The sequence below is a fragment of the Pristiophorus japonicus genome, chromosome X (genome assembly GCF_044704955.1).
Source record: "Pristiophorus japonicus isolate sPriJap1 chromosome X, sPriJap1.hap1, whole genome shotgun sequence".
In the NCBI taxonomy this organism is placed as follows: Eukaryota; Metazoa; Chordata; class Chondrichthyes; family Pristiophoridae; genus Pristiophorus; species Pristiophorus japonicus.
This window is the reverse complement of record NC_092010.1, coordinates 34,986,584-35,130,762: the sequence shown is the minus strand read 5'-3', so window position 1 is coordinate 35,130,762 and position 144,179 is coordinate 34,986,584. Positions and strand designations below refer to the sequence as shown.

Sequence of the window (144,179 nt, the reverse complement as noted above, 5' to 3'; positions counted from 1 at the left end):
ATCTTGAGATTCAGCTTGCAAATTCTGAATTTAGAACCCCAGAAGATATCCCCAAAGAAGGAAGGACATCAAGTCCAACTGAATGAGTCACTCTTCACTTTCACCCTCAGAACCCATAATCATTTTTCTTTTTAAAAACTGCCTTCTATACTTCATTGATTGCTGCCTACGCGAGAATGCTAATAGCCAAGTAAACTACCAAAATGGTGTCACAGGAACATCCCCTGTTCCTGGAACTGTTACACTCCTTACCGCAAACAGAACTCAGAGATAAGAAGCAAGGTATATATAGTGGAAGTAGAATTTATTCAGAGTTGATACTTGCAATGGGATGTGTTCTGTGACCTTCCAGTCACAATAGGATTCAAATGCAGTCCCACAAAGACAAAAATACTCATGCGCTTAAACGCTCACTAAACAAGCATCAGTGAGCCTCAGCAAGTGGAAAGATTTAGACACAGGCAAGATACAATGGGCTGGATTTTCGACTCCCTTGCGCTGTTGGTTGCGCCCCAGAGGGGCGGTAAAGGGTGTCTGAAGGCGTAATGGCGGGCGGCCAGCTTTTACCGCCCGGCCGGCAAATTCAGCTCAGGGTTTGTGGCGGTTCATAAACTTTCCAACCTGCCCTCTAGTTTCAATGAGATCATGACGTCAATCATTGTGTAACGCTCCACAAGCGCCCTGGCTGCAAACTTAGGCCCTAATGCCACATTATACGCTGCCCCAAGTGACGCCTGAAAAACCAGGCGGTCCCACGGTCCAGTAGGCGGTATTTGCTGCATATTTAAATTGATGGAGGAGGATCCTACATCACAGGTCACATTGACTGCAACATTTGCGCACAGCACACTGCGTGAAGCTCTGACTTGAAAGCGGTAGTTTTATCTGCTATTACTGTGTCCTTACTGTAGTGTATGTAGATACCTTTAGCAAATGACTCCACAAGGCAAAGTATGATACTGAAACTGTGTAGACCTGTAGTCCTTTATTTGCAGCTCCTCGAGTGAGGACACCAGGCTGTGAGCTTTTTATACTGGATTACCTGCAGTGTGCAGGTAACCCTTAGGTCTCCATTAGCAGCACCCTCTGGTGTACAGGTAAGGCGTGTACAGTGTAAGGGTACATTCAGTGTTGCATAACAGTATTGCAGACATCACACAGTAAACATGCATGCATATACAACAATACTCCCCCCTAAGCATTTTTTATATCCTTATTGTCATGACTTGGAGAGGTGATGAGTGGTGGGCTATGGGAGGTTGTGGTGAGGGTTGTGTGGTTGCCAGGTGTGATCCTGTACTTGAGGCTGGCCTTGTACGTTTCCCCTCCCTCACACACAGACCAAGTGGGTATCACGGTTGTGGGATCCCTCAGGGGGGTAGCCACAGCAGCAGTGGGGTAGGGTGTATACTCTGTGATGTGGGTAGTTGTGTGGTGGTGGGCAGGGCCATAGGACTGGGTGGGCTCCTTGTTCACCAATTGGGATGAGGGTCAGGTCATCCCAGGGTTTGCCAGGGAAGCTGGAGGGTATTGGCCTCACGCTCCTGGTGTTGGCCCTGGTGGCCAGGGGTTGTAGGGCTGGTCTGGTGCAGGTTGCCATTGGTGGTGGCTGGGCTGCCCATTGACCATTGTCCCTGTAGTGGGTCTGCTCCCACTGGGTGTGTGTGTGTCCTGCAAGGGGCATCACATTCGTTCCAAAGGTCCAGGCCACATGGTCAGATAGCCTGCTGGATCTGGGGGTCTCCCACAGGGGGATTCCATTGGCATCAGCATGGTCCCTGTAGGACCCAATGTCCTTTGGCAGTGTCCTACCGGTACACATGACACCTTGGCTCTGATCACACATAGTCGAGCCTGCATTGTACATTCTAGCATTTGCATCACTTTTGGGTGTCCTGGTTTCAACAGACATGGTTACATTAGGCATTTCACATTCTCTATCATTATTGTTAAGCATAATAAACTTGTTCTTAACCTTACTGACACCTGCATTCATCTAATTAGTTAAACCAGCATCACAATTCATGGTTACATTGCATACATTTTCATACTTGCACCTTTTAATTGCATCTTTAGCTTTAAAGTCCTTGTACTCAAATAGTTGAAACTGTCCCTTAAAATTTCTTTGGTTACCGGTCTCCTTTAAGGGAGCCTCCCAATCCGATTGGCCGCTCGGTGCCACACGTCGCTCCTCCAACGCTGCCCCTCGTGGTATGGCCGCGGCTATTTTGTTTACAGGTTCTGCTCCTCGTGGTGCGGCAACCATCTTCTGGCTCTCCTGCAGGTAGGCTGTGGTGCTCTTTTCTTCCACTGGTTTGACCCTGGACATCGGGAGTCCCTTTTTTTCGATGCTGTTCACCTCTTGGCCCAGCCCGGAAAGTGGAGTTTGGATCCTCGGTCTCGGAGATTTCGCCGGGGTGCTGTGGAGTCATCGCCGCGCTGTCAAGCTGGACAGTGGGACCTCCGGATGCAGTGATGGATCCATGTTCGAGGTCGATTGCCGGGGACCAGAGGCCATCACCACTTCGCCTGATGTGGACCGGGTTCATCCAATTCCTGCCCAGCACCATCGCCGGCTACAGTCCACAGAGGGAGTTTGTTCAACACGCCGCCCTGGGAGACCTGGATGTCCGCGCTGCCAACGATTTGGATTTTACCTTTTGTTGTAGGTGAGGAGCTACGCTTGGATAGGAGACAGTTTCGGTCGATTGGCGGGATTTATCCAAAGTTTTTCAAAGGTCGTTTGGCTCATCACAGACTGGCTCGCCCTTGTGTCGATTTCCATGGAGACTGGGACCCCGTCGATGTCCACTTTCATCATCCATGGAGAACTTTCGGTGGAGCAGGTATAAATTCCATACTCTTCTTCCAGGGTTTGAGCAACTTCACCATCATCTGTGTCGGAGCCCAGGTGATCAGCCAACTCATCAGAGACGCGGTGAGTACAGCTTTTTCTGCACATTCTTTGGAGGTGCCCTTTCTCTTTACAGCCTTTGCATGCATAGTCTTTGTAGCGGCACTGGTTGGCCTTGTGGTTTCCTCCACAGCGCCAGCACATGGCCATCCAGTTTGCCCATGTGGTGGACTCAGGGTTGCTGGACTCGGGGCAGCCTTCCTACCTTTCGAAGTATCCATGCGGTGCACTGCGCTCGCTGGTTTAGAGTCCTGGGTCAGTATTCGCTTGGAGTCGCCGGCCGAAACCATGTCGGCCTGGCTCACTTGGATTGCTTTCTGCAGGGTGACCATGATGTCAGCAGAGAGCAACTTGTGCAGGAGGCCCTCGTGGCCGATTCCCATGACGAATATGTCCCTTAGGGCTTCATTTAGGTGGTCTCCAAAATCACACAGAGCAGCTAGTCTTCTTAGGTGTGCAGCGTACTTAGCAATTTCTTGGCCCTCAGGTCGCCGGTAAGTGTAGAACTGGTACCTGGCTGTGAGGATGCTTTCTTTCGGTTTTAGTTGTTCCTGTATGATTGTTACAAGTTCGTCATAGCTTTTGGTGGTTGTCTTCGCTGGGGCTAGCAAGTCACTGACGAGACAATGGATGGTGGGCCCACAACTGCTCAGCAGGATGGACCTGCGCTTGTTCGGTCGTGTAGCCGGTGTGTCCCCATCCAGGTCGCTGGCTATAAAGATATGTTCCAATCTTTCCACAAAAGTGTCCCAATCTTCCCCCTCTGTAAATTGCTGAGGTTAGATATGTTGAACGTGTAGTTCGTGACATCTCATGACTCCATGAGGCAGGGTATCATACTGAAACTGTGTAGACCTGTAGTCCTTTATTTGCAGCTCTTCGAGTGAGGACACCAAGCTGTGAGCTTCTTTTTATACTGGGTTACCTGCAGTGTGCAGGTAACCCTTAGGTCTCCAACCGCAGCACCCTCTGGTGTACAGGTAAGGTGTGTACAGTGTAAGGGTACATTCATTGTTGCACACCAGTGTTGCAGACATCAACACTTACAACTTCAGTGAAAGAATCTAATGGGAGCAGTACTAGTTTGCCAGCGAATCATGCCCCATGCTATTTCTAGGTGGCATCAAGATAGAAGAAGGGCTCTTGGCCATGTCAGCCCATGGATGAGGAGAGGCCGAAAATGACTCGGGAGGAGGGCTTACCCCCCACGGGTTTACAGGCTCCAACGCTCAGACCTCCAGCTCTCTGAGGAGCAGTGTGTAAGAAGGCTGCGCTTCCAAAAGGAAGTGCTAACAGAGATATGCCATCTCCTACAGAGAGACCTACAGCCTTACAGCTGCTGACACCACCAGGACTATGACCCTCCATATCCTTTTGAACACATTGAGCACGGGCCTCCTTTCACCCACTAGATGCAGTGCAGGCCACCTCCTCTCCGTTGCCTGAACTAACGCCTCAGCAGTCGCTGCAGAGAAGCAGCGTGCTCTCTGTCTTCCCTCCTACTGCGAGCGAAGCAGGTCAGTGCATCTGCACATGCGCAAAGGAAATTGCCACGCCCTAAAGTTTTGCCTGCGCTCGGGAAGATTCAAACGCGTCTGCGCATGCACAAAATGAAGAGGTTTTTTAATGCCATGGTTTTGCGCCCACAATCATTGAACCTCACTTTCTGTTGTATTTTGCAGACGAGGGCGCAAACTTTTTCCAGGTGTTATCAGGACCGCCCCGCTGTCATTAACGCCCCGAAATCTTAAAAGCTGAAAATCCAGCCCAATATCTTAAAAGCTCTGCATGAACAGTAAAACAAGTTCCAGAGTATCTAGGAATTAATCAACAGCTTCTGTCTGAAATGTAACCTCTGACCTCAGTATTACTGGGCTAGGAGTGGGAAAGAAAAACAGCAATCTAGTAGTCAGGGTTCCTTTTTTTTTAACTTCGTTCATGGGATGTGGACGTCGCTGGCAAGGCCAGCATTTATTGCCCATCCCTAATTGCCCTTGAGAAGGTGGTGGTGAGCCGCCTTCTTGAACCGCTGCAGTCCGTGTGGTGAAGGTGCTCCCACAGTGCTGTTAGGAAGGAAGTTCCAGGATTTTGACCCAGCGACGATGAAGGAACAGCCGATATATTTCCAAGTCAGGATGGTGTGTGACTTGGAGGGGAACATGGAGATGGCGGTGTTCCCATGCGCCTGCTGCCCTTGTCCTTCTAGGTGGTAGAGGTCGTGGGTTTGGGAGGTGCTGTCGAAGAAGCCTTGGCGAGTTGCTGCAGTGCATCTTGTAGATACTGCAGCCACGGTGCGCCGGTGGTGGAGGGAGTGAATGTTTAAGGTGGTGGATGGGATGCCAATCAAACTGGCTACTTGGCTAAGGTACTAAAGGGCAAGTGGCCATCCTAGACACAAGCTAAGGTACAGGGACTAAAGGGCAGCCAGCCTCAGATGCTTGCGTTAGTGCTGATAGGAGAGGACTGGAAAAGAGACATGTTCTGAGTCAGCGACTAACTAGTTGGATTTAATATTTTGTGCTGCTCATCTGTCCCTTGTCTGTAAACTGACACTTTAATCTCCCGGACTAGTTTCGATCGCCTAGGAGGCTCGGAGAGGAATTTTCCAGTTTTGTCTTTTCCCTAATTGGCTCGAGTTTTTATCTGGTTTTTTTTGGCCAGTCCCAAGAGATTACATGGTTCCAGGTTGCTGGGGAATGACTGTATCTTGATGCACAAGACATCATAACGATGTGGGACAGGTTGAATGGACCAGTGGGTCTTTTCCTGTCCGTCATTTTTCATATGATTAATATTTTATATTCTGTTCAGTCACCTCTGTCCAGATTAATATTCAGAGCCATGTCACCATACCAAAATACATAATTCTGTCAGAACAACTGTTACCTTTGCTGCAAATGAAAGGAGCTCATTGTCTGCTGGTATCAAACAGCCTTTCTCCTTGCTGTTGGCCACATCTGAACAGCTGACCAGAATATTTCCTCAGTTTTGCTCTTCTCTCCATTTTTTTCTTGTTTGTAATATTTAATTGGAATTGTACTGCATTTCCTTGAAACGATTCAAATCACAGCCAGTTTTGCTGACAGGATCTCCTTACAGACCCAGCTGTTTGCAGCTGGATTAAGCTCAGCCATGTAAAGAGTTTAATACGTGGTGAAATTATTATATATTACAATCAAATTGCTCCGAAATATTGATGATCAGGATTTTAAACTTGCTGAATTTTGCCATTTAAAATATATGCACCCACTGATTTACTGTTATATACTGAAAGTGTATACGTGTCTGTTACACTCCCTCTAATCCTATGATTCTATCTCTCACTTCCTGACCTAGGGTTCTCCCTCTATCACTCTCCCTCTGAACCAGTGGCCTCGATTTTTACGGGGGTGGGGGAGGCGGGGTTTGGGGAAATGGTATGTGGGAGCTCGGTTGCAGTCGATGAACCCGGCAAGGTCAGGTACATGGAGGCACTGCCAGTCTTAATGGCAGGGCCTCATTTAAATAAACCTTTCCTGAGTCCCGCCTGTCACCCGTCCAAATTGACTATCTGCCCGGCAGACCGGAGCGGAATTTGCAGCAGGAGGCCATGGCGAGGGACACGTGGGAATGATCCCTGGCAGCTAGTGGAGGGGAAAGGCTCTGGCTGCGATTGGGAGTGGGGGGTGAGGAAGACACTGCAAAGAAAAATGGCTTCTGGAATTGAGAGGGTTAAGAGCAGCTTTGATCTGTGTGCAGATTTTTTCCCAACATCCATTCGCATGACATAAAGAGCAAGCTTTATCCTTTCATTATTTTTGCAGCTCTAGTGACCCCAGTGATCTAAGGTAACCTTTCAATCTCGCAGTTTGCCCCATTAAACCATGAGAACAAGCGGATGTGACTTTACTTCTCTGAAGAGCAATTCACACCGATCCACCAGCTTCAAACCAATTATTAACAGTGGGAAGATGAATTCTTAATAAAATCAATATCAGTTAATAAAAAGTTTTTTTTTGCAAAGTTAGGAGAATTTTTTAAATCATATATAGAATCTACAGATCTTCAGGAGTTCATATCAAGATCCAAACAACCTTGAAACAAAATAAAAGATTAATTATTAAGCCCCGGGCGGGATGGGGGGGATAGGTGTGGGAGATCCTGCAAAGATTAGGAGGGGAGGAGCCTGGCGCAAAGGCCCACAGCTTCCATGTGAGGCCTGGAGGAGCACTCCTGCCCCTCCCAATCCACAAAGAAGCCTAAAATAAAACTTTTACACTTACCTTCTGTGCCTCTTCCGGTTCCCGACAGGTTTGCCTGATGTGGAAGCCATCACTGCTCCCCTGCTCAGACCTCCAGGTAAAATTGCAGACTGGGTCCTGATGACACCATGGGACCGGATCTGCATATTTAAAGTCGGACCCTGCTTCCTTCCTGTGGCTGTCCCGCTCAAAAGAGCAGGTTCTGATTGGGACATGGTGCGAAGGCAGCGGAATCATTGGGGGTAAGCGACTCCCGTTATTTTAACTGCCTCTCCTGCCCCTTTACCACCCGGTGGGGGCTGTTACAATCGGGGCCAGTGCTTCTCTTTTTGAGCCACAGTGTTTCTGTTATTCTCCCTCTTTCTCTCTTCATTTCTCTCTTTTCCCCTGTGTCTTTGTTACTTTCTCTATGTTACTCTCTCCCATTCTCTCTTTGTTTCCCAATCATTTGCCTCTCTCATCCTTTTTCTCTCTCCTTCATTCTTTTATGCAAGGCCCCAATTTGCACTGAACTGTCTCAATCGCTCTGATGTACAGAGCTTCCAGGCAGACATAGATGCTTCTGTCAAACCAGATTGTTCAGCATCTACCAGTAAGTGAAAATTGATTATACAAAATGACAACATGGGTATAACATGACCATATGTGCAGTCTGAAAATGGAATACTGTGCAGAAGGTTGACCAGACAAGAATGAACTGAACTGCAGATTGAAACTATATTGGCCTGTGAAAAGGCAATCATCAGTGCAAGAGACACTTGAATACAAGGCACTCTTGAGAGACATCTGTCTAATGATTCCTATATCTATCCTACCTGGGATTCAAGGGAAAATACATACTCAGACATCAAGGCATCAGGAAATGTGTTGCGTGTGTTCAACAGGCCATTGGTGGCCTGGCTGAAGTAAAGAAGTTGTTCAGAACTGTCTAAGTGTTCTGAGGAAAGGACAAATCTACTCGAGCTCACAATAGGATCTACTCTGCTTGACTAGCCCAGGCAGAAAGTTGAAATGGGTCTACTTGACTGGAAAGGCAATGTTTATCTTTCGGTTGTAGACTACTTGTGTTTCACAGAGGGAGCACAGCTGACTCGCAGCACAATATATTGAACAATGTTTGAAATCAATACTTGTGTGTCAGGAATATCATGTCAGGTAATAGATTACAATGTTCAGCCCGGCACTTTGATACATTTTTAAAATAATATGGATTTGTTCACATTACAAGCATGTATCCTTAAAGCTAATGTCGAGACAGAGAGAGCAGAGAACCCGGTCAAGAAGTAGCCTCCTATGTGATAGCGTGCTGGCAAATGGATACAACCTGCCGAGCTGTTAATGACAGACAGCTAACAATGCCTCTAAGAGCACTTCCAGCAAACCCTAATCCTAAATGAGCAATACTGACCAGCTTTAGTGTAGGAAGCATATTGCAAGTCATGTCAACTACGAGATGTTAGTTCGCAATATTGAGGGAGGGAGTTACTCAGACTAATAAGAAACAATGTGAGGAAATCGATCCTGGATAACAAAAACAAGAAGCAAAGAAACAATGAGATGTGAGGCATCCGCACCTCGATCTTTTGTCATCGAGACCCAAAGCTCCGGGGAAGTGGTCATCTTGTGCCTGTGCCACAACTAGAAGCGACTGATGTGACTCAACACTCTCACATCATTACTGCAGAAATTAAAACTTCCTGTAAAGGGGCAGAGAAATCAAATACGGTTCCAAAATACATGAAGGTGGGACTATCCTGCATTCATTCTGGGAGACTGCACACACTATCGAATGTGCATTTCAAACTGCAGCGGTGCTGTCGGTGCAAATGGTTTTGCTTTGCACCAACACTAAAATTTTGTAGTGTCAATCGAGAATCAAGAATAGACTTGATCCAGAGCGAAGCAGAGTGGGACTCCATCCTCCACTGAGTCTCCAACTGCTTTGCTCCAGATTCAGGTCTGGCACTGACTCAAAATGTTAGTGCTTGTGCAAAGCAAAAGCCACTTTGCACCAATGTCAGCATTGTTGTGTAAATACAGCCTGGACTTATAAAAGTAGTCATTTGCAGCACATCGAAGGAAATCCTTTGTGAACACGTGTGCAATCAGTGACATGTATGGCTCACTGATAAAGTGCCTTAGAACAGTGTTATCCAATACGTTCGCCAGTAGCCACAACTCTTTTAGAGTAAACAAATCAACATTAGATCGAGTGCCCCCCGATCTGGGGGACACTCCACTCACTTATAACAGCCCTCTTTTTTTGTTTTTTTTGTGGTTTTTTTTGTATTTTTGTAGGGTTTTTTTTGTGTTTTTTTAGGGCATTAAAATTCAATATTTTCCAAGTGCCCCCTATAAAAGTGGAGGGGGACACTAAAACCCCGGCAATTAAAACAAATTAAACTTTAAAACATAAAATCAAATTAAAATTTGGTTGCCGGGGGTGATGATGCACTCCAGTCCCTCCGGCGCCCACCTCTCGCGGAAGGCCGCGAGCGTACCGGTGGACACCGCGTGCTCCATCTCCAAGGACACCCTGGCATGGATGTATGCGCGGAAGAGAGGCAGGCAGTCAGGCTGAACGATCCCCTCGACCGCCCGCTGCCTGGACCGGCTGATGGCACCCTTGGCCGTGCCTCGCCAGTAGCCACATGTGGCTAATAGGGAATCCAGATGTGGCTAATTCATTTTTGATTAGTAAATAAAAATTGAGTAATATAGACACTCTTGTTGGGCCTGTGATCTCAGTACTCATATTCGCACAGTCTATGCATGTGAACTTTAACCTTTTTGTATGTTTGTTGGTAAAATGGTAAGATGAAAAGCTGAGTGTGCGAGTGTTTTTTGACCACTGTGAGTGATTTAGTTCCTTGATTACTGAATGGTGGGAGATGTTAAGAAAATATACATGTGAAGGACCTTTATCTGTATTGTGAGTGAATGCAAGACATTTTCTACTAAAATTTGTGCAAGTGGCTAAAACATTGTCACTGTAGCCACACCTGTGGCTAGTCGGCGATTTCTACCTTAGAAACAAGTTCATTTGTAAACTTACTGAATTCTGGAACAGTAGAAATAAGTTTAAATATGTCCTATGGCTTAAATTAGGGGGACAAAAGTGGATTGATTTATATACGTATTCTTTCAAATAAAGAATAGGGAATGCAGATTTATTCAGGTTACAGGCCTATGCTAATACATTTTGTATGTTTAGGGGGCTCCAGAGAATAGAGAATAGCTGCCTCTTTCAGACAAGAGGGACATGGAAACAGACAGGCATGGCGCTGGATGCGCAGTGTTATTAAAAGGTGCTAGTTTGTTATTCTGTGTGTCAGAGTCTGATTAAAAGAACCCACGACACCTCATGCAAGACCAAAACAAGATGGTCTGGTGAGAAGCAAGCACACTGACTGGCATATCAGACTGGATGCAGTAGTTGCACATATGATATGCGTCTCCTGCACAGATGTTGCACTCTTCTCATGTACACCGTATGTCCTATATCTGTATCAATGTTACCTTTCAGACCTTTCTCTGTATATTTTCAATGGAAGAGCACTTATTACCTTTTTGACCCCAGTTAATCCATGGGCAAATAAACTGGTGACATCAACACCATTCATAAACAGAATTGGAGAGTGAATGAAGTTAGGGCTGGTTTTGTAGTCACTTGGCTGTCCAAGGATTAATTTGCTGCAACAGCTGAATGTTGCTCAGTAAAGCCTGAGGGCTGATCTATCCATCTGAAGTTTTTATTGATTCTTTTGGACAAACACAAAAAGGCCTCGGGGTTCTGTATATAATTAAGGGGAGAATACACTAGGATCTTTTTATAAGGCTTTGAAGGATTATATGGGCTAGGTTTAGGTGAATTCTTTTCAAAGCTAAACACAGTTGAAAAGGTGACACTGAGATACACAACATGTATTATGGGAGAGTATCATTGGTGCTGTTGGAAAACATGGCGCTTGTACATTGCCTGCTGGACAGCAGACAACAGGCAGAGATTGGGCATGCACAGGGTGAGCTGAAGGTGTTAAATTGAGATGGAATGACACTGCCAAGACAGCGTCCCACTCTTCCTCATATCCAAGAGTGGCAATAGCCACAAAAAAGTGAATGCCCTTCATAGGAAGGTAAAATCCCATTAAAAAAGGGGAAAAATGTAATCTCACTATTACAAAGATAGCTTAAATAGCAGTTTCTCTGCTGGGGCAGGTATTCAAATACCCCATACACTAGCAATACATATACTAACTATTATGGTACCAAGTGTATATAATGCTCTGTCCCCAAGTGCATTTGGTGCAATTGTTTTTTTTCTTCAACTCCAGGGCTAATGTATTAGGTGTAGATTCTTCATCTCCTCTCTCTCTTCCTTTAAGTTGCTCCTTAAAACCTACCTCTTTGGCCAAATGGGTGAGCAGGTCTGTTCGACTGGGAAGATTCCAAAAAGCTGGTGTGACGTGATAGAAACCACCAGCTATCACCCAATATTACTCTTGTCCACAACTTGTAAGTTAATGGAGAGGGTTTGACTGGCCTGTCTTCACTCCTATCTTTGAGGCTATTGTGCCAAAGAACAGGTCATTTCAGACCGGGACAAAATTGGCTGTGACCAGGTTCTCTCCATTATTGATGCTTCCCACACAATCTGACAACGGGAACTTATTCACTGCCTAAGACATTGTATGGAGACATGGGCTGTTGCACAAGACATCAAGGCTCATTGAACACCATAGCACCATGTGACTCCTGTCTCCTTCACTATTCAACATATACATTAGTGACTTACCTCACACAATTTTGCATATGTTGATTTATACTGATGGCATCGCCGTTGGACCACAAGGAAAAGACCTTTTCACTCTACCTGAAGTTAATGGTGGAATGCTTTCAATACTGGCAGCTCTGCCCCCAACACCTCCAAAAATGTGGTAACAGCTTTTCACCTAAACAACAGAACCACCAAGGAACCACTTAATGCCACCCTTTTGTGGCCAATGAGTCTGCAGTGAGCCCTATCTGAAATACTTGGGTGCAACCTTGGCCAGAATCTTTCTTTTGAAGTTCATCTGCAAAAGACTTGAGGGACGAAAAAGTAAAAGCAAAGGAATAGCCGCAAAACATGGGGTATCAATTCGCGCACACTTCAAAGACAATTTCTAGCACTGGGATACTCTGCTGCTGAATATTGCGCGCCAGTCTGGCTGGGCAGCTCGCATACCAAATCTTTGGACTCCCAGCTTAATGCCGTGACGAGAATCATAACTGGACCACTAAAATCAACACCTTCTCAATATTGCCTATATAACCCCCACCTAAAATCCAGAAAGCCACACACATGAGCACAATCAAACCATGGCCAACCTGAACGTACTCATTTATGAGGCCCTCCAGAGTCTTCCAAAGACACATCTGAAATCTTGCAAGCCTTTTTTTTGGCATCGGGCTAATACAATAAAAGCATTCTCATTCAATCCTGAGACACACTGCATGGGATGATGCTAATGTTCCAAACAAACATCCGATGGGCGACCCCACAAAAAAAACCTCCCAGGCTTCAATCTGCCCCAGAAACAAAAGTCCTTATTGAACCATTTCAGAACATCACATGGCAGGTGCGGTCATTTCTTACACCGCTTAGAAAAATGAGAGACAACACACAATATAACTGTGGGCACTGGTTGCAAACTATGGACCACATTGTAAATCAGTGCCCATTTTGATTGTTGGCTGGCAGCATCTCAGACTTCCACCAAGCCACTTCCAAAGCTACCCACTGGCTAACCAATCTGGACTTGGGTATTTGAATGTTGGTAATCATTTTATGTATGTAGATCTCTAATATATATTCTGATATATACATATATGTCTGTTATATATTCTGATATATACATATATATATTATATTCTGATGTATACATATATCTATATCAAGATGGACTGAGTATGATGAAGGTTAACATTTCAGGTGTAGACCTATCAGATGCTGACGGATGTGCTGTGTATTTCCACTACATTCTGTTTTTATTGCAAGTTTCCAGCACTTGGAGTATTTTCAAATCACAGACAACTGGTTAGCCCATTGTTCAAGATGGTGGTTAGACTGTCCAAGTGAATCTGCCAGCAACACCAGCCCACCTATGAGAAGGAGCAGCACGATATTTGCAGACATTCTGAGACGGTCCCTTATGATGCCATCCAGTACATCATTGATGAAGACATTGAATAGGATGACAGACAGCAGATAACTGTTCATACAGAGCAGAAAGCATTCAAAAAAATCCAAACAAAATGACATTCAAATAAGAGTGCAGAAAGTAAGATTTTACTATAAGGAACAGTGGCTTTATTAGACAGATCAGTCATATACACGCAACAAGAATTCATGTTCAACTATAATATTTCGAGCTACATAGAAATATTTTCAGTAAGAAAGCAAAATTGTAATGAACAAAAGGACTTCAGAAAATTATTGATATATCAAAATTATTTTAATTTTTAAATGATCTAAAGAGACCACAGACAGTCATGCAGGTCATGATGTATATCACACTAACATTTAATTTAATTGTAAACACTTACATAAATAAATCTGGGAAGTTGTGGAAATTTCAGCCAGACCAACTTCAATTCTAGTTTCTAAGGCAAGCCTAATATTAATTGGTTAACATCCCAGGCTTCCCTTTTTACATTTTTTCCCCCAGTTTTTTTTTTTACTTTTCTTTCTTCAAAATCTCACATCTCATCCTCAACCAGCCTTCAGCCAGGAAAGCAGGATGGGTAGAGCCACAACTCTCTACATTGCGAAGTTCATCCTGTAGTGAATGCAGTACAGACACCAAAAGAGAGAGGGAGACCGAGGGAGAGCATAAAATAGACAGAGACGGAGAATGAAAGAGAGTTGGAGAGAGAACTTGGCAATGCAGCCACATATCCCCCCAAATACCAGTACCGTCCCCAATAAATATTTGAAGTATTAACGAGAAAACAAAAGTTTGAATTGCGAAAGTTTGTACTGCAGCAGGTATTTGTTGCAGCATAAACTCACCTTGGCAGTAAATGTGACGGATCTTTAGCAGAGTTTTACAACAGGCTCTCCCTGGTTTGCCCCCAAACCTCACCAAAGGCCTGACTTGTGCCCCTTGAAATTTTCAATAACAATAACCGTATTCATATTGTCTCAATTGAAAGAAGTGACATGTACAATGAGATGTGTATATATAATATCTACAAGAGTATAATAGAGTAAATGTGTGTACAAGTATTCAGTAAAACACTTTTCCTGTCAGCTGCCGCAATTTACAACCCTGGTCTAGCATCGTGATCTTGTAAAGTCCCCCCATCCGGTTACAGAGCAGCACTTAGCAACCAGAATGGAAATGATTCGTAGTGATGGGGAGGGGAGGGGCGGGGGGGGGGGGGGGGGGGGAGGGGGGAGGGGCAAAGTATTAGAAGTTCAATAGGATAGCTGGAAAAGAGGAAGGAAAAATAGCTTTGTGAGTTTGTTCAAAATATAACACACTGTCAGGGTTCAGAAAATGCTCTTCAGATACTTTTGTGGTCTTATGGTTGATGTCTTCTGAACCCTGTGTGTTAGATCTTTGAAACACCTCCCGACCAATCTTGGCATACTTTTATAATATTTTAAGTACTTTACACCCCAAAACACTTCTCTGAAAATTAAAAGGTGACACTATTCTAGTATGTAGAAAAACCATGTAAAGCCCTCTCTTGCGACAACTATTTTAAAAGAGATTTTAATGTCTCCTACAGTACCACTGAAAAGCTCAAGTGCTGGCTAAAATACACTACTGAACTTCTCAGTGGCAATTGTGTTGGGATCTTCATCCGGGGATGATAAGTATGCACACAACTGGAGACGGACCCAGCAGATTTTTTTTATTCATTCGTGGGATGTGGGCGTCATTGGCAAGGGCATCGCTGGCAAGGCCGGCATTTATCGCCCATCCCTATTTGCCCTTGAGAAGGTGGTGATGAACTGCTGCAGTCCGTGTGGTGAAAGTACTCCCACAGTGCTGTTAGGGAGGGAGTTCCAGGATTTTGACCCAGCGACGATGAAGGAATGACGATATATTTCCAAGTCAGGATGTTGTGTGACTTGGAGGGGAACTTGCATGTGGTTGCTGACCTTGTCTTTCTGGGTGGGTTTGATACATGACTCATGCAGGTCTTTTGTAATAGAGGCATTCAACATGGTGGATCACTTGGACACTGTCTGTCGGAGAATAGACTGAGAATCTCTTCTCACAAGATAGGAAATATTTCAAAACCTCTTCCCACATTAGTGGATGGGGCCAGGAGAAAAAGAGGTTGCTGTATATTGTAATTATTTACCTGCAGCTTAACACTCCTTTTAATACTCCTGCAACTGACATACCATTAATTTCAAAAGAACAGAAATCCTGTCACCAAGTGATTCTCACCCTTGTTATAATATAGCACTGATATGCCAGCAGCCCAGAATTCTAATGCTGTTAGAATCAGCAGAGCGACAACATACAGCTCACATTACAATAAGAATTAGCAATGCAAAACCCGCGGGACTGAACTTCAATCTCTGATACATTCAACACACTCCATCTACAGTGGGGCCATTTATGTGGAGTTGCTCGAGATTTACTTTTTGTTCTTCTTGTGATTTGTTTGTCTCTTAATTTTCAAATTCTAGGACCAGGTTTGTGAATTCCGACAGGATTATTCTACAGTTTGGTAACAGAATTGGAACTTTAGGTAACATTGTGCCAAAATAATGTTTTAACTTACACGACAGTTGGGTTACATCCAAGCGAGTGATATTGGCAGAAGTCAGTCCTGCATTCCCGGACCATCAGAATTTGGGCTTTTTGATCATCTGTACAAGGTCTGTAAATACCTGAAAATTCATTTGTCTTTGTGTTTTGTGCAAATCAGATAGCACAATCATTTCCTGAATTGTCATCCTGAAAATTCAGGACAAGCCAACAAATTGCAATAAATTTTAAATAGATGAATAAAATAGACAAATAAGCTGATCCAAAAATGAGGCTAAATCAATTCAAAACAATAAGTTAAATGTAACTATCACATTCATGTGAATAGGGCCACTTGTCATTCTGGACTGGAGTTTGTCCTTGCAGTCATGGCAACACACACTATCCAATACACAGTAAGGTTCTGTGCATGGGATCATCACAAGATATGAAATCTGATCATGTTTTACACACACACACACACACACACACACAATGTTCCCTCGTTATACTACCAGTCATTGGAGCAATGCTTTTGGTAGCATAAAAATCAGTGCTGAGGGCCTAGCTTTTCAAATGTTGACCTGGATTTTGGAATCGAGGAGAGTATATATATATATGTTCAGATGCCACTATGCTAGAAGGTATAGTGAATTGTGAAGAAGAGAAATTGCAAAAGGACACAAATTATACGCTTGGGCAGAACAATGGCAGATGCAGCCAAAGTGTACAACCTCACACTTTGTTACAAGAATGGGAATAAAATCTAAATGGTGGAGCACCAGAAGGGATAGATGAACAAAAGCATTTAGGTATCCAGGTAGTCATTGAAATCTTGCTGACAGCTGCAAAAAGGATCAAAAAGACAAATGGATTGCTGGACATCAGCACAAGAGGTTTGGAATATAAAAGCAAGGAGGTACTACTGCCGTTATAGAGCGCTGGTCAGAACTCATTTGAAATATTTTGTTCTGTCTGCGAGTACACCTTAGGAAGGATGTACTGCTCTTGGAGAAAGTCCGGCAATGATTCACCAGGATAATACGTGGGATGAAAGGATTGAGTTATGATGAGCGACTAGATAAACTTGGATTGTATCCCCTAGAGATAAGAATGTTATAGTGTGTCTAAAATAATGAAGGTTTTTAAATTAATGAAGGTGTTTAAAACAATGAAGGAAGTTGACATGATAGAGGGAATGACTTTTCCCTTTCGTGGGGGAATCTAGAACAGAGGAATATATTTTGAGCTAAGCTGGTTAAAAAACAATCCAGGAAAAACATCACGTAAAGAGTACATTGTTCCTCATAGCTTGCTATGCCCCAAAATTTGGTATCATCAGATTTTGATGTTGGTCCCCCTCATTTGGCCAAATCATTTATATATATAGATTACAAGAGAATCACAACACAGATCCCCTGGGGCACCCCACTAACTACATGAAATCCAATTAATTCTACGGTCTACTTTCTATCCATCCCACCACTTTACCTTTCATACCATAGGTTTTAATCTTCAGAACAAGTCTTTCATGTGGAACTTTATCAAATGCTTTTTGAAAGTCCAACTATATCACCTTCACTACATTCCCTGTCTATACAATTGATAATTTCCTCAAAAGAATTAAATTAGTCAAGCATGACCTGCCTTTTACAGATCTGTGTTGACCGTCCTCGATTAGCCTTTCTAAGTGTTCACTAATTTTATCCTTTATTATGGTCTCGAGCAGTTTCCCTAATGCAGTAGTGGGAAAACCTGGATACAGTTTAATGTAGATTGTTTAACGTTGCAGTGCAGGTGGTCCATTGGCATTTAGTATCATGAGCGGAGGGAAAAATCAGTGCAGAAATGGCAGTTAGTTCTGTGTTAGCATGTGGAGTATAGTAAAGGAAACAAAATGGGAAAATATCCATCTGCTGCATTTTTTAATAGGGAAGGGGGAAGGGTTGGTAAGCGAGACTGGTGCTATAATGAGGGAAGACTGTACTGAATTCAGAATCAAACCGTTCAGGAAGCTGTTTGTTCAGAAACAGGTCAGTAAAAGAATTATTGTAATGACATTTAAATTAAAATTACCCAGTAGGTTACAGCCAAAGTGTAGGAAAAAAGGTTTAATACTGGAGGAAGGGGCTAGACACTTACAGCACAGTGAATAGTCATTTGCTCTATTTAAGAATGTCAATGATTCCACATTTAACTTTCCTAAAGTATGAGACTCTATTGTGGATTTAATAAACTACCAATTATGGATTTCAAAATAGCCTCAAAGCTCCAAAATCAGGGATTTGTGGAACACACTGAGGCAATACAATCATTAGGTGGAGCTTACTGTTTGAATACCCGATATTGACACCAGTACATATTTGTATATTAAAGGACGCCTTAATCCAAACTGTTTGAGTGGGAAATTTCCTTTAAAAATGGGAGCATACCTGTTTTTTTTGTAATTAATGGCCCACTAAGGAAACCACGGGACAGAGCTTTGAAAGGTGGGATTTCTGAGAATGCATTTTTGTTAGTGAGTCACTAATACTGGAGAAAAGCAGGCACCCCCATCCCATTTTTGTTGAGGAAAATTTCTCTCCCATCTCCCTCCTTTGCGCCCCCCCCCCAAAGTCTCTGTGATACGATGCGATGACATAAATTCCACCAAAATGAATCGTTAGGTAACGTGCATCACGGCGTTGCTTGCATTGCATTTCTGGCTTGTCTTCTTTCCCATAATGAAAACGGCATCTCTCCAAATGATTAGCAATTATATTATAACATCTCTTGGATTAATGGTGTTGAATCAAAGATGGCCATTCCCTCAAATGTTATCTTTCTGAAGAGATTTTTAGCAACTATTTTCTCAGCAAACGATCGTGATGTCACATTCCTTCATTATTATTCACAAACGCGCTGAACCTCACAAGCAGAGGCCGTTTCTTATTTTCTATTAGATGTTAGCAATGGGAAACCATTTTGGACACCCATTGTCAGCATGAAGCACTCTCGGGTCAGCTTTAGCACAGCTAGCTGCCGAGTGAAATTCTGACAGTGCAAACCTTAGAAGACCACCTTATACTGCGCCAGTGTGGCATTTCCATTTTGCACACCAGCCATCCATATGGCCACTTTGAGCAAGATAACCAAAATATTGGCGGTATCTGATTCCAGAGATGAAAGGACATGTCTAGCCCACTTCATCACCCAGTCCATCACTATTGGAGAGCTTTGCTGATTGGGATGTTTTATTCAAAGCCATTTGTGTGAATGGATAGTGTGCATTCAACTGAAAATAAATAATTTAAACACACAGAACATCACAGATTTCATGCAATTTTAGCCAGTGGCAAGCATGGTGAAATCATGGTGTGGTGCCAAAGTCTGCCACTGTAACCAATGGTTCCTCTGCGCAAGTGCAAAGCATCCGATGTGAACAACATTTACCTTCTGTGCCAGAAATGATGAAAATAAAGCCATACTGGGAACTAGCTATTTGATCAGTGTTATGGGTGCTGTACTGGAGCCTGATAGTCTCTTTTCAAACAGTGTAGGCAACTGCAGAACATTACAGAGTTTGAGAAGGGCCAGCAGCAAGCATAGGCTGTTCTTCCTTCAGATATGATCGGCAGTACAAATTCATGTAATGCACACAGAGAGTAGCGAAGATTAAAAAGAACATAAGAAATAGGAGCAGGAGTAGGCCCTACGGCCCCTCAAGCCTGCTCAGCTATTCAATAAGATCATGGCTGACCATCGAGAAAGCATGTTAATAGTGCAACAAATGTTAGAACATGGCCTTGACAGTAGTAAGGGGGAAACATCTGGTTGGTCAAGAATGAATCTCAATACACTTTCTCCTTGAGCATTCATAAGTGCAAAGTGAGACACGCAGGTAGTTTCAAGTACTCCCAGTGTGCACCATTCCCAGTATCTAATTTCAATTTCTCTATTAAAAGTTTTGTTCGGATGAAGGGTTTCTATCCAAAATGTTAATGTGCCTTTTGTTTCGATGCTGTCGGACCTGCTGTGTATTTTCAGTATTTTCTGTTTTTTATTTCAGATTTCCAGCACTTGCAGTTTTTTCAAACATTCTTTTTGGTTGCTGTGTTCTTGCCGTGATTGATACAGGAGTTTGCTTTCTTTCCCCCCCCAAAAATGGCCTTAACTGTACTGAGGCTACCAGGCAAGGGAAGTCCCCCATTGCGTTTCCCCTTCACTCTATTTCCTTACACACAGATGTGAATTTATTGGTGCGTGTGCTAAAAGAGGGGCTGCAGCAGCAATGTGGGCAAAAAGGTGGTTTTGCGCTTGCTTGGGACCGTAGCCAGGAAATAGATGCACTCAGTGCGGCCCAGGGAAAATACAGCCAGCCCACAGCTACACACAGCCTGACTCTACATCAGAGCGGCTGCTGCAAAGTCAGAAGAATCAGAGTAATAACAAAAAAAGCAATACTTTTAATTTAAAAAAACAACAATCTTGGATTTGCTGAAACTTACACTTTCTACTTCATCTCATTCAATTAAATACAGCTGCAGCCAATTGTCCCCTCTCACTCACATCTCCAGATCATCTCATTTCTTATCAATAAGTTCCTATTCATTTTGATCTAATAACAGTTTTTTTATCATTAGCTATTGACTTCCTGTCATTTTTCCTTTTGAACACAAGCGTTTTATTGCCAACTGTCTCCTTGTGCAACTTTAGTACGTGTTTATAGCTCCTTCTGGTCCCTACTGAGCAGTCATCACAGGGAGTGAACAACTCACTTAACAGTGATTTTAATGACTTGTCTTCAATGTTTGTCCCAAGAACAACTCGCATCATAGCAGGATGACAGCCTGCTCCTGCTACTTCCTGGTTCTCGTCACTTTTCTTGTTTGGGCAACCAGTAAGAGACAACAGCAAAAAATCCACTGAGATCACGTTCAATACAGGAATTGTATAATGACTTAAGAAATTTTTAAACAAATACGCCTAGGTAGAAATATACGGCACTGATATTTTTGGGGAGCTGATAAAATGAAAATGCTCGTTTACATCACAAACCGACTACCGCTGCCGACTATACATTTTCCCCTTGATTCCTGTATTTTGTCCCCTCATACCCACAAGGCGGAAACCAAATCCAGAAGAATGAGGAAGTAAGTGATGATATGATAAATTCACCAATTCCACTCCCCTAGTGAGAAGCCACGTTCAAAGGAAATGTGGATCAGAGGACTGACCTGTTGTAGCCTCATCTCCAAGCCGCACTCCCCTTGAGCATGGCTCTCCATCAGGATGGAGAAATTGGTGAATTTGCCCTTATAATTAAAGAAGTGCAGTAGTTGCGTCAAGTCAGGACTGATATTGAGACATTGCAAGTACCAGTACTAGACTTGTAGCAAACCTCTGTTAGATATTGCAAATACCAGTCACAGAGGTGTGCCAGGACAGAACCACAAGTACTGGTTCTACAATATACCGACAGCAGCTCAGTCTATTACTGAAGGTCACACTAGCAAATCTCTACCAGTACCTCATGAACTACTACCAGACTTGTACCAGTGCAAGTATTGCATATGCCAGGACCAAGACAGTATTTTTTTTATTGTTCCGAACTCAAGGTGAAAGGCAAAAGCTCATAGTGCAGGACAGCACTGAGGTGGAACAGAGAAAGCAAGGTAAATCAGGAAGTAGTGGTTAGGCGACACTGAGCCTGGGTTTAAAAATCCTGAGGAAGGAAAGACTGAGGTGGAAAAAGAGTTCTACAGCATTGAGGCCCTAGGTGTCATGTATCTTACATTATTATATATAACTGTATCCTAACATGCTATACATGACTGTAATAAGATATGACCTGTAACCACCAGCATACCTTACCACCAGGGGTGCACTTGCAAGAGACAGGTATATAAGGACAGGTCTCAGGCAAGTGCAGCATTCCAGAGCTGTGAAATAAAGGTGCAGGTCCAGAGTGACCTTGACTTCACTACATGCCTCGTGTAAATCTGTACTGAGGGGACAGGACTTTACAGTGGCGACGAGTTACGGGATTACAGAATCCACAGAATGGCGAACAACGGATCAGATGAAAAGTACAATGCGGGAGACAATTGGGAGGACTTTATAGAAAGGCTCCAGCAAAGCTTTGTAACCAAAGACTGGTTAGGCGACGATAAGGCAGACAAGAGAAGAGCCCATCTCTTGACCAGCTGTGGCTCGAAAACATACGCTTTAATGAAGGATCTGTTGGCACCCAAGAAACCAGCAAGCAAGTCGTTTGAAGAATTGAGCACACTGGTAAGAGACCACCTGAAGCCAGCGAGCAGCCTACACATGGCCAGACACAGGTTCTACAACTACAGACGCTGTGTGGGCCAGAGCATACCCGACTTCGTGGCGGAACTTTGGAGGTTGGCTAGTTTATGTGAGTTCTCCGATGAACTGAGGAGAGAAATGCTGAGAGACTTTTTCATTGAAGGAATAGGCCATGCAGGCATATTCCGAAAGCTCATAGAGACCTTAGAGGCAGCAGCACTGGTTGCACAGACATTCTTGGTAGGGGAAGAAGAAACGAGGTTGATTTACAATGCAGGTACGACAACTAACGAAATATCGGAACAAGAAGTTCACAGCACTAAACAAGCTGCTACCCCCACACACAGACAAAACTGGGAGAACAGGCTCTCAACAGCAGGCAGAAGCCATCAAGGGCCACAGGAACGGCCGTTCACACCTCATCAACCCACAATGCGAGCAATCAACTACAAACTGAGAGAAGCTCAAGAGAGATCAGCCAGACGCAGCTCATTCTTTGGGGACACTTTAAACAATAGAACAGGTCTGTGCTGGAGGTGTGGGGGTGGGCACTCGTCAAGGGGACGTCGATTTCAGCAGGCTGTTTGCAGAAATTGTGAATATACAGGGCATTTGGCCCGCATGTGCAAAAAAACGGCAGCTCGGCTGGTATACGAATCAGATGGGTCGGAAAGCGGACCAGAAGATGGTGGGGACAGTACCCGGGACACCGATGTACAGCGGGTCAACACGATCAATGGCCGCTGCTCCTACAACAGGACGCCTCCTATAATGATGAGGGTCCTACTCAACGGGATATCTGTCAACACGGAGCTGGATACGGGAGTGAGTCAATCTCTCATGGGCGCTCAACAATTTGAACAACTGTGGCCGCATAAAAGAGACAGACCAAAACTCACAAGGGTCGACACCACACTAAGGACCTATACCAAAGAAATCGTACCAGTCCTCGGCAGCGCCATGCTCTCTGTCACACACAAAGGGACAGTGAACCGACTTCACCTGTGGATTGTCCCTGGAGACCCCCCAGCACTGCTGGGGAGAAGCTGGCTGGCAAAACTAAACTGGAAATGGGATGATGTCCATGCCATGTCATTAGAGGAACGGACCTCCTGCTCAACAGTTATAAAGCGATTGGAACATCTCTTTCAGCCAGGTGTGGGCACTTTCAAAGGGGCCAAAGTCAAAATCTATATCACACAGGATGCTAGACCGGTCCATCACAAGCCTATGTGATGAGGGAAAAGATTGAACACGAACTAGACAGGCTTCTGCGGGAAGGCATTATATCACCTGTGGAATTTAGCGACTGGGCAAGTCCTATCGTCCCAGTCATGAAGCCTGATGGATCCGTACGAATCTGTGGGGACTACAAATCTATCATAAACAGAGTCTCCCTACAGGACCAGTACCCGCTGCCCAGAGCGGAGGACTTATTTGCCACATTGGCTGGAGGTAAACTTTTCTCAAAATTAGACCTCACATCTGCGTATATGACGCAAGAATTGACCGAGGAATCCAAGCTACTCACCACCATCAACACACATCGAGGCCTTTTCATGTATAATCGATGCCTATTCGGCATCAGGTCGGCAGCTGCCATATTCCAGCGCAACATGGAGAGTCTGCTCAAGTCCATCCCGGGGACGGTTGTATTTCAAGACGACATACTTATCACGGGCAGGGACACCGACTCCCATCTCCGTAATTTGGAGGAAGTTCTAAAACGGTTGGATCGGGTAGGCCTTGGAGTCAAGAAATCCAAGTGCCTGTTTCTCGCACCCAAGGTTGAATTTTTGGGCAGAAGGATTGCCGCTGATGGAATCCGCCCAACAGAGTCCAAAACAGAAGCAATTCGCCTGGCACCCAGGCCCCGGAATGTCTCAGAACTGCGCGCCTTTTTCGGGCTACTCAATTACTTTGGGAACTTTATGCAGAACTTAAGCACGCTGCTGGAGCCTCTCCACGTGCTACTCAGGAAGGGGTGCGATTGGTTTTGGGGGGACGCCCAGGAACGCGCCTTCAATAAGGCACGCAACCTTCTGTGTTCCAACAGTGTTTTGACTTTCTTTGACCCAGGTAAAAAGCTAGTTCTCACATGCGATGCGTCAGCGTATGGGGTCGGGTGCGTCTTGCAACATGTCAATAGTGTGGGCAAATTACAACCCATAGCTTATGCCTCCAGGTCACTTTCGCGGGCGGAGTGCGCGTACGGAATGGTAGAGAAGGAGGCGCTCGCGTGGGTGTACGGTGTCAAAAAGATGCACCAATACCTTTTCGGGGCCAAGTTCGCGTTAGAAACCGACCACAAGCCCCTCACATCCCTCCTATCCGAGAGCAAGGCAATAAACGCCAACTCCTCGGCGCGAATTCAACGGTGGGCACTCATGCTGGCGTCCTACGACTACACAATAAGGCACAGACCAGGCACAGTCAACTGTGCCGATGCGCTCAGCAGGCTACCCCTGGCGACCACGGAAGGGTCTGACAAACAGGACTGTGAGATAGTCATGGCAATCAATGCCTTTGAGTCCACAGGTTCGCCCATGACGGCTCGCCAAATCAGAGCCTGGACGGCCAGCAACCCCACGTTATCCTCAGTAAAAAGATGTGTCCTAACCGGTGATTGGGCAGAGGCTCGCGATGCCTGCCCCGAGAAATTAAAACCCTTTCACAGGCGCATGCATGAGCTATCACTACAAGCAGACTGCCTGATGTGGGGCAGCCGAGTAGTCATGCCTCTGCGAGGCAGAGAGGCATTTGTCCGGGAGCTCCACCGCGAGCACCCGGGGATCGTTCTCATGAAGGCCATAGCCAGATCCCACGTCTGGTGGCCTGGTATTGACGTGGACTTGAAGTTCTGCATCCGAAGGTGCACCATTTGTGCCCAACTCAGTAATGCCCCCAGGGAGGCTCCACTGAGCCCCTGGCCCTGGCCTACCAAACCGTGGTCGCGGGTGCACGTAGACTATGCGGGCCCATTCATGGGCAAAATGTTCCTCGTAGTTGTAGATGCATTTTCAAAGTGGATCGAATGCACCATTTTAAACACGAGCACAACCTCCACCACTGTAGAGAGCCTCGCAACCATGTTTGCAATGCACGGAATATTGGTCAGTGACAATGGTCTGTGCTTCACCAGCGCAGAATTCCAAGACTTTATAATTGACCACGGCATAAATCACGTCAAGACGGCACCGTTCAAGCTGGCCTCCAACGGCCAGGCGGAGAGAGCAGTGCAAATCATTAAACAAGGCATGCTTAAAATCCAAGGTCCCACGCTGCAGGGTCACCTGTCGCGACTGCTGCTGGCATACAGATCTCGTCCGCACGCACTGACTGGGATCCCCCCCGCGCAACTGTTGATGAAAAGGACCTTAAAAACAAGGCTCTCATTAATCCTCCCAGACATGCACGAAATCGTTGAGGCAAAGCGCCATAAGCTGACTGAGTACCATGACAGAAATTCGAGGGGGAGATGGAATGAGATAGGGGACAAAGTGTTTGTACTAAACTATGGCAGGGGTCCCAAATGGCTTGCAGGGACAGTAATCGGCAAGGAAGGAAACAGGCTACTGGTCGTACAAATGGACAATGGCAAAACCTGCCGGAGGCATGTAGACCAAGTCAAAAGCAGATTTACCAACAACACTGAGGAACCAGAGGCAGCCTACAATATGGAACTCGCACCACACCTGGTGGACAGACAGAGGGAACAACCTGAGGAAAGGGCAATCCCAACAGACAGCCCAGGTGAGTCAACAACAATCACACCAATCGAAACAGACAGCCCAGGCGAGATACCAGCAACCACACCCAAAGAAAAACAGACACCAAGGCAAACAACTGAACCACAACTCAGACGCTCCACGCGAAAGCGTAGACCACCTGAGAGACTGAACCTATAAAGACAATAAGACCTTGGTGGAGGGTGATGTCATGTATCTTACATTATTATATATAACTGTATCCTAACATGCTATACATGACTGTAATAAGATATGACTTGTAACCACCAGCATACCTTACCACCAGGGGTGCACTTGCAAGAGACGGGTATATAAGGACAGGTCTCAGGCAAGTGCAGCATTCCAGAGCTGTGAAATAAAGGTGCAGGTCCAGAGTGACCTTGACTTCACTACATGCCTCATGTGAATCTGTATTGAGGGGACAGGACTTTACACTAGGAAAAAATGGGTTAGTGTAGGGGACTGGGATGAGTCTTGGTTTCAACACAAGGGATAGAGGATGATATATTTGGATCTGAGAAGGGCTTTCATATTCGCATTGATAAAAGAGACATGCATAACAGACAGAGACACCCAGAGACGGAAAGAGATGTTGGATGCTGGAAGAGGGACCATTACAAAGTATTTACAGCACAGAATCAGGCCATTTGGCCCAACAGGGCCATGCCGATGTTTATATTCCACACCAGCCTCCTCCCACCTTCCTCATCTCACCCTATCAACATACCATTCTATTCCTTCCTCTCTCATGTGTTTATCCAGCTTCCCCTTAAATGCATCGATGCCATTCGCCTCAACCACTCCCTGTGGTAGTGAGTTCCACATTCTCACCACTCTCTGGGTAAAGAAGTTGCTCCTGAATTCCCTATTGGATTTATTAGTGACTAGCCCCTAGTTCTGGTCTTGCCTGCCAGTGGAATCATCTTCTCTACGTCTGCCCTATCAAACCTTTTCATAATTTTAAAGACCTCTATCAGGTCACCTCTCAATCGTCTCTTTTCTAGAGAAAAGAGACCCAGTTCTGGTATCATTCTAGTAAATCTTTTTTGCATCTTCTCCAGTCCCTCTTTTTCTTTTTCTAACAAGGAGACCAGAACTGTTCATAGTACTCCAAGTGTAGTCTAACCAAGGTTCTATACAAGTTTCACATAATTTCTTTGCTTTACAATTCTATCCCTCTAGAAATGAACCCCGGTGCTTTGATTGCTTTTTGTATGGCCTCATTAACCTGTGTTGCTACTTTTTAGTGATTTGCATATTTGTACCCCAGATTCCTCTACCCCATTTAGCACTTATTTTCCAAGGTGTATGTGGCCTCCTTATTCTTCCTACCAAAATGTACTACCTCACATTTATCTATATTGAAGTTCCTTTGTCAATTACATGCCCATTCTGCAAGTTTATTAATGTCTTCTTGTATTTTGTCGCAGTCCTCCTCTGTATTAGCTACATCCACCATTTTGTGTTATCTCCAAATTTTGAAATTGTACTTCCCATTTCTGAGTCTAAATGAAAATTGTGAACAGTGTTCCCAGCACTGATCCTTGTGGATCACCACTTCCCACCATTTGCCAATCTGAGTAACTATCTTTAATCCGTACTCTGTTTTTTGTTTTGTAGCCAGCTTGCTATCCATTCTTCTGTTTGTCTCATCATCTATCCTCATCATCTAACAGACAAACTTTTTTTTGTATCCTGTCCTGTTAAAAGTTCAATCTTTGCAGTCCTTGCAACACCCATGTGATCAAACTTCCTCTCCTGGAGCAATACTTTCATGAATTCCAAATAAATCCACTTTTAAAAAGAGACCATCTCACACCAGATCTCAGCTGGGCCACTAGATGGAGCACCTCTTGGTGGCAGACTGTTCAACACCAGAGAAGTCAGGGAACCAGAAAATGATCAAGGACACAAAAACTGCTGAAAAGCATAAAGGGAATCTCCTGTTGGCCAATACAGATCTGAGCTGCACCGATAGTGTCTAAGGAAAAGTTTGTAGCTTGAAAAGTCCTGCCCTCTCGGCTGAGGCATCAGCCAGAATAAAGGAATAAATATGGAGAGAAAAATGACAAAGCACACTATACCTCATATTACTTGATTTCAAAACGTGTTTTAAAACCCTTGTGATGTGGCATTGGAAACTTAGACCATTTATAAGACTCTAAGAGTTGCCTTGGCCTAAGCTGTTTCCCATCGCAACATATTTTTAATATCGTTTGTAATATTGAATGGAGAAGAATGTAAATAACCAATGACACTGGCACTCTATGAAACTGTCATCATAATGCCTTGCTGGGGGGAGGAAACTGTGAGCTGAAGCTTCATTGCCTAAACTAATTTCTCACTGGCGTTTCAATTATGTTGAACCACATCACGTGCACTTGGATTTATGTGACAAAAACGAAATACAGCTCTTCCAGCTCCGCTTCCTCCCCAAGCAAAGAAACATTTTGTGAAACATTTTTTCATGAAGACATTGCTCCTTTAAATTTCTACAGGGCATTAGAAACCACTTATTTGAAACGCAAATAAAGAAGAATACTCGAAGGAGCAATTTAGGGATGCTGATGGAATTCTACCTCCTTAAGTTTTGATAGAGTAGATAGGGAGAAACTGTTTCCACTGGCAGGAAGGTCGGTAACCAGAGGACATGGATTTAAGGTAATTGGCAAAAGAGCCAGAGGGGAGAGGAGGGGAATTTTTTTTAGGCAGTGAGTTGTTATGCTCTGGAATGTATTGCCTGAAAGGGTGGTGGAAGGAGATTCAATGGTAACTTTGAAAAGGGAATTGGATGAATACTTGAAGGTGAAAGAATTTGCAGGGCTATTGGGAAAGAGCAGGGGAGTGGGACTAATTGGATCGCTCTTTCAAAGAGCCGGCACAAGCACGATGGGCCGAATGGCCTCCTCCTGTGCTGTATGATTCTGTGATTTTAATTTGCTAATTTCTTAATGTAAATTCCACTTGTTTGTCCAATGAGCAAAAATTGGTTGCGTTATCACGTCACCATTACAAAGCATTGACCAGCTCCCCTCCTGTGGTTAGAGTAGATTTGCTGCAATGACAATTTACAATACTTTGTTCGCGTCGCACTACTTGAGCCGCACTCCTCCTCAAGCTGCTCTGCTTACTAATGACCATCTCTGATCACAGGGGAGCTGGGTTGTGGCGATCCAAGCAGAACAACAAAACCCCACCAAATCAATCATTTACAGAAACGGTGGACTTTAATCAACGCTTGTGATTAATTTGCTGCTTCACTGTCGAATAATGGAGCTGGAAGTTTAGTAATACATCAAGCGCTGTGAAGGAGGAACCCAAGAACAATGGCAAGAACTTTGTATCACTTGGCAACCAGTGAACTGTTTAGATGGTTCACCATTCAAGAGAGGCCAGAACCCTACATCACGTGGTGTGTCACCAATATAATATGAAAGCAATCACTAAAAAAGTATAGTACTTTTGAAATGAAAGTCCCTAATGTCTAAGAAATTCTAGTTCGCAGACAGTGGTCAGTGAATGATAACGTAGGAGTCCAATCTCTGCTTCACTTTCATAGTCAATTATATCCTTTGCAATGCACTGACTTGTGTCTTTGATTTAGTCAGTTAAATAAAGGTAAATGCTAAAGTGAGCCAGTGTCACAATTTACAGTTACCAGTATTACCCAATGCCAAGCAGTGTCTTATTCAAGGGCCACTTCCAAACAGTCTCCAACACACTACACTATTCAAGGGCCACTTCCAAACAGTCTCCAACACACTACACTACAGAATGATAGGAGATAGTTTGAATGCAGCCCTTTTGCTGGGATGCCCTATCAGCTAATAGCATCCTTTTGCTTTCTGTTGCTGGAGAGCAAGAAAAGGAGTGGGAATGACACTGAAATCCAGCTTTGTCAACATGTCACAGTCAGGTCAGGAATGGTGATGTTGAAGCACATTGAGAAGCAATGTCTACTGGGGCCACAGGGTAGGTGCGTGATAAGTGGCCCTCGAGCCATATCATGAGTACCACTGGACAGTGCACATCAGGTAAAAGGTAAGTACTCATACTGTATTGTTAGTGCTGGTCCAGTGTTGTCTCCTGTATATATACATGCTCTAAACTGTGTAGCTACTGCAGAGGAGCTGGTGTTTGAGAGAGAAAAACAAAATGTCTTGCATTTATATGGAGACTTATCACATCTCTCAGAAACATTTAAAAATATTTCACAGACAAGCATATGCAGCAGCCATTTTGCGCACAGCAGGATCTCACAAGCAGTAATGAGATGCTTGACCAGTTAATCTCATGGTGTTGATTGAGGGAGGAATGTTGGCCAGGACACCGGGAGAACTCCCTGCACATCTTTCAATAGTGCCAAGGGATCTTTAACTTGTTGTCAAAATGTTAATGCACAAGATAAAGACAAGACCAGAACTGGGGTGGGGGAACTTACAGGAAGTAATTCCCCAGCCTAGCTACTGACAACAAACTTTTTAACTCTGATACCTGCTGAATCCCTTATTTATTTTGCATATTAGAATGAAACCAGTAACAAGGTCTTGCAAACTTGACCTTGGTGGCTGCTGGCAGCACCGATAGCATTGGAGAAATTGTACTGGTTAGGTGAGATGTTCAAAGGGTTAGACATGTAAGGACTTGCATTGATATAGCGCCTCATCACATTTTCCATACCCATCTCTAAGTGCTTCATATACAACATTATGTTGAAGTGATTGTTATTATGTAGGCAATAGTGGCAGCCATTTTGCGCACAGCAGTGAAATGATTCACCAGTTAATCTGTTTTTGGTGTTGTTGGTTAAGGAAGGAATATAAGTTGGGAGAACGCCTTGTTTTTCTTTGAATGATGCCAATGAGAACTTTAGCAACTATTTGAACAGGATCTTGATTTAACATCTTGGTTCAAGAATGTAACCTCTGACATTGCACCACTCCCTCAATACTGCACTGGCGTGGCAGCCTAGATTAGGTAATCAACTGCTGGATTGGAATGTGAACCCACAAATTTCTGACTCAAGTGAGAGTGCTACCAACTGAACAAAGCTGACACTTGAGAGCAAGAGAGCATTGTTAATGGAAAAGACAGTGTTTGCTGGGGACGGGGGAGCAAGCTGATTTGACAATGAGGGAGCTGGTGCCCATTTGCCTAGTATGTCAAATGGATGCAGTGGCTACATAAATCATGTACATCTCCTGTACAAGTGATGTACATCTTCCATATACATTTCAGCATTATAGTTCCTGCATTAAAAGCAAAACATTTGTTGTGAATTTTGTGCTCATTACATCAGGCAAGTCAGTGCTGGGGAATGGAATATTTCCTTCATTTTTACCCAGTGTCAATATTCAGCATTCCCAAATTGTAACAACATAAGAAAACATCTAGGATGAGAAAAGGCCATTCAGCCCATCAATCTCAAGCCTCTAGTACTACAATACATCTCAGCCTCCAACTCCATCTTGAGCTACCCTAATGTTTTTGAATCTATGGAATCAAACTTGGTGGAAGCTAAATGCCGCCCGAAGGACCGCTGAGATCCTGACGGTATTTTGGGTCAAAGTTTCTTAGAAAAAGTCCTGAAAAGACCGCCCTGCAGCAAAAAAACTTACACCCTGAATATGGGCGACAACGGGCGAGAGTTCCCAATCTCGGCGGTAAACGCAATCCTCGGCAAAGTACCGCCGAGAATTGAGTCGGGCTCAGGGGGGGGGAAACAGATAAAATTCAAAATTTCCAAAAAATAAAAAAAACATTGGAAAACCTTCAAGGTTCCTGAATCCACCTGAATCGCTGGAAAAAAAATAAAGGAAAGAAGTTCACGAACCTTTTTTTGCAGGTCTTCTTACTTACCGTTGAGGTAAGACCTGCCTTCACACAGCGGTCCATTCTCCTGCTGCAGTGGACTCCCGCCCGGACCAGACTGTCAGCTCGGCGGGCGGGAGGATACTTACGCGCGTTGCACACCAGCGGGTGGTCCCCAGTGGTGTTCCCTCCCTGCCGGCGAGAGGCCTCCACCAAACTTACAAAGAAGGGAGACCACCCAGAAAACTCGGTGGCAGCGGGCGGTAAGTCCACCAAGTTCGGCCCCTATATACTTTACCTGGTAGATTATTCCAAACATTTATCACCTCTTGACTAAATACTTCCGCCCCCCTCCCCCACCTAATATCTGTTTTTAGTTCACTTTTCACTCATTTAAATCAGTCTTACTGGCCTGACTGGATTCACCTTACCTATTAAATGTAATATTTTATATACCTCAATGAGGTCGCCCCTTAACCTTATTCTCTTTAGACTGGACATGTTAAGCTTCTCTAATTTTCCCTCATCGTTCATCCCCTTTACACTCGGGATCATTCTTGTCGACTTTCTCCTTTTCCTCTCTCTAATGCATGTATGTCCTTCCTGAAGCATGGTGACCACAATTGTACACTGCGCTCCAAATGAGGTCTACCCAGTGCATGATACACTCCCAGCAGAACCTCTCGCGACTTATACTCCACCGTTCTGGCTACGAACCCCAACATTCTATTTGCCTTTTTAATGGCTTCTCAATATTGTCTCACCATTGAAAGTGACAAGTCTATTGCTATTCCTAGTATCAGCTAAAAGCACTACTCTTTCCAACAATGTGCTTTAAGCTCAACCTCAGAAAGCATCCAGTGCACACATCAGCTATCCTTATGGATACTGTGAGACGACAAATTTAGGGCCAAATTGCGGGCAGTCAAGAACTCAGTTGAGACTGCACAAACTTAGTTCAGTTAGGATTCTGAGAGCTAGTGGAGAGAGAAGGAGGGCAATGTTCATGCCATCAATCCAGGCTGGATTTGTCCATTTCTCAAGAGGTGAAAGGATAATGTTTTAATTCGCTTCACCATGCAATCCACATCCAGTATAGAGGAAGACAATTCAAGCATTTTACTGTTTACCTGTCTAGCCTACTCCTGCTCCTAATTCTTATGTTCTTATTAGATTTTTGGACTCTAGGGGAATCAAGGGATATGGGGATCGGGCGGGAAAGTGGAGTTGAGGTCGAAGATCAGCCATGATCTTATTGAATGGCTTGAGGGTTGTATGGCCTACTCGTGCTCCTAATTCTTTGTTCTTATGTTCTAACCAGTTATGGGTGAGCTCGGATTTGTGACGGTGTGAACATTGAACATTTGGATCCAATATAGGTCCACTTGTTTGATCCTCCGACATAGCCCTAGTTACTGGCTACCACTGAGGAGAGAGTTACTGTCACATTATTGTCAGATGTCTTTAGAAGCTGACAGTAGGGGTAAATATCAACCATTCTTGCATCTTTCGTGCTGCGTTGAAGCAGGGAGAGGATGGAGGTGTCAAAAAAAACAGGCCAAACCAGGAATGACTTCACTATCATAGATGGGTGGCAAAACAAATCAAAGGGTCTATGGGGTAGGCACACTAAAGCTATTTCTCCTTAGATCATTTTACCAGACAAATTCATTCGGACAACTTAGGCGAATGGTGAGGTTTCTTTTGTTAGAAGAAATTACCTGGGTTGAGACTGTCTAAACTCATTTCACTGAGGATGCTTGCTGCTAGCAAAGAGAGTCATCGTTCACCCCAGGTTTGAACTGACTGATGCTATCAGCCCATATACAAGAGCAGGGGGGGGGGGTTATGCTTGAACTGCATAAAACACTGGTCAGGCCACAGCTGAAGTACTGCGTGCAGTTCTGGTCACCACATTACAGGAAGGACGTGATTGCACTGGAGAGGGTACAGAGGAGGATGTTGCCAGGAGTGGAGAATCTAAGCTATGAGGACAGATTGGAGATGCTGGATTTGTTTTCATTGGAACAGAGGAGGCTGAAGGGAGACCTCATTGAGGTGTATAAAATTATGAGGGGCCCAGATATAGTGGATAGAAAGGGTCTATTTCCCTTAGCAGAGGGGTCAACAAATAGGGGGCATAAATTTAAAGTAATTGGTAGAAGGTTTAGAGGGGATTTGAGGGGAAATTTCTTTACGCAGAGGGTTGTGGGGGTCTGGAACTCACTGACTGAAAGGGTGGTAGAGGCAGAAACCCTCACCACATTTAAAAAATACTTGGATGTGCACCTGAAGTGCTGTAACCTGAAGGGTTACGGACCTAGAGCTGGAAAGTGGGATTAGGCTGGGTAGCCGCTTGTTGGCCGGCAGAGACACGATGGGCTGAAATGGACTCCTTCCGTGCTGTAAACTTCGACGATACACAGTAATACACTAGATAAAAGCTGACAGTTTATTCATATCAGGCACTGCATTAATTCTGCACATCATCAGCTCCTAAACCATGAAAAAAGTGGGCAAGTTGAACAGCCACCATCAGTGAAGAGATACTATTTGAGAACAGGGCAATCTGACAGGAGAAGCTGGAATTCATTTGTCCAGTATTTCAGATGGATAGAGAGACCAAGTGAATCTTGTGCAAAGCATGTACATCTTTTGTACAAAATGGCTTACAGTGCTTATGCTATTATGCGTGATATGCGCACAGTACAAATCAGTCTTTACTCAGCATGCATGGCGAACTTGCTTCCTTCAGATCAATCACAAAGGCCTTATTTACATGAAGGTGTCATCTTGTGATGAACCCTTGTGTTAAATAGTTTGTCAAATGGTTTAGGCATTTTGAATGTCTATCTGCGCAGAATTTACAAAGGCCACCTAAAAATCAACCTTAATTTGGCACAGTGCTAAAACTAGGTGGCACACTGGTTAACCGAATCAGCCAACAAAAGTATTGGGTTCTTGTAGTTTGGTATTCATGTAAAGACCAACAGATGTCATTCGAGGCCTCAAATAGTGATGTTCTTGTGTTGCCGTATTTTTCACAGAATTAGTCGCTAGCAACCTTGCATTTCATGGGACGCGATCTCAAAATTAGAAGACGTTTCTCAACAATTAATATCTTCATCATCGAAGAATTTCAACTGATAAACTCGTCGATGTGTGCAAACGGCAGAAACAAGTGCAAAATTAATTTTGGCAACTAGAATGGCACTAGTCGGCAAATTAAGCGTCTTTAACACTTTCATGTATTGAGCTCCATTCAGTAACATTGCAGATCTGTGTGGCTTTCTGGGTAAGCCATACAGGCAAAACATGTGGAGGTCAGTAAGAGTGACATATCTGCAATCCTTCTGACAATAGTAATTAACAACGCCCATACTGTCAGTGAACAATTGGACAGAAATTCCAAGCAGAAAAAAGCACTAACAGACCACTTCTCATCCTGCAGTGGTTGCAGGAGTTTTGGTATCACCAGCTACTGCCAAATTCTATCTTCAGCCAGGTTTAGTAAGACTAGGTTTCTCTTGCTTCATTAGGAGTTTTCTCCTCCAAATATCTATACAAATGCTCAAGGTGTTTGTACAAAATTTTTGTGTGCACTTAGATTTAAAAAGCCCATGGAGTAATTTAGTACAAGCATGTTAAGTGCTTGTATGGGAGCAGTGCTGGTCAGAACATATTTCTTCTTTCTGTCGAAACTTTCCTCCCTTTACTGGTTCACTGATGAGGTATTCAACGATGTCAAGGGTGGAAACAAATCATCTTACTGATGAAAAGAAGCTGACTTCTGCAATGTGACTTCACAGCACCTAGACCAGAGTGGATGTGATGGTCTGGTGAGGGGGTTGTGCAGGTGTGCGAGATAAAGGCAAGACCAGAACTGGTGACCTGCAGGAGGTGAATCCCCAGTCTAACTATTCAGAGCAAACATTTTCACTCTGACAACTAGTGGGCCACCTATTTATTTTGCACATTAAGTGATGTTAACAACAGGGTGCAGCCAGTAATAAGGACAGGCATTTCCTAAATTTGACCTTGGTGGTCGCTGGGAGTGGAAAAACTGCACCATTTAAATTAGGTAAGAAAGAGAGACTTGCATTAGTATAGCGCCTTATCACAATGAGCTTCTTTGAAGTGCAATGACTGTTGTTATGTAGGCAAATGCGTCAGCCATTTTGCGCACAGCAAGATCCCACAAACAGCAATGAGATGATTGACCAGTTAATTGTTTTTTGGTGGTAGTTGGCTGATGGAGGTAATAGTGCCATGGGATCTTTAACAGCCACCTGAACCACTGGAACAGGCAGATGGGGCCTTGAGTTTTCTTACCAAGTTTATTTTGCTGCCCTCATTCTCAGTAGGCTGTTCCACTGATGATGTCACCATGGGTTGATTGACAGCCAGGCTCTTTCCATTGTATATGCAAGCAGGACATCATCCAGTGGACCATGACACATATCAAGCAGGAAGTGAAATTTAAGGTGCAGGACCAGAATTTGGGAATTTTTGTTCTTTAGGTTAAATAATGGGGCCATTACCTGTCAAAGTACTGCTAGATTGGAAATTTGATTGAAGTGAATGACAAATATGAAAAATGCTTCTGGCGCAAATACTTGCCTTAAAGTCAGATTGTGACGTGTTAGTTAATTGGTGTTCACTCATTATTTAACCCTCTGGATTTTTAAATATGTTTTTTTTTTAGCGCCATTGCCTTTGCTCATCACAGTAATGCTACTTACTGCTCTCACATTCAGTCAAAAGGTCAGAATATGTTAATGGATCAATTGATACGAGTGCTAAAATTAAAAAAAAATCTACTCATTGTGAAGTGAGAAATAAAATTGCAAAAGAATCCTCTCATTTATCTATTGAACATTTAAGGGGGGGGGGGTGGGGGGATTTGCTAATTTCTGTGCTCCATTAGACCTTCTGATCGACACTAAACACATTCCTCCCTGGTTGGTCTGCAAAAGGACACGAAGGCGCCTTTGCTCAGTCTGGGTAGATGATGAAACCGGAAAAGGTGCTATACTTGTTGTTATTGCCGCCATGAACTTTCCCTCCGTCAAGCTTCACGTAGACTTCGTCTCCAACGTCCAGGTGCAAGATGACACTATTGCTGGCGTAGTCATAGTTCTGATCAGCGTCTTGAGCGATGGCACTGGCTCGTACCTGAACCAAGATAGAACACAACAGATATCAGTGGGATTAAACAATCTCTCAGGTTATCTTCTTCCCCTCTTATGCCCCCCTGCTATTCTCTAAGAAAATGGGCAGAACACAAGAACATAAATAGGAGCAGGAGAAGACCATTTGGACCCTCGAACCTGCTCCGCCATTCAATAAGATCATGGCTGATCTGATCCTGGCCTCAACTCCACTTCCCTGCCCGCTCCCTATAACCCTTGACTCCCTTATCATTCGAAAATCTGTCTATCTCCACCTTAAATATATTCAAAGACCCAGTCTCCACAGTTCTCTGGGGTAGAGAATTCCAAAGATTCACAACACTCAGAGAAGAAATTTCTCCTCATCTCCATGTTAAATGGGCAACCCCTTCTTCTGAAACTATGTCCCCTAGTTCTAGATTCCCCCACGAGGGGAAACGTCCTCTCTGCATCTACCCTGTCAAACCCCCTCAGTTTCAATAAGATCACCTCTCATTCTTCTAAACTCCAATGAGTATAGGCCCAACCTGCTCAACCTTTCTTCATATGACAACCACCTCATCTCAGGAAGCAACCTAGTGAACCTTCTATGAACTGCTTCCAATGCAAGTATATCCCTCCTGAAATAAGGAGACCAACACTGTACACAGTACTTCAGATGTGGTCTTACCAATATCCTGTACAGTTGGAGCAGGACTTCCCTGCTTTTATACTCCAACCCCTTTGCAATAAAGGCCAGCATTCCATTTGCCTTCCTGATTATGTGCTGTACCTGCATACTAACTTTGTGTGTTTCATGCACAAGAACCCCCAGATCTCTCTGTACTGCAGCATTTTGTAATCGCTCCCCATTTAAATACTAATTTGCTTATTTATTTTTCCTACCAAAGTGGATAACCTCACATTTTCCCACATTATAGTCCATCTGCCAAATGTTTGCCCACTCACTGAGCCTGTCTATATCCCTTTGTAGATTCTTTGCGTCATCCTCACAACTTGCTTTCCCACCCATCTTTGTATCATCAGCAAATTTGGTTACGTTACACTCGGTCCCTTCATCCAAGTCATTAATATAGATTATAGATAGTTGAGGCCCCAGCACTGATCCCTGTGGCAGCCCACTAGTTACAGTTTGCCAACCTGAAAATGACCCATTTATCCCGACTCTCTGTTTTCTGTTAGTTAGCCAATCCTCTATCCATATATTACCCCCAACCCAGTGAGCTTTTAGCTTGTGCAGTAACCTTTTGTGGCACCTTATCGAATGCTTTCTGGAAATCCAAATATACAACATCAACTGATTCTCCTTTATCCACTCTGCTCGTTACATCCTCAAAGAACTCCAGCAGATTTGTCAAACATGATTTCCCTTTCATAAAACCATGTTGACTCTGCTTGACTGCTTTATGATTTTCTAAATGTCCTGCTACTACTTCCTTAATGACGGACTCCAGCATTTTCCCAATGACAGATGTTAGGCTAACTGGTCTATAGTTTCCTGCTTTCTGTCTCCTTCCTTTCTTAAATAGAGATGTTATATTTGCGGTTTTCCAGTCCGCTGGGACCTCTCCAGAATCCAGAGAATTTTGGTAGATTACAACCAATGCATCCACTATCTCTCCAGCCACTTCTTTTAAGACTCTAGGATGCATGCCAACAGGTCCAGGGGACTTGTCCACCTTTAGTCCCATTAGTTTGCCATTACTTTATCTCTAGTGATAGTGATTGTTTTAAGTCACTCCCCGCCACTGCCCACTGCAATAGTTCCTTCATTATCAATTATTGCGATGTTTTTAGTCTCCTCTACCATGAAGAGTGATACAAAATATTTGTTCAAAGTTTCTGCCATTTCCCTGTTTCCCATTATTAATTCTCCAGTCCCATCCTCTAAGGGACCAACATTTACTTTAGCTACTCATTTCCTTTTTCTAAACCTGTAGAAGTTCTTACCTGTCTGTTTTTATATTTCTTGCTAGTTTACTCTCGTGTTATCTTCCCTGTCTTTATCATTTTTTTTTAGTCATCCTTTGCTGGTTTCTAAAAATTTCCCAATCGCCTGGCCTTTGACTGTCCTTTGCAATATTGTAAGCCTTTGTTTTCAATTTGATACCATCCTTTACTTCCTTAGTTAGCCAGGAATGGTTCATCCTTCTCTTAGCATCTTTATTTCTCTGGAATAAATCTTTGCTGAGAGTTATGAAATATCTCCTTAAATATTTGCCACTGCGTTTCTACAGTAATATATTTTCCCAGTACACTTTAACCAACTCTGCCTTCATACCTTTGTAATGACATTTATTTAAGTTCAGGACACTAGTTTGAGACATAGAAATATAGAAATTTACAGCACAGAAGGAGGCCATTTCGGCCCATCGTGTCCGCGCCAGCCGACAAAGAGCCGCACGGCCCTTGGTCAACAGCCCTAAAGGTTACATATAAACCTATCAAAAATGACGGAAAGGCAAAGAGCACCCAGCACAACCAGTCCGCCTCACACAACTGCGACACCCCTTATACTGAAATATCCTACACTCCAGCCCACTCAGAGCCATGTGATCTCCTAGGAGAGACGATAAAACCCCGGGCCAATTTAGGGAGAAAGAAATCTGGGAAAATTCCTCTCCGACCCATCCAGGCGATCGACACTAGTCCAGGAGATCACCCTGGCCGTAATTCTATTCCCTGCAGTACTTACCATTATATCTATGCCGTCCAACAAAAGGTCATCCAGTCTAATCCCAATTACCAGCTCTAGGTCCATAGCCCTGCAGGTTACTGCACTTTAAGTGCCTATCCAACCATCTCTTAAAAGTGATGAGGGTTTCTGCATCCACCACTTTTCCAGGCAGCGAGTTCCAGATCCCCACAACCCTTTGCGTAAAGAAGCCTCCCCTCAAATCCCCTCTAAACCTTCCACCAACCACCTTAAAACTATGCCCCCTCGTAATAGACCCCTCCACAAATGGAAATAGATCCTTACAATCCACTATGTCCAGGCCCCTCAATATTTTGTCCACCTCGATGAGGTCTCCTCTCAACCTCCTCTGTTCCAATGAGAACAAATCCAGCCTATCCAATCTGTCCTCATAACTAAGATTTTCCATTCCAGGCAGCATCCTAGTAAATCTCCTCTGCACCCTCTCGAGTGCAATCGAGTCCTTCCTATAATACAGCGACCAGAACTGCACGCAGTACTCCAGCTGTGGCCTAACCTAAGTATTATACAATTTAAGCATAACCTCCCTGCTTATATTCTATGCCTCGACCATTTAAGGCAAGCATTCTGTATACCTTCTTAACCACCTTATCCACCTGGCCTGCTACTTTCAGGGATCTGTGGACAAGCACTCCAAGGTCCCTTTGTTCATCTACACTATTAAGTGGCCTACCGCTTAATGTGTATACACTTTCCTTAGTAGCCCTCCCAAAGTGCATCACCTCACACTTCTCTGAATTAAATTCCATTTGCCACTGCTCTGCCCACCTGACCAGTAGATTGATATCTTCCTGCAGCCCATGACTTTCCTCTTCATTATCAACCACACAGCCAATTTTAGTGTCATCTGCAAACTTCTTAGTCATACTCCATATATGCAAATCTAAATCATTGATATATACCACAAAAAGCAAGGGACCCAAAACTGAGCCCTGCGGAACCCCACTGGAAACATCCTTCCAGTCACAAAAACATCCATCAATCATTACCCTTTGCTTCCTACCTCCAATCCAATTTTGGATCCAACTTGCCACTTTGCCCTGTATCCCATGGGCTTTAACCTTCATGACCAGTCTACCATGTGGGACCTTATCAAAAGCCTTGCTAAAGTCCATATATACCACATCATACGCACTACTCTCATCGACCCGCTTGGTTACCTCCTCAAAAAATTCAATCAGGTTAGTCAAACACGATCTTCCCTTAACAAATCCGTGCTGACTGTCCCTAATTAATCCTTGTCTTTCCAAATGCAGATTTATCCTGTCTTTCAGGATTTTTTCCAATAATTTTCCCACCACTGAGGTTAGGCTGACAGAGCTGTAATTACTCGGCCTATCCCTTTTCCCCTTCTTAAACAAGGGTACTACATTAGCAGTCCTCCAATCCTCCGGCATCATGCCCAGATCCAAAGAGGATTGGAAAATGATGGTCAAGGCCTCTGCTATTTCCTACTTTACTTCGCTCAACAGCCTGGGATGCATTTCATCGAGGCCTGGGGACTTATCTACTTTCAAAGCTGCTAAACCCCTTAATACTTCCTCTCTCACTATATTTATTTAATCCAGAATATCACACTCCTCCTCGATAGCAGTATCTGCATTGCCCCTTTCCTTTGTGAAAACAGATGCAAAGTATTCGTTAAGAACCCTACCAACATCTTCCACCTCCACACAAAGATTACCCTCATGGTCTCTAATAGGCCCTACCCTTTCTTTAGTTACCCTCCTACTCTTAATATATTTATAGAACATCTTAGGGTTTTCCTTAATTTTACTGGCCAAGAATTTCTCATGCTCTCTCTTAGCATTCCTAATATCCTTTTTAATTTTGCCTCTTAACTTTCTATATTCCTCTAAAGATTCTAAAGTATTTAACTGTTGGTACATGACATAAACGTCCCTTTTTTTTCTTAATCTTCTCCTGTAAGTCCCTAGACATCCAGAGGGCTCTAGAATTATTTTTCCCAGCCTTTTTCTTTAAGGACACATGTTTGGCCTGAGCCTTCCGGATCTCCTCCTTAAATGCCTCCCACTGTTCCGGCACTGATTTACCCACAAGTAGCTGTTTCCAGTCCACTGTGGCCAAATCACTCCTTAACTTAGCAAAATTAGCTTTTCCCCAATTCGCAACTTTTATTCCAGGCCTATTCTTGTCCTTATCCATAACCAACTTGAATCTGACTGAATTATGGTCACTGGCACCCAAGTGCTCTCCCACTAATACCCCTTCAACCTGCCCAGCTTCATTCCCTAAAACTAAATCCAAGACTGTCCCCTCTCGTGTTGGGCTTGTTACATACTGACTAAAAAAGTTCTCTTGAATGCATTTCAAGAATTCCGCACCCGCTATACCCTTCACACTAAATTTGTCCCAATCAATATTTGGATAGTTAAAATCCCCTACTATTACTACCCTATGGTTTTTAGACTTCACAGCAATTTGCCTACATATTTGCTCCCTCCCACTGTTTGGGGGTCTATAATAGATGGCCAGCAGTGTGATCGCCCCTTTTTTATTTTTCAATTCAACCCATATGGCCTCATTTGATGATCCCTCTAACATATCATCCCTCCTCACCGCTGTAATAGTTTCTTTAATCAGTACCGCAACACCCCCCCCACCCGCCCCCCCCATCTTGTCTAAAAATCCTGTAGCCAGGAATATTGATCTGCCAAACCTGTCCCTCTTTCAGCCATGTTTCTGTCTGCCTTATTCACTATACTCCTTGCATTAAAGTATATACCATTCAGCACAGGAAGACCTCCTTGCTTATTACATACTAAGCCCTGTTTCCTCTGTCTTACAGATTCGCTTTCTAGATTCTTGCTATCCAATTTCTGCTTTACTTCCTAGCTTTCTCACCCTCAAACTGAATTTGAAATTCTACCATGTTATGATCACTTTTCCCAAGAGGATCCTTCACTACAAGATCATTAATTAATCCAGACTCATTCCATATTACCAGATCTAAAATAGTTGGCTCCCTGGTTGGTTCCGCAATGTATTGTTCCAAGAAACCATCCTGCATACGGTTACCATTGCCAATTTGATTTGTCCAGGCAACCAGAGGCCAGGGTTTTGCCCATTGCAGTTCTGGAGTCAGGCATTAGCGGGTGTGCAAGGGTCGTGAGGATTGACTCGCTCTTTGATTTTCCCTCATTCCCTTTGGAGAAGCACGTTCCTCAGATCCAATTTGTTTTGTCCGCAAATGTTTCAGAAATCAAAGCACAGCACAATTTTCCTCAGTTGAGCATTACTGGGAATTCACTAAATGGAATTTGATTGAGAACCTGCCCAATTATGGTGTACTGCATCGCACAAACTGAGGGCATTGCTGAGCCATGTTTAAAAAACCTTTCCCCATTAAGAACACAAGAGAGAATGTGGTGTATTTAGATTTCCAAAAGGCATTCGATAAGGTGCCACACAAAAGGTTACTGCAGAAGATAGAGGTACGCGGATTCAGAGGAAATGTATTAGCATGGATAGAGAATTGGCTAGCTAACAGAAAGCAGAGAGTCGGGATAAATGGGTCCTTTTCGGGTTGGAAATCGGTGGTTAGTGGTGTGCCACAGGGATTGGTGCTGGGACCACAACTGTTTACAATATACATAGATGACCTGGAAGAGGGGACAGAGTGTAGTGTAACAAAATTTGCAGATGACACTAAGATTAGTGGGAAAGTGGGTTGTGTAGAGGACTCAGAGAGGCTTCAAGGAGATTTGGATAGGTTAAGCGAATGGGCTAAGGTTTGGCAGATGGAATACAATGTCGGAAAATGTGAGGTCATCCACCTTGGAAAAAAAAACAGTAAAAGGGAATATTATTTGAATGGGGAGAAATTACAACATGCTGCGGTGCAGAGGGACCTGGGGGTCCTTGTGTATGAATCCCAAAAGGTTAGTTTGCAGGTACAGCAGGTAATCAGGAAGGCGAATGGAATGTTGGCCTTCATTGCGAGAGGGATGGAGTACAAAAGCAGGGAGGTGTTGCTGCAACTGTACAGGGTATTGGTGAGGCCGCACCTGGAGTGCTGCGTGCAGTTTTGGTCGCCTTACTTAAGGAAGGATATACTAGCTTTAGAGGGGGTACAGAGACGATTCACTAGGCTGATTCCGGAGATGAGGGGGTTACCTTATGATGATAGATTGAGTAGACTGGGTCTTTACTCATTGGAGTTCAGAAGGATGAGCGGTGATCTTATAGAAACATTTAAAATAATGAAAGGGATAGACAAGATAGAGGCAGAGAGGTTGTTTCCACTGGTCGGGGAGACTAGAACTAGGGGGTACAGCCTCAAAATACGGGGGAGCCAATTTAAAACCGAGTTGAGAAGGAATTTCTTCTCCCAGAGGGTTGTGAATCTGTGGAATTCTCTGCCCAAGGAAGCAGTTGAGGCTAGCTCATTGAATGTATTCAAATCACAGATAGATAGATTTTTAACCAATAAGGGAATTAAGGGTTATGGAGAGCGGGCGGGTAAGTGGAGCTGAGTCCACGGCCAGATCAGCCATGATCTTGTTGAATGGCGGAGCAGGCTCGAGGGGCTAGATGGCCTATTCCTGTTCCTAATTCTTATGTTCTTATGTTCTTATGTATGAGAAAAGGCCATTTGACCCTTCTACCTTCTTCCTCCCATGGATCATGTTCAATTTACCCTATAATTGACTGTATCTAAATCAAATCATTCTCTTGAAGGAAAGGTTGGCCAAGTTTCTCCCTCCTTTCTCTCCAAAATATAACCAAGTGGGAACCAGGAGTGATACATATCTATGTCTGCTTGTTCTGCTTTAATTTCTGACACATTCACTCGTGAAGTGCATCAAAACAGATGGTGAACTGGACTGGTTCTCATTTATCTTATTTACTTCTCTTGCTGAGGCACACATTACATGTGGAACTCCAGAATAAAACTGAATGGATTATTGGAGGGACTGGGTAGTGTAATGTGTTAATATATTGGGGTCAATTTTAATCCACAGCGGGTTTGAGGCAGGTGAGAAAATGCACTCAAGGACAATTTTTAACCAAACTATTAAAAGAAAGTAATGTAACAAAGACTTAGTCTGAGCTTTCTTTTTGGTCTGTGTGTTCAGAGTAAAGCCAACCCCAGACAGGATATCACAGATCTGTCTCACAGTGAGCCGTTATATGGGGTGAAGGTTGTCCTATATACTGACCAATTACATATCAGACTTTTGAGTGTTCCATCCAGGTCCATGTTTAAAAACTGATTTCTCTGAATTGATCTGTAATACAATGTCCGTCTTCCATCAAATTCTTAAACCAGCTACTGCTCATACCAAAATGGCCACAGAACTTTGAAAATGTTCTAGGGTTTAGTACAAATCCTCTGGAATTTACAGATGATCTAAGAGGACCTCATAAGATAGCCTCCACAATCCTGTAAGACTCCTGCAGGATCATACCAGCAAAACTACAAATCCTCAGACAGTCACAGAGGTTTATACACTGGAACAGAACAGATCAATATACAATGAACCCGAGCGAATTTGTATTGTAGGTTCCTATATATAATTTAAAATAAGACCAATTTGATATTTTGATAATAATGAGCTCAGTGAGAAATTAATTTTCCTCGCACAAAATAAAGTCAAAACCAATGCTTTATATTGTAAAGTTTCCTATTACATGATCTTCATGCCAAAGCCCTTAGATATGACCTAGGTTATATATGCCCAGCTCCTTAAAACAGAAATCCAGGTTCCAAACAACTTCTGTTCAATATGCCAAATACTCTATCTTCCTTCCTTTTGTTTGAATAATTTCAGCTCTATAGTAAAAACAGATTTTGCTTTTTAGCCAGTTTTCTCCCCTGCTCTCCTGAAGGTGACCCGTGTTGGGGCACTGTTCCATGGACACCAGGCACCTTGCAACACCTCACCAGGTGCCTCTCTTTCATGGATGAACTATGAGTATTAGCAGGCTATTCTACCAAGAAGGACACCACAGTCAACCCTGTTGCTGACATCCACACCCCGTACACTTTCCAGCACCAAATGTAATCTCGACACCGAAGTCAGATGTTCTTTTTTACCTCACCTGGCTGAGATCATCTAACGCAGCACTTCCTTATCTGAGGAAGGATATACTTGCCTTAGCTGTGGTGCAACGAAGGTTCACTTTTGAGAGGTCGAGTAGATTGGGCCTATACTCTCTACAGTTTAGAAGAATGAGAGGTGATCTACTGAAACATATAAGATTCTAAAGGGGATTGACAGGGTAGTTGCTGAAAGGTTGTTTCCCCCTGGCTGGAGAGTCTAGAACTAGGGGGCACAGTCTCAGAATTTCTTCACTCAGAGAGTGGTGAATCTTTGGAATTCTCTACCCCAAAGGAATGTGGATGCTGAATCTTTGAGTATATTCAAGGCTGAGATAGATACATTTTTGGACTCTAGGGGAATCGAGATACAGGGATCGGGTGGGAAAGTGATGCCATGATCTTATTGAATGGTGGAGAGGGGCCCTTTGGCCTACTCCTGCTCCTAATTCTTATGTTCACAGACCAGGAATAGAACCATTGGATCTTCCTGATCAGTTTGGCTCAGTACAATACTAGGTGTGGTATTTATGAATTCTGCTTAAAACTAAATTTCTGCCCACCTTTTAGGACAAGGCTTTCTATACTGGACTTGAACTAAATGGTAATGAATGAAACATGTACCAGAATGGACAGTTAAATTGCATACAGGTTTATCACTCTGTATAATATTTTTTTTTGCAGGTGATATCTGTTCTCTAAACAACTGCATACTCTTTTGCACTAATTTAAAGAAATGTTTTCTATAGTACAATGCTGCTGCTCAGTGCATGACAGGAACATCCTGCACTGTCGAGGACCACACTTTCTAATATGACGTGTCCCTGAGTCTACCCTTGACAGGTCCCAAGGCATCAACTGTCAGCACCAATTGTTGTTTTCGCCCCTTCGTCACATTCTCAACACATGATCAATCGTGCAGCTTAAAAGAGGCAATGCACTATTCTTCAGAGCTATATATAAAGAAAACTATTCTGCCTGCTGCCTGGTTTGCTGTTGCTAAGGTGAAAGATGACTAGAAGGTGCAGCAATTTTCTTTTTCTGCATCCAGGAATTCATCTAGAGTAATCTAATGGTATGTCAGGCAGCATCTGACTACACTGTCTCATTGAATTGCTTCGAACTGATATATTGAACAATGCTCTCACATCAGGAGGAAGTTCTTTGTCACCTCTCTTGCTACCCTCTACGGAAAAAACTCTAGCTTACAGGTCACACCATCATAATATTTCTGATCATTCTCTATTTTAATAGTGTCAAATTTATTTGTTTTGTCTCCTGTAAAGCGCCCTTAAAGGTGCTGTATAAATACATTGTTGTTGCTTAATCTACATTACTATGGGCCTGGAGACACTAAACTTTCCTCTATTGTTCCCTCTAAACTACAAATAAGCTGTCCTAGGTGCTACTGATCTTCCCTGTATACTCGCTGTGTTGAAATCAGGACCCATTCTTCTCAAATCCTCAAAATATGGAACACCTCGTCTCTCTCAATCTTCCCTTCCTCCTTCAATTTTCAGGCTTTTCAGACCTGAGCCTGGCATCACATAAACCATATTTCTCAATTTAGCCTGTCTTCCAAACCTTGGTTGTGTTCTGTATTAAAGGCCTTTTCCCTTCATCTACATTTTTCAACTTATAAAAATCTAAACAACTGCATGACATATTTCTCATCGATTCTTTAATCACATCCAACATCATGTAGATTAAAAACCATAGCCAGCATAAAAATTGTATTGAAACTTGAATCTGGATTTATTGCGATGCTGTAGTTTCCAAGTAATTATCATTGCATAGCTCCTCAAGTTCTCTTAATTAACCCTTTCACCTATCAAAACCTGCGAGAAGAGTTGCTGGCTCACTGCGTTCTATCACTACCAGGTCAATACCAGCCCCTCCATCATTGGTAGAACTTGCTCTGCTCTCACAGAGAGCAAAATAATGGGACTAAAGGTGGACAAGTCCCTTGGACCTGATGGCTTACATCCTAGGGTCTTAAGAGAAGTGGCTGCAGAGATAGTGGATGCATTGGTCATAATCTACCAAAATTCCCTGGATTCTGGGGCGGCCCCAGGAGATTGGAAAACCGCAAATGTAACGCCCCTATTTAAAAAAGGAGGCAGACAAAAAGCAGGAAACTATAGACCAAGTTAGCCCAACATCTGTCATTGGGAAAATACTAGAGTCTGTTATTAAGGGAGCAGTAGCGGGACATTTGGAAAAGCACGATTCAATCAAGCAGAGTCAGTATGGTTTTATGAAAGGGAAATCATGTTTGACAAATTTGTTGGAGTTCTTTGAGGATGTAACGAGCAGGGTGGATAAGGGGGAATCAGTGGATGTGGTGTATTTGGATTTCCAGAAGGCATTCGATAAGGTGCCACATAAGAGGTGATTGCACAAGATAAAAGCTCACAGGGTTGGAGGTAAGATGTTAGCATGGGTAGAGGATTGGTTAACTGACAGAAAACAGAGAGTTGGAATAAATGGATCATTTTCCAGTTGGCAAACAGTGACTAGTGGGGTGCCGCAGGGATCGGTGCTGGGTCCTCAACTATTTACAATCTATATTAATGACTTGGATGAAGGGACCGAGTGTAATGTAGCCAAGTTTGCTGATGATACAAAGATGGGTAGGAAAGCAAATTGTGAGGAGGACACAAAAAATCTGCAAAGGGATATAGACAGGCTAAGTGAGTGGGCAAAAATTTGGCAGATGGAGTATAATGTGGGAAAATGTGAGGTTATCCACTTTGGCAGAAATAATAGAAAAGCAAATTATAATTTAAATGGAGAAAAATTGCAAAGTGCTGCAGTACAGAGAGACCTGGGGCCTTGTGCATGAAACACAAAAAGTTAGTATGCAGGTACAGCAAGTAATCAGGAAGGCAAATGGAATGTTGGCCTTTATTGCAAGGGAGGTAGAGTACAAAGGCAGAGAAGTCTTACTACAACTGTACAGGTATTGGTGAGGCCACACCTGGAGTACTGCGTGCAGTTTTGGTCTCTGTATTGAAAGAAGGATATTCTTGCATTGGAGGCTATTCAGGGAAGATTCACTAGATTGATTCCGGAGATGAGGGGGTTGACTTGTGAGGATAGGTTGAGTAGGTTGGGCCTATACACATATACACAGAAGAATGAGAGGTGATCTTATTGAAACATATAAGATAATGAGGGGGCTTGACAAGGTGGATCCAGAGAGGATATTTCCACTCATAGGGGAAACTAAAACTAAGGGACAGAGTCTTAGAATAAGGGGCCGCCCATTTAAAACTGAGATGAGGAGAAATGTCTTCTCTCAGAGGGTTGTAAATCTATGGAATTCTCTGCCCCAGAGCTGTGGAGGCTGGGTCATTGAATATATTTAAAGCGGAGATAGACAGATTTTGAGCAATAAGGGAGTAAAGGGTTATGGGGAGCGGGCATGGAAGTGGAGCTGAGGCCATGATCTTATTGAATGGTGGAGCAGGCTCGAGGGGCTAAATGGCCTACTCCTCCTATTTCTTATGTTATGTTCTTATCTCTTCGATAGCAGAAGATATCTACGGTAACCTAGATAACTCACAATAGTGTGTATGTGCACAAGAGATGACACCAGGACATATACACAAGCTATGTAATACCAGGCATGAGTAGACAGTCAAATCTTTACCCGGTGCCTAATGTATGTTTCTGAGTCAAATGATTTTATATGACATCATTATTATGTACTGCAGATTGGTAAAATGCGTGCTCGTCCTAGCAACGGTATTGATACTGGAGAGCAACAGAAATTATGCTGATATTCAAGAAGTTTTGTAACTGACAAACTCTGACCACTGCAAAATGACACTATGTCTTGCATGACAGAGAGACAAATCAAATTGATTTGACTGGGACATTCTGACTTCTAATTCTAATGAACACTGCAATGTGTGAACATTTTCATATATTTGCATATTGGGAACACAAACGCATGGAAATCTCTGTAATGTTGTCAGATGCTGCAAGCTTAACATGGATACCATGACTGAGCATTGGAGCATCATGTGAATGTCACAGGAATACCTGGGATAGAAGTTGTATGGAATCTGCACATCATCTTGATTTGTAATGAATAAACGTTTTGTCATGTGTGTCCTGTTTGATACAGCCACTGACACAGTCTCATCATGAATACCATTTACTAACAGGACTCATAGTGTCATAGAAATTTCAGCACAAAAGGAGGCCATTCAGCCCATTGTTCCTGTGTCAGCACTAACTCCACATTGCAGCTGGCTGTCTCAGTCCAATTTCCCTGCAACCTCTCATATTTCCCCTCTTCATTAAATCTTTATCTAATTCCCTCTAAGTTGTGAATGAGTCAATAGCCACTTACAGCAAGGCATATCATATTCTAATAACCCTTCACACGAAAATAATTTCTTGTAACCTTCCTCTTTATACTTTTAGTATTGATTCTGCTGATAGGGTGAGATGAATTAGGGTGGTAGGAGGCTCGTGTGGAGCTTAAACACCGGCATAGACCAGATGGGCCGAATGGCCTGTAAATTTTATGTTATTCAAATTTTAAGCTTGCTTGTTACATGTGTGATGTCTTGTAAGAAGATCACTATGAAGAGCATGCAGCAGTGGGAAAGCTCGGTGGAGTAGCCTGTGGATGTGGGTGTATCTCTGCCATATACAGTACATGTTTCTACTGGAGGATACAGTGAAGGTATGTACATTAGATCCTGTTTAACCGCACAATGTTGGGACCAGAAGATGTTACTAATTAAACAAATAGATACACTGGAACTCCCTCCCTAAACCCCTCTGCCTCTCTACTTTTCTTTCCTCTTTTAAGACGCTGCTTAAAACCTACTGTTGTGTATCTGTAAAGCATGCACTCCCATGTTCCGCCACCACTTGGGAGCACTGTATATAAGCCGGCCCCGAAGCCCTGTTCCTCATTCTGAAGTGTCTTACTAAAGACTGAGATCACTGTTACTCTAACCTCCCTGCGTGCAGTCTCATCTGTGTTAGGAACACAATAACTGGCGACGAAGATACGAATCCAACGCAAAGATGCAGCAAACTGTGGGCATCCTGGAGAAGTTCTCGGAGGATGAGGACTGGGAAGCCTATGTCGAACGGCTAGACCAGTACTTTGTAACCAATGAGCTGGACGGAGAAGGAAGCGCTGCAAAAAGGAGAGCGGTCCTTCTCACAGTCTGTGGGGCAACGACCTACAGCCTCATGAAGAATCTTCTGGCTCCGGTGAAACCCACAGATAAGTTGTATGAGGAGCTGTGTACACTGGTTCGGGAGCATCTTAACCCGAGGGAGAGCGTGCTGATGGCGAGGTTTCGGTTCTACACGTCCAGCGATCTGAAGGTCAGGAAGTGGCGAGCTATGTTGCCGAGCTAAGGTGACTTGCAGGACAATGTGAGTTTGATGGCTACTTGGAGCAAATGCTCAGAGACTTTTTTGTACTGGGCATTGGCCACAAGACCATCCTACGAAAACTTTTGACTGTAGAGACACCGACCCTCAGTAAGGGCATTGCGATAGTACAGGCATTTATGTCCACTAGTGATAACACCAAATAAATCTCTCAGCACACAAGTGTAAGCAATGTTCATAAATTAACTCGAACTGTGTTTGCGAGCAGAAATGTACAGGGCAGAACCCACGAGTCTGCAACTGCCAGTAGGCCTCAGGTGACCCAGATGACTCAGAGTCCGCAACAAAGGATGAATGCAAGGCAATTCACACCTTGTTGGCGTTGTGGAGGCTTCCATTCAGCCTATTCATGCCGCTTCAAAGGGTATGTTTGCAAGAGCTGTGGAACAATGGGGCACCTCCAACAAGCTTGCAGACGAGCTGCAAGCTCTGCAAAACCTACTAACCACCACGTGGCAGAGGAAGATCAAAGCAATTTCAAGCCTCAGAGAGAGGAGGCAGATGCTGAAGTACATGGGGGGCACACATTTTCGATGAAATGTCCACCTATAATGCTAAATGTAAAATTGAATGGCTTACCCGTAGCCATGGAACTGGACACTGGCACTAGCCAATCCATCATGAGTAAAAAGATGTTTCAGAGACTGGTGCAACAAGGCACTCAGACCAGCCCTGAGCCCCATCCACATGAAACTGAGAACGTACACCAAAGAGCTTATCACTGTCCTGGGCAGCGCCATGGTCAAGGTCACCTACGAGGGCATGGTGCTTGAACTGCCACTCTGGATTGTCCCGGGTGATGGCCCCACACTGCTTGGAAGGAGCTGGTTAGGCAAAATCCGCTGGAACTGGGATGACATCCGAACGTTATCACATGGTCGATGAGGCCTCATGTACCCAGGTTCCTAACAAATTTCCTTCCCTTTTTGAGCCTGGCATTGGAAACTTTTCCGGGGCGAAGGTACGGATCTACTTGGTCGCAGAGGCACAACCCATTCACCACAAAGCGCGAGCGGTGCCTCACATGATGAGGGAGAGAGTGGAAATCGAGCTGGACAGGCTGCAACGCGAGGGCATCAGCTCCCCAGTGGAATTCAGCGAGTGGGCCAGCCCGATTGTTCCAGTATTCAAAAGTGATGGCACGGTCAGGATTTGCGGCGATTATAAAGTAACTATTAATTGTTTCTCGCTACAGGACCAATACCCGCTATCTAAGGCAGACGACCTATTTGCGCGCTGGCAGGAGGCAAGACGTTCACTAAGCTCGACCTGACTTCAGCCGACATGACGCAGGAGCTGGAGGAGTCTTCGAAAAGCCTCACATGCATCAACATGCACAAGGGACTGTTCATCTACAACAGATGCCTGTTTGGAATTCGGTCGGCTGCAGCGATCTTCCAGAGAAACATGGAGAGCCTACTCAAGTCGGTACCACACATGGTGGTCTTTCAGAACGACATATTGGTCACGGGTTGGAACACCGTCGAGCATCTACAAAACCTGGAGGAGGTCCTCCAGCGACTGGATCGCGTAGAGCTGCGGCTGAAGAGGTTTAAATGTGTCTTTATGGCAACAGAAGTGGTGTTTTTGGGGAGAAAGATCGCGGCGGATGGCTTTTGGCCCACAGACGCCAAGACAGAGGCTATCAGGAACACGCCCAGGCCACAGAATGTCACGGAGCTGCGGTTGTTCCTGGGACTCCTCAACTATTTTGGTAACTTCCTACCGGGGTTAAGCACCCACTTAGAGCCCCTACATGTGTTATTGCGCAAAGGTGAGAACTGGGTATGGGGAAAAAAACAAGTTATTGCTTTTGAGAAAGCCAGAAACATTTTATGCTCCAACAAGCTGCTTGTATTGTATAACCCGTGTAAAAGACTTGTGCTAGCATGTGATGCGTTGTCATACGGAGTCGGGTGTGTATTACAACAAGCTAACGTTGCGGGGAAGTTGCAACCTGTCGCCTATGCCTCCAGGAGCTTGTCTAAGGCTGAGAGGGCCTACAGCATGATTGAGAAAGAGGCATTAGCGTGTGTGTTCGGGGTAAAGAAAATGCATCAGTACCTGTTTGGCCTCAAATTTGAGCTGGAAACCAATCACAAGCACCTCACATACCTGTTCGCTGAAAACAAGGGGATAAATACTAATGCCTCAGCCCGCATACAAAGGTGGGCACTCGCGCTATCAGCATATAACTATACCATCCGCCACAGGCCAGGCACCGAGAACTGTGCGGATGCTCTGTCGGCTACCATTGCCCACCACAGGGGTGGAAATGGCGCAGCCTGCAAACTTGTTGATGGTGGCGCAGCCCGCAGACTTGTTGATGGTCATGGAAGCGTTTGAAAATGATAAATCACCTGTCATGGCCCGCCAAATTAGGACTTGGACCAGCCAAGATCCTCTGCTATCCCTAGTAAAAAACTGTGTACTGCATGGGAGCTGGGCCAGCATCCCCGTTGAAATGCAAGAGCCAATCAAGCCGTTCCAGCGGCGAAAGGACGAGCTGTCCATTCAGGCAGACTGCCTGTTGTGGGGTAACCACGTAGTGCTACCCAAAAAGGGCAGGCAGACGTTCATCTCGGATCTCCACAGCACACACCCGGGTATAGTAATGATGAAAGCGATAGCCAGATCCCACGTGTGGTGGCCCGGTATCGACTCTGACTTAGAGTCCTGTGTACAGCAATGCCGCTTCTGTGCTTAGTTGAGCAACGCGCCCAGAGAGGCACCACTAAGTTTGTGGTCTTGGCCCTCCAGACCATGTTCGAGGATCCATGTCGACTATGCGGGCCCGTTTCTCGGTAAAATGTTCCTGGTGGTTGTGGATGCTTTTTCAAAATGGATTGAATGCGAAATAATGTCGGGAAGCACTGCCACGCCACCATTGAAAGTCTGAGGGCCATGTTTGCCACCCACGGCCTGCCTGACATACTGGTCAATGACAATGGGCCATGTTTCACCAGTGCCGAATTAAAGAATTCATGACCCGCAATGGGATCAAACATGTCACCTCGGCCCTGTTTAAACCAGCCTCCAATGGGCAGGCAGAGCGGGCAGTACAAACCATCAAACAGAGCCTTAAACGAGTCGCAGAAGGCTCACTCTAAACCCGCCTGTCCAGAGTACTGCTCAGCTACCGCACGAGACCCCACTCGCTCACAAGGGTGCCCCCGGCTGAGCTACTCATGAAAAGGACACTTAAAACCAGACTCTCGCTGGTTCACCCCAACCTGCATGATCAGGTAGAGAGCAGGCGGCAGCAACAAAATGTAAACGATGGTCGCACCACTGTGTCACGTGAAATTGATCTGAATGACCCTGTGTATGTGCTAAACTATGGACATGGTCCCAAGTGGATTGCGGGCACGGTGATAGCTAAAGAAGGGAATAGGGTGTTTGTAGTCAAACTAGACAATGGACAAATTTGCAGAAAGCACCTGGACCAAATGAGGCTGCGGTTCACAGACTGCCCTGAACAACCCACAGCAGACACCACCTTTTTCGAGCCCACAACACACACCCAAAGGATCAACGACACCACCCCGGACCAGGAAATCGAACCCATCACGCCCAACAGCCCAGCAAGGCCAGGCTCACCCAGCAGCCCTGCAGGGCCAACAACACGCTAGCCCAGCGAGGGCACAGCCAACACACCAGAACAGACATTTGTACCGAGGTGGTCCACCAGGGAAAGAAAGGCTCCCGACCACCTCACCTTGTAAATAGTTTTCACTTTGACTTTGGGGGGGTGGGGAGTGATGTTGTGTATCTGTAAAGCATGCACTCCCATGTTCCGCCACCAGAGAGCGCATCCCCTGAAGTCTCAAGGGATCCCAGCATCCCTTGGGAGCACTGTATATAAGCTAGCCCCTAAGGCCTGTTCCTCACTCTGGAGTGTCGTATTAAAGACTGAGGTCACTGTTACTTTAACCTCCCTGTGTGCAGCCTCATCTGTGTTAGGAACACAATACCTACCTCTTAGACCAAGCTTTTGGTGCCTGTCCTACTATCTCCTTCTTTGGCTCGGTGTCGACTTTTGTCTGATTGCGCTCCTCTGAAGCATCTTGGGATGTTTTACTACATTAAAGGCGCTGTATAAATGCAAGTTTTTGTTGATGGCAAAAACCGAGCAAAACTGTGACAACTGACTCCTGCACTATTTCCATGTTTTTTGTGGAACCACTAGTAACTGACATCACAGTGTAAGAGTTCCCACGCACACTAATGAGAAATATGAAAATCTAAGATCGTGATATCTGAGAATATTGATGAGTAAAAACAGATTATGTCAATAAATATTAATAGCTAAACTTTAAAGCCTTTTTCCCATTGGATCAATACAAACACATCAAAGAGCTCCCTCGATGGCTTAGCTTATTAAAGCAACGAACAACAAAGCCATATAGATGAAGAAGGTCTCCGGTGCAATCCTTAGTTTGTGCTGCATCTAACTGTGGTAACATTAGAAACATAGAAACATAGAAAATAGGTGCAGGAGTAGGCCATTCGGCCCTTCGAGCCTGCACCACCAATCAATAAGATCATGGCTGATCATTCCCTCAGTACCCCTTTCCTGCTTTCTCTCCATACCCTTTGATCCCCTTAGCCGTAAGGGCCATATCTAACTCTCTCTTGAATATATCCAATGAACTGGCATCAACAACTCTCTGTGGTAGGGAATTCCACAGGTTAACAACTGTCTGAGTGAAGAAGTTTCACCTCATCTCAGTCCTAAATGGCTTACCCCTTATCGTTAGACTGTGTCCCCTGGTTCTGGACTTCCCCAACATTGGGAACATTCTTTCTGCATCTAACCTGTCCAGTCCCGTCAGAATTTTATATGTTTCTATGAGATCCCCTCTCATCCTTCTAAACTCCAGTGAATACAGGCCCAGTCGATCCAGTTTTTCTTCATATGTCAGTCCAGCCATCCCTGGAATCAGTCTGGTGAACCTTCGCTGCACTCCCTCAATAGCAAGAACGTCCTTCCTCAGATTAGGAGACCAAAACTGAACACAATATTCCAGGTGAGGCCTCACCAAGGCCCTGTACTATGGCAGTAAGACCTCCCTGCTCCTATACTCAAATCCCTTAACTATGAAGGCCAACATACCATTTGACTTCTTCACCGCCTGCTGTACCTGCATGCCAACTTTCAATGACTGATGTACCATGACACCCAGGTCTCGTTGCACCTCCCCTTTTCCTAATCTGCCACCATTCAGATAATATTCTGCCTTCGTGTTTTTGCCCCCAAAGTGGATAACCTCACATTTATCCACATTATACTGCATCTGCCATGCATTTGCCCACTCACCTAACCTGTCCAAGTCACCCTGCAGCCTCTTAGCATCCTCCTCACAGCTCACACTGCCACCCAGTTTAGTGTCATCTGCAAACTTGGAGATATTACACTCATCTAAATCATTAATGTATATTGTAAAGAGCTGGGATCCCAGCACTGAGCCCTGCAGCACCCCACTAGTCACTGCCTGCCATTCTGAAAAGGACCCGTTTATCCTGACTCTTTGCTTCCTGTCTGCCAACCAGTTCTCTATCCACGTCAGTACATTACCCCCAATACCATGTGCTTTAATTTTGCACACCAATCTCTTGTGTGGGAGCCTTTTGAAAGTCCAAATACACCACATCCACTGGTTCTCCCTTGTCCACTCTACTAGTTACATCCTCAAAAAATTCCAGAAGATTTTCATTGGGGGAAATCTGCCAGAATTCCTGCTTCTGATCTCTATCCAGTGACCTCTTAGTCTGTTGTCTTTGGGTGAAGACAGGATGCGGCAATGCTGTGATGCTGTTCCCACAGGCGAATAGCTTGCCAACGCTTATTGTTTAGGTTTGCACTTGAGGAATAATGATTTGAATGAGGTACTGGAGAGTGAGTGGAGCCTGTAGAATCATACCCCAGCACAGAATCAATGATTTCAGGATAGGAGGAGGGAAGGGAGAATTTGGAGGAAAATTGGGGGAAAAAGGATGAAGCCGAGTTTACAATAAAAATATGCTCCAGGATGTGGAACCCTGTTTACTCTGCAGGGTTACATTAATAGAATGGTTAAAAGGGGAATGCCTAGAAAACTGTTTGAATCCACTTCTGACTACTAAATAGGAAAAATCCAATCTGGCTTAAATCAAACAGTACTGTCTCATATTGTCCAAATATTGACTGATGCTGAGGTAGCACTGGTGAAAGATTGCTTAGAGAGCTGGAGGAACAATCAATAGTGGTTTTACAATCCCCGAGGCTCAAATGGTCATTTAATGCCAAGAATTAAAGAGCAGACATGTAGAGCAACATTTAGACATGTTGTTTTTAATCTCTGCATGTGGTTTAAAATAGAAACAAGACTTTAATGTACAAATTGGTGTCCGTCAACCTGGTGCAGTATTTTAATATCCAGCCTCAAACTATCAAGCGGCCAGGATATGGGGACGGAAATTGTTAGTGATGATCTATTTTTATTACTACATTTCTGACAACCCACACGTGAATTCATACAGATTCGTGGTCCATGATACACAAATGAAAGTGGTAAAAATAAAAATAACATTCTGGAAATCTTAAATAGGAACAGAAAATGCTGCAAATACATAGCAGGTCAGCCAGCATGTGAAAGATGAATATTTTGCATGGGTTCCTTCATCGTAACCAGCACAGTCAGGTTGTAGAAGTTTCTTTATAGGGCTGAGAAAGAAAACTCAGGGAATACCAAGGAAACAAAGAGACGCTGCACTCAAAACGTTAACCTATCTTTCCCTCAAATCGCGTCTGGTCTGCTGTGCATTTTCTGCATTTATAGATCAAGAAAGAAAGAAATAACTTGCATTTATACAACGCCTTTCACAACCTCAAGACGTCCCAAAGTGCTTTACAACCAATGAAGCACTTCTGAAGTGCAGTCACTATTGTAATGTGGGAAATGCGGCAGCCAATTTGCGCACAGCAAACTCCCACAAACAGCAATGTGACAATGACCAGTTAATCTGTTTTTAGCTTGGTTTAGGGATAAATATTGGCCAAGACAGATTGACAAGCCTGCATCACACACCATAGTCATAAAAGGAACAGCTAAAATCACCCTACCCGAGACAAAGCAATATTCAACTACATTTTGGGGGGCACGGATTGAATTTGCCGTACGGTTTTGTGGCGTGCCCAAATGTTATTCATTTCATGGTGGTAAATACAACAGCATTTTGCCTCAACTTGCAGCTGCTCCAAACAATGGCAAAGCCATATTGGAAATATGTCATCCTGACAAAGGAGGGACTCGTCTGATGCACAAGGCAACTGCTGCCAACGGGAGGATGAGCAGGACAAGATTGTATCCTTTGCAGCAAGTTTATGCTTCCTTCCCCCTACCCTTGAAACCTCTTATGAAGGATAAGTCAAAGATAGATTCACTTTAAGCTTAAGAAAACAATTGATAATTGGTCTTTGTGTTGACTTACAGATAGATCTACAATCAGTCAGTACACAATACACCCAACTCTCTTTTCAGTCTCTGACATCACCCAATCTGCCCGGTTACTGATTCACTGGCCAAGTAAGCTGGTCACTGTATTACCTTCTTGGCAACCCAGCAACAGACAGCAAACTCAACAAGACTTTCATACTATTCTTCTTGGGTATCATTGCCTTACTACACATGAAACAATAGAGCCCTTCTGAGAATTAGATCACTTTCTGCATTTAGATAGGAGATAACCCTATGAACAAGTTGCTAGTGTATACTGTCAAACATAGAATCATAGAGCACAGAAGGAGGCCATTCGGCCCATCGTGCATGAGCCAGCTCTCTGAAAGACCTACCAATTGGTCCCACTGTCATATGTTAATTGATTACTTGGGATCCTGTCAGGACACCTTTACTGTGTCCTATCCCACATTCTATAGAAGGTTCAAAACAGATCAGAGTCTATGGGTACAAAAACAAAATACCGCGGATGCTGGAAATCAGAAATAAGATCAGAGCGTGCTGGAAATACTCAGCAGGTCAGGCAGCATTTGTGGAGAGAGAAATGAAGTTAATGTTTCAGGTCGATGACCTTTCTACGGAGATAGCTGGTGAAAGAAAGTGGCTGAATCCCTTGGATTTTGACTGAAGATTCCCCTTCTCATTCCACACAGTCCTGCTGAAGGAATGTATAATGAGGCTTATTAGTTTTAGATGAGAGTAACAGAGGCGCCCTTTGGAATGATTATCAAGTGAATTCGATTCTTGGCTGATTTGGAGGTGCGCCAGTCCTCAGAAGATCACCCACATCTTTGTGGCTTTGTGTCTTCCACATTGCTGCTGTTTATCATGAAATCACGGTCAGGCTTCTGGAGGGGAGGTTAATTTTTTTAAATCAAGCTGCTGAATTGCACCGTGTCGGCTGTGATTGCAGAAGCTCCTGAGAGAATGGAGGAAATAAAGACTGATCTCATCGAGCAACTTTTCCCTTTCACTTCCAGCTTCTGCTTTTTGATGGTTTTGCTCTCTGCTACAAAGGAGCAGGAAGCTTTAGGGGCAAGGTAACTCACCCTACTTACTTACCCTAGATGCAACCCCTGCAACACGACTATAAATTAAAAAATGTTAATTCAAAGGCTACTAAGAGAAGCCATCTTAGATGCCTATTTGCTCAGTGAAACAGTGCATTCGGATATACGTACTTCAGTGACGTTAACTCCAGGGGATCCCCTTGAAGCCCGTCCGTTTTCTAACATTGGTGTCTGTGTGTTTTTTTCCCCTCAGACTGTGAATCTCTTTTTCTAAGTCTCCACTGAGCTTTTTGCTATGTTTAATCTCCTTTAACAGCAGCTGTTTTCTGCAGTGACCTACTCCCTTGGCTCCCATAAGTCCTGATCATATCTAAAGTGCGGAAACATCTAGGGCCTAATTAGCTCAGAGATCTCCAAACTCACTGCCAAAAGAGAGAAGAGAAAGATACATGGAATGTAGATGGGTTTATTGAATAAATTCACATGCTCTGCAAACTGGTTCCTTTGTTTCTGCACATCATTGGATCAGGAAACCCAGTCTGTCTCTCCTCTGGATTTAATAATTGAAGCACTATTGTCTTAAGTAAATTTGGCTTGCACGTCAAGGGTTATTAAATTATTTTAAGATATCTATTTTTAAAGAACTAATCACATTTGAATTTAACAATATCTTGTTTATAAATCTTCATAAATAATTAGTCACTTCTTCAAGCCATGCTAAAACTGATGTTTTCATTTGGTAAATTCTGATGCCACTTTTTCTTTGTATTTCTGATTTATTAAATACCTATTTTAAGATATGTATTTTTAATCAGAAATAAATCAAGGTTTACCAAACATGATTTGATAAATAAAAATATGATTACAGTCTGATTATTTATTAAATGCTTGTATTAAATGGTAAAGTAACTCCAAATAAATAAACTTAGCAAATCAAGGCATACATAGAAACACAGAAATTTAAAGCACAGAAGAAGGCCATCTCGGCCCATTGTGTCCGTGCCGGCCGACAAAGAACCGCACGGCCCTCGGTCAGCAGCCCTAAAGGTTACATATAAACCTATGAACAATGACGGAAAGGCAAAGAGCACCCAGCCCAACCAGTCCGCCTCACACACAACTGCGACACCCCTTGTACTAAAATATTCTACACTCCACCCCAACCGGAGCCATGTGATCTCCTGGGAGAGGCAAAAACCAGATAAAAACCCAGGCCAATTTAGGGAGTTAAAAATCTGGGAAAATTCCTCTCCAACCCATCCAGGCAATCGAAACCAGTCCAGGAGATCACTCTGGCTGCATTCTATTCCCTGCAGTACTTACCATTATATCTGCTCCATTCAACTAAAGGTCATCCAGTCTAATCCCAATTACCAGCTCTAGGTCCGTAACCCTGCAGGTTACTGCACTTTAAGTGCCCATCCAACTATCTCTTAAAAGGCGTTTCTGCATCACCACTCTTCCAGGCAGCGAGTTCCAGATCCCCACAACCCTCTGCGTAAAGAAGCCCCCCTTCAAATCCCCTCTAAACCTTCCACCAACTACATTAAAACTATGCCCCCTCGTAATAAACCCCACCACCAATGGAAATAGACCCTTACTATCCACTATGTCCAGGCCCCTCAATATTTTGTACACCTTAATGAGGTCTCCTCTCAATCTCCTCTGTTCCAATGAGAACAAACCCAGCCTATCCAATCTGTCCTCATAGCTAAGATTCTCCATTCCAGGCAGCATCCTAGTAAATCTCCTCTGTACCCTCTCGAGTGCAATCGAGTCCTTCCTATAGTACAGCGACCAGAACTGCATGCAATACTCCAGCTGTGGCCTAACCAAAGTATTATACAATTTAAGCATAACCTCCCTGCTCTTATATTCTATGCCTCGGCCAATAAAGGCAAGCATTCCGTATGCCTTCTTAACCACCTGGCCTGCTACTTTCAAGGATCTGTGGACAAGCACTCCAAGGTCCCTTTGTTCATCTACACTATTAAGTGGCCTACCGCTTAATGTGTATACACTTTCCTTATTAGCCCTCCCAAAGTGCATCACCTCACACTTCTCTGAATTAAATTCAATTTGCCACTGCTCTGCCCACCTGACCAGTAGATTGATATCCTCCTGCAGCCCATGACTTTCCTCTTCATTATCAACCACACAACCAATTTTAGTGTCGTCTGCAAACTTCTTAATCATACTCCCTATATTCAAATCTAAATCGTTGATATATACCACAAAAAGCAAGGGTCACAGTACTGAGCCCTGCGGAACCCCACTGGAAACATCCTTCCAGTCACAAAAATATCCATCAATCATTACCCTTTGCTTTCTACCTCCAAGCCAATTTTGGATCCAACTTGACACTTTGCCCTGTATCCCATGGGCTTTAACCTTCATGACCAGTCTACCATGTGGGACCTTATCCAAAGCTTTGCTAAAGTCCATATATACTACATCGTATACACTACCCTCATCGACCCTCTTCAAAAAATTCAATCAGGTTAGTCAAACACGATCTTCCCTTAACAAATCCATGCTGACTGTCCCTGATTAATCCTTGCCTTTCCAAATGCAGATTTACCCTGACTTTCAGGATTTTTTCCAATAATTTTCCCACCACTGAGGTTAGGCTGACAGGCCTGTAATTACTCGGCCTATCCCTTTCTCCCTTCTTAAACAAGGATACTACATTAGCAATCCTCCAATCCTCCAGCACCATGCCAAGATCCAAAGAGGACTGGAAAATGATGGTCAAGGCCTCTGCTATTTCCTCTTTTACTTCATTCAACAGCCTGGGATGCATTTCATCCGGGCCTGGGGACTTATCTACTTTCAAAGCTGCTAAACCCCTTAATACTTCCTCTCTCACTATATTTATTTAATCCAGAATATCACACTCCTCCTCGATAGCAGTATCTGCATTGTCCCTTTCCTTTGTGAAAACAGATGCAAAGTATTCGTTAAGAACCCTAACAATATCTTCAGCCTCCACACAAAGATTACCCTCATGGTCTCTAATAGGCCCGATCCTTTCTTTAGTTACCCTCTTAATATATTTATAGAACATCTTAGGGTTTTCCTTAATTTTACTGGCCAAGTATTTCTCGTGCTCTCCCTTAGCATTCTTAATATCCTTTTTAATTTTGCCTCTTAACTTTCTATATTCCTCTAAAGATTCTATAGTATTTAGCTGTTGCTATATGACATAAGCGTCCCTTTTTTTCTTAATCCTCCCCTGTAAGTTCCTAGACATCCAGAGGGCTCTAGAATTATTTTTCCCAGCCTTTTTCTTTAAGGGCACATGTTTGGCCTGAGCCTTCCCGATCTCCTCCTGAAATGCCTCCCACTGTTCCGACACTGATTTACCCACAAGTAGCTGTTTCCAGTCCACTGTGGCTAAATCACTCCTTAACTTAGCAAAATTAGCTTTTCCCCAATTCTCAACTTTTATTCCAGGCCTATTCTTGTCCTTATCCATAACCAACTTGAATCTGACTGAATTATGGTCACTGGCACCCAAGTGCTCTCCCACTAATACCCCTTCAACCTGCCCAGCTTCATTCCTCAAAACTAAATCCAAGACCGCCCCCTCATGTGTTGGGCTTGTTACATACTGACTAAAAAAGTTCTCTTGAATGCATTTCAAGAATTCCGCACCCTCTATACCCTTCACACTAAATTTGTCCCAATCAATATTTGGATAGTTAAAATCCCCTACTATTACTACCCTATGGTTTTTGGACTTCACAGCAATTTGCCTACATATTTGCTCCTCTATCTCCCTCCCACTGTTTGGGGGTCTATAATAGATGGCCAGCAGTGTAATCGCTCCTTTTTTTATTTTTCAATTCGACCCATATGGCCTCATTTGATGATCCCTCAAGCATATCATCCCTCCTCATCGCTATAATATTTTCTTTAATCAGAACATCAACCCCCCCACCCCCTTTTTACCCCCCCCCCCCACTATCTTGTCTAAAAATCCTGTAACCAGGAATATTGATCTGCCAAACCTGCCCCTCTTTCAGCCATGTTTCTGTAATTGATCTGCTATAATGTCATACTTCCAAGTGTCTACCTGTGCTCTTAGCTCATCCACCCTATTCGCTATACTCCTTGCATTAAAGTATATACCATTCAGCACAGGAAGATCTCCTTGCTTACTACATACTAAGCCCGGTTTCCTGTCTTACAGATTCGCTTTCTAGATTCTTGCTATCCAATTTCAGCTTTACCTCTTTCCCTTTTGAATTTGTTCTCAGATTCCCATCCCCCTGCCAAGCTAGTTTAAACTCTCCCCAACAGCACAAGCAAAATTCCCCATGAGGATATTGGTCCTGGCGCTGTTGAGGTGCAAGCCGTCCGGTTTGTACAGGTCCCATCTCCCCCAGAAGCGGTCCCAATGCCTCAAGAATTTAAAGCCCTCCCTCCGACACCAACTTTCCAGCCACGTGTCCATCCTCTCTATCCTTCTATTCTTATATTCATTAGCACGTGGCACCGGTAGTAACCTGGAGATTACTACCTTTGAGGTCCTATCCTTTTTACATTTTCTTCCTAGCTCCCTGAATTCTTCCTGTAGGACCTCATCCCTTATTTTACCTATGTCGCTGGTCCCGATATGGATCACGACCTCTAGCTGTTTATCCCCCCAGGATGCCCTGCGTCCGCTCTGTGACATCCTTGACCCTGGCACCAGGGAGGCACAAAACCATTCACGAGTCACGTCTACGGCCGCAGGAACGCCTGTCCCTTCCCCTATCACTTGGGCTCTTTTGTTCTTTGTCCCTCCCCCCTGTGCAGCTGAGCCACCCGTGGTGTCTTGGAATTGGCTCCGGCTGCACTCCCCAGAGGCACCATCATCTTTACCGATACTCAGAAGTGAATATTGGTTTGAAAGCGAGATGGACTCACGGGAGGACTCCTGCACTACCTGCCTGGCACACTTACTACGTCTGGTGGTCACCAACTTCCCCTCTACCTGCACGCCTTTAAGCTGTGGGGTGACCACCTCCTGAAACCTGCTATCCACGTCGTTCTCAGCCTTGTGGATGCACCTTATTGACTCCACCCGCTGCTCCAGCTCCGAAATGCTGCAATAGTATTTTGAAACCAAATGCTTGGTTTACTTAAATGACACAAAAAAGCATTACTTTTTGCTCTACACTTTATGCCTGTATTCCTGCCATTGCAATACAATAGATGGAGCCCAAAGAGTCAATGGTACACTCTTATCCAATGTAAACAGATTGACAGAGATGAGTTAATGGATGTAGCTCTTACGCACTTATAGGGCATGTTACTGGCAATCAAGATCAGTTGCACATATTTTAATACCTAAAAGAACAATCAGTTCAAGGGTAAATTTACTTTATTACAGGGGGGAAGGCGAGTCCCATTGAAAAGGTCCGACTGAATTTATGAAGATTCTCAGTCCCACAAGTTAAAAATGACCTCAAATCATCCTGCAGAGGTGTTGCAGGATTGAATTTTTAACCTGGACACTTGGGAATGTTCCACCAGCTTTCTGATTCTTTCAAACTTTGCTGCATTTTATTCAATAGGAACTGTATTTTAAATACCAATACTGCAGAAACACACTTTCGTCAAACAATTATTTGATGCCATCAGAATGAACTGCCTTCTGCGTGCAAGCATTTCCACAGAACGAGACAATATAGGGAGAAGAATTTGTTCTTTCTTTCCTCCCCTCTCCCCTTCCCCTGCCTCTGGACTTGCTTAAAACCTGTTACATCTCTAACTCTTTCCAGTTTTGATGCAAGGTCATCGACCTGAAACATTAACTCTGTTTCTCTCTCCACAGATGCTGCCTGAGCTGCTGAATGTTTCCAGCGTTTTCTGTTTTTATACGAAGGAGAAGACTTGCTCTGGTCACTGTGTGTAGCAACATGGTGAATGCATTCAAAAAGAACAGGTTTACAACGTCCCTATATTTAGCGACCAGAATAATTCGGCCCTTCTTCATAATATTTGTTTTATATCTTTTAACAGAGTCAGCATATAAACATAAGTAAAGTTAACTTATGCTTAATTTACTTACTACAGAAACTGGTTCTATTGAAAGGTTAAGCTCCATTATCTTGGACTTGGATAAACACGATTCACATAATTACCTCTGCCATGTAAAGAGAAGAACATTTTGGATAGCATTTCTTGTCTATATTTGTACCAAGGCTAGAAACAGAAGGAGCGAGTTGGTCCTGGGGGAACTCTCTTGCCTGAGTGCAATAAATATTTGGAAATCGGGTGGGTTGGAGCACACACCTGTATAGGAACCCATCTGATCTTCCTCCTATTTAAATTATTGAATTTCTTTGGGTGAGTGGGGGCAGGGGGGACGGTCGTACGTCAGAGCATCTTTCATCCAGATAAGGCTGGTTCTTGTTCTTAGCAGGATAGGAATCCTGTCAGAAATTCTGATAGCAAATAATCCGGCCAGGAAAACGTAGTCACCTAAGAATTTTGTGTAAAATATTTTCAGAACTCTACTTTGAAGTATGTGCCCAGGTAATTGTATAATCTGCAGAAATTCAATTACCATCAAATGGGAAGAATCAAGGGATGGATCAGTATTTCACGCACTTCAGCAGTAAGCTGCTAAGAAAATTTCATCACTTACAGATAAATAGGATTCTGATGCTGCTGTTTACACGCGAACAGATAAGTAGGACTGAGTGCCATCATTAATTGAATTTAATCTAAACTCGTTTTTATTCAATGCTACAAAAGCATCTATTTTTTAAATTATGTTTTTACAATCATGATTAAGAGCACAACTCCAGGGAAAGATTCCCAGATGAGCGGTCTCTGGTAAACAGGCAGACATTGTTATGTTTGGATCTCACTGACAATTTTAGGTGCGAGATAAGAACCCGACTTGCAATTCCCATGGACAAAATTAGCTGCTTAACCAATTGGAGACATTCTGTGTTAATGAAGTTTGTCTCGAATATAAATCAGAGTCAGCGAAAGCTATTCATTTTCATTTTATTTTGTAAGGTTTAAACAGATCTTTTGTTCCTTTAAATGGCCCTTAGCCTTTATAATGGATTATGTGACACAGGTAATGTATGATCACATTAACCCTCTGAGTGCTGAAAAGCCTTTACATCTTTTCTTCCGACAAGATCGATAAACTGATTTTGCTTAAATTCCTACTGCTGATTATTATTAAAAAAAACACAGAGCATGCCTTAACTTTTAGAATTCACCGAATAAAAATTGAGATAGGTGCTTAAATACTAACATTGTACAACAGTGATTATATTTCCCTGTTAAAATGAACCTGTTAATAGTACTGGTTCTCCCATATGATTCAATATACCTTTATGCCTGTATGTCAGAAATTCAACTGTACCTTCAAATAAAAGCAATAGTACCCACATGATAGTAAGCGCACAATGTAATTCCTACCATGTGAATCCCTTTGAGATGTTTCTGGGATACATGATAAGGTGCTTTATAAATACAAGTTCCTTCGTTATTTATTGTCCCAAACAGTAAAACAATGTCAAAAGACCTGCATGTTAAACAAATGCCACGTATCAACGACAACCTGTATTGTGTTCCGAACACAGATGAGGCTGCACACAGGAAGGTTAACGTAACAGTGACCTCAGTTTTTAATAAGACACTCCAGAGTGAGGAAGAGGCCTTAGGGGCCGGCTTATATACAGTGCTCCCAAGGGATGCTGGGATGAGCTCCCTGGTGGCGGAACATGGGACTGTATGCTTTGCAGATACACAACATCACCCCCCCCCGCAAACTCAAAGTGAAAACTATTTACAAGGTGAGGCGGTTGGGAGCCTTTCTTTCCCTGATGGACCGCCTCGGTGCAAATGTCTTTTCTGGTGTGTTGGCTGTGCCCTCGCTGGGCTGGCGTGTTGTTGGCCTTGCAGGGCTGCTAGGTGAGCCTGGCCTTGCTGGGCTGTTGGGTGTGATGGGTTTGATTTCCTGGTCCAGCGTGGTGTCGTTGATCCTTTAGGTGTGTGTTGTGGGCTTGAAAAAGGTGGTGTCTGCTGTGGGTTGTTCAGGGCAGTCTGTGAACCGCAGCCTCGTTTGGTCCAGGTGCTTTCTGCAAATTTGTCCATTGTCTAGTTTGACTACAAACACCCTATTCCCTTCTTTAGCTATCACCGTGCCTGCAATCCACTTGGGATCATGTCCATAGTTTAGCACATACACAGGGTAATTCAGATCAATTTCCCGTGACACAGTGGCGCGACCATCGTTTACATTTTGTTGCTGCCGTCTGCTCTCTACCTGATCATGCAGGTTGGGCTGAACCAGCGAGAGTCTGGTTTTAAGTGTCCTTTTCTTGAGTAGCTCAGCCGGGGGCACCCCTGTGAGCGAGTGGGGTCTCGTGTGGTAGCTGAGCACTACTCAGGACAGGCGGGTTTAGAGTGAGCCTTCTGTGACTCGTTTAAGGCTCTGTTTGATGGTTTGTACTGCCCGCTCTGCCTGCCCATTGGAGGCTGGTTTAAACAGGGCCGAGGTGACATGTTTGATCCCATTGCAGGTCATGAATTCTTTAAATTCGGCACTGGTGAAACATGGTCCGTTGTCACTGACCAGTATGTCAGGCAGGCCATGGGTGGCAAACATGGCCCTCAGGCTTTCAATGGTGGCGGTGGCGGTGCTTCCCAACATTATTTCACATTCAATCCATTTTGAAAAAGCATCCACCACCACCAGGAACATTTTACCGAGAAATGGGCCCGCATAGTCGACATGGATCCTCGACCATGGTCTGGAGGGCCAGGACCACAAACTTAGTGGTGCCTCTCTGGGCGCGTTGCTCAACTGAGCACACACGCTGCATGGCCGTACACAGGACTCTAAGTCAGAGTCGATACCGGGCCACCACACGTGGGATCTGGCTATTGCTTTCATCATTACTATACCTGGGTGTGTGCTGTGGAAATCCGAGATGAACGTCTCCCTGCCCTTTTTGGGTAGCACTATGCGGTTACCCCACAACAGGCAGTCTGCCTGAATGGACAGCTCGTCCTTTCGCTGCTGGAACGGCTTGATTGGCTCTTGCATTTCAACAGGGATGCTGGCCCAGCTCCCATGCAGTACACAGTTTTTTACTAGGACAGCAGAGGATCTTGGCTGATCCAAGTCCTAATCTGGCGGGCCATGACAGGTGATTTATCATTTTCAAACGCTTCCATGACCATCAACAAGTCTGCGGGCTGCGCCACCATCAACAAGTTTGCAGGCTGCGCCATTTCCACCCCTGTGGTGGGCAATGGTAGCCGACTGAGAGCATCCGCACAGTTCTCGGTGCCTGGCCTGTGGCGGATGGTATAGTTATACGCTGATAGCGCGAGTGCCCACCTTTGTATGCAGGCTGAGGCATTAGTATTTATCCCCTTGTTTTCAGCGAACAGGGATGTGAGGGGCTTGTGATCGGCTTCCAGCTCAAATCTGAGGCCAAACAGGTACTGATGCATTTTCTTTACCCCGAACACACACGCTAATGCCTCTTTCTCAATCATGCTGTAGGACCTCTCAGCCTTAGACAAGCTCCTGGAAGCATAGGCGACAGGTTGCAACTTCCCTGCAACGTTAGCTTGTTGTAATACACACCCGTTTCCGTACGATGACGCGTCACATGCTAGCACAAGTCTTTTACATGGGTTATACAATACAAGCAGCTTGTTGAAGCATAAAATGTTTCTGGCTTTCTCAAAAGCAATTACTTGGTTTTTTTCCCTATACCCAGTTCTCACCTTTGCGCAATAACACATGTAGGGGCTCTAAAAGGGTGCTTAACCCTGGTAGGAAGTTGCCAAAATAGTTGAGGAGTCCCAGGAACGACCGCAGCTCCGTGACGTTCTGTGGCCTGGGCGCGTTCCTGATAGCCTCTGTCTTGGCGTCTGTGGGCCGAATGCCGTCCACCGCGATCTTTCTCCCCAAAATCTCCACTTCTGTTGCCATGAAGATGCATTTCGACCTCTTCAGCCGCAGCCCTACGCGATCCAGTCGGTGGAGGACCTTCTCCAGATTTTGTAGGTGCTCGGTGGTGTCCCGACCCGTGACCAATATGTCGTCCTGAAAGACCACTGTGTGTGGTACTGATTTGAGTAGGCTTTCCATGTTTCTCTGGAAGATCGCTGCAGCCGACCGAATTCCAAATGGGCATCTGTTGTAGATGAACAGTCCCTTGTGCGTGTTGAAGCAGGTGAGGCCCTTCGAAGGCTCCTCCAGCTCCTGCGTCATGTAGGCCGAAGTCAGGTCGAGCTTGGTGAATGTCTTGCCTCCTGCCAGTGTCGCAAATAGGTCGTCTGCCTTTGGTAGCGGATATTGGTCTTGTCGCGATTACTTTATAATGCCGCAAATCCTGACCGTGCCATCATTTTTGAGTACTGGAACAATCGGGCTGGCCCACTCGCTGAATTCCACTGGGGAGATGATGGCCTCGTGTTGCAGCCTGTCCAGCTCGATTTCCACTCTCTCCCTCATCATGTGAGTACCACTCGCGCCTTGTGGTGAATGGGTTGTGACTCTGGGACCAAGTGGATCCGCACCTTCGCCCCGAAAAAGTTTCCAATGCCAGGCTCAAAAGGGGAAGGAAATTTGTTAAGAACCTGGGTACATGAGGCCTCATCGACATGTGATAGCACTCGGATGTCATCCCAGTTCCAGCGGATTTTGCCCAGCCAGCTCCTTCCAAGCAGTGTGGGGCCATCGCCCGGGACAATCCAGAGTGGCAGTTCGTGCACCGTGCCCTCGTAGGTGACCTTGACCATGGCACTGCCCAGGACAGTGATAGGCTCTTTGGTGTACGTTCTCAGTTTTGTGTGGATGGGGCTCAGGGCTGGTCTGAATGCCTTGTTGCACCACAGTCTCTGAAACATCTTTTTACTCATGATGGATTGGCTAGCGCCAGTGTCCAGTTCCATGGCTACAGGTAAGCCATTCAATTTTACGTTTAGCATTATAGGTGGACATTTCGTCGAAAATGTGTGCATCCCATATACGTCAGCATCTGCCTCCTCTCTCTGAGGCTCGAAATTGCTTTGATCCACCATGGACCAATCTTCCTCTGCCACGTGGTGGTTAGTAGGTTTTGCAGAGCTTGCAGCTCGTCTGCAAGCTTGTTGGAGGTGCCCCATTGTTCCACAGCTCTTGCAAACATACCCTTTGAAGCGGCATGAATAGGTTGAATGGAAGCCTCCACAACGCCAACAAGGTGTGAATTGCCTTGCATTCATCCTTTGTTGGGGACTCTGAGTCATCTGGGTCACCTGAGGCCTGCTGGCAGTTGCAGACTCGTGGGTTCTGCCCTGTACATTTCTGCTCACAAATACAGTTCCAGTTAATTTGTGGACATTGCTAGCACTTGTGTGCTGAGAGATTTGTTTGGTATTATCACTGGTGGACATAAACGCCTGTGCTATCGCAATAGTCTTACTGAGGGTCGGTGTCTCTACAGTCAAAAGTTTTTATAGGATGGTCTCGTGGCCAATGCCTAGTACAAAAAAGTCTCTGATCAGGTAACCATCAAACTCACATTGTCCTGCAAGTCGCCTTAGCTCGGCGACGTAGCTCACCACTTCCTGACCTTCAGATCACTGGCACGTGTAGAACCGATACCTCGCCATCAGCACGCTCTCCCTCGGGTTAAGATGCTCCTGAACCAGTGTACATAGCTCCTCATACGACTTATCTGTGGGTTTCACCGGAGGCAGAAGATTCTTCATGAGGCTGTAGGTTGGTGCCGCGCAGACTGTGAGGAGGACCGCTCTCCTTTTTGCAGCGCTTCCTTCTCCGTCCAGCTCGTTGGCTACAAAGTACTGGTCTAGCCGTTCGACATAGGCTTCACAGTCCTCACCCTCCGAGAACTTCTAAGGATGCCCACAGTTTGCTGCATCTTTGCGTTGGATTCGCATTCTCGTCGCCAGTTATTGTGTTCTTAACACAGATGAGGCTGCACACAGGGAGGTTAAAGTAACAGTGACCTCAGTCTTTAATAAGATACTCCAGAGTGAGGAACAGGGCTTAGGGGCCAGCTTATATATAGTGCTCCCAAGGGATGCTGGGATCCCTTGGGACTTCAGGGGATGAGCTCCCTGGTGGCGGAACATGGGAGTGCATGCTTTACAGATACACAACAACTTGGATTTGGCAAAGAAAATTAATTGTAGTATTATACACCACTAAGCAAATTTAAGATACTAATCCAATCTAGATGTTCAGATGACATTCATAAACCACTGAACCTTTGCTCTGTATGTTTATGAATCCCAGAGCAGATTCTTTCCGTCTCGCTCATAGAGGTTTCTATTGCTCCAGAAGTAACCCATAAAGGGTTAAAATAGAGAGGCATTGACACCACAAACCATGCAGAATAACTCTTATTAAATGACTCCCAAATTATTCAGCATGCAAATAAGTTCCACGGGGAGATGTGGACCTGCTGTGTTCCAGAACTGAATTTCAGGGTGATTTTACAGTACAATGGACTGAACCCTGACATCGCATTTAATTCCCTCTTCCTCAGCTGACACAAAAAAATAGAGATAAGAATTGCTTGGTCACTATGTTCATTTTTTATACAACAGCAACATACAAAGCGAGCAGTGAAATTCTTTCCCTATAATGACACTAAATACTAATATGAACATTTCCAAGCTTCATTGTGGGTGACAGTGCAAGATTAGCCTCAAAAGAGAGAAACCAACTTCACTAATATATCAATATAACTGGAGAGAGACTAGTGAATTGGAAATTGACACGGCCAATTCTTCCCATCTGTTGCAGCCAATCAGCCTGACTCTGTGTTTCAATGATTGGTAGGTAATTGATAGGTGTTGATATTCCATATTATACCATTTACACAAAGGGTAAAAAAAATTTAAACTTTAATGATGTCTGTTTGCACGAAGGCCAACATTCCCAGTACTGAGATAGCATAAATCAATAATCAACAAGGATCTCAGCTCCCACTGTCAGTCAGTTAAAGTGACAGTATCGCATTACCATTGATTTATTAGTCAATTCCCTAAAGTCAAAATGAGCCACCCAGTTTTCGCTGGGTTCTGATTTGCGTTAAATGGTGGCGGGGGGGGGGGGGAAATGGACTAGATATTGAAATTTGAAAGGTTGCATATTCTTTCACAGGGATACACCGGACAGCTCTTGGCTATTTGTAGGATACCTTGATTCGAAAATAAAATATGATGGAGATTTTTTGTTCCAATTTTCTCTCCTCTCATGAAAGCACCGATTCATGCTGGGTATGGTTCCATGGCCAACAGCTGCCCTCTTGTATCTTTCCCAAGTAGCAACTCATCGTGTGCAAGATTTAAAAGTGACTGCTGTCAGGCTATTCGACCAAGGAGTCAAACCCAATCGTAACCATCACCACCATCCACTTTCCAGCAGAAGTCACTGGACAGAAAACAGAAGGAGGAACTCTAACTGGTTTATATTCTCTGTAGCCCTGGGATGCTACGGTCAATGCTAAAGCCCCCTCGAAGATCAACTAATTCAATGCAGGCAGGGCCCTTCCAAGCCTGTAAAACATTGCATCATATCATGCATGTACCCACAGGTTTCTGGAGGGAGCCTGACACTAGTTTGTGATTCTATCACAGCACTCATTTTGTGAAATTACATTCAATCCCCAAAGGCTGCAAATGTGTAACACAATTTCATTGAAATGTACTAGTTCTTTGATACCACAGATAAAAGAGTAGAAAATCAGGGTAACAGCATCAACAAATTCTGTACTGCAACACTGGCATTATACTGTGTATTTACTCTAAGTATGATTAAATATTACTTTTTAAAAAAGAGACGCAGGGATGAATGGCAGTCACAATATGATGAAAGGTGCCCTCCTCTCTCCCTAACTGTTCGTCTCTGCTGATGCCCTTGCTCGAGCTTTAGTCTTAGTTCAATCTCAGAAGCAGAGTATATGCCTGCAGAGGCTGTGCCTTCCCCACAGGTACGAATGCTGCAAATGGGCACCGTGAATTAACAGAGCACATGTAACTGCAGAAGAGCACCGTGGTATTTATATGTTAAAGGGGAAGTGCATTCTGCTAAATTGTCAAATACAGTGTTATAAAGGGAAGGTGCCCGCACAAAATCTCCCTCCCTTTTAGCAGCTTCTTATTTTCAGTTATTTCAATATGAACTGCAACTGGTATTAAAAATCTAAAAATGGAATTGCAACAAATGAGTATAATACTTAGCACGTGAGGTTATTTAATGATAAAACTTTACATCAATTTGTCCAAGTACAGAGGTTAAAAATATAATAGGGACTAACTTGCAAAAAAACTATCATACGCACATCTTTAATCAGTGTTACATTGAATCCAAATTAACTCTGTACTTTTAAAATTAAAACATTTCCTAGTGAATTTTGAGCTGATCCAGATCAAGGATGTTAATGCGAGGGAATAAAACTTTTTTTCAGCTTTTTATACCCAGTGTCAGCATGCAACTTGCTCTAGGTTAAGATTGGCATGGGTTGGATGCAGTTCAGAGCTCCCTCTACGCTGCCCCAAATTGCTGTAACCCCCAAGCTCAGAAGAGTGCCCCTTACTGAATCAAGGCGACATTTTCATTTCCCACACCAGCCATCCTTATAGCCTCTCTGAGTGAGATTGTCCAATTAGTGCCAATTAGGGCTGAATGATGGGCAGTTTTCTGCTGCAGACTTGCATCTACTGGGAACTGGTCTGAGCCTGTCCAGATTCCTTTCACTTAGAATCCTTTAACAACCATCCGCAAGAAAAGACTTTCACCCTGTCAGTCTGGACTAAACCAAAACCCAGAAGTGAAAGGAGAGCATTTTACCTACTGCATCACCCAGTTCTCACTTTTTGAACTCGGACATAGTAATAGGTTCTTTTCTAATTATTTTTATCCTCAATTTTGCCTTTCCCTCTCCCATTATCTTCCTGTAAGAGCTACTCGTTATATAAATGGTATATAGTTTCTCTGCTATACTGAAACTAAATATTGTGTATTATATCAAAGATCACTGTAAAGCAGATAATCATATAGAGAGGACTGTGTTGTACAGAGGATGTTTTATATAGTGTATCTCCATTAATGAGTCAGCTAGATATGAAATCAATGCCTATTATTTAAGAATGTTGCACAGGGGATATTTTATGTGGTTTCTCAAGTATCTGTGATGCTTTAAGTAAAACATGTTTTATTGAAAGATATAGTCATTAAGGTGAAGGGTGCCAATGCTTGCAAGTGGAGCACTTTCTTATTTTGGGGAATCCACTAATTGCATCAACTGTCACAGACATATCTGTCCACAATAGGACTGGTGAATGCCTTGTGAAGACAAAGGCTCTCCACCATGAGGGCATCCTCCATTGTATTATGTGGCATTACCACTGTGCTAAACAGGACTATCCATCAATGAGAAGTGAGCCATTGGCAGCAGTAGAATTATACACCAGCACCACAATCTATAACCTCATCTCTCACGCCTCCATCACTATCAATCTGCGAGACCAAACCTGGTTCAATGCGGAGCCAGGCATACCTTAGAATGAGGTGTGAATTTATTACACAGAGCTACCTGCATATTAAACACCAAAAGCACCAGGCTATAGTTAGAGCTAAGAGGTCCCACACCAACAGATCAGAGCAAAGCTCTGTAGCCCTATCACATCCAGTTGAGAATTGTGGTGGAGAACCAGGCAACTAACAGGAGGAGGATGCTCCTTGGACAAGAGCAGGGAGGTTATGCTTGAACTATATAAAACGCTAGTTAGGCCACAGCTAGAGTACTGCACGCAGTTCAGATCACCACATTACAGGAAAGACGTGATTGGACTAGAGAGGGTACAGAGGAGATTTACGAGGATGTTGCCAGGACTGGAAAATTTTAGCTATGTGAAAGATTGGATAGGCTGGGGTTGTTTTCTTTGGAATAGAGGAGGCTGAGGGGAGATTTAACTGAGGTGTAAAAAATTATGAGGGGCCTGGATAGAGTGGATAGGAAGGTCCCGTTTCCCTTAGCAGAGAGATCAATAGCCAGGGCTCATAGATTTAAAGTAATTGGTAGAAGGATCAGAGGGGAGTTGAGGATGGTGGGGGTCTGGAACTCACTGCCTGAAAGGGTGGTAGAGGCAGAAACCCTCATCGCAATTAAAAAGTACCTGGATATGTACCTGAAGTGCCGTAACCTACAGGGCTACGGACCGAGAGCTGGAAAGTGGGATTAGGCTGGATACCTCTTTTTTGGCCGGCGCAGACACGATGGTCCAAAAGGCTTCTTTCTGTGCCATAAATTTCTATGATTCCATCCTCAACCATTGTAGAGCCCAACACACAAGTGCACGAAACGAGGGTGAAGTATTTGCAAGTGTCTGAAGTCAAAGATGCTGAGTGGACGATGCCACTCAGCCTCCTCCCATGGTCCCCACCATTATAGATACCAATGTACAGCCAAAATCGATTCACTCCACATGACAAAGAAGTGGTTGAGCGCACTGGACATAGTAAAGGCTATGGTCCCTGACAACATCCCAGCTGTAATGCTGAAGCTCTGAGCTTAATGAAATTAATGTTTCTATTTCCAAATTACAGAGCTTGACACAGGCTGTAGAGTATTCACAGGCTCCAGGTACTCAAAAAGCTTTACAGGCACTTGCCTGATAGGCAAGAATTGGCATAAAATGACCAGCCAAATGTGCTTCCAAGTGTCCCCCTCTCACCCATCCTACATGTCTGTGAATTCATACCACTCAGCCTGTGTGATGCATGCCTGTGATTTACCATGAATTCCTTCCGTAGCAAGAGACAGAACCAGGGGATCTACTGAGAGGCAAGATACCTCACTATGGTGAAAAAAGACCAGTTTGAGGGTGCAAAGGTGACTGAGATAGCCCTGCTTTCCTATATTGTGTCTGGATGCACACTAGATGACTTGAAAAGTGGGCTCAAGTACACATTAGATGGTGAAGTAAGTGAACAGCACATGAAGTAGACAGAGGGAGACCTCAGAGGCATGAACAGGCACCCAAGGGTTGGAGAGAGGGAGGGAGGATTGAAGGCAAGTGGGGGAAGATGATTGCGCAGTGTCCAGTTCCATTCGCAATTCCTCAGATAATGAAGCAGTTCATGCCCGCATACAGCAAGACTTGGACATCATTCAGGCTTGGGCTGATAAGTGGCATGTAACATTCGCACCACACAAGTGCCAGCCAATGACCATCTCCAACAAGAGAGAGAGTCTAACCACCTCCCCCCTTGACATTCAATGGCATTACCATCGTCAAATCCCCCATCATCAACATCTTGGGGATCATCATTGACCAGAAACTTAACTGGACCAGCCACATAAATACTGTGGCTACAAGAGCAGGTCATAGATGAATATTCTGCGGCGAGTGTCTCACCTCCTGACTCCCCAAAGCCTTTCCACCACCTACAAGTCAAGAGTGTGATGGAATACTCTCCACTTGCCTGGATGAGTGCTGTTCAAACAACACTCAAAAAGCTCGACAACGTCCAGGACAAAACAGTCCGCTTAATTGGTACCCCATCCACCACCTTAAACATTCACTCCCTCCACCACCAGCGCACTGTGGCTGCAGTGTGCACCATCTACAAGATGCACTGCAGCAACTTGCCAAGATTTCTTCAGCAGCACCTCCCAAACCCGCGACCTCTACCACCTAGAAGGACAAGGGCAGCAGGCACATGGGAACACCATCACCTGCAAGTTCCCCTCCAAGCCACACACCATCCTGACTTGGAAATATATCGGCTGTTCCTTCATCGTCGCTAGGTCAAAATCCTGGAACTCCCTCCCTAACAGCACTGTGGGAACATCTTCACCACACGGACTGCAGCAGTTCACCACCATCATCTCAAGTGGCAACGAGGGATGGGCAATAAATACTGGCCTCGCCAGCGACACCACATCCCGTGAATAAATAAATAAATAAATCAAACCCGTGGAACAAACAAGAGACAACAATGTCAGTACTATGATGTATTATTTTCCCTAATAATTAAATCCTGAAGTACAGACAGTGTCATCATCATCATCATTATAGGTAGTCCCTCGGAATCGAGGAAGACTTGCTTCTTCTTAAAATGAGTTCTTAGGTGGCTGAACAGTCCAATACGAGAACCACAGTCCCTGTCACAGGTGGGACAGATAGTCGTTGAGGGTAAGGGAGGGTGGGACAGGTTTGTCGCATGCTCTTTCCGCTGCCTGCACTTGATTTCTGCATGCTCTCGGCGATGAGACTCGAGGTGCTCAGCACCCTCCCGGATGCACTTCCTCCACTTAGGGTGGTCTTTGGCCAGGGACTCCCAGGTGTCGGTGGGGATGTTGCTCTTTATCAGGGAGGCTTTGAGGGTGTCCTTGTAATGTTTTCTCTGCCCACCTTTGGCTTGTTTGCCGTGAAGGAGATCCGAGTAGAGCGCTTGCTTTGGGAGTCTTGTGTCTGGCATGCGGACAATGTGACCTGCCCAGCGGAGCTGATCAAGTGTGGCCAGTGCTTCAATGTAACCCGATATTGTGCTCCCTGTGTGTATGTGCAACACAAATTGGATAATGTTGCAATAGGATGTCATGTTTGCAGCCTGGGATCTAATTAATTGAGAGAGATTAAAAGTAGACATTGGTGTCCACTCAAATATGTAATACCTTATAATCACTTGCCCAAAGGTCAAAGTTAACACTGAACTCTCGGCAGTTCCCACCTATCAGAACTATTGCATCTGTGTCATCATCATCATAGGCGGTCCCTCATATTGAGGATGACTTACTTTCACGCCAAAATGGGATGAGTTCACAGGTGTTTCAATGAAGAACCTAATATTCCAGGTCCCGAACTACATCCTGAAGGGTGGAAGATGCCTGTGTGTGGATTTTTTTAACGTGTGGTGGGCGTTGCACACCAGCCACCACACGGACTTGACAGAGCTAGGTCTTGGTCCAGTGGCAAGGATTAACCAAGACGACTGGAGACCAGCTCTGCTGCATGGACCTAGTGTGCACACATATTGCAGTGTGGGCTGGCCCGTGCTACCCCTAGGCCCTCGCCTCGCCTGGGCCCCGCACTCACGCCTTTCCTGGGCCCCGATCACGTCGCTCCACGATCACTTGCTGCTCCTGCGCCCCAACCTCGCCGCTCCTGCTGTACCTGCCCACGATCCAATCAGCGACCTGGACCTTGGTGACGTCCAATCCAGTCGCCCTCTTCACAGCCGTCACTCTCCAGCATGCGCTGTATCTTGGAGCGGTATGCTGCTTTGAAGGCCCCGACCTGCTGATGGTCCTTGCAGGTCAGGGCCGCCACGCTGAATGCCTGGTCGGGCCGCAAGCTGCTCCTTTGAAGGCCCCAACCTGCTGATGATTCAGTGCATCTGTGTAATCTGATCAAGTCACCTCTTGAAAAATTGGTTTACATTTTTTCAGTAATTCTGACTGTGGAATCCAAATTCAAATTTATTTAAATTTTTAAATATCTCAATCAATTGAACAGGAATTGGATTCCAATTGGTTTAATTAGGATCTGGAAATCACTCTGAAGTTCATCCCATTAGCTAGAGTGAAACACAGCACAAATCCACAAATCCACTTGCTGCATAAACATTAACACTCATCTTGATGTAACTTGTATTAAAACCATAAGACACACACTGGTTTATTACTGTTAAACTGATTTAAGTTGCTGTTTAAAGACCACAAGTAACTTCCAATGAAATGTTAAATATTTATCCCATAAACTTTATGTAAGTCAGAGTAAACTGCCAAATTATCCTGTCTTATTTCCATTTAAATGGCCGTGTAAAGTTTTAATTTACGATGATATACTTTGCTAAGTAGCAATTTACATTTGGAGGATTACAGTCACATTTTGTGCCATTAACAGCTGGTCGGATGCCAGTCTCTGGTGAAGCATGTTGAGAAGCTGCTGATGGGCACTCGGCACTGACACCTCCATTGCCAGTCAACAGCAAAACCTGGGGCTAGAACCTCCACTTTTGAGCTTATTGCCCAAAAATGGGCGTTATTTCCGGCGTGGGCGGTAAAAAAGGGTTTTCAGATCATCGGCTTCTCGCCCATTCTCAAAACACCTAGTTTATATTTTTGAAAATGGGTGTTACCATGAGCGACATCAAATGGGCGGTAGCGTTAAATTTTTTTGACCTTCTGCCGTAAAGTGTGGCCGTCCTTAGCAACGGCATGGCAATGCTCGATTCCCGCGATTCAGGAGGTCAAGGGTCACCATGACATGCGCAGAAGGGGAGAGAGAGGGAGCTCAGAGTGACTGAAGGCGTGGCTGGGTGTGGTGTGGCTGCTTTGGGAGGAAGGAGGGAGACTTTAGAGCTTCACAGCAAGTAGGAAAACAAAAATTTGCTGTTAACAGCCACATATTTGACCGAATTTTCCCTATAGAGGAGGAGGCATCACAGCACACTGTGGAGACTGACGCTGGATAGAGCAGTGAGGTGGGAGAGGAGCACATTGGAGGCCGCAAAAGAGCCAGGAGGTTCTCAGACGAGGCAAATGCCTCCCTCCTGCAGGAGGTCAAGTCACGCTGGGGTGATTTGACACAGGGAGGGCGTGGGAAGGCCACCCCAAAGGCTTACCAGAGGATATAGACCGAGATAGCAGAGGTGGTCTCGTCAGCAACCAACGAGGTTCGTGAGGGCAACCAATGCCGCAAATGATGGAACGACCTTGTGGGATCCGCAAGAGTAAGTATTACATTAATTTACATGTACTTATGTATTTATATATTTTGATTTGTAACAGTCATGAGTGACTATCAGCAGATATGAGGTCTTGCACTTTGACCGGGAATGTTTTACTCAAAGCCTGCGGTCACGGTGTACATCTTTAGGTAAAGAATGATAATAATCATAATAATCATGATTACATCTGTCGGTTATGTGTTGTATCAGTGCCTGTGACAGTACCTAGCAATGATATCACGCAATAATCTCATGCCATGTTGTCCTGTCACCGTTTACAGAAGAAGCTCTCGACGATGAGGTCCGTGCAGAAGCAAAAGGGTGGGGGGCCACCAGTCCCCAGTGACATCACTGAGACGGAGGAACGAGTGCTAGCACTCGTGGGGAAGCACCCCCGGACAGCCACTGAGACATCTGCAGACCCTAAAGTGATGCCATATGAGTAAAGCTTACACCATTGTGTGATGTAAAGTCAATAGATGCCACACCAACTTATATCCGACCAATCATATATGATAGATGATTTCTAAAAGTGTCATAGAAATAATGCCGGTCTAATGAAAATCATTGCAATCCACAATGTGTTGATGGTCATGGAATGTGGTGTCTGCGATGATTTTAAGAGCGGTGGTGCTTTTGTCGTGCATATGCTGTGTGTAGCGCTGGACTCACCTTGTCACCCTAGCACCCCCCTCTCCTCTAACAACCTCATTTGTGTCTTGCAGCTCAGCCAGCAGCGCGGCCCCAGGCAAGGCCACAGAGGCCAGAAGGTGGGGGCGCGGGGCAGGAGTCGGCGGACGATCCCACATCTGGTGCTGAGGAGCTCCGATTGTCGCCCATCAATCCGCTGGGTCTGTTCTCCACGGATGAGAGCGCGGACTTCGAAGAACCTGCATCGCCACGCTCCAGAACCCATTCCACCCCAAGGCCATCTATTGGTCCTCCGGTCATTCCCGTCTCCACTCTGGAGGTGCCGACCCCAAGTACCTCTCCACAGGGCACCCCATTTGTCCCCAGGACGGCGCTGACCCCGCGGAGGCCTCGTGGACTTGGCAGGTCTATTCCACGAGCGCGACATGACAGCGGAGAGATGGTTCCATTGTCCAGGAGAACTGTAGACATTGGTGACCAGCTCATCGAAGCTTTGGGGGGCATATCCCTACACCTGGCCACCATGTCAGAGTACATTCCACGCATGGCAGAGTCCCTGGATGTGATAGCCAGGAACACTGCTGCCACAGGCCTCCCAGTGGTCCCAGAGCGTGGCACTCCACCCCTAGGTTCCGCACCACCACTGCGAACGACAGATGCGAGCAAGGACCAAGATCCTGCTTCTGTATCAGAGAATGTTGCTCCCTCGGCACCCCCCCGCTCCCGTACCCGTCTAACCAATGCATCTGCCTTCACCCCCCCCAATGAGGCACCGCCTGAGGAGCTCCTTGGCCAGGCGCCGTGGAACGAGGACGGGACGGGGTAGAGGTGGGGAGAAGAGAGGGGGGTAAGGAAAGTGAGGTGCATGTGCGCAGGTGATGACTGTGTTATATCTCCATCTGGGTGTATGCAATTTGGTGCAATGTATGGGGGCTGGGGACCACAATCCTGTTTTCTGTGTTGCTGGACATGTTGATCATGTGATTTATGTCAATGGTGGAAAAAGTGGGATGTGGGCTGTGTTACTTATGATTTCAGACCAATGTTGGTATTAAACTTTTGTTATTGAACATAACCTTGTTGCGCATTGTCTCAGATAACTGGACCATTACACACGTGATTCCTTACCGTGAAAGGGTGAAATACAACTTAATATCAATCAACGTAAAGTTTAACTGGCACCAAGGTGATGGGCACCATTGATGTCTGAGCTGTACACACACAGCAGTGTGCCAGCGTTGTCACTCACATCAGCGCTCTTTCAGGCAAACCTTTCCGATATCAGCTCCTCATGTAAGAGTGGGATTTAACAAATGCCAGCCACACCGCTGGCGTCCGTCCCGGTTAGTTCCACTTTTTGTGGGCGGATTTTTGAGCAGGTGATATTCTGGGCGATATGTGTGGGAGGTGGTGAAATTGACGGTGGGCGATCTCCATGGCCGCTAGTTTGGGTAAATATGCTCTTTACGACAAAAAACAGTCGCCGGGCGTTATTATTGAATCTCAGCGTTAAGTCTGTGAGGAAAGTAACGCTGGGCGATAATATGGACATTGAAATCGCCCATTCTGCTGATTCCACCCCAAAAAAGTAGGTGGGCGGTAATATTTTTTCTCGCCGTTAAGCCCATTGGGAAAATAACGCTCAGCGATAAGTCTCCTAAAAAAGCCCGTCAGTTTCCATTTTGTGCCAAAATGGGCAATATCTGGGCATTATACATCATTTCAGCGGTTAAATTGGCGTTAAGTGGACAAAAAAAGTGGAGGTTCTCGCGCCTGGATTTTTGTTTCCCTCTTCTCCTAAAGGTGCAGATCCTTATTGGATTACAGTTTCACACGCACCCTCCTTCCTCCAGTTTCTTGCTCAAGTGGGGATTCTTCCTGTCTGACCCTTGACGGTGAATATCACAGGCCTTAACAGCCATGATGGGCATTACAGCTAAGGCCAAACGTGTCCTTATCTGACATGGAAGATCCATCTCCATCTTCCCAGTCTATCCCCATTATCTCCCTGCTCTCTGTGGCTACAAACCCCAGGGTTGCAATCCTGGCGGCTGTGTCAGAATTGGCCCACCAGTCCCCTGACAACCTACAAAGATACCCTGGCCTGGACTCTACCGCTGGGGTTCACATCCACCCTTGTGGAAACTGCTACGCCTCCACTCACTCAGCATACATTGATACGTTGAGTCCCACTGGAGCCTGAGGAGCAGGAGCTTCCAGTGTAGGGCGTCCTAGCCCCTGGCTCTGACCAATGGCCCTGTAAGGGATGGATGCAAGTTCACTGAAAGCGGGTCTTTTCTAGGAGATTCTGCCAGCCTCCTGCTGGAGTTACAGGGCTATGGGAAATGTGAACCTTTTGTCCACTGAATGCCTTTGCAGCTTTGAAAGCGAGCACCATGTTTCTGTCATTTTTATCCTATCAATATCTATCATATTAATCAATACGGAATTGTGGCTGGTAGTGTCATGCATTAGAGCTCCACTGTGTTGTACCACGTCACTGGGTAGTGGGTTATAGGCTCAGATCTGCAATTACCCCACACAGCGAGTTCCTGAGCCCAGCCAGGCTGTCAAGCAGAGATGCCAGGTTGAGCCGAGGTATTACTGCTTAAAGGTGGTCAGAAAATTGCAGAGCGAGTCATCTCTAGCCGCTCTTGCATGCCTGTTAGTGACTGGGAAGGATGCGGATACACACAAATATGTGAAATAAATTAAATTAAGCTACATTATTTAGGCCAAAGCAGAGATCAGCAATCATTGGTACAGAAATCAAGATCAACACTCTTTAATTGTAGTCCCCGAGTACATAAGAACCTTTTCAATGCATATACTTACCTTTTCTAAACAATAGCATTAGTGGATATGTGCTGTAAAACCTCTGGATTACAGAGTTACAGCTTGGAAGTAAAAAAGGCCAAAGGTGAGAAACTGTAGGATGAGCCAGCAGATGGAGGACGCACGGTTAAAGTCAAGAGATGAGGAAAGATAAAGCAAGGAAGTTCACAGCCAGCAGATGAAGAAAGACAGAACAGGGAGATAATGGGAATAGACTGGAAACATGGAGAAGGACAGAATGGAGCCAAGAATAAACTATGTGCATAATTGAGGCTGAGACTATATTATTGGTCATAAATGAGGAGTACCTAAATGGTAATGGGATTATACCAGCTCTTTTCTTAATTGGGTGTTGTCATATTCAGCACCTTTACTGAGGATGGGACATACACCAGCCCCTTTTTCCAAGGTCAAGTAGATTGAAATAGTTACTTTTCAATTCATGGGGGCCAGGGGGATAGTGACTTCTACGGCTCCCATGAAGTTCACATCCAAGTCATTATCATAATACAATATCCGAATGTTATATTTGTTGTCAAAGGAGGCATGTTTTATGCACATTGTACTATCTTCTTCATATTTTTAAGAACAGGAAATTAGAACTCTCTCCCTTCAACTTTGAGATCTGGGTTCAATCTAACCAACAAAGAATAAATGAAACTCTCATTTTGATAAGGATTTGGTGGTCCAGTTGATTAGAACATTGTCCTTTCTTGTCTTTATGTCCAAATCTCTTATTTTCTCTGATGGGGAACTATGTAATTAACCAACACTTGGGCAAAGGTTCAAATCAACCCTAGACAATAAGGTTGTGTGTGTGTGTAGAGGGCCCTCCAGAAGGTGTGTGTGGTGGGACTATAGGTTTAGATCACTACCAATTCACCTCTAGGTCCAGAGTTCAGATGTGGCCCAGACAGAAAGGGTAAAACATTACCCTTTTACCGTTGTTACTTGAGTTTAAATACAGCCTGGTAAGAGGGAATGACAGTTTCTTTGCTTTCTTGGATGGTGTGGGCTGTTAGAATACTGTGTTTTCTGAGTTGTACATTGGGCTGGCAAACTCTTGTTCCACCTCAGGGATCTGGTTTTGAATCCAGTTCAGATTGATCTCTGTCCCCTGGCTAGAATGGTCCTAAATTAAATGAGTTTGGTTAGTGTCTTGGACTTCCTAATTTTACAACAGAATGTAATCCTCAGTGGACATGATTTAATAGCACATATTAAATTGGCTTAAATGTGGACACTTTCACTAATATTTGGTTATATTGGATACTGGTGCATTGAATCCAGAACAGTTCTAGTTCTGTACCAATTGCACCAGTGTTGAATTGGGTTCTTCAGGCTCAAACTGGCTTGATTTTTGATTCTCAATCCCTCCCTTACTCTCTGTGACGAACACCACACACCTCTATCTTTGCACCTTTCATCATGACAGCACAGCTGATGCTGGGAACTCACCATATAGCGAATAACAAGCATGAACCCACGACTTACCATTCAGTGCCCACATGGTTGTGCAGCGCTGTGCCATCACCTGGGCAACAGCAGGCAGGTTTTGATCCCACAAACTGTATTTCTGTTTCCAGGAGTACTTACTAAAATAACAAGCTTTGAAGAAAGAAAAGATTTCTTTATTGTCCTTTGGTTACAGGTCAATTGATCATATCTGTCCTGGCTGAATGCAGGAAAGTCGACTGTACAACAGAACTTATAGATCAGGAGCTAATTGAGAAGACTACATGTTTATGTGTAGAAAGGTCACCCTTCAATGCACAAGCAAATTTCTCCCCTCAATCAGTTCTCTTGTCCACACACTCAATGTGAAGTTAGCCTCTCTTGTATTCACCCAGGACAAGCACATCAATCAATTCATAAATAAAAGACAATTGCATTTTATTATATAGAGGATATGTCACAGACAGCAATGAGGTATGATAAATACCCACACAAGTGAGGCTGATGGGATAACTTGCAAGTAACAAAGTCACAAATGAGTTATAGTCGATGTCTTGAGGTGGTATTCATCTTACCCTCCCTGCTGGCTATGATCTGTTTTAATTATTCCACATGTTTGAAATATAATTTTTAAAGACATCTTTCATTTTAAGACATTACAAACTTGGAGACATGACAAATATCTCGCAGACCACATGTGCTATCACTTAAAATCTTAAATCAGGGATTTTTGGTAACCTTTTCAGTGATTGTGTCAAATGGGGAGGGCAAAAGAGGAAAGCTCAGTTCCTGGAGGAGCTAGAATAATCTACTCGGAAGACCTCAATACCGTGCTGCGACAGTGGCAGTTGTGGCAACTTTATGTTTCTGCAAATTTTCACAATGCAGCCAATTTATTAAAGTAGAATCAAACAGCACAGGAGACCATTCGGCCCATCGTGCCTGTGTCACCTCTTTAAAAGAGCTATCCAATTAGTCCCACTCCCCTAAGCAATAGTTTAATTTTATAAATGTCTCTAACTCAACTAAAAGCCATATATGCAAGATATGTACCTGAATTGCAAATTCCAGAAAAAGTACCAACAAAGATGGACAGCATATCCATCCATGAAAGTAGGGTAAAGGGCAAGTATGAAATGCCACATAATCCTAGATGTTACAAAGTGAGATACCTCTATGTTTCTCAAGTTACCTCTTTGTTGCCCCATTTTATGCTTCAGAACTGTTGGTTACTGGCAACCTATGAAAGCTCTTCTTGTGACTTCATGAAAGGGGAAATTGAATTTTCATCAATTAATATGATGTATTCCATATTCAACACATCAAGGCTATTCCTTCTGCAGGCCATATACAATCTACTGTACCATGGACTGAGGAAAGGTTCTACAAAGTTTTTCCCTGCCCCACCATGAAACTCCAAAATACCCATTTGAAATTATATTACATTATACATTTCACACCAGCTGCCTTCCTTCACATGACATTTCATTGGTCCCATCAGCTTAGGAACCATCACAGTTCACACAGAGTTTGATCATTCCCATTTGTGCTTATTCTCAATCCCATTCCTCAACATATACTCATTCATCTCTTCTTAAAAGGTATGAACCAACACAGTATTAACTGATTTGGCAATTCTACAGTAGTTTTAGGGCTCTGTAGATCCAGCTTATCTGATGGGTTTATTTTTTAGCCAACTACTGAGTCCCGTCAAGTTTTATATCCGAGATATATTACTTTTAGCTTTGGCTACTATTATATTTAGTTGGATGGTCAGCAGTGGGATACAGTCATTTGATACCTTGAACATTATAAAATGGGCTCTGGATTTCTTTTATTTATTTTATTTACTTATTTAATGTACTTGTGAGAACTTTTTTTTAAAAAGTGGAAAATTGTTGGATGTATTGGTCTGGTACCCTCCCTCTGTAATATGAATATTTCAGTAATCAAGTCAAGCAACAGCTTAAGCTACACTGATTCCCTTCCCTTTCATCGACACATTATTGTTGAATATGCAATACATATTTTAAACCAATAAAAGGCTGCAGTGTTTGGTGTCAAAAATAGCCATTAGAAGGATTGGGTCTGCAGTCAGTTAGCGCATCACTCTTTCACCTGTGTGGTGGGATCAGCTCCAGCCAAGACAGATATGGGTTGAAATGCTCCTCTCGATAAGGGGCCTGTGTGAAACGAAGTTGGACGGTCGTGACCCTGTTCCTTGTAGACATGGCTGCACAGTGCAAACAAAGCACTAATTGCCATCAAATTGACAATCTTACTTGGAGAGGTTGTAAAGGTGGCTGTGGTGGGAAGTGGAAACATCACACTGGTGTACTAGAGGCTGCTCTTTTCAGATCGGGGTTAATGCACATCACTGAGCAGAGTACAGGGAGCTTTGCTCTACATCTGGCCATATTATACTTAATGCTCGATGCTGGATACTGGCTGCCTAAAGTGGAAAATTGTTCCATTTTCAATCACTGACAACCTTCACCCCGATGAACAGCAAAAATTGTCACTAAAGGATGGGGGTGGGTGGGTGGAGAATAGGTCTTCACTGTGTTTTGATTTATATTTTAAATTTAAAGTGATGTCAGTTTTACAGGAGGGAACAAAACCAATCAGGTGGAATAAAGTAAAACAGGACCATAGAGCAGATGAGGGCAGAGAAACCATCACGCACTGTGAATTCATGATTCAAGGAAACGAAGAGGAAAGGGGATGTTCAAGAGAGCAAAGTTCAATTGTTGACCCAGAAAAGACATTGTGAGCCCAGCATAGGTCAAAGGCCACGGGAAAGAACAAACAGGGAGGGGGAAGTGCTTTTCAGAGAGACTTTAAGAAACAATATTTTTATTAAAATAGTACAAAGTATAATGATCACAGTAAAATGGGAGAAGCACAGTTACATTATAAGAGAGAAAGCAGACGAAGAAAAATGAAATGGAGACCAACCATTCATTATCCAAATATATGAGAAATATATGAGAGAAGTTATGCAATTAAGTAGGTTATGTAACTAAGCAACATCCCATTTGGATTTCTACATTAAATCTGTTGTTTCAAAAGGATGTCGGGAAGACCAACAATAAAGCAGTTTAATTCTTGATCGATTTTATTTCTACTCATTTTTGTTCACAGAATGGTGCATTCTTGCCTTCTTGTTACATTGAACTGCTGGAATCTTTAAATAAGTGAATGGGAAAAATTGAAAACGACTGGTTCATGATTGCAACTGCATTTAATTCTGAGCATTATGTTTTATGCAGAAAATAATGGGAATAAAATGCAGGACTTTTGATTCTTGTTCTACAATGAAGTGAGCAGCACTGTACTTCTGCTTGCAATTTATGCCCCCAAAATGTCACATTTAGTCGCATTTAGGATACTTTGAGTGAAATGAAATCCCCAAGGGTTTACAGTATGGTTTGCGCCAAGATAATCAAGTCACTGGGAGTTATTAAAGGAGCATCATCTTCATCAAAAAGTGTTTGAGAAAAGGAGAAAAGTATAGCCAAACACCTGATTTGCTGACCTACACCATGTTAAAATGCCAGTGTGGTTTTTTTTGCACAATATCATTGGCAAAGATAGTATATAGTTCATTTTCCTCCTGGGTGAATAAGATATTGTCCAAAGCACACACTGACTGCTGGTTGTCAACTGAAGTTGAGAAAAGGTGCATCAACTGTTCACTAGGCTTTCTCCCCACGATGGTCCATGGAATCCCACTCCCCTGTTGATCCCAAGGACCTGCCCTCCACTTACCCCCACTGGTCCCAGTCAATCCTCGCTCGTTAGATGCCAGCATTCGAGCTCAGGAGCAATCGCTGGTAATAATCTTGCAGGTGGCAAATTTGTTTTCAGTACCAATCAACAATAAATAATAACCATTTATGAAACAGAAAGCATTCATTTATTATTTAGCAAACATGCAATATTTCCACGTGTATTTAGGCTGTGACTAATTTTTTGACAGTACATGGGGGGGAAAGTATGTAGAAAGCTGTTTAAAAGGTACACAGGAACGTTTGGTTAAAAGACTGATCAGGACCTGAAGCCTTGCACTTGTACCAGTCTCTCTCTCTGCAGCACTGGAGAAATCTCACTGTGTAGGATAAATGCTTTTGATGTGGGTCTGAATCTCATCAGTTTGTTTGAGAGTGTTAAGGGAATCCAAAGATTTGTGGTGCATTGCCACAGAAAGTACAGAACATATGAAGTTTAAACCCAGGCACCCATTAATTTGCTGATATCTCACGTTGCTGATACCAACAGATCTTGGTATTCTTATTTAGGATTTAAATATGACAACCCGTATTCCAGACCCATAAAGTGTACGTAGAACAAAGCAGCAAATAACATACACAAGAGCAGTAGTGCTGAGTTGCATGGGCTTTGCGCACCAGACTGCCAGGGCTCAGGAATTGAATATAACCCACAGGTTTGAACACCCCTGGGCCTCGACAATTAACTGCAACTTGCCAGTCATAGTCTAAAGGGGATGTAATCTAAACAAAAAGCACAAAATCTCCTCTCAAGGTAACTGCCAATATAATGCAGCTGGCTGAGGTGGCAGTTTTGGGTGACATCAGCAGCTCATGACGTCTGCCAATCCACGCATTCGCTACGGTCCTGCAGCAAGTGCGCCACATCAGGTTTATGTTGGGTGGCACGAGATGGTGGATCCACAAGTGTTTTATTAGGATATTGTGGCTAATGAAACATCAAATTAAAAGCCCAGATATTTCTTCATAACTCTTCATCAAAGCCGAGTAGCGAGCAAACAGCTCTGAGTTTTTGAAGCCCAACCAGGAATGAATGCTGTTTTAATAGGAATTAACGTGGGTTCATGCAAGATTTCCCAAATGCAAAACAAAATAAAACACAATTGGCTTATGAGGGACAACTAAAAAGAAAGACAAACATTTCTCTCCCTCTACACATGTTTGATGCACACTTTATACTTAAAACACATTTTGTGTTTGTTTTTGTACTATAATTATTTCGTAGATACATATATACACACAGGATCCTTGGCTTTATAAATAGAGGCATAGAATACAAAAGTAAAGACGTTATGCTAAACCTTGATAAAATACTGGTTAGACCTCAGCTGGAGTATTGTGCCTAATTTCAGGCACCATAACATTGGGAAGGATGTCAAGGCGTTGGAGAGGGTGCAGCGGAGATTTACTAGAATGGTAGCAGGGATGAGGGAATTAAGTTATGTGGAGAGCCTAGAGGAGCTGGGATTGTTTCCCTTAGAGCAAAGACGGTTAAAATGAGATTTAACAGAAGTGTTCAAAATCATAAGGGGTTTTGATAGAGTAAATAAGGAGAAATTGTTTTCGGTGACAGGAGGGTTGGTAACCAAAAGGACACAGATTTCAGGTAATTGCCAAAAAAAGCCAGGGGAGCGATAAGGAAAATTTACAAAAAACACTGGGCGAGTTATTATGACCTGGAACATATTGTCTGAGTGGTGGAAGCAGATGCAATTGTAACTTTCAAAAGGGAACTGAATATATACATAAAAAGGGAAAACAATCCAGGGCTATGGGGAAAGAGATGGGGAAGTGGGACTAATGGGATCGCTCTCTTAGAGATACGGCACAGGCACGATGGGTCTATGATTCTAATGACAGACACATGGGCCTTTCGCCCCTTTGAACTCTCTTCAGAACTGTGCCCCTATTTTTGTCTGATGTATGGGGCCAGGCTTGGTTCATGCATTGAACATCGCCCCGTACGATGGAAGGAAATGCAGTAACAGGTGTTCTGAAACCTGTCTGCTCATCGGAAAACGAAGGAGGCAGCTACCGACTCATTCTTCCAACTCGCTTTTTTTAAAGTAAGGGGGGGGGGGGGGAATAGCCGAGAAAGACACGCAAAATCTTGGAAATGCACTCCACCCGCCCAACAATTGCCCCCGACCCCGAAAAATCAGTAGACTTTTCTCTTCAGTAAAGGAGACTTCCCTGAATATAAGTTAAGTAGTTCACACATGTCCGGCTTGTCGCAGCTCCGGTATCAAATCCGATCGTTCTAGTATTTCTGCTGAAGTTTTGCTGGGTATAGCGGCGGACGGAACATTCTTGCGGAGTAAACTTTACAAACTTTTGTTTCGGAGTACAGGACTTACCTGGCCATTCTTGCACAGGTCTGCCCACATACTGGTCCCGTCCCCTCCTCTCATCAGCACATGGTAAGTAAAGAAGTAGATCCCGGGCACCGTACAGGTGAACTTGCCCGTAGAAGCCTCGTAGTGGTTTCCAACGTTAGTCACAACATCATCAAACTTAAGAATCTCGTAGCCCTCGTGCGGTTTCTTGAGCCCGGCGTAGAAGGCGATCTTAGGGCTGTGGAAGGCTGTGCTGAATGTCCCTGATCCCGGTGGCCCAGGTGGACCTGGTTTGCCAAGATCTCCCCATTCGCCAGGTGGACCCTTTGGACCTGGGGGTCCAGGTTCTCCCGGAGGTCCCCTGGGTCCAGGCTTGCCTCGGCGTCCCTGGTCGCCCTTGCCCCCGTGGATGAAAGGTGGCGGGGACATAACGGCGAGATCCTGGATGGCTTCTGCCGCCGTGGAGCTAGGCTTCGGGCTGTAGGGGTCACAGACCATTCTGCAGCTGCCCAGCATCTCGTAGTGGGCAGAAGCCTTGGAGCTTTGGACCAGCAAGGGGATGGCGATGAGCAGAACCAAGACCATGGCCACCCCAATGGCCGCTCCAATCACTCGCTTCCTCCGGCTGATCCTGGACGCAGCCAGCGTCAAAAAATCGTCTTCACTTTTGGAAGTAATGGTGAACGATTTACCAGAGCCCACCGCAACAGAGAAAAAAAAAATTCTATCTATCGAGAGACAAAAAAAAGTGTTTCTGGAAAAAAAGAACAGGATTGCTCGAGAAAGTTTTGCTCTAGGCTCGTTCTCTCCTGTCAGATCCAATGTACATCAGTGAGGAAAGCAGTGCGAAGTGTCTGCTCGGAGACGCTGCTGGAGAAGGTCTGACGAGGGAAAAGGGGATTTTGTGGACAATCTGAGCGACCCCTGCCTTCAGATCGTGTGAAATCACATCTTCCTGACGCCAACCGCCCTCGGCTGGGATTGCGAATCTACAGAAGTGCGGGCAGGTCTGCGTTTTTTTTTTTAAGAGGGCAAATATAAAAGTCTTCGGATATTTAAAACAAACAAACAGTTGGGAAATCACAAGTTGGTGACAGACACTTAAAAGTACTGTAACTATATGCAGTTTATATTTAAATAAACGCAGCAATAATTCATATTTAACGTATGTGATTTTTAAAGGACTATTTCTTCTGGCTGGCTGGAGTCCACTTTTTTTTAAAAAAAAGCACAAATCACAGCAGGTCAGTACCTCGATGGGAACTGCAGAACTCACCCAGTGCAATTTCATCACACACGCACTTGACTGAAACCATAGCAAGAGATAAACATTAATACAAATAATAGGTTTAATGTCCCCTCGCTACTAGATTTTCAATTATCAGTGCGATCTGTGAATTCATTCTGGCGAAGTGCTGCGTCCCGCCAAATTACTTTATTCGCATTTGAACAGAAAGCCGCCGATGATTTACAGACAACACATCACACAGAACCTGTAGGATTCTTTGGAGACCGAGTTTCCAAGAAGCGTCTTAGCAAAAAAAAACACGTCTGGGACAAGATTAGCAACAAAGCGGTATATTTCCCCTCTTTCATCTGGTTATGAGCCGCCCCGTGTTCTCCCTTTTTAAAACGGCACAATCCCCATTCAGACTCGCAGGTGGAATGTCAATTTGCACATTTAATTCCGTTTCCAGCGCCAATCGCACTAAAACAACAACGAGGTGAATGAAGCAACTTCTAGTGTGGGAATAAGCACTCCCCCCGCCCAAACAACTTCTGCTTGTTTTGACTGTGGAACTGAACGCAATGTTCAACAAAATTAATTGAATGAATCATACTTGAACGCCAGTATTGGCTCGGTTTTGTTCTGAATTTACATATAAACGAACGAGCCCGCCACTGTCACGTTTTTTGAAATAAATGCACATTATTTTACCCAACTTGTTTATGTGTCTGCAAATAAACATTACAGAGGCGTATGCTTCATAAAACAAACAATGAAACCGCGGTCTTTCATTGCGGTGATATAACTGACACACCTTTGGGATGGTCAGTAAAATATAATTTCGCTGTATTCTAGTGTAATCAGAGAACTATGTGCAGGGTTTCTGCAAAAAAAATGTTCTACCCAAGCCCAAGCTGCCTCGTCGAGCGCTGCAGACGATATACTATGTTTATCAATTCTCCTCTTAACTTGATAAACACGTAAATGAGACCCACAGACCGCAATCAATACAATTTCTAACCATAATTAATCATCGCCATCCAAACTGCAACACTGGGCTCTGCCATTTGAAGAGACTGTCTCTCCGCAGAAAGTTTTAGTTGTTAAATAAATATGTTTTTAAATGGCCAAATTAGCTAGAATTCAATTCTAATAGACCGTTGGTTAGGCAGTATGTTTTTTTAATTCCAGTTATTGGTGAATAGAAATAACCTGGCTTTAATGGATCATTGTGGAACTTGCTGCAAATCCAAAGATATATTCTAGCGATAACAATGACCTTAGTTAGCAGGATATATTGGAAAGATTAAGTGCAGCTGCCTTTACGTAAAATGAGGCGATGGTTTAACTGTGTGGTGAGATCTGCAGGGCAAGTTAATTGGGCACATTTCACGCTTGTTTCAAAAAACAGGATCAAGGTTGCGAATTAACTGGGATCAGAATTTGGCATAATTTAGAGAATGGGAAGAGGGGCGCTATACTTGGCCGCAATACTGTACGAGGATCAGGACTCTGGACTGTATGGGAGGTTCCCTGGGGGCAGAGGCGGTCAGTTACCCAACCAATTAAAAGCCCATCGACACCTCCTGAGTATTGGAAGATAGGTTTTAATAAGGCTGGCAAGGTTGCTTCACCCGGAGAATACTCAACATTAAGCAATATCTCATACGAATATTACTTGCAACCTTTGTGTAAACACCGAACAACACCGCATTCAATTAGATCAAAGGGAAATCGAAGGTTTAAAAGGCCTATTGTTGAGTAGAATACACCCATATTGCTAAAAAGGGGAAAATAGATCCACGCCCAGGTTATCTATCCTCTGGATGTAGTATTATGGCCAGTTCTAACAAAGTAGGCCGGTGGTAGGGTAAATGACATACAGTATTTATATCTACAATAGCCATAGATTCAATGTAGGATGTTCAGAACCCCACCCAGAACGTGACAGTCAACAAAATGCTTTCAGCTGCCTATATGCAGGGCAGGTAGTGAAACTTTTCTTTTTCTTCTACAAACCAAATTGCTTTTTGCCACGGAAGCTATAGCTGCACATATCTTGCAATCAAAAAATATGGCAGCAAATGTTATTGGCTAGTCGCTGGGCTAGTGTTAAGGAACTTCCCTCAACGACTATCTGTCCCACCTGTGACAGAGACTGTGGTTCCCGTATTGGACTGTACAGCCACCAAATAACTCATGTTAAGAGTGGAAGCACATCTTCCTCGATTCCGAGGGATTGCCTATGATGATTATGAGTTTAGGAACTCATTCATAAGGAATTGTGATCTTTTGTTAGGGTTAGTCAGTTTACTGTCCAGTTATGGCTCAATTTTTTCCTTTGCTGTATTTTCTGCTACAATCACGTCTCCCAAATTATGTGGTTTAAATCATTCAGTTGCCTGCTATATTCCTCTTTCAGTTCAGGAAACTTCAGATAAAGCACAGATTCCAGGGATAGTTCTCCAGCAGTGTTTTTTTTAATGTCATGGGTGGTACAGTAGAAATATTATTGCTTTAATTTTAATAGTTTTCTCTTCTGTCCTATGTTGGTGGGCCAAACTGCAACTAGACTCCTTTCAGACTTGGACTCACTCGCTCAGGCATATTTATTTTCAGCACGCCACGATCTGCATGAATGCCTGACAGTTTTTTTAGGAGGGGCCGCTTTATATGTTAAAGTACAATCACAACACAATTCAAGGTCACATTCTAATGTAGTCACGACTGTATCCCTTCACTATTTTTTTTTATGTCCAATTTCTTTCCAGATCAACTCTAACGCCAAAGATCACTTTGCGCCAATATATTTGATCTTAGGCCAAAAGGCCGAGAGGCGAAGTTGCACCGTTCCTGGAAATATTGCAATACCAGGTCGGTGCATGGAGTGGACGGGGCAAGCCCCTGATCCAGCTCCCTGTCCAAAAATCAATTCAATATCATGTCCCCATAGGGGATATTAAACTGATAAGAACAGATACTACACTTGATCTTAGCCAGCTTGGTAACCTTCTCACCTCTGAACCAGAAGGTTGTGGGTTCAAATGCCATCTGGACTAACGCTCTCGCGCTGTATTGTCAGAGGTGCTGTCCTTCAGAAGAGATATTAAACCTGCCCCTCTTTTCCAGTGGCTTAGATAGATGTTAAAGATCCCATGGCACTAACCAATTTCAAAGTAATTCATTGTATGTGAAGCACGGTTTGGAATATTTCTAAGAGACCGTGATACGATACTATGTAAATGCAAGTTTCAGGTTTATTTGGTAACACACCTGCCCAACGACAAAGTTTCACATCTATTTTTATTAGTTCAGTATAAAATATCAAGACTATTTAACAGAGACATATGTATTAAAGTACTAAATTGTGCCAGTGTGCTTTAAATTGTGGAGTCATGAGGGGTTCTCCTGCAGAGGGCTGTACTGTGGCAGGTACATGCCTCAGTTATACTGTTGGTATTAAGACGATGATAGTGCAGCGCGAATGAAGTTATACCAGGCAGATGCGAAACGAAACGAGACATGCAGTATAACTGCAGCGCTAGACCATATATAGAAGATAATCAACACCAAGCCACTGAATCCCGAAGTTATACTGCCTGCTTATACTGCTCTTCAATTGGCCAAACACAGCTTTAGGCATTTGTACTTCAACGTATGTAAACAGCTCTATTCATCAGCCACTGATTGGTGGCAACATTTCCGATGTTAGAAAACAGAGGTTTTCCTCTGATTAGTAACTCAAAGACTGAGTTCTTCCCAGCTTCACCGCAGCTGATGTACTACATCGACGGTGCACTACCATTGTTACCAGGTGGTGCTGCACAGTTAGAAAATCATCGCTTCTCGGCCTTTTGGCTAAGATCTGCATAACTAACCTGACCAGCCACCATGACTTCCGGGTGGTTTCTCCCTGGTCAGGAAGGTATATGCTTACATTTTTGTAAACAGGAGGTGGGTGGGATGGCTTGACCCATCCACCTCCACGGAGGTGTGTGGGGGACCTGACCCATCCACCTCCATGGCACGAACCTGGTATTGCAGTACTTCCAGGAACGGTGCAGTGGCTCTAGGCCTTTTGGCTAAGAGCATTGGCGCAGAGTGATCCTTGACTGGTGCAGGGTGACCTCTGGCGTTTGTGACTTGACAAAGAATTGGAAACGATTGGCTACGAATTAAAAAAAAAAAAAAAAAAAATAAAGCCCAAAGCAATGCAACTTGGGTAGGAAATTGCGTGCATCCTCTAACAGCACGATGCTTTTCACAGACACCAGACATGCCGTATAACTGCAGCGCTAGACCGTATATAGAAGATAATCAACACCAAGCCACTGAATCCCGAATATATCCATGAGGGAAAGGGGCCGAATAACTCTCACACGTGGGGCGGACATGACTGCGATGCAGCTCTTGCACAAGTGACAGAAGATTTGTATCAGAAAAAAGCTTAATCATAGAATGACACAACACAGAAGGAGGCCATTCGGCCCATCGTGCCTGTGGAGGCTCTTTGAAAGAGCGATCCAATTAGTCCCACTCTTGTTCTTTCCCCATAATCCTGCAGTTTTTTTTTATTTTCAAGTATATATCCAACTCCCTTTTAAAAGTTACTATTGACTCTGTTTCCACCGCCCGTTCAGGTCGTGCATTCCAGATCATAACAACTCGCTGCGTAAAAACATTCTTCTCATCTGGCCCCTGTTTCTTTTGCCAATTCCCTTAAATCTGTGCGCTCTGGTTCCAGACTCTCCTGCCACTGGAAACAGCTTCTCCTTATTTACTCTATCAAACTCTTCATAATTTTGAACACCTCAATTAAATCTCCCCTTAACCTTCTTTGCTCTAAGGAAAACAATCCTAGCTTCATTAGTCTCTCCACATAACTGAAATCCTTCATCCCTGATATAATTGTAGTAAATCTCCTGCCTTGACATCCTTCCTAAAGTGTGGTGCCTAGAATTGGGCATAATACTCCAGCTGAAGCCTAGCCAGTGATTTATAAAGGTTTAGCATAACCCTGACTTTTTTACTCCATGCCTCTGTTTATAAAGCACAGAATCCCCTATGCTTTTTTTAAACAGCCTATAAACGTGTTCTGCCACCTTCAAAGATTTGTATATGTGAACCCTCAGGTCTCACTATTTCTGCACCCCCTTTAACATTGTACACTTTAGTTTATATTGCCTCTCCTCATTCTTCCTCCCAAATTGCATCACTTCACACTTCTCGGCATTAGTTCTCCAGTCAGTCTATACCCTCCTGAAATCTCCTACTATCCTCCTCACTGTTTTCTACATTTCCTGAATTTTGTGTCATCTGCAAACTTTGAAATTATGCCCTTTATGCACAAATCAAGGTCATCAAAAATAACATCAAAAATAACAGTAACAAGTGGGGAGATCAAAGGTACAGCAGTATATCCTACCACCATGCTGCCATACATTGGTATTCCAACATGTTGTGTAACTGCATCACCTTTGTTGTAGATTAAAATGAAAAAAACAAATAGAAGCTAAGTTGACATTATTTATTTTTTGTGAGACCTATAGATTTTTTGGATACTGCTGTGTTTTCAAAAACCAGCCAATTAAGTTTTATAGAATTGGATATATTCATCATAGGGAGTCCCTCGAAATCGAGGAAGACTTGCTTCCACTTCAAAAATGAGATCCCAGGTGACTGTACAGTCCAATATGGGAATTACAGGCTCTGTCACAGATGGGACAGACAGTGGTTGGAGGAAAGGGTGGGTGGGACTGGTTTGCCGCACGCTCTTTCCGCTGTCTGCGCTTGTTTTCTGCATGCTCTCGGCGACGAGACTCGAGGTGCTCAGCGCTCTCCCGGATGCACTTCCTCCACTTAGGGCGGTCTTTGGCCAGGGATTCCCAGGTGTCAGTGGGGATGTTGCACTTTATCAAGGAGGCTTTGAGGGGCCCTTGAAACGTTTCCTCTGCCCACATGGAGCTCGCTTGCCGTGTAGGAGTTCCAAGTAGAGCACTTGCTCTGGGAGTCTCATGTTCGGCATGCGAACAATGTGGCCCACCCAATGGAGCTGGTCGAGTGTGGTCAGTGCTTCGATGCTGGGGATGTTGGCCTGATCGAGAACACTGACTTTGGTGCGTCTGTCCTCCCAGGGGATTTGCAGGATCTTGCGGCGGCACCACTGGTGGTATTTCTCCAGTGATTTGAGGTGTCTACTGTACATGGTCCATGTCTCTGAGCCATACAGGAGGGCGGGTATCACTACAGCCCTGTAGACCATAAGCTTGGTGCCAGATTTGAGGGCCTGATCTTCGAACACTTTCTTCCTCAGGTGGCTGAAGGCTGCGCTGATGCACTGGAGGTGGTGTTGAACCTCATCGCCGTCTTCTCCCTGTGGCTGAGGAGCTCCTCCCGGAGTCACAGTGCGGATTCTGTCCACTATGGGGTACAACAGACATGATCTTTACGGCGCAACAACTGCAAGAGAAATGCAGGGAACAGCACCAACCCTTGTACATGGCCTTCTTTGACCTTACAAAGGCCTTTGACACTGTTAATCATGAGGGACTATGGAGCGTCCTCCTCCATTTCGGCTGCTCCCAAAAGTTTGTCATCATCCTCCGCCTGCTCCATGATGACATGCAAGCTGTAATCGTGACCAACGGATCCACCACAGACACAATCAATGTCCGGGTATATTATATGGCAATAGCAGGAGATTGTAAAGCCCAGTTGGTGCATTACTGCTGTTAGCTTACATTTCATTGTAGAATATTCAGAAATGAAGAGAGCATTTTTGCAGACATCCTACAGTACACCTCTAATACCTCTGTGGCAAGCTTTATGTGAATGTTTCTGGTAAACAAATACTATTTTAAACAGTGATCCTGAATGGCAGTGGTATCTCCTGTCTCCCTGTATTGGAGTCATTGCCTATTATTAACAGCATGTCTCTGGTTGGCAACATTGGTTGCAAAATTGCCCCATTGAGCTCTATGGGACTGGGCATATTAATGACAATTAATATGGAGGTGGCTGTGAAAAAGCTAGAATAACCAGTCATGCTGATTATACTGCATTTGTTCAAAGTGTGGGCCTGGCACTTGCTAATCCACAAGAACATAAGAACATAAGAAATAGGAGCAGGAGTAGGCCACCTGGCCCCTCGAGCTTGTTCCACCATTTAATAAGATCATGGCTGATCTGATCATGGACTCAGCTCCACTTCCCTGCCCGCTCCCCATAACCCTTTACTCCCTTATCACTCAAAAATCTGTCCATTTCCGCCTTAAATATATTCAATGACCCAGTCTCCACAGCTCCATAGATTTACAACCCTTTGAGAGAAAAAGTTCCTCCTCATCTCAGTTTTAAATGGACGGCCCCTTATTCGAAGATAGTCCCCTAGTTTTAGTTTCCCATATGAGTAGAAATAGCCTCTCTGCATTCATCTTGTCAAGTCCCTCATTATCTTATGTTTCGATAAGATCACCTCTCATTCTTCTGAACTCCAATGAGTAGAGGTCCAACCTACTCAACCTATCTTCATAAGTCAACTCCCTCATCTCTGGAATCAACCTAGTGAACCTTCTCTGAACAGCCTCCAATGCAAGTATATCCTTCCTTAAATACGGAGACCAAAACTGTACGCTGTACTCTAGGTGTGGCCTCACCAATACCCTGTACAGTTGTAGCAGGACTTCTCTGCTTTTATATTATATCCCCCTTGCAATAAAGGCCAACATTCTATTTGCCTTCCTGATTACTTGCTGTACCTGCATACTAACTTTTTGTGTTTCATGCACAAGGACCCCCAGGTCCCTCTGTACTGCAGCACTTGCAATTTTTCTCCATTTAAATTATAATTTGCTTTTCTATTTTTTCTGCCAAAGTGGATAACCTCACATTTTCCCACATTATACTCCATCTGTTGTGTATGTAGGCACTCTGTTAATGACTCCACGAGGCAGGGGTATGGCACTTGAACTGTACAGACTGTAGTCCTTTATTGCAGCTCCTAGAGTGAGGACACCAAGAGGTGAGCTCCCTTTTATACTGGGTTACCTGCAGTGTACAGGTGACCCTTCGGTCTCCAGCAGCAGCACCCTTTGGTGTACAGGTAAGGAATATACAGGGTGAAGGTACATTCAGGTCTAGTGTTACAGTACATCAGTACATCATTGGCATGCATATATAACACTCCCCACTAAGCCTTTCCCAAGTCCTTATTGCCATGACCTGGGGAGGTGATCAGTAGTGGGCTGTGGGAGGTTGTGGTGAGGGTTGTGTGGGTGCCAGGTGTGATCCCTGTGCTTGAGGCTGCCCTCATTCATCCCCCCCCCCCTCACACACAGACCATGTTAGTGTCACTGTTGGAGGATTCCTCAGTGGTGGAGCCAATGCAATGGCTAGGGTACATACACTGTAGAATGGGTAAGCAGTGGTGTTTGGTGGTAGGCAGGGCCACAGGGCTTTGTGGGCTCCTTGTCCTCCATTGGTGGTGGAAGTCTGGTCAATCCAGGGTCCGCCAGGAAAGCTGGAGGGTACAGGTCTCTCTCTCCCGGTGCTGGCCCTGGTGGCCAGGAGGTGTGGGTCCAATCTGGGGCAGGTTGCCAGTGGTGGTGGCTGTCCTGCCCATTGAATGCTGACCCTGCAGTGGGTCTGCTCCCACTGGATGTGTGTGAGCCCTTCCTGGGGCATCACACTTGTCCCAAAAGTCCAGGCTACATGGTCAGGTAGCCAGCTGGACCTGGAGGTCTCCCACGGGGGGATTCCTCTGGCATTGACATTGTACCTGTAGAACCCGGTGTCCTTTAACAGTCTACTTTTTACATGCATGACACATTGGCTCCGATCACAAACAGTCGATTCTACACTCTCTTCACATTATCACATTTAGCACTTACAACACTTTCTTGTGTATCGGTGTCTCCATACAGGGTTACATTTATCATTTTAAAATTTCTAACATCATCATTTAATGGTCCAAACTTGTTGCTAACATCACTTTCACAAGCATTCATTACATTTTTTTTATTAGTTAATCCGGCATCACAATTTAACGTTACTTTTGCATACCTGCATTCGCTTACTGCACTTTTAACTTTAATGTCCTTGGCATCGCTGTGCCTAGAGTGAAACTGTCCCTTTAATTTCCTTGGGTTACCGGTCTCCTTTAAGGAGGCCTTCAAATCCGGTTCGCTGCTCGGTGCCAAGTGTTGCTCCTCCAACGCTGCCCCTCGTGGTCTGGTCGCGGCCATTTTGATTCCAGGTTCTTCGCCTCGTGGTGCGGCTGCCATCTTCTCGCTCTCCTCGAGGTGGGCTGTGGTGATCTTTTTCTTCCCAGGTTCAGCCACGGATGTTGGGAATCCACCTTTTTCACCGATCTTCTTCCCTCGGAATCCTGCCACGGCCAGGAAGGTGAGGTCTGGATGTTCCGGTTGGGTAATCTTGCCACGGTGTTGTGCAGTCGTCGCCACGCAGTCGAGCTGGACAGTAGGATTTCTAGGTGCTGCGATGGATCCAAGTTTGGGGCCGCGTGGGATGTCGATCGCTGGGGCCCGGAGGCCGTCGTCGCTCCGACCGATTTGGACCTGCTTCATCCAACTTCTTCCCAGCAACATTGGACCGTCGCTGGCAATGATCCACAAGGGGAGCTTGTTCATTGCGCCGCCCTGGGAGACCTGGACGTCCACGCTGCCAACGACTGGGATGGTGCCTTTGATGTAGGTGAGCAGCTTTGCCTGGATTGGAGACAGCTTTGGTCGTTCGGCGGGATTGTTCCAAAGTTTTTCGAAGGTCATCTGGCTCATCAAAGACTGGCCGCCCCTCTGTCGATCTCCATCGAAACTGGAACCCCGTTGATGTCCACTTCCATCTTCCACGGGGAACCCTCGGTGGAGCAGGTATAAATTCCGTACTCTTCTTCCAGGGGTTGAGCAGCTTCGTCTTCATCAGTGTCGGAGCCCAGATGATCGGCCAATTCTTCAGTGACGCAGTGAGTAAAGCTTTTTCTGCACATTCTCTGAAGGTGACCTTTCGCGTTGCAGCCTTTGCAGGTATAGTCTTTGTAGCGGCACTGGTGGCCCTGTGGTTTCCTCCACAGGGCCAGCATGGGGTAGCCGGTTTGCCCCATGTGGCGGACTCAGGGTTGCGGGACTCGGGCCAGCATTTCTGCCTTTGAAAGTTGCCATTTTGTTCACTGCACTCGTCGGTTTAGAGTCCTGGGTGTGGGTCATCATTCGTTTGGAGTCGCTGACCGAAATCATGAAGGCCTGGCTCACTTTGATTGCCTTCTGTAGGGTGACTGTGATGTCTGCAGAGAGCAGTTTATGGAGGAGGCCCTCGTGGCCGATTCCAATAACAAAAATGTCCCTTAGTGCTTCGGTGAGGTGGTCGCCAAAATCACACGGTGCAGCCAACCTTCTTAAATCTGCAGCATACTTAGCAATTTCTTGACCTTTGGGCTGCCGGTGAGTGTAAAACCAGTGCCTGGCTGTGAGAATGCTCTCTTTGGGTTTCAGTTGCTCTTGTATTAAGGTTACGAGCTCCTCATAGGTCTTGGTTGTTGTCTTTGGGGCGAGCAGGTCCCTGACGAGGCCGTGGATAGTGGGCCCACAATTGCTAAGCAGGATGGCCCAGTACTTGTTCGCCAGTGTGGCCGGTGAGGCCCCATCCAGGTCGTTGGCGATGAAGAAGTGTTCTAACCTTTCCACAAAGGCGTTCCAATCTTTCCCATTGGTGAATTGTTGGAAGTTGCTGAGATTAGACATGTTGTGCATGGAATTCGTAACCTCGTCGCCAGTTGTTGTGTATGTAGGCACTCTGTTAATGACTTCACGAGGCAGGGGTATGGCACTTGAACTGTACAGGCTGTAGTCCTTTATTGCAGCTCCTAGAGTGAGGCCACCAAGAGGTGAACTCCCTTTTATACTGGGTTACCTGCAGTGTACAGGTGACCCTTAGGTCTCCAGCAGCAACACCCTTTGGTGTACAGGTAAGGTATATACAGGGTGAAGGTACATTCAGGTCGAGTGTTACAGTACATCAGTACATCATTGACATGCATACATAACACCATCTGCCAATTTTTTGCCCACTCACTTAGCCTGTCTATATCCCTTTGCAGATTTTTTTTGTGTCCTCCTCACAATTTGCTTTCCCACCCATCTTTGTATCATCAGCAAACTTGGCTACATTACACTCGGTCCCTTCATCCAATCATTAATATGGAATGTAAATAGTTGAGGACCCAGTACTGATCCCTGCAGCACCCCACTAGTTACTGTTTGCCAACCGGAAAATGACCCATTTGTGCAATTGAAACCAAAGAATGATTAGACTGATTTTGACTTGGGATGTTTGGCCAGCAAATTGTTTTCTGGATCTTGCATAATTTCAAGCACACATATTGGACGGCCTTTTTCCTAATAAAATGACCAGTAATGGATCAACCTAACAATTGCACCTAAAAATATAGGGCTAGATTTTCCACTTTTTTTGCATGCATAACGCCCACAATGCCCACTTTACCGATGAAATTACATATAACGCCCAGATATCGCTCATTTAACCACAAAATGGAAACTGACGGCCATTTTTCGGACACTTATCGGCGAGTGTTACTTTCCCCATGTGCGTAACGCCGGGAAAAAATAATACCGCCCGCCCACTTTCTTTGGGCAGAATCATCAGAATGGGCAAAATCAACGTGCATAATATCGCCCAGCGTTACTTTCCGCACGGAATTAACGCTGAGATTCAATAATGCCGCCCGCCCACTTTTTTTTGTCGTAACGATCACATTTACTGAAACTAACACCCAGGAGATCGCCCAGTGTCACTTTCACCACCTCGCACACATATCGCCCACAATATCGCTCGCCCAAAACACCGCTCAGAAAAAGTGGAACTGTTCTGAACGAATCATAGCGGTGTGGGCGCCATTTTTAAAATCCCAGGTCACTTCATTCAAAAGGCTGCTTCAACTTCGGGGGAGTTTGGATTGACGCTGGAGTTCTTCTCAGGTGAAGTGACCATCTCAACAGACATATTTTCAGACCCTGGACTATTGGGGGTTTACTGTAGGTGTATTTTAGTGAGGAAATTATTGCTTCTGATCAATCGCTATTATAATTTCATTGCAATGGGGCCAGCCATTTCTCAGCCTGCATCTATTAATATGCAGATGCTGCAGAGTGCAAATAGCTCAATGTGTGATGTACATCATTATGTGCCCAATTTAAGGCGTGCAAGAATGAGGAGGAGGTCCAGACCATACACACCCCGCACAGAAAAGAGGTCTTACCTCGACGTCTCCGAGCACACCTGGCTTCGGAGACTGCGCTTCCACAAGGTGGTGATCAATGAAATATGCGAGCTCATCAGGCCACATATGCAGCCTGCCATCAGGACATCAGTGTCGGTCGAGGTCATGGTCACTGCAGCACTGTCTTTCTGCGCATCCGGTTCCTTTCGGGCCTCCGCGGTCGAGATTTCTCCTCTGTCTCACCATGCTACCCATCGCTGCATTAGACAGGTCACGGAGGCCCTGTACGCGCGAAGGATGGACTTTATCAGCTTCCCCATGACCACGGAGGCTCAGACTGATAGAGCTGGAGCATTCTACTGAATTGCTAAGTTCCCCAGGGTGCAGGGAGCAATACAGTGCACTCACATCGCCATGCGGGCACCTTCTCAGGACCCAGAGCTTTTTCGTAACAGAAAAGGATTTCACTCTCTGAAGCTCCAACTAGATCATAATGGCAGTGAATGCCAAATGTCTGGGTAGCTTCGATGAGGCTCACATCCTGCGTGAGAGCGCTGTCTCTGACACATTTAAGAGTCAGACACAAGGACAATGCTGGATGCTTGGTGATAACTGATATGGTCTAGCCACCTGGCTGATGACCCCCCTGCGTGACACCCACACCGAGGCCGAGAAGCGATATAACCAGAGCCACAGAGACAAATGCAATATGGTCCAGAAAACAATAACTGTGCTTAAGCAGTGCTTCAGATGCCTGGACCACTCAGGAGGGGAACTACAATACAACCCTGAGCAAGTAGCTACATTTGTGGTCATGTGCTCCATGCTGCACAACATGGATATCAGGAGGGGCCAAGAATTGCCGGAAGGGACTGATGCTCCCCGCTGGAGAGAGAGGAAGAGGAGGACGAGGGGCTGGACACTGACCTAGGGCCAGACAATCAGGCTGACTATGCAACCATGCCCACGCCCCCCTCCAGACCGCAGGGAAGGGCCCGTGGTGGCTACATAGCTGCAAGACTCTTACGTGAGGAGCTGATACCTGAACGATTTGCCTGAAAGAACGTTGCTGTGAGTGACAACGCTGACACACTGCTGTGTGTGTGCAGCTCAGACATCAATGGTGGCCATCACCTTGGTGCCAGTTAAAGTTTACGTTGATTGAAGTTAAGTTTTATTTAACCCTTTCATGTTAAGGAATCACCAGTGTTCTGAGACAATGTGCACCAAGGTTATGTTCAATAAAAACATTTTTATACCAACATTGGTCTGAAATCATAAGTATCACAGGCAAAAACACCTGACCCCTGCCCATACCCCACTTTTTCCACCATTAACATCAATCAAATGGTCAACATGTCCAGCAGCACAGAATACAAATGCAAAGCAGGAGGGTGGCCCCCTCCCCCCATACATTACAACAAATTGCATACACCCAGATGGAGATATAATACAGCTATCACCTGCGCACATGCAGCTTACTTTCCTTACACCCCTCCCCTTCTTCTCCCCACCTCTACCCCTTCCCCTCCTCGCTCCAAGCCGCCTGGCCAAGGAGCTCCTCAGGCGGTGCCTCATTGGGGGGGATGAAGGCAGAGGCGATGTGGTTGCACAGGTATAGGAGCGGGGGTGCCAAGGGGTGAACATTCTCTGATCCAGAAGCAGGATCTTGGTCCTGCCTCACATCTGTCGATCGCAGTGGTGGTGCAGAACCGAGGGGTGGAGTGCCGCGCTCCGGGACCACTGGGAGGCCTGTGCCAGCAGTGTTCCTGGTTATTGCCTCCAGGGCCTCCGCCATCCGCGGAGGGTACTCAGTCATGGTGGTCAGTTGTCGGGATATGCCCCCCCAATGCATCGAGGAGCTGGTCACCAATGTCTACAGTTCTCCTGGACAAGTCTACCATCTCTCCGCTCTCATGTCGCACTCATGGGACAGACCTGCCGCGTCCATGAAACCTCCGCGGGGTCGGCGCCATCCTGAGGACAAATGGGGTGCCCTGTGGCAAGGTGCTTGGGGCCTATACCTCCAGAGTGGAGGCGGGAATGACCGGAGGACCACTAGATGGTCATGGGGCAATGGCTTCTGGAGCGTGGCGATGCAGGTTCCTCGAAGTCCGCGCTCTCATCCGGAGGAGAACAGACCCAGCGGAATGACGAGCGAGAATTGGAGCTCCTCAGCAGATGTAGGATCGACCGCCGAGTCCGGCCCCACGCCCCCACCTTCTGGCCTCTGAGGTCTTGCCTGCGGCCGTGCTGCTGGCTGAGCTGCTAAACACAAATGAGGTTATTAGAGGAGAAGGGGGTGGTAGGGTCACAAGGTGATTCCTGCGCTACACACAGCATATGCACGACAAAAGCATCACCGCTATCAAAATAATCACAGTCATCACATTTCATGACCATCAAGACATTGTGCATTGCAATGATTTTCATTAGGCCAGCATTATTTCTAGGACAATTTTAGAAATCATCTATCATACATGATTGTTCGGATATGAGTGGGTGTGGCATCTATTGACTTTACATCACGCAATGGTGTAAACTTTACTCACGTGGCATCACTTCAGGGTCTGCAGATGCTTGCGTGGCCCACGAGTGCGAGCACCCGCTCCTCTGTCTCAGTAATGTCGCTGGGGACTGGTAGCTCCCACCCTTTCGCTTCTGCACGGACCTCATCGTTGAGAGCTTCTTCTGTAAACGGTGACAGGGCAACATGGCATGAGATCATTGCGTGATATCATTGCTAGGTACTGTCACAGAGACTGATACAACACATAACCGACAGAAGTAATCATGATTATTATGATAATTATCATTCTTTACCTCAAGACATGCACCGTGACCATTGGTGAGGCCGATAAAAGGCACAGCAGGGAGTCCGGGGCCCAGCGTCGGCGGCAGTCGGGAGCAGCGTCGAGGAGGTCCGTTGGTGAGGCCTATAAAAGGCACAGCAGGGAGTCCGGGGCCCAGCATCGAGGAGGTCCATTGGTGAGGCCTATAAAAGGCACAGCAGGGAGTCCAGGGCCCAGCGTCGAGGAGGTCCGTTGGTGAGGCCTATAAAAGGCGTACTTGTGCAGCTACAGGGAGAAGGCAAAAAAGAAGTAGAAAGAAACAGAAAGGTGACGTCACAGCCAAGGGGGTAAGTGATTGGCTGGTGATTGGTGAGTAGCTTTTCTTTTTCTTTCTTTTTTATATCAGTCAGTAACTTTTAACATTGTTGTTGCCAATTTAAGTGTATCGAAGGGTTAAGTCATGGCAGGGGAGCTCGGTCACGTGATATGCTCCTCCTGTACCATGTGGGAACTCAGGGACACTTCCGGTGTCCCTGACGACTACAGCTGCGGGAAGTGTATCCGCCTCCAGCTCCTGACGGACCGCGTTGCGGAATTGGAGCTGAGGGTGGATTCACTCTGGAGCATCCACGATGCTGAGAATGACGTGAGTAGCACGTGTAGCGAGTTGGTCGTACTGCAGGTGAAGGGTCCACAGCCAGCTAGGGAATGGAAGACCAGCAGGAAGAGTAGTGCAAGGAAGGTAGTGCAGGGGTCCCCTGTGGTCATCCCCCTGCAAAACAGATACACTGCTTTGAGTACTGTTGAGGGGGATGACTCATCAGGGGAGGGCAGCAGCAGCCAAGTTCATGGCACCGTGGCTGGCTCTGTTGCACAGGAGGGCAGGAAAAAGAGCGGGAGAGCGATAGTGATAGGGGATTCAATTGTAAGGGGAATAGATAGGCGTTTCTGCGGCCAAAACCGAGACTCCAGGATGGTATGTTGTCTCCCTGGTGCAAGGGTCAAGGATGTCTCGGAGTGGGTGCAGGACATTCTAAAAAGGGAGGGAGAACAGCCAGTTGTCGTGGTGCACATTGGTACCAACGACATAGGTAAAAAAAGGGATGAGGTCCTACGAAACGAATTTAAGGAGCTAGGAGCTAAATTAAAAAGTAGGACCTCAAAAGTAGTAATCTCGGGATTGCTACCAGTGCCACGTGCTAGTCAGAGTAGGGATCGCAGGATAGCGCAGATGAATACGTGGCTTGAGCAGTGGTGCAGCAGGGAGGGATTCAAATTCCTGGGGCATTGGAACCGGTTCTGGGGGAGGTGGGACCAGTACAAACCGGACGGTCTGCACCTGGGCAGGACCGGAACCAATGTCCTAGGGGGAGTATTTGCTGGTGCTGTTGGGGAGGAGTTAAACTAATATGGCAGGGGGATGGGAACCAATGCAGGGAGACAGAGGGAAACAAAAAGGAGACAAAAGCAAAAGACAGAAAGGAGATGAGGAAAAGTGGAGGGCAGAGAAACCCAAGGCAAAGAACAAAAAGGGCCACTGTACAGCAAAATTCTAAAAGGACAAAGGGTGTTAAAAAAAACAAGCCTGAAGGCTTTGTGTCTTAATGCAAGGAGTATCCGTAATAAGGTGGATGAATTAACTGTACAAATATATGTTAACAAATATGATGTGATTGGGATTACAGAGACATGGCTCCAGGATGATCAGGGCTGGGAACTCAACATCCAGGGGTATTCAACATTCAGGAAGGATAGAATAAAAGGAAAAGGAGGTGGGGTAGCATTGCTGGTTAAAGAGGAGATTAATGCAATAGTTAGGAAGGACATTAGCTTGGATGATGTGGAATCTATATGGGTAGAGCTGCAGAACACCAAAGGGCAAAAAACGTTAGTGGGAGTTGTGTACAGACCTCCAAACAGTAGTAGTGATGTTGGGGAGGGCATCAAACAGGAAATTAGGGGTGCATGCAATAAAGGTGCAGCAGTTATAATGGGTGACTTTAATATGCACATAGATTGGGCTAACCAAACTGGAAGCAATATGGTGGAAGAGGATTTCCTGGAGTGCATAAGGGATGGTTTTCTAGACCAATATGTCGAGGAACCAACTAGGGGGGAGGCCATCTTAGACTGGGTGTTATGTAATGAGAGAGGATTAATTAGCAATCTCGTTGTGCGAGGCCCCTTGGGGAAGAGTGACCATAATATGGTGGAATTCTGCATTAGGATGGAGAATGAAACAGTTAATTCAGAGACCATGGTCCAGAACTTAAAAGAAGGGTAACTTTGAAGGTATGAGGCGTGAATTGGCTGGGATAGATTGGCGAATGATACTTAAGGGGTTGACTGTGGATGGGCAATGGCAGACATTTAGAGACCGCATGGATGAATTACAACAATTGTACATTCCTGTCTGGCGTAAAAATAAAAAAGGGAAGGTGGCTCAACTGTGGCTATCAAGGGAAATCAGGGATAGTATTAAAGCCAAGGAAGTGGCATACAAATTGGCCAGAAATAGCAGCGAACCTGGGGACTGGGAGAAATTTAGAACTCAGCAGAGGAGGACAAAGGGTTTGATTAGGGCAGGGAAAATGGAGTACGAGAAGAAGCTTGCAGGGAACATTAAGACGGATTGCAAAAGTTTCTATAGATATGTAAAGAGAAAAAGGTTAGTAAAGACAAACGTAGGTCTCCTGCAGTCAGAATCAGGGGAAGTCATAACGGGGAACAAAGAAATGGCAGACCAATTGAACAAGTACTTTGGTTCGGTATTCACTAGGGAGGACACAAACAACCTTCTGGATATAAAAGGGGTCAGAGGGTCTAATAAGGAGGAGGAACTGAGGGAAATCCTTATTAGTCGGGAAATTGTGTTGGGGAAATTGATGGGATTGAAGGCCGATAAATCCCCAGGGCCTGATGGACTGCATCCCAGAGTACTTAAGGAGGTGGCCTTGGAAATAGCGGCTGCATTGACAGTCATTTTTCAACATTCCATTGACTCTGGATCAGTTCCTATCGAGTGGAGGGTAGCCAATGTAACCCCACTTTTTAAAAAAGGAGGGAGAGAGAAAACAGGGAATTATAGACCGGTCAGCCTGACATCGGTAGTGGGTAAAATGATGGAATCAATTATTAAGGATGTCATAGCAGCGCATTTGGAAAGAGGTGACATGATAGGTCCAAGTCAGCATGGATTTGAGAAAGGGAAATCATGCTTGACAAATCTTCTGGAATTTTTTGAGGATGTTTCCAGTAGAGTGGACAAGGGAGCACCAGGTGATGTGGTATATTTGGACTTTCAGAAGGCTTTCGACAAGGTCCCACACAAGAGATTAATGTGCAAAGTTAAAGCACATGGGATTGGGGGTAGTGTGCTGACATGGATTGAGAACTGGTTGTCAGACAGGAAGCAAAGAATAGGAGTAAATGGGTACTTTTCAGAATGGCAGGCAGTGACTCGTGGGGTACCGCAAGGTTCTGTGCTGGGGCCCCAGCTGTTTACACTGTAAATTAATGATTTAGACGAGGGGATTAAATGTAGTATCTCCAAATTTGCGGATGACACTAAGTTGGGTGGCAGTGTGAGCTGCGAGGAGGATGCTATGAGGCTGCAGAGTGACTTGGATAGGTTAGGTGAGTGGGCAAATGCATGGCAGATGAAGTATAATGTGGATAAATGTGAGGTTATCCACTTTGGTGGTAAAAACAGAGAGACAGACTATTATCTGAATGGTGACAGATTAGGAAAAGGGGAGGTGCAACGAGACCTGGGTGTCATGGTACATCAGTCATTGAAGGTTGGCATGCAGGTACAGTAGACGGTTAAGAAAGCAAATGGCATGTTGGCCTTCATAGCGAGGGGATTTGAGTACAAGGGCAGGGAGGTGTTGCTACAGTTGTACAGGGCCTTGGTGAGGCCACACCTGGAGTATTGTGTACAGTTTTGGTCTCCTAACTTGAGGAAGGACATTCTTGCTATTGAGGGAGTGCAGCGAAGGTTCACCAGACTGATTCCCGGGATGGCGGGACTGACCTATCAAGAAAGACTGGATCAACTGGGCTTGTATTCACTGGAGTTCAGAAGAATGAGAGGGGACCTCATAGAAACGTTTAAAATTTTGATGGGTTCAGACAGGTTAGATGCAGGAAGAATGTTCCCAATGTTGGGGAAGTCCAGAACCAGGGGTCACAGTCTAAGGATAAGGGGTAAGCCATTTAGGACCGAGATGAGGAGAAACTTCTTCACCCAGAGAGTGGTGAACCTGTGGAATTCTCTACCACAGAAAGTTGTTGAGGCCAATTCACTAAATATATTCAAAAAGGAGTTAGATGAAGTCCTTACTACTTGGGGGATCAAGGGGTATGGTGAGAAAGCAGGAAGGGGGTACTGAAGTTGCATGTTCAGCCATGAACTCATTGAATGGCGGTGCAGGCTAGAAGGGCCGAATGGCCTACTCCTGCACCTATTTTCTATGTTTCTATGTTTCTATGTGACTGCAGGCTTTAACTACAACATTCCCGGTAAAAGTGAAAGACCTCACATCTGCTGATAGTCACTCATGACTGTTACAAATCAAATTATATAAATACATAAGTATATGTAAATAAATGTAATACTTACTCTTGCGGATTCCACAAGGTCGTTCCATCGTTTGTGGCATTGGTTGCCCTCATGCACCTTGTTGGTCGCCGACGAGACCAACTCTGCTACCTCGGTCCATATCTTCTGGTAGGCCTTTGGGGTCAAATCACCCCAGCATGACTCGACCTCCTGCAGGAGGGAGGCATTTGCCTTGTCCGAGAACTTCCTTGCTCTTTTGCGCCCTCCAATGTGCTCCTCTCCCAGCTCACTGCTCTCTCCAGCGTCAGTCTCCACAGCATGCTGTGACGCCTCCTCTTCTCCCTCCATTATAGGCCAAATTCGGGCAAATATCTGGCTGGTAACAGATAATTTTTGTTTCCCTATTTGCTCTAAAGCTCTAAAGTCTCCCTCCTTCCTCCCAAAGCAGCCACACCACACCCACACACACTTCAGTCCCTCTCAGCTCCCTCTCTCTCTGTCTCCTCTTCTGCGCATATCATGATGACCCTTGACCTCCTGAATCGCGGAAATCGAGCGTTGCCATGCCATTGCTAAAGACAGCGACACTTTACAGCAGAAGGTCAGAGAGATTTAACGCTATCGTCCATTTCATATCGCTCGTGGTAACGCTCAATTTCAAAAATGGAGACTAGGGGCTTTGAGAATGGGCAACAAGCTGGCGATCTGAAAACCCATTTTTACCCCCCACGCCGGAAATACCGCCCATTTTTGGGCGATCTGCACAAAAGTGTAAAATCTAGCCCATAGTCCCCAGTCTAACCTGTTCCTATAAAGCAATAGTTATTCTACTGGAATGCACATCAAATAAATACAGACTTGGCCAACTGGTCTTCTTTAACCAATGATCCCCATTACCAGGATGATCAGTAAGTGTGGTGCACTATGCAATGTAAAGTACAAACATTGAAGACCTCAAATGTACATTCAGCATTGAAAAAGTTAACAAGAGATCAAAAAGCATTAAATAGAAATAGATTAGTGTCTCCGGGATTGTCATTAAAGCCCAAGTGAATAAGAGTCAGTCAGATTGTTCCCTTCATTGATGACAGGTTTTAAACATTTTGAAACACTCGACTTTCAGATCCATTTGTGCAATTGAAACTAAAGAATGATTGGACTGATTTTGACTTGGGATGTTTGCCCAGCAAATTGTTTTCTGGATCTTGCATAATTTCAAGCACACATATTGGATGACCCTTTTCCAAAGAAAATTGTCAAAGTAACCGACCATTGATTCGACAAGGATGAACAAACTGGATTATATTATTCCAAGGTAGAATTGCTTACCTGTGCAAAATATCCCTTTTCTCCAAATGGAAAACTGTAAATAAAGGAGTACTCCAGATTAAGGCACTACATGGACATATCCTAAATTATTTGTAGGAAGAAATATCTAATGTGTAAAAAGAAAATGGTCAATAATGTTTTAAAAATTCACCTCATGATGGCCGGTCTCCTGACCAAGGGTACAATCTCCATCACGTTTTGGAGACAAGGTGCAGAAACTTGATGTTTCATTACTTAGCCTCTGCTCCCAGCATCCCCTGCTGCTCCAAACTGGTCTACGCAATGTTATCTGTCAGACAGATTATGCAATTAAATCAAATCCCTCCTCATCACATACATCACTAATCAAACAACACTGTGTAATTAACAGTGAGACGTGTTAAACAAGAGATGTTCAGTTCACTATGCTCTCAAAGGCAGTTTTCCCAGATCACCATCAGACTTTTCCTATATACAATGCATTTTTCCTTGATGCTTTTCCCATATACACAGAGAATTCATCAAGAACAATGCAGAAAGGATTAAGATATCTTGATTGAAGGCAATGATGTAACGTTTATATTTTTCTTTTTTGAGCTGCCTGACTTTGTTTGCTTTTCAATCTCAGTCTTCTTGATCCTCTCTCCCTTTACTTATCTGTCCTCTCTTATCCTCACTTCCTTGATGAAAATTTCAAGAGGATCCACTTCCAGAAGATATTCAATAAAGTCCACACAAGAGGTTATTAGCAAAAATGAGAATGCACGGAATTGGAGGTAGCCATTTTGACTTGTGAGGTAAGAGACAGATAGTGGGGACCTTCTTCTTCTTAGGCAGTCCCCCTGAGTCGAGGATGATTTGCTTCCACACTAATATTCTGAGTTCTAAGATGACTAATGAGTCCTATGCGGGACCTACAGACTCTGCCACAGGTGGGGCAGGTGCTGATTGAAGGGATGGGCGAGTGGGCTGCTTGGTTTGTTGTAGGCTCCTTCCGTTGGTTGTACTTGGCTTCCATGTGCTTCCGATGAAGAGACTCGAAGTGTTCGGCGCCTTCTCGACTGCTCCTCCTCCATTTTGAGCAGTCTTGGGCCAGGGATTCCCAAGAGTCAGTGAGGATGTTACATTTTTTCAAGGAGTTTTTTGAGGACGTCCTTGAAGCTTTTTTTCTGCCCTCCTGAAACTCGCTTGCTGTGGTGGAGCACGGAGTAGAGCGCATGTTTTTGGAGTCTTGTATCAGGCATGTGGACAATGTGGCCCATCCATCGGAGCTGACTGAGCGTGATCAATGCCTCGATGCTGGGGATGTTGGCCTGAGAGAGAACACTGACGTTGGTACACCAATCCTGTCAATCGATTTGTAGAATTTTGCGGAGGCAGCGTTGCTGATACTTCTCCAGTGCTTTGAGGTGCCTACTGTACGTTGTCCATGTCTCTGAAGCATATCGGAGGGCGGGTATCACTACTGCTCTGTAAACCATGAGCTTGGTGCCGGGTTTGAGGTCTTGGTCTCTAAACACTCTTTTCCTCAGGCGGCCCAAAGCTGCGCTGGCACACTGAAAGCGGTGTTGAATTTCGTCATCAATGTCTGCTCTTGCTGACAGAAGGCTCCCAAGGTATGGAAAATGGTCCACGCTGTCCAAAGTCTCATCGTGGATCTTGATAATTGGGGACAGTGTTGTACAATGAAGGCAGGTTGGTAGAGAACTTTTGTCTTACGAATGTTAAATGTAAGGCCCAGTATCTTGTACGCTTCAGTGAAGGAATCAATGATGGTTTGGAGTTCGTCCTCCGAGTGTGCACAGACGCAAGCATCATCTGCATATTGTAATTCAATGACAGAGGTTGGAATAACCCTGGTTCTGGACTGGAGGCGACGGAGATTGAACAATTTCCCGTTCGCCCTGTAGTTTAGCTCCACTCCGGCAGGGAGCTTGTCAAAGATGAGATGAAGTATTGGAGCGAGAAATATTGAGAAGAGCATTGGTGCAATGACACAGCCTTGCTTGACCCCGGTCTGGACTTGTATTGGGTCTGTGGTGGATCCATTGGTAAGATCAAGGCTTACATGTCATCGTGAAGCAGATGGAGGATGGTGACAAATTTTTGGGTTGGTAACTCTGATTGGCAGTATGTGACAAGTGGTGTTGGCCAGGGATCTATTCTGGGTCCTCAACTTTTCACCATATTTATGAATGACTTGGATGAAGGAATAGAGAGCTGTATATCCAAGTTTGAAAATTATACTAAATTAGGAGGGACAGTAAGTAGTGCAGATGGGAGCAGGACATTGGGAAGGGACATCGACAGATTAAGATAATGGGTAGAACTATGGCGAATGGAGTTCAATGTGGGCAAGTGTGAGGTCAGCCACATAATCTTAAAATTAGTGCTGGGCCACTCAGGAGAAAAATCAAGAAGCACCTTTTTTTACACAAAGGGTATTAGAAATTTGGAACACGCTGCCCAAAATGGGTGTGGAAGCTGGGACAAGTGGAGCTTTCAAGACTGAGATAGTTTTTTGTTAGGTAAGGGTATCAAGGGCTATGGAGCAAAGGTGGAAAAACGGAGTTGAGAGGCAGATCAGCCATGATCTAATTGAATGGCGGTGCAGGCCTGAGGGGCTGAATGGCCAACTCCTGTTTTTAATGTTTCTATGTTCGCATAAGAGATGAGTGAGAAAATCATCAATGAGTTATGCAGGTCGGGTCACAAATAGGATAGTTTTTGCATCCTGTTGTAATCAATTTATGGCACAATGTGTTGACAAATATTGTCACAAATACTGGAGAATGTAATTTTTTGCAATATATTTTATTTGAGTACTCATTTTTGCAGAGATGCAGTAGTACTGTGTAGGTGGTAAGTAGCATGCCAGATTTTAACAATGAAAGTGTGGGCTCTGGTAGGTATTGTGGAATTTGTGCACAACTATTTGAATGTCACCAAGAGATGATGCAGAGCTTTCCCCAAGATGATTGAATAAGTGAAGTGGAGTCCATGATATGCCAGATTGTATTTGGGTTCGATGTGCTGAATGGACTTTTCTCACCCCATGTTTTCTTATGGTTTTATGATGTGCCGTATCATTAATTTGCAGGAAGCTTGTGTGCAACTGTATTTAATGATTTTTTAGGAAGTTCCAATGATGACAGGAAAAAATTAGCACAGAATTTTTCTGCCACTCGATATTGCTAGTTTGTGTGGTAAATATTATAAATTAGAAAATGTTCAAAGTATATTAAAGCCACCTATTGGTGGTTAATTCCTTCTCCTTGCCGTCTCCTTGCACTTTGATTTTTTAAATTTCCGCTCACCTGAACCCTCCCTCCCCACTATTTAGTTTAGAGAGGGCTTTAAACCAGATAGTGGGGGGGAGGGTTCCGGTGAGAGGAAATTAAAAAAGTCAAAGAGCAAGGAGAAGGCAATAGAGCAGGGTAGCAGTGGGGGAAATGATAATCAGAGGGTGACAGGAAGGGATAGAATGTATAAAAATAAGAGTGTATCAGAAACTGGGGTCAAAGCAGGGAAAAATGGTAAAAAAACAAAATTAATAGCTCTTTATCTGAATGCATGCAGTATTCGTAACAAGATAGATGAGTTGACGGCACAAATAGATATAAATGGGTATGATCTGATAGTCATTACAGAGACGTGGTTGCAAGGTGACCAAGGCTGGTAACTGAATATTCAGGGGTATTTGAAAATTCGGAAGGATAGACAGAAAGGAAAAGAAGGTGGGGTAGCTCTGTTAATAAAGGATGAGATCAGTGCAGTAGTGAGAAATTATATTGGCTCAAAAGATCAATATGTAGAATCAGTTTGGGTGGAGATAAGAAATAATAAGGGGAAAAAGTCACTGGTGGGCGTAGTCTATAGGCCCCCTAACAGTAGCTACTCTGTTGCATGGAGTATAAATCAAGAAATAATGGAGGCTTGCAAGAGAGGAATGGCAATAATCATGGGCGATTTTAATTTTCATATTGATTGGACAAATCAAATTGGCCAAGGTAGCCTCGAGGAAGAGTTCATAGAGTGTATCCCAGATGGTTTCCTTGAACAGTACATTGCGGAACCAACCAGGAAGCAGGCTATCTTAGATCTGGTACTGTGTAATGAGACAGAATTAATAAATTAGCTCCTAGTAAAGGATCCTCTAGGAAAGAGTGATCATAGCACGGTTGAATTTCAAATTAAGTTGGAGGGTGAGAAAGTTGGGTCTCAAACCAGTGTCCTGATCTTAAATAAAGGAAATTACAAAGGTATGAAGGCAGAATTGGCTAAAGTAGACTGGGAACATAGATTAAAGTGTAAGACGGTTGATGAGCAGTGGCAGACATTTAAGGAGATATTTCATAACTCTCAACAAAAATATATTCCAGTGAGAAGGAAAGACTTTAAGAGAAAGGAGAACTATCTGCGGCTAACTAAGGAAGTAAAGGATGGTATCAAATTGAAAACAAGGGCATACAAAATGGCCAAGATTAATGGGAGGCCAGAGGATTGGGAAACTTTTAAAAACCAGCAAAGGACGACTAAAAAAAAAATAAAGAGAGAGAAGATAGATTATGAAAGTAAACTCACAAGAAATATAAAAACAGATAGTATGAGTTTTGACAGCTATATAAAAAGGAAGAGAGTAGCTAAAGTAAACATTGGTCCCTTAGAGGATGAGAAATGGGGAATTAATAATGGAAAATAGGGAAATGGCAGAGACTTTGAACAAATATTTTGTATCGGTATTCATAGGAACATAGAAAATAGATGCAGGAGTAGGCCATTCGGCCCTTCGAGCCTGCACCACCATTCAATATGATCATGGCTGATCATGCAACTTCAGTACCCCACTCCTGCTTTCTCTTCATACCCCTTGATCCCTTTAGCCGTAAGGGCCACATCTAACTCCCCTTTGAATATATCTAACGAACTGGCATCAACAACTTCTGTGGTAGAGAATTCCACAGGTTCACCACTCTCTGGGTGAAAAAGTTTCTCCTTATCTCGGTCCTAGATGGGTTACCCCTTATCCTTAGACTGTGTCCCCTGGTTCTGGACTTCCTCAACATCGGGAAGATTCTTCCTGCATCTAACCTGTCCAATTCGTCAGAATTTTATATGTTTCTATGAGATCCCCTCTCATTCTTCTAAATTCCAGTGAATATAAACCTAGTCGATCCAGTCTTTCTTCATATGTCAGTCCTGCCATCCCGGGAATCAGTCTGGTGAACCTTCGCTGCACTCCCTCAAAAGCAAGAATGTCCTTCCTCAGATTAGGAGACCAAAACTGTACACAATACTCAAGGTGTGGTCTCACCAAGGCACTGTACAACTGCAGTACAACCTCCCTGCTCCTGTACTCAAATCCTCTTGCTATGAAGGCCAACATGTAATTTGCTTTCTTTACCGCCTGCTGTACCTGCATGCCTACTTTCAATGACTGATGTACCATGACACCCAGGTCTCGTTGCACCTCCCCTTTTACTAATCTGTCACCATTCCGATAATAATCTGCCTTCATGTTTTTGTCCCCAAAGTGGATAACCTCACATTTATCCACAGTATACTGCATCTGCCATGCATTTGCCCACTCACCTAACCTGTCCAAGTCACCCTTCAGCCTCTTAGCATCCCCCTCACAGCTCACACTGCCACCCAGCTTAGTGTCATCTGCAAACTTGGAGATATTACATTCAATTCCTTCGTCTAAATCATTAATATATATTGTAAATAGCTGGGGTCCCAGCACTGAACCATGCGGTACCCCACTAGTCACTGCCTGCCATTCTGAAAAGAACCCGTTTATTCCCACTCTTTGCTACCTGTCTGCCAACCAGTTCTCTATCCACGTCAGTACATTACCCCCAATTCCATATGCCTTAATTTTGCACACTAATCTCATGTGTGGGACCTTGTCAAAAGCCTTTTGAAAGTCCAAATACACCACATTCACTGGTTCTCGCTTATCCACTCTACTAGTTACATCCTCAAAAAATTCTAGATTTGTTAAGCATGATTTCCCTTTCATAAATCTATGCTGACTTGGACCAATCCTGTCACTGCTATTACATCTTTAATAATTGATTCCAGCATTTTCCCCACTACCGATGTCAGGCTAACCGGTCTATAATTCCCTGTTTTCTCTCCCCCTCCTTTTTAAAAAAGTGGTGTTACATTAGCTACCATCCAATCCATAGGAACTGATCCAGAGTCCATGGAATGTTGGAAAATGACCACCAATGCATCTACTATTTAAGGGCCACTTCCTTAAGTACTCTGGGATACAGCCCATCAGGCCCTGGGGATTTATCGGCCTTTAATCCCATCAATTTCCCTAACACCATTTCCTGACTAATAAGGATTTCCCTCAGTTCCCCCTTCTCGCTAGACCATCGGTCTCCTAGTATTTTCGGGAGGTTATTCGTGTCTTCCTTAGTGAAGACAGAGCCAAAGTATTTGTACAATTGGTCTGCCATTTCCTTGTTCCCCATTATTAATTCACCTGATTCTGACTGCAAGGGACCTACGTTTGTCTTCACTAACTTTTTCTCTTCACATATCTATAGAAGTTTTTGCAGTCAGTTTTTATGTTCCCTGCAAGCTTATACTCATACTCTATTTTCCCCCTCCGAATCAAACCCTTAGTCCTCCTCTGCTGAATTCTAAATTTCTCCCAGTCCTCAGGTTTGCTACTTTTTCTGGCCAATTTATATACCTCTTCCTTGGATTTAACACTATCCCTAATTTCCCTTGTTAGCCATGGTTGAGCCACCTTCCCCGTTTTATTTTTACTCCAGTCAGGGATGTACAATTGTTGAAGTTCGTCCATGTGATCTTTAAATGTCTGCCATTGCCTACCTACCATCAACTCTTTAAGTATCATTCGCCAGTCTATCCTAGCCAATTCACGTCTCATACCATCGAAGTTACCTTTCTTTAAGTTCAGGACCCTAGTCTCTGAATTAACTGTGTCATTCTCCATCTTAATGAAGAATTATACCATATTATGGTCACTCTTCCCCAAGGGGCCTCGCACGACATGATTGCTAATTAATCCTCTCTCATTACACAAGATCCACTCTAGGAGGGCCTGCTCTCTGTTGGTTCCTCGACATATTGGTCTAGAAAACCATCCCTTATACACTCCAAGAAATTCTCCTCCACAGTATTGCTACCAGTTTGGTGAGCCCAATCTATATGTAGATTAAAGTTACCCATGATAACTGCTGTACCTTTATTGCAGGCATCCCTAATTTCTTGTTTGATGCCATCCCCAACCTCACTACTACTGTTTGATGGTCTGTACACAACTCCCACTAACGTTTTCTGCCCTTTGGCATTTCGCAGCTCTACCAAATAGATTCACCATCATCCACGCTAATGTCCTTCCTTACTATTCATGGTAGAAGACTCTAAAAACATGCCAATAACGGATAATCAAGGGGCTATAGGGAGGGAGGAACTTAAAACAATCACTATCACTAAAGAAAAAGTTCTTGGTAAAATAATGGGACTAAAGGTGGTTAAGTCCCCTGGACCTGATGGCTTGCATCCTAGGGTCTTAAAAGAAGTGGCTGCAGAGATAGTGGATGCATTGGTTGTAATCTACCAAAATTCTCTGGATTCTGGTGAGGTCCCAGCAGATTGGTAAACCGCAAATGTAACGCCCTTATTTATAAAAGGAGGCAGACAGAAAGCAGGAAACTACAGATCAGTTAGCCTGACATCTGTCGTTGAGAAAATGCTGGAGTCCAATATTAAGGAAGCAGTAGCAGCACATTTGGAAAAGCATAAGACAGTCAAGCAGAGTCAGCATGGTTTTATGAAAGGGAAATCATTTTTGACAAAGTTGCTGGAGTTCTTTGAGGATGTAGCGAGCAGGGTGGATAAGGGGGAACCAGTGGATGTGGTGTATTTGGATTTCCAGAAGGCATTCAATAAGGTGCCACATAAAAGGATACTGCACAAGATAAAAGCTCACGGGGTTGGGGTAATATATTAGCATGGATAGAGGATTGGCTAACTAACAGAAAACAGAGAGTTGGGATAAATGGGTCATTTTCCGGTTGGCAAACGGTAACTAGTAGGGTGCCACAGGGATCGGTCCTGGGGCCTCAACTATTTACAATTTATATTAATGATTTGGGTGAAGGGACCGAGTGTAATGTAGCCAAGTATGCTGATGATATAAAGATGGCTGGGAAAGCAAGTTGTGAGGAGGACACAAAACATCTGCAAAGGGATATAAACAGGCTAAGTGAGTGGGCAAAAATTTGGCAGATGGAGTATAATATGTGAGGTTATCCACTTTGGCAGAAAAAATAAAAAAGCAAATTATTATTTAAAAGGAGAGAAATTACAAAATGCTGCAGTACAGAGGGACCTGGGGGTCCTTGTGCATGAAACACAAAAAGTTAGAATGCAGGTACAGCAAGTAATCAGGAAGGCAAATGGAATGTTGGCCTTTATTGCAAGGGGGATAGAGTATAAAAGCAGAGAAGTCCTGTTACAACTGTACAGGGTATTGGCGAGGCCACACCTGGAGTACTGCGTACAGTTTTGGTCTCCTTATTGAAGGAGGGATATACTTGCATTGGAGGCAGTTCAGAGAAGATTCACTAGGTTGATTCCTGAGATGAAGGGATTGACTTATGAAGAAAGGTTGTGTAAGTTGGGCCTATACTCATTGGAGTTTCGAAGAATGAGAGGTGATCTTATTGAACACCTCTGTGAGGGAATCTAGAACTGGGGGGGCATTGTTTCAAAATAAGGGGTTGCCCATTTAAAACTGAGATGAGGAGGAATGTTTTCTCTCAGAGGATTTAAATCTGTGGAATTCTCTGCCCCAGAGAGCTGTGGAGGCTGGGTCATTGAATATATTTAAGGTGGAGATAGACAGATTTTTGAGCAATAAGGGAGTAAAGGGTTATGGGGAGCGGGCAGGGAAGTGGAGCTGAGTCTATGATCAGATCAGCCATGATCTTATTGAATGGCGGAGCAGGCTCGAGGGGCCTCCTATTTCTTATGTTCTTAATGGGTAATGCACCAATGTATTTTAACAGTCAGTGGCACTCAGAATAGGGGCCAGAGTTACTTGCAGCCTGTTTGCCAGTCTTGCATGGCCCAGCTCTGCTGCTCCATGTGTTTGTGGACCTCCATTTATCACTAGGTTCACTATGGATTCCAGCAGAGGTGGGACTCGGTGCTGTTCCCTTTGCTTTTCTTGCTGTACAGTGAGTGAAATCAGGGGAATGCTAGTAGGACACAGGTATCCTAGCATGTAAACAGTAAGATGGCTCTATGGAACTATAGATCCTATAGGTTTATTGGAAACATTTGGCCTGCAGTGCTTTCTCCCTCCCCCGCCCCCTCCTGTGAGGAAGTGCATGGCCTCCATTTAGGAACTACCCAAAGTGGCCAAAGTAAGGCCAGGAGCTCATTGTGTAATGTAGTAATTTGGGTGCAGAGCCGCATTCTATCATTCTGTGGTGCAACATGTTAGATCATTCCTGAGAGTGACTATCAAGCAGACACTGTATAGGATTATGGGCCTCAAATAGTAAAAAACAGTTTTAATTGGTTTGGGCTCGGATTTTGCTCTTGCTTTTGCCTTCAAAGGAGTTTCCCAAAATAAAATGGATATGGGTGGGGTTGGGAGGGGTCTCTTTAAGCATCTCAACAAGGAGAGCTCCCATATTAAGAAACCATGCCCAGCTGATGGAGGAATAATCCTCCATGGAATCTGCTAAGCAGGTTGCAAAGTTCCACAGAATGAAGGGACCAGAACAGGTCTGTTTCAGTAATTGTGGCAAGCAGTCACTTTAAAGATGGCCACTGATTAGTGCATTATAAATAACATAACTTGTCATGCATTGTGATATATGACATACTTGAAAATCATTGCATCTATGTTTCTTCATAATTCTCTCAATATTCAACTTTTTTCAGTCGAGCATAGAGCACGTGCACACAAAGTTAACATTGATTTGCAGTCATTTGTGCTCCATATCGAAGATGTTGAAATATTTTCTATGCCTGGAATATCAATACCTGTAACTGTAAACATGTGGTGTCTGTTCAGAAGATGGATGACATGATGGCAATGTCATCACTGCCATGAGTAGGATGCACTTGAGTAACATGAAATTGGACACATCCAAAGTGTGGAGAAATCAGTCCTCGGAATGCCCACAGGAAAATCTTGAAAATTAAAGTGGAGCTCTATTGCCCAACTGGAAAAGAAAGAGAGGGCATTTCAGCCATTATGTTCAGGACTTGCTATATCAAGAACATCACGGGGCCGAAATTGGCCACCGCTGGAAACGGGGCACACGCAGCCTGTTTCTAGTGTTTTTACCGCCGCGGTGGATGCGGTGGCCTCGCGAGCGAAATTACGCTCTTTGGCTTTTTTCTTCCGGTGGAAGGAAGTCGGTCATGATGGGGGCGAATATGCGGCGGCAAGCCCACTAGAGGGGCGGAAGTTAGAGGCGGGCGGAGTGACCACCGCTGTCATCACAACGTCGCGTCACTACGGCTCTCCCCTTCACTTAAAGGGGAGAGCCTGTACAATTCTTTAAGTTTCGTCCACTGGGCCGCCAGGGAGGGTTTCGGCCAGGCCAGTGGCCTGGCACCCAAGTTTCAGACTGCTTGTTGGTGGCTCGGCCGAACCCAGAGGCATAATTGTCAGCCCGACATGGCAGTTGACGACAAAAAAAACATGGCGGCAGCAGCAGGAGGTTCCCCCCCCCACCCGGCCCCAACCCTTTAATGGGAGCCGCACCGCCATTTTAGAAGGCCACAGCCTCACGGCACCGCTTGAGAAAAGCAGCTTTTAGCACCGCCCGGCGGGAGGAAGATTTTCTTGGTGGAATGTCGCCATCAGCGGGGGGGGTGGGGAACATTGGTGATGCACGCTCTGATGACGCACTTAGGACGTATCGGCAGCAGCGGAACGGTAGCGGGAGGAGCGGATCACTGCCGGGATACTGCAGGAGTGGGATTTTAAAAATGGCCACCATTACACGAAAAATCGGCGGCCATTGCACTCCGCAGCGTGGCCACCGATTTCCAGTGGTAACAGGCCTTAAGGAAAGGGCAATTTCGGCCCCGAAAAGTCTTGGAATGCCCATCTTATTGTGGTTGTAACAGAAGTAAGAGATGCTAACCAGCTTGGCTTTATTGATCTTTTTCAAACCTAGGCCCTGGCAACTAGATTGCTCGTAATAAAGATGGATAGGGGCAGTTGTTTGAGCAAGTGAGTTCATTGGTCACTGGCCATCAAAGCCACCCTTCTTCATACAGCTAAGGGATACTCCCATCCAGCCATCCCCTAAGGCACCCTTGCTGCAGGGCTTGATGGAACACCCTCAAGTGCCATTGTGGTGGAGCAGCGTGGCAGCCTGGCCCAGCAGTCTGTGCGGCCCCTGGTCTGCGAGCAACGTTGGAGCAGGCCGGGGAGTGGAAGGAACAGTGTGGCGGCGTACCGCTCCAGGGAGCAGCACGTGCTGGAGCAGGAGAGCAACGGCAGTGAAAAGGGACGTCATCAAGATCCAGTTCGGTGATTGGAGCGTGGGCAGGTACAGCAGGAGCGCCGAGATCGGGGCAAAGGAGCGGCAAGAGACTGTAGAGGGATGTGATCGGGGCCCAGGAGAGGTGTGAGTTTGGGGCCCAGAAGAGGCGAGGGCCCAGGGGCAGCACGGGCCAGCCCACACTGTGATATGTGTGCGCACTAGGTCTGTGCAGCAGAGCTGGTCTCCAGTTAGTCTTGGTTAATCCTTGCTACTGGACCAAGACCTCGTTCTGTCAAGCCCATGTGGTGGCTGGTGTGCAACGGTCACCCCACATTAAAAAAAATCCACGCACAGGCATCTTCCACCCTTCAAAATTTAGTTTGGACCTGGAATTTTAGGTCCAACATTGAAACACCTGTGAACTTTTTGACGTGGAAGCAAGTCATCCTCGGTTCGAGGGACTGCCTATGATGATGATGATGATTGTGGTTGTAGTGACACTCGACACTGAGGCTGACCCTATGCATGTTTCTAGCATCAAAATCCTCACCTGCAGCTTGACCTTAAGGAACTTAGAGTTGTTGCCTAGAGAAATTACATAGAATTACATAGAATGTACAGCACAGAAACAGGCCATTTGGCCCAATTTGTCTATGCTGGTGTTTATGCTTCACGTGAGCCTCCTCCCACCCTACTTCATCTAACCCTATCAGCATATCCTTCTATTCTTTTCTCCCTCGTGTACTTATCTAGTTTCCCCTTAAATGCATCCATGCTACTTGCCTCAACTACTCCTTGTAGTAGCGAGTTCCATATTCGAACCACTCTCTGAATAAAGCAGTTTCTCCTGAATTCCCTATTGGATTTATTAGTAACTATCTTATGTTTAAAGCCCCTAGTTTGGTCTCACCCGCACGTGGAAACAGCTTCTCTACATCTACCCTATCAAACCCCTTCATAATTTAAAAGTTCTCTATTAGGTCACCACTCTAGAGAAAAGAACCCCAGCCTGTTCAATCTGTCCTGATAGATATACCCTCGCATTTCTGGTATCAGTATAGTAAATATGTCCTTTTTATAACAGAGACCAGAACTGTTCACAGTACTCAACTTGTTGCCGAGAGCAGTGTCGACAATTTTGGTGTAAACTAAATATTAATTTCAGAAATATTTTTTTCACTACTCCACTTTCCTTTCATAGTGTTTAGCAATATTCCTTTTTTGAAATTAAAATAAATGTCTATTCGGTACAGGGATTGTCGGTTGCGAGCTGCATCGTACTCTCTCAATTGCGGTCTAGCATATGTGAGGGAGGTAGCCAGTGTTTAGTTTACATGTATGTTCATAGGTGTAGTGTACTGACCACTGATTCATCTATTTGGACAGATGTAGTTAAAGAATTGTTGGTGGCTTTAAAGGCACCGAGCAACACGATAGAAATAACTGTTATATGTTCACACACTTTGCTTTTATCAACATATTTAATTCAAAGGTTGCCCACTGAGCCTAAAAGGCCCTTAGCTTTGCCTGTCAGTTAAAGTAAAGATAATCCGTTAGGCCATGACCATTGGTAATTCCTCATCTTCTTCATCTGTGCAGCCGCACAGCATGAATGATTTCAGTGCATCGGAGAGCATTTTTATACTGGTCTGGCAGTAATAAGTCCAATTTCAAGTTGTACCATGTACCACTAGTGTTTAACCCTGAAGTTGCGATTGAAAAACACTGTAACAGGGTAGCTTTACTACCATTCTGCTACTTAATTAGGAGTTTAATTGGGTCTTAATAACTTGAGCAATAACCAATTATGATGGTTATTAATGCCAATGTGAAATTGCATAGTGATGGGAATTACCCCACCAGCCGATTTACTGTCTAAAATCTATTTGCCTGCTGAAAATAAAAGCTCGCACTAATAGGAACACCGGGGTGTGATTTATACCCAGTGCTTGAATTAAGGAAGTTACGGTTGAATGGGAAGGAGGAAAGAGGGAGGTAGTTTGACTTTAAATAACAGTGAATAATTATTGCCTAACATTTTTAATCTTGAGAAATTTGATTTTGCCTAATATTTGTTATTTTCCTTTTCAGTAAATGCATGCTTTGGTCACTTGTTGGCTGTGAACTCCATTGTATTTAAACCATTACATTAGTAAAAGTTAATTAGCATTCATTCTCAACTCAAATATTTCAGTTAACTCTCAACTCCAGAAGAAAAAAAGATACATTTTGATGGAACTAAGATGAATGCTCCTTTAAACAACGAGCAAGGTTTGGTCTTGAAGGGAACTTCTATGTGCAAGTGGATTTTAATGCCTTTGTCATTGTCTCTGCAGAACTAGTGAGATATCCAGCAAACTGTAACTCTTGTTCTAACCCCAATTTCTAAATGTACCCTAACAAAGTACCCTGTTCATTTTAATAATCAATCAGAAGCCATAAATTATAACGTTACAATATCACTAAAGACATAGGGGGGTAATTGAATGTAAAATTGGGCGGGGTATAAAACAACCTATCAGAAAGCTACAATGTCACTTCAAGCGTACATGTAAAGCAACAATATGATTCATCACTACAGACACAAAAGAAGAGATGAGGTAGATAGATAGCTAGCTAGCTGGATAGAAAATGCTGGAAATCTCAGCGGGTCAGGCAGCATCTGTGGAGAGGAAGCAGAGTTAACGTTTTAGGTCGATGACCTTCGTCAGAACTGGCGAATGTTCGAAATGAACACATTCTTAAGGAGCACTGAAAGTGGGATAGGAGGAAAGAACAAAAGGGAAGGTCTGTGATAGGGTGGTAGACAGGAGAGATTAGAAAGACAAAAGGGATGATGGGCCTACTTGAGATGATAATGGCAGAAGTTAGAAAAAGATTAGTCTAGATAGGGTGTGAATGACAGAATAATTGCCAGCTGCCATGGGATCTAGATAGGGTGTGGCCCGCTGAGATTTCCAGCATTTTCTGTTTTTATTTCAGATTCCAGCATCCGCAGTATTTTGCTTGTTTTGTTGTAGCTATATAGATATGCAGATCGCTCAAAAAAGAATATATTTCTTGATTATTTGCTGCCAGGAAAAATGAGGAATACAAAATGTGATGCAAAATACCTTAAGGTCATATAATACTACCATTTTCATTACCTTTTTACCTACATTATGCTACTTTTATAGCACTCAATGTTCTCTTCGTACTACAAGCTTCCCACCAAAAACAACCGATGGGCGACATAGCTAAGTGAGTTTACAGCAGTAATCCAATTTCATAGATTTTTTCATATTCATAAACCTTTCAAACTTCACTCTCATGAGTTATGCATCATGAGACCAGGTTGCTACCAATCTGTATTTCTTTTGATCAGGTAATCAGGGGGCCTGATTCTTTTCTACTGGTGTAAATCAAGTCAAAAAAGGTTAGAAAATGGCACGAATAATGTATGAATGATAATGTGCTAATAGCACTCAAATTTCCTGGGTCAGCTCATTTGCAATGACTCTGGCAGGTGAAGGGAGCACACTAGTGGTGGGTGTGGTGTATGGAGAAAGAGTCAGACTGATCACTGTGAGCTCAAAGTAAAGTGTGACCGTAGTCTTTTATTGTAGGTCTCCAGAGTGCCTCTCCAACCTGTGAAGCCTCCTTAAATACCTGTGCTCCCAAGGGATTATGGGATCCCTTGGGACTCCAGGGGAAGAGCCCTCTGGTGGCTGTACAGAGTTAATACAAGTCCATATATATAACAACACTCCCCCCCCCAAAGTCAATGGTGTAACTATGTACAATGTGAGTCGATCTGGGGCCCTTCTTGCCCTGGTTGATCATCTCGGTGTGAAAGCTGTTGTTGTTGAATCATTTGTTGGGCCCTCGCTGGGCTGCTGTGCAGCTGGCCTTGCTGGGCTGTCTGGTGTGTTGGGTCCTGCAGGGCTGCTGTGGATGATGGGTTCTGTTTCGTGGCCAACTGTGGTGCCGGTTGCCACTGGTGTGTATGTTGGGGGATCAAAAAAGGTAGGGTCCAAGGTGGGTTGCTCAGGATAGTCCGTGAATCTAAGTTTGATTTGGTCCAAGTGTTTCCGGTAAACGAGTCCATTTGAAAGTTTGACCCGAAACACCCTGCTCCCCTCTTTGGCCACGACAGTGCCGGGAAGCCATTTGGGACCTTGTCCATAATTTAATACAAATACAGGATTATTGATTTCAATCTCGCGTGTCACATTTGCGCTATCATGGTATGCACTTTGTTGAAGCCGCCTGCTCTCTACCTGTTCATGTAGATCAGGGTGAACTAACGAGAGCCTTGTCTTGAGTGCTCTTTTCATGAGCAGTTCAGCAGGTGAGATCCCAGTGAGTGAATGGGGTCTCGTGCGGTAGCTAAGCAGGACTTGGGATAGGCGAGTCTGCAGTAAGCCTTCAGTTACCCTCTTCAAGCCTTGCTTGATAGATTGCACTGCTCTCTCTGCCTGACCATTGGATGCTGGTTTAAACGGGGCAAATGTAACATGTTTGATCCGTTATGGGTCATGAATTCTTTGAACTCAGCACTGGTAAAACATGGCCTGTTGTCGCTCACCAGGACATCAGGTAGGCCGTGTGTGGCAAACATGGCCCGCAGGCTTTCAGTAGTGGCAGCAGATGTGCTAGCCGACATTATCTCACATTCAATCCACTTGGAGTACGTGTCTACAATCACAAGGAACATTTTACCTAAGAATGGGCCTGCATAGTTGTCGTGTACCCTAGACCATGGTTTGGAGGGCCAAGACCATAAACTTAGCGGCGCCTCCCTGGGTACATTGCTTAACTGCGAGCATGTATTACATCTGTGAACGCAGGCCTCTAAGTCCGCATCGATACTGGGCCACCACACGTGGGATCTGGCTATTGCTTTCATTATTACGATGCCTGGATGGGTACTGTGGAGGTCATTGATGAAGGTGTCTCTGCCCTTCTTGGGGACCACTACTCGATTGCCCCACAGAAGGCAGTCTGCCTGTATAGACATTTCATCTTTGTGCCACTGGAACGGCTTTATCTCTTCCTGCATTTCCATTTGGACACTGGACCAGCTCTCGTGAAGCACACAGCTTTTGACTAGAGATAATAAGGGGTCCTGGCTTGTCCAGGTTTTGATCTGCCGGGCAGTGACGGGTGATTGCTAACTCTCAAATGCTTCCATAACCATGGCTAGATCTGCGGGCTGCGCCATTTCCACCCCCGTGGTGAGTAATGGCAGCCTACTGAGAGCATCGGCGCAGTTTTCTGTGCCTGGCCTGTGGCGGATGGCGTAGTTGTATGCGGACAACGTGAACGCCCATCTCTGGATACGGGCCGATGCATTGGTATTTGTCATGTATTCAACCAGCATTGTAACCCATGTATAAACTGACCTAAGTTGTACACCGTGAAAACACTGACCACTAGGTGGGAGACACTCCTAACCTGGACCTTCAGGTATAAAAGGGGAAGCTCCACCCACCTTCATCACTTGAGTGCTAAGGAATAAAGGACAGGTCACAGACTGACCTTCTCTCAAGCATGGGCCTCGTGTGCATTTATACTGTATAGTAAGGACGTATCAATGGCGACAAGAAACTGGGATTTAAACCACGCGAGCATGGCCACTAGCAGAACAGATGAGAGGTACTGTGTTAAGGAATGGTTGGGACAGAGATTCAACATTGTTAAAGCAGCACACAGTTCTCCAGGCAGACAAGGGCAGTCAGGCATGCCCCAACATGTAGTCGAACCCAGAGGGGGAGTTCGACAGAGACAATGGCAAGCTGAACAGCGATTCACGCCATTGCAAGGGACAATGCGGCCAGTAATGGGGCCATCAACACCTGTTAATGGTGCAATCAAGGACAATAACAGGGGCAGTCAGGGACGATCGACTGGCAAGGGACCTTTTGTTTTAAACCGCAACTCATTCTAGAGGCGTGGAGGCATACATTCAGCCGGAGTTTGCAGAGATGAGCAAAATACCTGCAGAAATTGCAGAAATGGACACTGGGGGAAATCGCTGGAAGCTGAAGTTCAGCGAGTTCATGTGGAGCACATATACAGTTCATACACCAGGACGCCACCGATAATGATGAAAGTGCTCCTCAATGGCATCCCAATATCAATGGAGTTAGACACGGGTGCCAGCCAGTCCCTGATGGGTATCAAACAGTTCGAAAAGTTGTGGGCATCCAAGGCCAGGAGGCCAAAATTATCGCCGATTGACGCACAGCTACGTACTTACACAAAGCAGATCATTCCGGTGCTAGGCAGCGCCACGGTAGTCGTGACCCACAAAGATTCGGAGAACAGGTTGCCACTCTGGATTGTCCCAGGGGACGGTCCCGCACTACTGGGGAGGAGTTGGCTTGCTGTCATGAACTGGAAATGGGGCGATGTCAATGCAATTTCCTCTGTGGAGCGAGTATCATGCTCACAGGTCCTGGACAAATTTGACTCATTATTTCAACCCGGCATTGGCACTTTCATGGGGGCCAAGGTAGTGATTCACATAAACCCGGACGCCAGACCAGTACACCACAAGGCCAGTGCGGTGCCGTACGTGATGCGGGAAAAGATAGAAAGCGAATTGGACCGCCTGTTGAGGGAAGGCATCATCTCGCCAGTCGAATTCAGTGACTGGGCGAGCCCGATTGTGCCGGTGCTCAAGGCGGATGGGTCGGTCAGGATATGTGGCGATTACAAGGCCACCATCAATCGGGTGTCACTCCAAGACCAGTACCTGCTACCGAGAGTGGAGGACCTCTTTGCGACGCTATCCGGTGGCAAACTTTTTCAAAATTGGACCTGACCTCAGCTTACATGACCCAGGAGCTGGCGAGTGAGTCGAAGAAGCTGACCACCATCACGACACACAAGGGGTTGTTTGAGTACAACAGATGTCCGTTCGGGATTCGCTCGGCCGCCGCGATCTTCCAATGAAATATGGAAAGCCTCCTCAAGTCGATTCCAGGGACGGTGGTTTTTCAGGACGACGTCCTCATTACGGGTTACGATACTGAAGAACACCTCCACATCCTGGAGGAGGTGCTACGCAGACTGGACCGGGTAGGTCTGCGACTGAAAAAGGCGAAGTGCGTCTTCCTAGCTCCAGAGGTAGAATTCCTGGGGTTGAGGGTAGCAGCAGACGGGATCAGCCCTACTGCATCCAAGACGGAAGCGATCCAGAGAGCACCCAGACCCCGTAACACGACGGAGCTGCGTTCGTTCCTGGGGCTCCTGAACTATTTTGGTAACTTTCTTCCCAAATTGAGCACGCTGCTAGAGCCGCTACACGTGCTCCTATGCAAAGGTCGCGAATGGGTCTGGGGGGACAGCCAGGAAAGGGCTTTTAATAGAGCACGCAATTTGTTATGTTCCAACAATCTGTTAACGCTATATGACCCATGTAAGAAACTTGTATTAACGTGCGATGCGTCGTCCTATGGTGTCGGGTGTGTGTTGCAGCATGTCAATGCCAAGGGTCAGTTACAGCCGGTAGCTTATGCCTCCAGGAGTCTGTCCCAGGCAGAAAGGGGCTACGGGATGGTAGAAAAAGAGGCGCTCGCATGTGTATATGCGGTAAAGAAAATGCACCAGTACCTGTTTGGCAGGAAATTTGAGCTGGAGACAGATCACAAACCCCTAACGTCCCTTTTGGCCGACAACAAGGCCATAAATGCAAACGCATCGGCCCGCATACAGAGGTGGGCACTCACGTTAGCTGCCTATGACTACACAATTCGGCACAGACCGGGCACCGAAAACTGCGCCGATGCACTCAGCAGGCTCCCACTAGCCACCACTGAGGGGGCTACCGAGCATGGTGCTGAGATGGTCATGGCTGTTGAAGCTTTCGGAAGCGAAGGCTCACCCGTGACAGCCCGTCAGATTAAAGTCTGGACAAATAGAGACCAGTTACTGTCTTTAGTCAAGAAATGTGTCCTGAATGGGGACTGGGCAGCCACGTACAGGGCATGCCCTGAGAAATTTAAACCATTTCACAGGCGCAAGGATGAACTCTCGATTCAGGCCGATTGCCTACTGTGGGGAAACCGCGTAGTCATGCCCCAGATGGGCAGAGAGGTGTTCATCAGAGAACTCCACAATGGGCACCCGGGCATTGTCACGATGAAGGCAATTGCCAGGTCACACGTTTGGTGGCCAGGGATAGACGCAGATCTGGAACTTTGTGTTCGCAGGTGCAACACGTATGCCCAGCTGGGCCATGTGCCCAGGGAAGCCCCCCTTAGCCCCTGGCCATGGCCTGCCAAGCCTTGGTCACGCATCCATGTGGACTACGCAGGTCCTTTCATGGGGAAAATGTTTTTGGTTGTAGTAGACGCCTACTCCAAATGGATCGAGTGTGACATTTTAAATTCAAGCACATCCTCTGCCACGGTAGAAAGTCTACGGGCAATGTTCGTCGCCCACGGTCTACCGGACATCTTGGTCAGCGACAAGCACTGAATTCCAGGACTTCATGGCAGGCAATGGAATTAACCATGTTAGAACGGCACCGTTCAAGCCGGCCTCAAACGGCCAGGCAGAACGAGCAGTGCAGATAATCAAACAGGGGATGCTCAGATTCCAAGGGGGTTCCCTACAAACCCGCTTATCACGCCTCCTGTTGACCTATAGATTCCGACCACACTCGCTCACAGGGGTTCCACCCGCAGAGCTACTAATGAAAAGGACGCTCAAAACCCGATTATCCCTTATACACCCCACCATGAAAGAAATTGTCGAGAGCAGGCGCCAGTCACAATATCACTACCATGACAGGAATGCGAGGGCGTGATGTATTGATGTAAATGATCCTGTTTTTGTCCTCAACTACGCTGCAGGGCCCAAATGGCTCGCAGGCACTGTGGTTGCAAAGAGGGAAATAGGATTCTGGTAGTTAAACTGACCAATGGACAAATCTGCCGCAAACATGTGGTTCAAACAAAAAGGAGGTTCAGCAACCCCATAGAAGAAGCAGAGGAAGAACACGATATGGAGTTCACTCCACCACAGGTGACCGAACACCGGAACCAAGCGGAGGAGAGCCCAGTCACTGTGGACAGTCCGGACAGGCCTGAGGCACCGCAAACAGCAAACACTCAGGCCAGCGCCCAACAACCGGAGCCCCAACTCAGGCGCTCTACAAGGGAGCGTAAACCACCAGAGAGACTCAACCTGTGATCCCAATTAAGACTTTGGGGGGGGGAGGTGATGTCATGTATTCAACCAGCATTGTAACCCATGTATAAACTGACCTAAGTTGTACACCGTGAGAACACTGACCACTAGGTGGGAGACACTCCTAACCTGGACCTTCAGGTATAAAAGGGGAAGCTCCACCCACCTTCATCACTTGAGTGCTAAGGAATAAAGGACAGGTCACAGACCGACCTTCTCTCAAGCATGGGCCTCGTGTGCATTTATACTGTAGTAAGGACGTATCAGTATTTATCCCTTTACTCTCAGAAAACAGGGACATAAGTGGCTTATGGTCAGTTTCCAATTCGAATTTTAGCCCAAACAGGTATTGATGCATTTTCTTTACCCCATAAAGCTTCTTTTTCAATCATGCTGTAGGCTCTCTCAGCCTTAGACAGACTCCTGGATACATAAGCAACCGGTTTCAGTTTCCGGAAATCATTAGCTTGTTGCAATACACACCCGACGCCATATGATAACGCATCACATGCTAGTACCAAACGCTTACATGGATCATACAACACAAGCAATTTGTTTGAGCATAACAATTTTCTCGCTTTTATAAAGGCATTTTCTTGGCTTTTGCCCCAAACCCATTCGCCCCCTTTTTGTAGTAAGACATGCAGTGGTTCTAGCAGTGTGCTGAGACCCGGTAAGTTACCAAAGTAGTTCAGGAGTCCCAGAAACGACCGCGCTAGACCAGCTGCAAAGAGAGGGCATCATTTCACCGATCGAGTTCAGCGAGTGGGCCAGTCCTATTGTCCCAGTCCTCAAGGGAGACGGCACCGTCAGAATCTGTGGCGATTGCAAAGTAACTATCAATCATTTCTCCCTGCAGGACCAATACCCACTACCAAAGGCCGATGACCTCTTTGCAACGCTGGCAGGAGGAAAGACGTTCACGAAGCTGAATCTGACTTCAGCCTACATGACACAGGAACTGGAGGAATCATCGAAGGCCCTCACCTGCATCAACACGCACAAAGGTCTTTTTGTTTATAATAGATGCCCGTTTTGAATCCGATCAGCGGCGGCGATATTCCAGAGAAACATGGAAAGTTTTCTGAAGTTGGTCTCGCACACCGTGGTCTTCCAGGACGACATCTTGGTCACAGGTCGGAACACAGTCGAGCAACTGCAGAACCTGGAGGAGGTTCTTAGTCGACTCAACTGCATGGGGCTCAGGTTAAAATGCTCAAAGTGCGTTCTGTGGCCTCGGTGTGTTCTCGATTGCCTCCATCTTCGCTTTGGTGGGCCTGATGCCGTCCGCCGCAATCCTCCTTCCCAAGAACTCTACTTCAGGCATCAGGAAAACGCACTTTGAGCATTTTAACCTGAGCCACACGCAGTTGAGTCGACTAAGAACCTCCTCCAGGTTCTGCAGTTGCTCGACTGTGTGACCAAGATGTCGTCCTGGAAGACCACGGTGTGCGAGACTGACTTCAGAAAACTTTCCATGTTTCTCTGGAATATCGCCGCCGCTGATCGGATTCAAAACGGGCATCTATTATAAACAAAAAGACCTTTGTGCGTGTTGATGCAGGTGAGGGCCTTCGATGATTCCTCCAGTTCCTGTGTCATGTAGGCTGAAGTCAGATTCAGCTTCGTAAACGTCATTCCTCCTGCCAGCGTTGCAAAGAGGTCATCGGCCTTTGGTAGTGGGTATTGGTCCTGCAGGGAGAAATGATTGATAGTTACTTTGTAATCGCCACAGATTCTGACGGTGCCGTCTCCCTTGAGGACTGGGACAATAGGACTGGCCCACTCGCTGAACTCGATCGGTGAAATGATGCCCTCTCTTTGCAGCTGGTCTAGCTCGATCTCTACCCTTTCTCTCATTATGTATGGTACTGCTCTCGCCTTGTGATAGATGGGTCGTGCCCCCGGAATCAGGTGGATCTGCACTTTTGCAGGCTCAGAGCACCTCTTGTGGTCCTCCTTTTCTTTTCTAATTACAACAACAGCAACAACTTGTATATATATAGCGCCTTTAATGTAGTAAAACATCCAAGGCACTTAACAGGAGTATTATGAGACAAAGAATTTGACACCGAGCCACATAGTGAGAAGTTAGGGCAGGTGACTCAAAGCTTGGTCAAAGAGGTAGGTTTTAAGTAGCATCTTGAAGGAAGAAAGAGAGGTAGAGAGGCAGAGAGGTTTAGGGAGGGATTTCCAGAGCTTGGGGCCCAGGCAACAGAAGGCACGGCTACCAATGGTGGACCGATTATAATCAGGGATACTCAAGCGGGCAGAATTAGAGGAGCACAGACATCTCGGGGGGTTATGGGGCTGAAGGAGATTACAGAGATAGGGAGGGGCGAGGCCATGAAGGGATTTAAAACAAGGATGAGAATTTTGAAATCGAGGCCTTGCTTAACCGGGAGCCAAAGTAGGTCAGCGAGCACAGGGGTGATGGGTGAGCGGGACTTGGTGTGAGTTAGGACACGGGGGCAGCGAGCACAGGGGGTGATGGGTGAGCGGGATTTGGTGTGAGTTAGGGCACGGGCAACCGAGTTTTGGATCACCTCTAGTTTACGTAGGGTAGAATGTGGGAGGCCAGCCAGGATAACCTCCGATAAGTGGGAATTTCTATTGGGATACTTATTGATGCTAGTAATGGGGCTGTGGACAAATAAAATAATCACTTGGCACAAAGTCTCATGAGAACCTAAGTGCCAGGATAAAAAAAGGAATAATGGCCCAAAATGACCTAAAATCTGCTCAATTACTCCTCCTTCTGATCCTTTGAACTTGCCCAGCAACCCTGGCATTGAGTTATGTGGGAATGCTGGAGAAGTGGCTTCCTCCACCCACCAACTTGGCTGTCAGAAAGATGTCTCATCTGCAAAAGGTGGGTCTCTGTATGGGCCCTGTGAACTAGTGCAGACAGACAGAACAATCACCCCCAGCAATTCAATGTCTTTACTTGTTTAACAATCGTGAGCCGATATATCGCATTTAGGCATACAGCGAGAGGGAGAGAATAGACAAAAAGGCAGATAGAAAGAGAGAGGGATACCGTTGTAAATGCATCATGTAGATGCGTGGTAGCTAGAGTGAAAGGTAACTGAATGGAGATGTATGAATATAGCGTGGGAGTGGGACTAGTTGCGAGCCGGCATGGCCTATGATTCTATGGGAGACACTATTAAATTCAGCAAATTCAACAGTCCTAATTAACCTAAACGCAGCACTGTAAGAAATTCCAGGTAGTTTGACTAGGTCCTGGAATGATACAAACAGCAGTGTGAATTGTTTCCTTCTCTGGAACTAATGCAAGTTCTAGCAGTAAGTGTTGCATTAACTTGCAAAGCTTTCGTCGAGTACAAAGGACAGAAGGGGAGTTCAAGGCACAGTTGGTTGCTGGCTGGTTTGGAGTATGAGTAGGATATGCTCGATGGGCCAAATGCCTTTTCTTGTCCTTGACTTTTTCTTGTGTTCTTATTGAAAGAGCAGGCTTCCCTTGCAGCACTCTGTGGTCCACATTGAATATTCAGAAAGAGGCCTGTGCCTGTGAGGGCAAAACAATATTGACATTTGGATTGCGTGAAATCGGTCTCACAGAGACACAAATTTCTGTCTTTATTTAATTTTTTTTTGTTGTGTAGCTAGTTAAACTAGAAACTGTCGTCCTTCGGCAAGATTCAAAATGGAAGTCAGCAGGCAATCAGTCTATGGGAAAGAGGCAAATGTCTGTTCATAAACCAATGAACCTAAAGTCAATTTGATGGCTGGAACAATTTGTTTGAACTGATATTACATGCGGATTGACAAAGAGTTGTGATTTCCAGTTGTAATCAGGGTGAGAATCAGTTTGCTGGGGGTGGGGGGTTACGGGGGGTAGCTTTCAAGCCATTACCACCTGTCCTGCCAAGATGTAAAGGTTGTTAACATATCTATTGGCTCACCCTGATTACAACTGGAAATCACAACTCTGTCAATCCGCATATAATATCAGTTCAAACAAATTGTTCCAGCCATCAAATTGACTTTAGGTTCATTGGTTTTTGAACATACATTTGCCTCTTTCCCATAGATTAATTGCCTGCTGACTTCCATTTTGAATCTTGTCGAAGGACGAAAGTTTCTAAAATGCCTGCTACACGAAAGAACCCTCATGGCATAAAATTGTAACTCTGCCTGCTGGGTTTTGGTTCAAGCACAAATGCAACGAGCTCTGTGGCTGAACTAGAACTCAGTTGGCCAGGTATAACATCTCATCTTGAGCGGACAGACCTGCCTGTTCTATCCAAAGGATCTGTCGCTTACCAGAGCCTGCAAGAAACCTCTTTGTAGAAAGGTATATTGGCCCTTTGTGAATTGATTCTAGTTCTCTTTACAAGTTACTTACAGATGAAGAAGATCATTCGGCTGATGTTAATACATCCATCCAGAACAACCATAACTAATTGCTTCTTAAATGATTCCACAATTTTTGCCTCCACCACTCTGCCCGTGAATACTTTCTAAGGGTTAATCACTCTCTGCATTAAGATATCAGTCCTAAAGCTATCTCCTACTAGTTTAAATCAGTGTCCTTTTGTCCAACTCCCACTGTTTAAAGTAATATTCCAGATTAGCCTTTTCCAGATCTCCTTTCAGATGTCTGTTTTCCAGGCTTAAAATCTGAAATTTCTCCAGTCTTTCCCCATAAGTTAGACTGTGAACACTAGGGATAAGCCTTGTGACTCTTCTCTGCATAGCCTCCAGTGCTTGACTGTCTCCCTTGTTTCTCGGTGACCAGAACTGGACACAGTGCTCAAGGTGTGGCCTGACCAGAGCACAGTATAGTTTGATCATGACTTCCTCTGGCTTGTATTCTACTGTGGCATCGGATCGACCACCCGTTATACGCAGTGCCCGATATTCATTGACTGCAATGGAACTGAATATCAGGCGCTTCATATAACGGGGAGCCGATCCGATCCTATCCTATACCGCCGTTTTGCGCTACCACCTGAGATGATTTTCTAGGCCGTTGAGTCTACTAAGATTCCTTGGTTTCTTTCAACTGCATCGTGATCTATTTCAACAGTATTAATGAAGTACATATGTTCCCATTTTTCCTTTCTACGTGCAATAGTTTACACATGTCTCCATTAAATTTCACCTGTCATAAATTTGTACTAAATTTGGAGAGTGGGGGGGGGGGTATTCTATACACATACTGGGGTGACAATATTACTGCAGTCCTCAAAAAAAGTAAAAGATTGATTTGATTTGATAGTGCTGACTCTTTAGTGTACAATATGCAAGATCACATTAAGAACACGTGAATCTTTTTTTCAACAGCATCAAATACAATTGCAAAGAGCAAGCATTTGGATTGAGTGTCATTATTCTGAAAGAAAAGTCCATTTGTCAAATGAGAAATGCTTCCATTAAAAAGTGTTGGCTGAAGACAAGAGAACTGAATCCCCTATACTTGGGATTTATCTTGCAGGAGACTGTAAGGTTTCATCTAATTGTCTGTCTTTTGTTTTTCAGTTGTGCAGCATTCAATGCAGACTCCCAGTGGCATACAAATCACTACATTCAACTGGCCATTTATCTGTCATCCATCTCCTTTTCTATCTATTTTACTATCTATCTATCCATCCATCTGTTGCAAAATGTTTTACTATTTATCTGCTTGCCTCGTTTACTATTTATCCAACTATTTCTCTCTCCAACTATATACAGATCTGTTTTACTGTCCTTCGATTGAGATTTAGCTATCTATCTATCCAGCTAGCTATTTAATTTAGTTATCTGTCTATCTCTCAGGTTTACTATTTTTCACATGAATCTACCAACAGGTATTTGTGTCTGCCTGCATTTCCCTATTCGGTCTAGTGAATTATATTTTTTTATCTACCAGTTTATGTATTAGATTTTGAGCTTTCTCACTCTCAGATTATTGCTGATATTTTCCTGTGTGCGTTAGTTTTAGCAAATCCATAAACGCAGGGTTTGTAACACGTTTTCAAGACAGAAATATTGAAGAAAATGTGTCTTTTTGCATCTATCCAAGCTTCTGTGACTCTGCCCATCTCTCTCCTTCTCTCTCTCACACACACACACGCATAATTAACCTTTTTTATTCCCTTTGTATTTACTATCTTTTTTCACTTTTCTCACTTAACCCTAAATCTACACCCTTCCAGTTTCAGCAAGTACAGGAACAGAAAGTTGTTGGGACAATTAACTCAATCTGAATTCTAGAGCTGACACTGAGTAATGGCTAGTGCCAGGGGAGGCGATATTCACCTCGTAAATATAAATTTTATTCACAGCTTGTTCACAATTTATCTTCAGCTGGGGCCCGCTTGCTCCATTCAGATTCATGTGTGCATGTGTTATGTCTGTTCTAGTCTCCTGGGCGCAGGGATGATGGATGGATGAGAGATTTAGGAGAGAAAGGAAGAAGAAGAAAAGGTGGTCTCCCTACGACCCCAAGGTCACCGTTAAAGAGACAGGAGCACCCTTTACTTGTCCTTGTTTACAGCTAATGAGGATCACACCTCCACAACAGCCCCCTTTTACTGAAAACATTCAAACCGCAAATTTATTGTGGGCAGTATTAACGGATGAACGCTCAACGCGGTTTCTGGATGACATCATTTCTTCGCTCTTTTAGTGGGGGCATTTACTCATCTAAAATATATAGGTTCATGTCCATGTTAAAATGGTGGGCAAAGGAATGCCAGACCAACTTGCCATGCAAACAGTAATTTCCAGGCTTAAATGATTAAAGATCTCAAAAGCATCTGTTACATGGGCTAGGTTAGTTCAGAGGAAATTTCGCTTACAGTCAGAAATACATATAAATAACAGGAAGGTTGCACCAGGCCTTTATTCAGGATGGTCTTCCTGATTGGCAAAATTATATAACTAAACATAGCCAAGAATTATATATCCCTATCAAAGAGGATTTGACCACGTGGGCACATATTTTGGCATTCTGACACACATTTTAGGTGGTGGGGGAGGGGATACAACATGGATTTGTACCCACGATTCCCCTCCCCTGTGACAAGGTTCTGATCTCTGCCCTCCTTTGCGGATGAGGGGAGGGAATCAGGTATTCCCCAGATGGAGGGCAAGAAGATCAGAGGGTGAGTCAGCCTGGGAACTCTCAGACATTTCCCAGTGTCGAGCTCTAGAGCAGCATAGTCAGAACCTGGGAAACGTGGTGCCGATCAATTATTTTACGTTAAGAATGGTTCAGGGTAGAAAAAAGATGAATGAAGGAAAGAAGATGAAATACAATGGGGTCGATTTTAACCTGCCAAAATCGGTGTTAACGGGATGGTAACGGCCTCAGAATTGGATCGGTAGATTTACCGTCCCTTTAAATGTCAATGATTTTCAGAGGCCTACCCTGGGCAGCCAAAGTACCTGCCTGTTTCAATAGGCAAATCGAGTTCACATGTAGGCTCCACCCAGTTCTGCTGGCGATAGAGCCAAAGAGGCTCTGGAAAGAAATAAAAACAGAAAATGCTGGAAATACTCAGCGGGTCAGGCAGCATCTGTGGAGAGAGAAACAGAGTCATAATTGGAAAAAGATAGAGATGTAACAGGTTTTTAAACAAGTGTAGGGACAGGGAAAGGGGGAGGGGAGGAAAGAACAAAAGGGAAGGTCTGTTATAGGATGGAAGGCAGGAGAGATTAAGAGACAAAAGGGATGATGGTGCGAGGCAAAAGGAGATGGTAATGGGACAAGTTAATAAACAAAAGATGAGTCTAGGTAGGGTGTAAATAGAGATGGCAGAATTGTCAGCAGCTGCCATGGGAAAGAGAAAAAAAGAGAAAAAAAAAAATAGGGGCAGCGGTTATGGTCTGAAATTGTTGAACTCGATGTTGAGTCCAGAAGGCTGTAAAGTGCCTAAACGAAAGATGAGGGGCTGTTCCTCGAGCTTGCGTTGAGCTTCATTGGAACAGTGTAAGAGGCCGAGGACGGAGAGATCAGAGTGGAAGTGGAGTGGAGAATTAAAGTGACAGGCGACCGGAAGCTCAGGGTCATGCTTACGGACTGAACGGAGGTGTTCTGCGAAGCGATCATCCAATCTGGAAGGCTCTGGAAACGTAAGTTTTAAATTATTTTGTGGGGCCCAGAGAAGCAGGAGTGCACCTCTGATCCACAACAAAAATACTCTAGGGTCGCTACCGGTCCAGACTCTGCCGGACTCTGCCCCCGTGCCACACTCCCTGCCACGACCCTCTCTCCCTCGGCCTCACCTACCCCCACCATCCCAGGACCTACCTGTAGCTACTGGCCAACATTCCTGTGGCCCAAAACCGGAGCGCTGCCTCAGGACACTCGGTTGGTCACTCAAAAGTCAAAATCTACGGGGTGGGGGCGGGCAGGGGTGGAAGGGGATGAATTCCCTCTTGCTTTCGAGCAAGAAGAAACAACTCTCTTTGTTTGTTTTTTCTCAGTTAAACCAGGCTCATTTAATTGCAGTTTAGTGAGCTACAGCGGTCTCCAGAAACAACTCAGATTTGATTCAATCCACAACCATTCCATCGTTCGCTCAGATGGAACGCACCACAGATTGGGATGCACATTTTGAATTCACTCAGAATGGACTGAAACTACCAGAACAATTCTTCGTCTTCATTATCAAACTGTCATCAGTGTATTGCACAATTGTCCCCCGTGATAGGATGGGGCCAGACTCCAAAACGATGAGACTCCAATTTGATGGTCTCAGTTCTCTCCAAGCTCTTGCTCGTTCCCACACAGTTTAGTGTTATCTGTGGATCTGTTATATGGTCTATTCTTCCTTTTGATAACTGGTAGGCAGGGCACTGAAAGTTTAGGCAGGGGATGGAGGCCCGAACGTCTCCGGGGGGATGGAGGCCCAAACATCACCGGAGGGATGGAGGCCCAAACATCGCCGGAGGATGGAGGCCCAAACATCGCCTGGGGGATGGAGGCCCGAACATCGCCGGAGGGATGGAGGCCCAAACATCGCCGGAGGATGGAGGCCCAAACATCATCGGGGGGATGGAGGCCCAAACATCGCCGGAGGATGAAGGCCAAAACATCGCCGGGAGGATGGAGGCCCAAACATCACCGGGGGGATGGAGACCCAAACATCGCCGGAGGATGAAGGCCCAAACATCACCGGGGGGATGGAGGCCCAAACATCGCTGGAGGATGAAGGCCCAAACATCACCGGGGGGATGGAGGCCCAAACATCGCCGGAGGAGGAAGGCCCAAACATCGCCGGAGGATGGAGGCTCAAACATCGCCGGAGGATGGAGGCTCAAACATCGCTGGAGGATGAAGGTCCAAACATCGCCGGAGGATGGAGGCTCAAACATCGCCGGAGGATGAAGGCCCAAACATCGCCGGAGGATGGAGGCTCAAACATCGCTGGAGGATGAAGGTCCAAACATCGCCGGGGGGATGGAGGCCAAAACATCGCCGGAGGATGGAGGCTCAAACATCGCTGGAGGATGAAGGCCCAAACATCGCCGAGGGGATGGAGGCCCAAACATCGCTGGAGGATGAAGGCCCAAACATCGCCGGGGGGATGGAGGCCCAAACATCGCCAGGGGGATGGAGGCTCAAACATCGCCGGAGGATGAAGGCCCAAACATCGCCGGAGGATGAAGGCCCAAACATCGCTGGAGGATGAAGGCCCAAACATCGCCGGGGGGATGGAGGCTCAAACATCGCCGGAGGATGAAGGCCCAAACATCGCCGGAGGATGAAGGCCCAAACATCGCCGGAGGATGAAGGCCCAAACATCGCCGGAGGATGGAGGCCCGAACATCTCCGGGGGGATGGAGGCCCGAACATCGCCAGAGGATGGAGGCCTGAACATCTCGGGGGGATGGAGGCCCAAACATCTCCGGAGGATGGAGGCCCGAACATCGCCGGAGGA

General features: G+C 44.9%; 1 protein-coding gene and 2 pseudogenes across 1 annotated transcript; 1 reads left to right on the top strand and 2 right to left on the bottom strand.

Annotated features, from left to right (window-relative positions):
• Nucleotides 1-36,757: 36,757 nt before the first annotated feature.
• LOC139240865 (complement C1q-like protein 2) lies at nucleotides 36,758-92,042 on the bottom strand. The gene is made up of 2 exons (XM_070869361.1): nucleotides 91,473-92,042; nucleotides 36,758-36,937 (listed from the first exon to the last, which is right to left on the bottom strand). The coding sequence occupies exons 1-2, from the start codon at nucleotides 92,034-92,036 to the stop codon at nucleotides 36,758-36,760; spliced, it is 744 nt and encodes a 247-aa protein (XP_070725462.1). The 5' UTR covers nucleotides 92,037-92,042.
• Nucleotides 92,043-95,516: 3,474 nt separating this feature from the next.
• LOC139241037 (U2 spliceosomal RNA) lies at nucleotides 95,517-95,691 on the bottom strand (annotated as a pseudogene).
• Nucleotides 95,692-96,517: 826 nt separating this feature from the next.
• Nucleotides 96,518-96,748, top strand: LOC139241053 (U2 spliceosomal RNA; annotated as a pseudogene).
• Nucleotides 96,749-144,179: the final 47,431 nt, after the last annotated feature.

Coding starts and splice junctions, on each gene's coding strand:
- LOC139240865 (XM_070869361.1), bottom strand. CDS start 92,036: ATGGTCTTGGTTCTGCTCATCGCCATCCCCTTGCTGGTCCAAAGCTCC. Junction 36,938..91,472: donor ACCTGTGCAAGAATGGCCAG/GTAAGTCCTGTA, acceptor ATCTTGGTTCAG/GTACGAGCCAGTGCCATCGC.